This window comes from Anser brachyrhynchus, assembly GCF_964034855.1.
Source record: "Anser brachyrhynchus genome assembly, chromosome: 1".
Classification (NCBI taxonomy): Eukaryota; Metazoa; Chordata; class Aves; order Anseriformes; family Anatidae; genus Anser; species Anser brachyrhynchus.
In genome coordinates, this window is record NC_137694.1 from 195,137,984 (window position 1) to 195,264,294 (window position 126,311).

A 126,311-nucleotide genomic window follows, 5' to 3' on the forward strand; every position below is an offset into this window, starting at 1 on the left:
AGTAATGTATGTTCAAGTTAAGAAAACCTAAGGAGTTGTGGAAGTTAGCTCGAGAACATGGTTGGTATTTTACTTGGCATGACCTGCTGCAGAGAAACCTGCCTGCTGGTTATTAACAATGCATTTTGCAGGATTGCCCCAGTGCCCTCTCTTCCCTCTGGGATGGTTTCCAACAAGTTGTTACTCCCAGCAGGGACAGTTGTCAGAAGGACCCTCCCTGCGTGCTGCTCTGGCACTGGGGCACGGTGTGAGCAGGGACTCGGTGCAGGGCACCCTGTGGGCTCTGGCTGCTAGGGTCTGTGTGCAGCAGCACACCCAGATCCGGGGTGGCCTCAGGATGGTGACAGAGGGCAGGGACTGACCAAACTGGGCTGCCTTGTCATTTCAGGTTACTCTGGATTGTATTCATTCGGGACAAAGGAGGAGGACCACTTCGCTTACGCTCCTTATCTGTGTGGCCATGTGTTTATGGGTGCCTGGATGCCTGCTGAGCACGCAGCAGCTTTTCTGCTTGCTTGTGAGTGCATTTCCATAAGGGTATATAATGTGCTGGCAAGAAACAACTGCTTGAAATAGTCCAAAGCTGCCATATCATGACCTTGTGTGAAATTCTGAAAGTGGGTCTGTGGTAGTGCTTCATTACTTAGAGGCCCACAGTACTCCTGGTTGCGAGGTGGTGCCTCCAAATTCACTGCTGGTGCTGAGTTGGGCATGGGCTTGAACACTGTTCTAACCTAGGGCCCTACTGCAGCAAACAAACCCTGAAAGTTGAGCATGGACTTCGTGTAGCAAAGTGATGTTACTGGTTGTGAATGCAGATTCTCACTTGGAGAGTGCCACCTTGGGAAATGCTGGCTGGCGGGTTAAACTTGCCATGCGTAATTCCTTACCAGAGGGGGTTTTCCTGGCATTCCCAGTGCAGTTCCGCATGGAGAGCAGGGTGCTGCCTGTCTGCGAGGGCTGGGAGCTGGAGGCCTGGTCCCAGCAGCACGGCAGCTCTTCAAAGACGTGTGAAGAGTTGAAATGACTCTGACATCCTCCAAGGCTTGGAAATGTTCTGAAATTTATATTTGATTAAAGCCAGACAGTCTCGTTAGATGCTCAGAGAGGATGCAAATGCTGAAGGAGAAAATGACGAGGGAGGACGACAGGTAGATGTTAACAAAATCTATTGCAGAGGTTTATTGAGGAGCTCATTACCAAACAGAATTACGTGCCGCCGCCGATGCCCTCTGCAGCTCTCGCTCACCTGTTTTCTTCCTGGAAGCATAATGAGCTGAAGCTCTTTCGGGTCAACAGTTGGATTTAAATGTTACAGGTTTCACAGTGCAGTGGTTTTCATAATAACTGTGATCCGTTTTTTGGCCTTATTTAAATAACAAATGTGCTTAAGTGGTTATTCATTTGTGATCTAGAAGATAAAGGGAAGGCAGAGCTCCACGTGGGTATGACCTGTGCTGTGAATGCCGATGCATCTCCTGCTGCACTCCTCCCCCAGGGCAAGGCAGGTGTCCTCAGAGTGCCTCTCACTGCACCCTGCAGGTGGTGGGGATTCCTCTCTGTCCCAAATACCACCTTTTTTTTTTTTTTTTTTTAGCTCTTCACACATGCAGGCAAACACCTGGTGCGGGGACCAGAGGCAGCAGTTTGTTTTGGGGGTTGCTGTCCCCCTTGCTCACAGCCTCTAGTTTCGGGGACCCCAGGACCACCCCACCCCATCAGACACAGCATTTGTCCATGCATGTCTCGCACTGTCCTTGGCAAAACAAGTGCTCCAGAGCAGCAGAATATTGGCATGCTGGAAGCTAAGTATGCAAATGGTGTCATTTGCTGTCCTGGGGACAGACAAGAAAATGAAGCCTGCGAAGAATCAAAGGCATGTCCTGGTGCAGTGGTGCCGGTGACAAAACTCCCCCGGGTCTCAGGGAGGCCGGGTTTGTCCGGAGGTGCTCAACTTCAGCTTTGTGGGCAGAGGCTTAGGAGAGCAGAAGGCAAGGGGCGGCACACTGGGCTGCGTGGGGACCTCGGCCTCTTCTCGGAGAGCTTGAAGGACTGGCCTCAGCAGAGTGAGCAGAAGATGAATCACACAGAATCACAGAACTGTAGGGGTTGGAAGGGACCTCCGGAGATCATCGGGTCCAACCCCCCTGCCAAAGCAGGTTCCTTAGAGCAGGCTGCCCAGGTAGGCGTCCAGACGGGCCTTGAATATCTCCAGAGAAGGAGACCCCACAGCCTCCCTGGGCAGCCTGTCCCAGTGCTCCGTCACCCTCACCGTGAAGAAGTTCTTTCACATGAGCTCTCGTACTGCTGCTCATGGCCACGTGAATTCAGCAGTGAGGGGAAGGCAGTGGGGAAGGCAATTTCCCCATTTTGGAACTTCGCCAGTAGTTTTGGTGTGATGGAAGAATTCTTGATAGATTCATATGTCAGTCCTTGATCAAAGCATCAAAATCTACTTGGGAACCTATCTATGGTGATTCCAAAAGAGCGTTCTAAGAGAATGTTCAGGTCTTTACTGAGCAATGGAAATCTCAAGTGTGTTACTTGTTAGTTGCTTTAAAAAACCAGCTACTAAACAAGCTGTTGCCATACTTCCGGTGAAGTTTGTCAAGATTTTTATTTTTGTGTGCACAATTTCCAAGATGATTTTAGTGAAATCTATGATGAAACATATGGTCAGTGAGAAGTTCTACATGTGAACAAAATGACACTTCCACATGCAAGAAACTTTAAACTTTCATTTTAGGTAAATTCCTTGCTTACCAAATATGAAAATAAAAAGCAGATATAGAAAAATCCAAAGTAATCTCCCTCAGAGCAAGTCATGCTTCTGCTGTTGGACTTGCTGGTTAGCCTGTTTTTTTTTTTTTTTCCCCGTTTTATGTGAATCTGGGAGAGGTTTCAGTGTACAAAATGTACAATCTTCCTTGTTTACTGGGGACTGTATTTCTGAAAGCTTCCAAAATGGGATTTGGTTGCCTCCTCTGCCTTACCTTCTGCATGGTTAGTAGTATGTACTGTCTTGTCCCCTTATTTCTCTCCTTTGCAGCGACGCCTAGAAAACACTGGAACAGGGTGCTATGAATAGTTACTCCCTGCCACACAGCCGGCTGACTCATTGCTCCCCTCGTCTGCGTCCATATTTTCTGCTGCCGTGTTCTGTACCTTCTCTGGAGTGTGCGCTCTTTGTGTAGTGTGAGCGTAGCTGGCTCCTTGTCTGCGGCTGTATTCATCAGGTTTGGTTCCACGTTGCACGTTCGTTGCTGGCAGAGGCCCACTGAGCTGTGTCCTCTGTTACACTGCAGGTCCTATCCCTCAGCTGTGCTGAAAACTGCTTGAGAGGGCTGCACAGGGGAAAAACTGCATGAGCTACATAATCTACAGGAGAAAAGAGGCCTGAGACAGAAGATATTCCCCCACCTGAAGGTTATTCCTGCAGATCTATCCTATGGGTCCCCACGGCAGAAGATGCAATTTGCCCCCCTCTCAAGGTTTTGCTTTGCCTGATCTCTCTGGTTTTTGTTATTGTGGTTCATTTGTTTGTTTTACGAGTGTGATGACGTGTTTATAATAAGCTTTTTCAAAAAGTGACAGATGAATTACAAACCATCAAGAGAATGAAATTCAAACAGAAATTGCTGTGTTAGCAAACAACAGTCCATTTTCTTTCTTCTGGAAAAGCTACTGCATGACGGGAAATGGTGAAGCTGAATGAGGATTTAGGAAGATGTGCACTTCAGAAGAACCTGCCAGGTAGTCCCCTTTAATCCCGCAGGCATCAGTCTGCTCCTTGCAGACAAAGCAATTAATCTGTACAAGAGATGCAGATATTTAGGTCAAGGTCTTTTCTCCCCATTTATGTACTCAGAGCGGTTCGAGAGGTACAGGAACAAAATGTCTGGAGCTGAGGGTAATTCATCTTGTCTCAGACATGCCACAGACTTGTTCAGAGGGGCGGTATTTCAGTGAAGGTTTGACAAACAGAGTGGTAGTCCAATGCTGGGGCAGAGAGGATGCATCCGTAGTTCATGTTGAAAATAAAGGACCTCCTGAGCACATAGCACTATTTATCCTGAACGTGCATGATGGGTCCAGAGCAGGCCTGGTTGCTGCTACGGGCTGCATCTCTCTAGCCTGAACAGGACCAGGTCTCTTACATCCTTCCATGCTATGACTGATCGGGATTTGATCCAGAAAAGCCTGAGCTGTCTCTGAGCTTCAAGGAGGTTGAGGACTCCTGCAAACAAAGTGGGCCATGCTGCACAGGAGGGGCTGTGATGAGGATGCTTTGAGAAATGGCCAACTTGTGAGGTTTGGGCACTGCCTTGAGATACAGATAGGAGGAATACACAAAGCAGAACTGCAACTACTCAGTGCAAATGCTTAGGCCTGCTAGGCTATGACATGGAAGGTTTTCTCACTGCAATTTTAGTTGTGTTATTTTGGGACCATCCCCGTCCTCCCTGTTTCCTTGTTGCTGGGAATCGAGGTGCAACGCGCACTTGCTAGCAGAACAGCCTGTTACGGGCTAGGTGCTCTTGGACCAGCTTGATGTTTGAGTCAGTCAGAGAAGGCCAAGTAAAAGGCCTCAGAAAGAACTTTTGGACTCTGGAGTGGCTGTGAAATAAGGAATTCGGCTTCTGCTCCAGCAGGAACAGTTAGCGTGGTTTCTGCTCTGCAGACATGCATGCACTGCTGTGCAATCAGAAGCAGCCTGCTGTGCTAGTCAAACTCATCTCTTTTATTCTGCATTCCTGATCTGACTCTGAATTGTGTTTATAAACTTGCCCATTATGGCCTGATTCCTTGCTTTGCTCCTGAGGCAATTCCAGCATTCCTGTCCAACTGAAGGAAAGCTGCAATAAAAGCTCTTTCCCTCTGTTTCTTCCCTTCTGTCCAGGTCTGGTCTGTGTTGGCTGATGGCCATCTGTTTCTGCCTCCTTTGAGACAGACACAGAGGTGCTGCTTTGCATGAAGCTACCGGGACAATGAAAATGCTTGAACGTACAAGCAGTTTATAGAAAGGGATCGGCATCTGCATGGTGTAATGGTCCCCAGACCCTCCCTGCTAATATCAGAACAAACGAAGAGACAAAACTAAACAAACAAACCAACACCTTGGCATTTGCCTTGGCTAACATATTTGCAGATTAAGGCAAAAGCAAACTTTCAGTGTGTGTATCATTTCCTTAATTGGTGAGAGAACGTCCCTGGCAAGTCTTACCAGAGGTGTTTACATGGCACTGTGTCAAAAGTTGCTGTCACATCTGGCTGCTGCCAACCGAGCTGGATTTATCTCTGTGCACTGCAGTTGCTCACTTCAGTGGTGCCCCGGGCTGGGTGAGTCAGTCTGGTACTTGGTCCGCAAGCTCTCTGTACTGTTTCAGGGAGATTCAAAAACAAAACGAAATAACTCAGATACGTGTGTGGGTTTGGACTTAGGCAAGTGGTTGTAGGTTCCTTCTTAAAATTCTGTGGGTTGCTGCTGCTCACTTCTTCCTGTTAAGCCCTACTAGGGAGAATTTTTAAAAGACATTTTTGAATGGAGACTCGGAGAATAAGGAATGGGTGAAAATGCTGCCAGTTTGACATAGTGTCTGAAACACAGCAGAGGATTGCATTACTGCAACTTGAGGGTGAAAAAGGAGAAAATGATAACTGTATGCTATACTATTCTTCTCCTCTGCCAAGAATCTCCCCCCTCCTGTCTCTTAAAGGACTATTTTAATCAATTACAAGGTTGCTCTAGAGCTATGCTTTCCAAATGTCAATGGCTTACGGTCCAGAAAAATGAGTAATCCAAATGAATAATCAATATGTTGCAGGCAATATTGTACTTTGCTCTTCCTCCCTGTCCAACTTGGGCTGCAGTGACTGTGGGTCTTTGTGCCTGCAAACCTGTCTGCACAACGCTGTGGCCAGCATGCTTTGTCTGTGAAGCCACAGCTAGGGGGAGTCAGTGCTAAATTCACAGAATCACAGAATCATTCACGCTGGAAAAGACCTGTAAGATCATCAAGTCCAACTGGTTATCCTAGCACTGCCAAGTCTATCACTAAACGATGTCCCTAAGCACCACATCTATGCATCTTTTGCATCCCTCCAGCGACGGTGACTCAACCAGTTCCCTGGGCAGCCTGCTCCAATGCCCCACAACCATTTCAGTGAAGAAATTTTTTCCCAATATCCAAACTAAACCTTTCCTGGTGCAACTTGAGGCCATTCCCTCTTGTCCTTTTGCTTGTTACTTGGGAGAAGAGGCTGAGCCCCAGCTCTCCACAATTTCCTTTGATGTAGTTGTAGAGTGCAATAAGGTCTCCCCTGAGCCTTCTTTTCTCTACTCTAAACAATCCCAGCTCCCTCAGCTGCTCCTCGTAGGACTTGTTCTCTAGACCCCTCACCAGCTTTGTTGCCTTTCTCTGGACACGTTCCAGGGCCTTGATGTCCTCTTTGTAGTGAGGGACCCAAAACTGGACACAGCACTCGAGGTGCGGCCTCACCAGAGCTGAGTACAGGGGGACAATCACTTTTCTTGTCCTGCTGGCCACACAGTTTCTGATACGAGCCAGGATGCTGTTGACCTTCTTGGCCACCTGAACATGCTACAGGCTCATATTCAGCTGGCTATTGACCAATACCCCCAGATCCCTTTTCACCAGTCAGCTTTCCAACCACTCTTCCCCCAGCCTGTAGTGTTGCGTGTGGTTATTGTGCCCCGAAAACAGTTGCAAGACTGGCACTTGGACTTGTTCAGCCTCATGCAGGTGGCCCTGTCCCATCGGTCCAGCCTATCCGGATCCCTCTGAAGAGCCCTCCTGCCCTAGAGCAGATCAACATTCGCACCTAACTTGGTGTCATCTGTGAACTTACTGGGGGTGCCCTCAATTCCCTCATCCAGATCATTAAAAAAGATAATGAAGAGAACTGGCCCCAATACTGAGCCTTGGGGGACACCACTAGCGACCGGCCTCCAGCTGCATTTAACTCCATTCACCATGACTCTGGGCCCAGCCACCCGGCCAGTTTTTAATCCAACGAAGTGTGTGCCCATCCAAGCCATGAGCAGCCAGTTTCTCCAGGCGAATGCTGCGGGAGATTGTGCTGGTTAGCAGCAGTTCCTGTAACGCAAATGGTGATGCCGATTCCTCCTGACTCTCCCATGTTCCCTGCCAGTAACTGGTAGGACAGCCAGGGACTTCCCTGTTCGGCTGAACCTCTGGACTTGTAATAAAATTTGGTTTTGGGACCTCTCAACATGAGAACAGTTCAAACAGGTTTCAGTGGAGGTCAGGCGTCTCTGGCATGTTACACAGAAAAAGGCTACGACTTTCTGCCTGCCACATGCTGGGGGTTGAGGGGCGTGTGTCCTGGTGCTGTCCAGAACATGGACTAAGAGCCTGTTCCCCCAGGCACCTCTCCTGCTTAGTTGGACACTGAGGTGTAAAGAAACCATGGTTCTTGTCAAGGGATGGGGGATTTCCTTCCAGCGGCTGGGCTATGACAGATGATCTGGCAGTATCCCTCTCAGCTCACCCTCCCCATAGATCCAGGCACGTTGAGCCCGGTGGAAGGCCTGCCCTGTGTCATACAGCCTACAAAGGATGGGTGTTGCTTGATCAGCTGCCTACAAAGGACACTAAAAAATGAAAAGAAAGGTGGCGAAGGGGGCATTTATTGATAGGACCTACAGAAAAAAAAAAAAAAAAGAGGAAGAGGAACCAAGAAAGAAATTGTTTCCTATGCCATTAGTGAGATTCCAAGTGCTGGCAGAGTACAAAAGAGCAAAACAGGCCTGGGCGGGAGGAATGATGACAAGGAGGGAGAGCTGCGTGGTTAAGCGTAGGCAAGTGTGCTTTAAAGAAGGTAGATGCAGAAACTCCCTCAAAAATCGACAAGCAATGGAGCCACTGAGGTGGAAAGATCTAAAACATTGTCTTACATGCAATGGGCACCTTGTCTTCATGCTTGAAAAGCTGCAAGTCAGAGAGTGGAAAGGAGGAAGGTGTTGATCAGAGAGTGAAGAGCAATGCTGAACATATGCTACCAGTCTCTTCTTGCCCAGTGCAATGTAACAACGGGGAGACAGAGGATGAAAAGGAGGTGGGGATGAAAGCTCTGAGTCAGAGGCAGAAATGAAACACATGTAGCTGGGAAGGTAGAAATAGCAAAGCAATGCAAATGGCTGATGGAGGGTGTTACAACGTGCCCAAAGGCCAGGCACAGAAAGAGTCATGGATCTCTGGAGCCATGTAGTCCAACGTAGTGCTCAAACCAGGCTTAATTTCAAAGTTAGAGGAAGATGCTCTCAGGACTTTGTCCAGCTAACTTCAAAAGTTTTTCAAAGATTGAGGTTCCGTGACTTCTGTGGGCATTTCTCCACTAACCTTGATGCAGACCAGAGATGCTTTCTGATAGTGCTGCTTACCAGTAAGAAACTTTTTCCTTTGAGGCCACTGTGTTACCAGTTCCTGAAATAATCCATGCAGCTCTGAGGAAGTGCATCCTATTACATTTCTGTATATCCTAAAGGGTGGCTATTGTTGGGCATCGTGAAAACTACCAGAAGGAAGAAACCACGTTCAATGTAATTCCCCAAATTTAGATGTAAAAAGTTTCAGTCCTCTTCTCTCGGAGGCGTTTACCTCACTCACATAACCATGGGCTACTTGAGCTCTTCTGAGCTTTTCCTTTTGCGTGAAGAATCATGAAGAGCAGTGCTTTTATGCCCTAAACCATATCTGGAACTTGCTTTGGTTCTCATTGAAATAATCTCCCTTCCTTTATTTATTTATTTTTTTTCCTGACTTTTAATGTTTATTCCTTTGATATATAATCTTTCTTCATGCCTTGGTAAATGGTGATATCCTGTTCTTATGCCACGATTAGTCACCTCATCTTGGCAGAACCATTACAGAATGTGAAACTTTTCCATGTGCTGGACCTTATAGTCCATATAAATACAAATGCGGACATGCTTCATACATGCAAGTGAGATTAAAGTTGACTGAGAGAGTTGACATCTATCACATCTATGTTGATGCTGGATATAAAGTAACTAGAGTGCATTTCAGTCTTTAAGAGAAATAAGACAGTGGAGGAAGTCAGGAAGTTGCTTTAATATACTAAGAGACGGAAGAACAGAGAAATTGTAAAAACAGTTTATAGGAAAGAGCTTAGAAACTACAATTTAGTAACAACAGAGCATGAGAGTGGAGAATGGAGACTAATAGTGATCAGTTAAATGGTGTGATCCCAACAGGAACAATTAAAGTAAATGTCTATCAGAGATATTAAATAGAGGCTAGGAAAAACAGCAATCAGTGTGAGTGATAGCAGGCTGTTAGCGTGCATACAGGATGAAGAGAACTCCTGAAAAACAAAACAGAAAGTCAGCTGTGTAGGTAAATCTCTCCTGAGCAGAGCTCGGGCATGCTCCACATGAAGTAGAAGATGATGAGCATGTTTGGGGAACCGTGTGCCAGAAATTATTGTCATGCAGCTGTCACTACATATAGCAAATAGCAAACGTTCTGAATTATGCCAGGTATCCCCCTGACAAAGTATGGGAAATACTGGGTGGATGGGGAGCCATCCCAAACACTTTTATAATGAGAGATTTAGAGCAACAATGTTTTCTGTACATAAAGGATTTTCAGATTTACTGGAATACAGATGACATTTAGTCTCAGAATTTCAGTTCTGTTCATCTGAAGAGTTTCCACTTGCAAAGGGTAAAGATCTGTATAGAAAAACTGAAGAAGATTAATAGTTACTGTCTCCGGTGTGCTTAGTTTTGTGTATTCTTCTTGCTACTACAATTAAGGACTTCTTCATTACCGCTTTGTGTGTCACTATGGTTTTATATAATTTACTGGGGAGAAAAGAGGGAAAGACATTTAATTCATCATTGCAAATTTCTTTTATGTGAGCCAGTGCACTTTATATGAAGTGATTATGCTGTCAACAGCAGCATTTGGACCCTAATTTATTATGCAAATAACTTGCCTGGCATTGACTAATACGTGTCCTCCTGGGGCAGAATCAAAATTGCACGGCTTTGTCCAAACTGCACTGAAAGGCCATACCTGACATCTTGAGTGGCCAAAAATGAATCATTTTCCTTCTCTTGCCTTCTTTCTCACCAGGTATTTGCTGCAGGGGTGCTTGGTGAATGCAGACAGCCTCTGCCTGAAGGTGCTCTCATCCGCAAGCTAGCTACAGGTTTCTAGGCTGAGCCACCTCGTCTAACTTTGAAAGACATCGGTGTTGATGCCTACCTCTCAGGTCAACATCTAGACCCTGAATAGTTATCAGAGACAAATAGGGACTTGACGGTGTTATTTATCTGACTGAATTTATTTTGAACATAATGCTCAGTATGTCTCCTGTCAGAGGCTGAGCCCCACCGGGATTACAAAACTAAGACTTTTTCTCAGGCACGACTTGAAGTAGTGTTGCAGTCTGATCTTGAGTCTCATCACTGACATTCATTTTACCTTTGAGAATGTCAGCTATGTTCTTATTTTGAAATCTTCTCCTCCCCTTGCTCCTGTGGTGCTTTTCCTTCCTGAGCCTCCTGCATTTCTAATCACTCTGTGCATGTCCTTGAGTGAAGTTTTTCTTCCTTCCTTTCCTTTAGATAGGCTTCATAAGGCTCTGCCCTTATTCATCTCTTCTCCTTATCATGATGTCGTCTCACCCACAAATGCAAATTTAATTATCATTGGTATGCAGACAACTTACAGGTCAAGCTCTCCATTCCAGACTTGTTTCTTTGTGACATTAAAATCATGGTCTCTCCTTTGGATAGTGAGCAGACACAACTCACTGTGGCTAAAATAAAGTTTGTTACCTTCTCTCAGGCTGCACATTTTCATGGCTGGTTTGCGGCAACGTTTATTTTCTTTTGGCCTCAGCAATGCCATGTTACCACATTTACATCTGGTTAGATACCTGTATCCAGTGTGCTACTGCAGATTATCTTCCCAGATTCTCATTTTGTCTTGCCACAGTCCTTGTGTTCTTTCAATGACCCCCTCTTTGTCTCACCCCAGTTTTTCATTGTTTTCAAGATCTTCGGGATGCATCGTGAACCACAATGTTAAGATAAGGAAGATCTTAAGTCCTGGGAGCGAAGAAAAATAGCCTATGTGACAAAAGAGGCCAGCAATACCAACTTTGTGGTTGTAGATCTGAGGGCGCCACGACCACACCATGGGCAGCCCCTCCACAGTGGCAGCTTTATGGCAATACATCTAGGAAATACGGACTGGATCAGGCCCACACAGACAGCTGTCTGACATGAAACTCATTCCTCCCCCTTGAGCGGGCTGTCTGTGCATCACCATTACAAAACAGCAACCCCAATGACTGCAGTTGATTTTCTTTTGATTTTGCAAAAGCAAAGGCAAAAAAAAAATCATTTCACAAGCAAATAAAATGGAAATCTGTGTCATTGTAATATTAGTAAATTTCTCCAATGCAGAATACCCTGTATTATCACTCTAGCATGATGACAAGCTGACCTTTGCTGTAAAACATATGTGTATATCTATAAAAATAAAGGAATATCCGTGTTCTATCTCAGCAATCAACAATATCAAATGGCATATTTATTCTTAGCTATGTCTTTGTCTTATATTTGTACTGACATTTAAATTAAAAGGAAAACTCTATTGAGCTGAAGCGTAAGGCAGTAGAATAAATGAGTGCAAAATATATATTTTTATAAATGATTTTGTGCTTCTTCGCATGACGTTTTGTTTTAGAATCTAGATCAAACCTGAAATAGATTCCAAGTCCTAGACAGCATTTAGAAATTATTAACAGTGAAAACAGTCTGCTTCTGAGCCATCCTGTCTCCTCAGCTGGATCATCTTCGATGCCTTCTGCAAGGCAGAAGATGGAGAAGCACATTTCTCTGCACACTCCACTGCTCAAACACACATCAGTCCCTAATGTCAGACTTCTCATACCCTTGGATGAGTTCAAAATATAAACTTTCAACTGAGGAACTGCTAAAGCATTCATCTCAGGGAGGCAGTCCTTCACAGGATGCTGCAGCTCTCTTCAGCAATCACTCAAGGTGCAATCTGACAATATCTAAATCTCTTAGGATAATTACAGTGAATCCTGTACTCCTGCTATTGAAAGGCAAATCCTGCCTTCAGATTTCCATTTTCAAAACTCCCCAGCTTTTCACACTGCTGTATTCTCTTACTTAGAGATGGCAAGGATGATAACCTGGTTGTTCGTTCTCCCCCCTATTCCCCCCTGCTTCTTTCTTAGTTGCTGCATGTGATTTTCACAGTACCGAGTCTTGATACATTCTTTTGTTCTCTCTAAATCTAGCAACACAAATCTGATGGTTTTCTCTTTCCAAATCAATCTTCTGTGCACAGCATCCCTATCTGAGGACTCGTTTGTGTGCTCTGTCCATCTATCCAGCTTGATTAATGTACGTGTTTCCTCTCTCGGGCCTCATGGCCCATAAACTCTCCCCCGCATCAGATTTCCTAATATACAAGAACTAAAATGATCCTCTGACTCACAAAGCAAGTAATGCCATGTCTAACTCCCTTGAAACTCATAATACTTGATATTTCCCATTCAAATATTCTCAGATTATTGGCTCCTCACTGCATGACTTTACGCAATCGTTTCCATATATGCTTTTATTTGATTCTGTTTTAATCAAGCAGGGGCTTTTGGAAGGATACCGGCCATCCTGGAGAGGGCTCTGTGTAAGGGAATCACATGAGATGCTGAACTGTTGAGCTGCAAAGAAAAGACCATCTCATCATTGGTTCTGCACTCCTCTGGAAGGGTGGGTTACTCACAAGCCTCAACACTGGGCAAATGCTGATCACTTGCTGGATGAGTCCTTGAACACTTTCTCTGTCTTAGGTATCCACACAGGAGTCAGGCATGACCAAAGACTTAAGTTCCACAAAGCTTAAAGGAATTCATATTAGAGTTTAACAATTAACTTTGCATCTGCATGAATCTTCAGAGAATAATTTTTGCTTCCTGAAAACTAGAACCCCATCTCAGGCTGTGCAGTTTTGACACAAATCCCTTTAGTAAATATCCTGTCTGATAACTAGGCTGATTCTGGTTTTCATTTACTACAAAACCTACTTTTTAGCTGTTTCTAGCAATTTCTTTTTCTCTAAGGTTTATGCCCTTCAGTAAACATGGTTTCTTTGAGGAATGCTGTTTTTTTTTTTTTTTTTTTTTTTTTTGTTTTTTTTTAATTGCTACTCTAGTGATTTCTGCTCTGTACTCACTTCAAACCTCACTTACCTCACCCTGCATCTCATATTTTAAGGACGGACAATCAGAGGATGTTTTATTTAGAGTTCATCACTGCCTCTCACCAGGGCAGCAGAATGAGAGGGTATATTTCATCTGGCCCAATTGTTTGGTTCCCTGTCTTCCTTCAAATTACCTTCTCTCAAATCGCCTTGAAGTTAAATTACTGCAAAGACACTGGAAACTAGCATCCATATTCAGAGCTCTAAGAGTTATTTTTGAGTCCTCCAACTAGTCCAATGTCTTCTTTAATCAAAATGAATTACTCTTCTCCAGTAACAAAGCTCCGTACTCTGGCCTCTGTGATACTGGGATTTGCAGACAGCGCCTTAGATGACACATTAAAAGGCATCTGGTTGTGGAAGGCAGTTTGGTTCAAGAACTTCTACGGCACTGGCAAGAGAGGGCTGTCACCCGCAACTTGTAACATTACCTGTAGACCTAAAGGCAGTGCCTAGTACAAACATCCAAGGTGGAGGTCACAGAAAGCCTGGTCACCTTGTGATGTTCCTGTCAGAAAGGAAATGGTCCCTATTTTCTGGCTAAGTGCAGCCAGCACTTCTGTTGGTACTCAAATTCTGAGAGGAATGTGAGTCCTGCCCCTGGACTTTACTTGGTTTCATGCTTATGCAGACCAGTGGAAAACTTCAATGCAGTATTTTTCCCTCTGCTTCCTCACAAAGTAACACGGTCTCCTTCTCATCCAGATTAACCTAAGCCCACAATGGAGAAACAAGATTTCTAAGGGAGTCAGAGCATCACATTGTCTGCATTCAATGAAGATTAAATGAAAAGAGATGAGTTGCATATTAAGATATCTCTAGCCCATGTCACCTTATTCTGCATTGCAAACACGTTCAGCGAAAGCAGTGATTTACCATACTGTTCATTAAAGCCGAACCTTTCTTTGCATGAATAGTTCTTGTGTCAGGGTACAGGAGGCACGTTTTAAAAAATGGGCTTGAATTTTGTTTGTTGTTTTTACTATAAAAGATCTTTAACCCATCTTTCTGAGGCAATGCTATGAAGAAGATAGTAAAAAGACATGCTTACTTATTGTGCACTTGGGTCTCAGGCTGTATGTGGCAAGGATGTAAATTAGAAAGTGATCTGCAGTGCAACGCATTCACATCCATTCCTTTTAATGAAGCAATGCTGATCACGAAGTTTACCCATATGCTTTGAGTTAGAGGAATTACTCGATATATACAGCCATTTCTGGGTCAAGGGCTGAGGCAAGGGTTGGGTATGAAATTACCCTTCCCTCTTAACACAGTACTGTAAAATAAAGAAAAATGAAAAGCAATTTCAGGAATTGTGGGGTGAAAATTGAAGAGAAGCAAATTGTTCAAGTAGCTGCCAAAAGAGACAATTACAGGCACTCTCGGTGGCAGTCAAATTCTCTTTACAATTTTCGTTATGGTGCTGTAGTACTCGGAGCCCTTTCCATGGAGCACAACCTCACTGGTCTCAGTATTTTTTGCAGGAGTGTTCACCATCTCATTAGAGAAAGACATTCCCTAATCCCCACCTGTTTTCTGATTCTTTATTGCAATGAAAGGAGGAGACTTTCCTACAATAAATGTTCTACACCCTGAGTCCAGCCAGGAGCGTGGCAGCAGCTTCCTTTTCTTTGCTGGGTGCTGGCCACATGAGTGTGCATTGGAATGAGCAAAAGCACTGCAGGAGAAAAGGGCAGACAGCCCCAAGGTCTCTGGAAGGTGGCTGATGATAAGGAAACAGCAGGAGCAGCCAAAGGCTGTGATTTCTCAGTACAGGGTGTCTGTAATACCAGCTTAAGGTGTTCTTGCTCTTGTAACTATCAGCCTGATACAAGTGCCTGGGGGACGGGGCTACAAGCTGCCTTATGCAACTGGCCTGGCTTTAGAAAGCAAAGATATACTTAAATCTCACTTTAAAAACAGAACAGACAAACCCATTGCACTGCACTGAAGCTCCGCTTAAGGTTGTTTGAGTTGTTGCATTGGTCTGAAAGCCCAAAGCACCAAGGCTTTCATTTCTGCCCCAGCCAGGTGGTCTGAGACAGTATGTATGTCTTGTTTTGGAAGTAGCTGACTTGAAGCTCCCTGTCATGTGCACTGCTGGACCTCTCCAAGTTGAGCAGGCATAGAAAAGGCTTCTCCATTTCCTTCAAATAAATGATTTTTAAGAAGATGTGTTATCAGACTCAATAAAGAAAGGACAGGACAGTTGTTATCACTGCTCTGTGCTTGCCAACTGATAATAGCCTTTGTTTTCAAAGTCTCTAAAGATTAAAAAAAAAAAGCAAGAAATGAACTGAACATGTTATCATTTTGCATGTGTAACAATGCAATTTGAACTGATACAGCTTCCTCACAAAACATTTATTAGCTAGTAGGTGTCACTAGAGAATTTGCCAGATGAACAAATCTCATTATTACAGTCGTGAAGGTGGGGTGGGGAGAGAGAAAGGGGATGTGTTTGTAAACCTCACCCCCGGTCTGCTGAACTATATTTGGAGAGATCACTTGTTTTCAACGTAGCTGAGCAAATTAACAAAGTAACTGCTGCTTAGGGGCAGACCCCGCATGGTTTGCTATTGAATATGGAACAAAGGGTGAATCATTCTTCGATTCACCAGTCTCCTTCATTTTCGTTGTAAACCCAGCTCCTATTCCTGAAGCAGGCTGTCAGGATCCTCAGTGTCACAGGGCTCTTTTGCTGCTGCCCAGAACACTCTTTTTGACGGACAGTAGAAAGTCGTCTTGGTTTTCGATTTGGGACGTCACTGCACAATTCAGGCATAAGCAACTAATAACCCAGGCATGGCTACTGCATTGCATTGATTTTTGGGCAAGGTGTTCCATCATTTTATGACACTGAATTTAGACACAGTAACTTTAATTTTCTGCTGAGGAGACATCATGAAATTTCTATAAAAGAAATACACATTTTCCCATAATTGTGTCTTTTTTTTTTTTTCCCCTATAATTTCTCAAGGAACTGCCACTTTTATTAGACAAACCATTGAAAATTCCCATCCTGGTCTATGTGATCCTTCAGAATCAAATCTAAATGACTGCTCTGCAGTACCAGTGGCAACCAGATGGTTTAAAAAATGAGCAGAATGAGAATTAACTGAAACTCAGACCATTTTGACTAAGGTGTACTCCCTCTGTCCTCTACCCAGCATCCTACTGAATGCTGTGCTTCTTTAATATGAACACTTCAAAATGTTTTGTTAAAATTAAGGTAAGAAATTCTCTCTAACTGTAAGCTAGATTTACCCATGTGCTTGCAGCTTATTCAACACTGCAGAAAAAAAATTCCATATTCCCAAAGTAAAGAGCCTCTTTTCCCTATTGAGCCAGTGCCTTTCACTTAAAGGAAACTGTACAGGAGCGCACTGAGCAGAGAGGATTTTTTCAGCCTTTTTCATATCAAAAAATATCAGAGCACTGAAGGCAAGCAGTGAAAATTAGCAGTATGAAGGTTTATAAAGCAGGTCAGTTGAAGAGTCATCAGCTTTTTTCAGGGAAAGTGTAAAACGCGCCATTAAATAGGAAATAATTCACTCTGCAAGGTCAGCACCTCTCTGCAGGAGTTCAGCAAAGACCAGTATCTCCACAACATTATTGTTTTATTAGCGTGCAGTTTATTTTGGCAGTGGGAATGAGATGACTGAGCAGAGGTGCCCTGCTGACCATTAGAAGTGATGTACCAAGACATGGAGATTTCTGAATGTGTGAGAAGTCCTCAGACAGTAATATCTTGAAAGAAATCAGACTGAAGTTTCATTTTTCGCTTGCTTCCTCTGAAAAAAATCCTTTCCTTGGATGAGGAGAGGAAATGAGATTATGTTATGTTATCCTTTTCCTAATGTCTGACCTCAGAATTAAAGTCGTCTCTCAAACAAACCAACAGCAGAATGATCACATTTGTGAAATATCCTTAATTGTTCTTCAGATTTTGAGTTTCCTGAGTGCATTTGTATCACAGTATCTCTTCTAAAATTGGGAGTAGGGGAAACTTGGATTTAAATGAAAAGTTACAGTGCTGCTTTATTAATGATGTGGAGGATTAGGGGTATCAAGAATAACAACAAATACTGCAGACGCTCACACACTGCTTTTAGTTCTCTTTGTCTGTGACCTTCTACTGTAGAACACCCATTCCCTGCTCTCACTATTGCTCCCAGAAGAAGAAATAGTCCACAACTGTTACTAACCACATTTCTGTCAGTTACCAGGCTTTCTTTTCTCCTGCAGCTCTTCCAAGTACCTCCTAAACTGATTCAGTCAAAACTAGTCAGATCAACTCATGGGCTATCAATTTGCTGTTTAGCTTCAATATAAATCTATTTGGTAAATATGTCTGACTGTGTGGAGTGAATTATGGAGCACCCATCTGACCTGCTCTGGGATTGCCTGGAGCTGCGAGGGAGAGAAATCAGTTTGGCTGTAAAAAGAGCACATCACGGTCAAAGAAGAGGCTTTCCTTACCGAGCCAAACATACGCTTTCCTTGCTTCTCCTCTTGCAACCAGTGTACTTGGCTGCAGATAGCTATGGACTGAGCATGGCATTTGCCAATCCTGCTGGAATGTCTTTTGTATCCATCTGTTTCCTTTGTAAGTGGCTCCCCAGAGGGGGTTCTTGTACCACTTTGCCAAACAATGCTTATGAAGTTCTATCAGTTATCATTCTCTACCTAGGGGTGATCTATGACAGTTTTTCTTGAGATGTTGTTAGCTGTCACAGCATAAATCAAACACAGCATAAAGATGCAAATGCAATTTATGCATTTAATACCACCGCAAAGATGATGATTAAATTACTGTTATCACTTTGAAAACATATTGTCCAATGCAAATAGCTAACAAATTACCCAAATGCTTTGCTCAGACCTTTACCTAAATAACGTTATTATTTGGCAACTGTGAACGCATTTGGTGTCAGACACACATTAATAATACTCTGATCTCATCCCAAAGAAATTATGTCTTGGATGCATGTTTGTTTCACCTGAGATATACCAGCCCTGTCAAATACTGTTGGCCAACTGCAACTTGTAAGTGCCTTTTTTAATTTCCCTCTCTCATACAGGCACATTGCAAGCAGCTGCCAACCTGCCAGGTACTGAAGCCAAATGCTAGCCCAGGGGCTCCGAACCACCAGGTCCTTGTGCAGGGCTGTGGCGGCAATCTGGAGCACCAAGAACTGGGTAGCACGGGCGCACATGAGAGTCAGTCAGGCCGTGGTTTCCCCTTGTTCAGTTCTTACGAACCCTGGTCCAGATGAGGTTACCAGGGCTGACGTGAAGCTATTTTGGCCCAGCAGGGAGGCCAACATTCAGTCTGAAGTTCAGTATTTCCATGCTCCATGCTCATGGTCCAGTGAGCCAAGCAGCACAGGCACTTGCTGAGTTACGTGTGCTATGATGTGCTGTTTGCTGGGACCTTTCTCTGGTATAATACTGTATTGGGCTTATGTGGCAAGGTTTTGGTAGTAGGAGGACTGCAGGGGTGGCCTCTGTGAGAAAAGCCCAGGAGCTGGCCCAGGTCAGATCAGAGCCAGCTCCAGATGGCTCCATGAACCATGAGCGATGCTGGTTGGGCCTCTGGGAGATCAGATTGAAGGAAGGGGAAATCTGCTGTGCTACAGCAGCTGGGAGAGAGGGGTGAGAGCTGAGAGAGAAGCAGCCCTGCAGCCCCCAAGGTGAGTGCAGCAGGAGGGCAGGAGGTGCTCCAGGCACGCAGCACAAGTTCCCCTGCGGCCCGTGGAGAGGCCCCTGGTGGAGCAGGCTGTCCCCCTGCAGCCCACGGGTCCCACACGGAGCAGATCTCCACGCTGCAGCCCGTGGAGGAGCCCCCGGTGGAGCAGGTGGATGTGGCCTGGAGGAGGCTGCGGCCCATGGAGAGCCCCCGCAGGAGCAGGCCCCGGGCCGGAGCTGCAGCCCGTGGAGAGGAGCCCACGCAGGAGCAGGGGGTCTGGGGGGAGCTGCCGCCCGTGGGGGACCCGTGCTGGAGCAGTTTGCTCCTGGGGGATGGACCCCGTGGTACGGAGCCGTGTGGGAGCAGTTCTGGAAGAGCTGCGGCCTGTGGGCAGCCCCCCAGGCTCAGTTCGGGAAGGACGGCATCCCGTGGGAGGGACCCCACGGGGAGCAGGGGCAGGGAGGGACCGTGAAGGGGTGGCGGAGACGAAGCGTCAGGGACTGACCGCAGCCCCCATTGCCCTGTGCCACTTGGGAGGAGGAGGTAGAAGAAGTTGGATGAGGGGAAGGTGGTTTGAGTTCTGACTGCTCTAGCTTGTTATTAATAGGTAATAAATTTTATTAATCTCCCTATTCTGAGTCTGTTTTGCCTGTGATGATACTGATTGAGAGATCTCCCTGTCCTTATCTCAGCCCTTTAGCTCTTTTCATTGTATTTTCTCCCCGTTCCTATCGATGGAGGAGTGAGAGAGCGGTGGTGGCGAAGCTCAGCTCCCCAGCCGTGTAAAACCCCGGGGAAAACCACCCCGAGCCTGAAGGTGCCGCGGCTGAAGGCCGGCGGGGTCCAGGACCCGGCCCCTGCAGCTCCCGTGCTCCCAACCCCGCCGCGGGGCTCAGGCGCTGCGCTGCGTGCCCGGGGCCGACCCGTGCGGGGCGCTGCTCGCTGCATCGCCGGGCGGGGCCCCGCCGTTGCCCGGTTCCCGTTCCGCCGCACAGTGCCCGCCTCCCGCCCGGCCCGGCTCCGCGGAGGCCCGAAATGGCGTCGGGCTGGCAGAGCGAGGCGAGCCTGGCGGCGCTCAGGGAGCAGCGGCGGCGGCAGCGGGAGGAGCTGCTGGCGGAGGTGGGCGGCCCGGCCCCGGGGGGAGCCTCCAGCCCCTCGGCCCCGGGCTGGGGGTGGGTGGAGGAGCCCGGGGGGAGCCCGGGGGGAGCGGGGGACGGGCAAGGGCTGGCCGCCGAGTGATTTCATGGGGGTTGTGCTGGGTGGTGGGGCCGGGCTGGCCGTAAGGCGCCGCCGAGAGCCCGCCTCTGCATGCTCTACGCCTTCTGCTCGGGTGTTTGTGTGCTTTCATGAGATCCCCCCAGCCTTCTCTCCTCCGGGCTAATCTGCCCCGGCTCTCAGCCCTTCCTTCCCCTGAGACACGGGGCAGCAGCTCGGCCCTTGCCGAGGGGCCGGGGCTGTGCCATGGCAGCCACGCTGCAGCCACAGCTCGGGCAGAAGGAGCAGGGCAGGAAGGCCTTGGGGGGCAGGAGGGCTCCTGCTGGGCCTCCCAGCTGCAGCAGCCCTCTCACGGGTGCTTTGCTGGAGTTGCCCTGACCTGGTGGCCTGTCCTGATCCCCGTGTGTTTTATTCAAAGTCTGCCAGCAAAACGTTTGGCTGCCGATCCTTGTTTTGTGACTCGTAGGCAGAGCAAGCGGTAAAATTGTAAATCACACACTAGTACAAAAACGTGGCTCTTTAGGAAGTCTAGGGAGTGGGGGATAACTACGCAGAAAGCTAAATGTAAGGGGAGGGCAGGGCACGGGAGGAGTGTGAGGAGGTGGTGATGACAGGCTTGGGAGAGAAGGAAGGCTGAAGTCAGCAGCAGACAAACCCGACCGGACAAAGGTGTTTCTGGAGCAGCGGCGAGGTGGCCTGACTGGCCTGGTGCTGATGTCTTTTCCCATTTCTCAAAGCAGAAGGCAGAGAGGGGGCTTTAGGTAACGTGGGTGTCTCCCCGAGTCCACAGGGAGCTGTTCCTAAGCAGCGGGGCTTCCCTTCTGTGACTGCACAGGTCTGGGACAATGCTGCCCTGTATGTTCCCCTCTTCTTACCAGCAGCTGGAGGGAGTGGCCTTTCACTTAGCAATAAATCATATTTTACTGCTGATTTTTTTTTTTGTGTGTGTGTTATTAATATCTATCTTGCACTTTCTGCTCTGTTTAAATCGCTGTGTAATAGTAGTGTTAGGAGTGCTCCCTTGCCCAGTTCAAACTCTTGGATGTCCACAAAATATTCTTAAAGAAAGTGAAACTTAAGTAGGGTACCATTATCCTGCTTTACCCCTTCTCATACAGCAAGCTGTTTGGGAACGTGCAGCTCTCTTTGTAGAAACATTTTACACTGTCAGGCGTTGTTAGAGTAGTTTATCAATATCAAATAATAATTTTTCTCTTTTTTTTTTCCTTTGCTTCTACTTGCATCAGCAGTGTAATGTGAAATAGAAGTGTTCTTGTTCTGTGAGGGTGTTGTTTAAAAATTTTGACATAACTTAGTCTTTCCAAATGTCTGTGGATGGCCTTTTACGTCTTCTAAATATCTCTAAAATACTGTTGACTTTAAGTAAGAGATACAGCATTAAACATTTATGTGATGTTTTTTTGGTAACTGGATGGTGATATTAAATATGCTGCGATCTGCGGAAAAATTTAACCTGTCATCACTAAACTAACTCTAAATTCTGGGAGACGTAGTAAAGCTGAGAAAGGTTTGGTTGCAGTAGTGAAACACAACAGCAGTGAAGCTAAAGCTGCTCCCATGGAGAAAAAGCTGAAGCTGGTGATGAGGGCTTTTACTCATGCAGGGGATGCAGGGGGGAACTGGACGGAGGTGGCTTTGGCGTAGGCTGAGCTGGTGCTAGAAAGCATGATATTTTGGCTGTAGTGGCTGTGATTCTTGCTTTTGGGATATGTCTCAAGAGGTCTTTGATGGTAATGTAGCTTCATGGGTCCTAACTCTAAGTGTTGACACGTTCCTCTAGCTTTTAGATGCTGCTCATCAGCCTTGCTGGAGAATAATAGAAAATCTGATTTTGAGGTTTTAGGTTGGAACAAAATCTGAATTTATTTTTCTTTTCTTACCAGTAAGTTGTGCTATATTACAAGATATGCTATGTTGAATTTCATTATTTTTTTCCTTCAATTTGACCAAGAAACAGTATCGTTATATTATTCAGCTTGTTTTTAAAATGCTATGAATATGTTTTATTCCTAGGTGGAAATATTAAAAAAAAAAAAAAAAAAGTACCCACAACTTTTTTTGCAGTGCTAAATAAAACCAAATGCACAAATTCTACTTCTCTCTTTCTGTACCACTTGAGGTATTAATCTTGTGTTCTAAATCACGACCAGTGGAGGAAATACTCTTGCCTTTTATTAACAAAAAATATACAGCAAATAATTGCAGAAGGATGTGATAGAATCATAGACTCGTTAAGGTTGGAAAAGCCCTCCAAGATCATCTGGTCTAGCCATCCCCCTACCACCACTGTCACCCACTAAACCACGTCCCTAAGCACCACGTCCAACCTTTCCTTGAACACCCCCAGGGACGGTGACTCCACCACCTCCCTGGGCAACCCGTCCCAGTGCCTGACTGCTCTTTCTGAGAAGAAATGTCTCCTCATTTCCAACCTGAACCTCCCCTGGCACAACTTGAGGCCATTCCCTCTAGTCCTGTCACTAGTTTTCTGTGAGAAGAGGCCGACCCCCAGCTCCCCACACCTAGTCCTTTCAGGTAGCTGCAGAGAGCAATGAGGTCTCCCCTGAGCCTCCTCTTCTCCAGACTAAATTCCGCTTCCCTCAGCCGCTCCTCATAGGACTTGTGTTCTGGAAGGATATTTCAAGATAGCGTTGACTGATCGAATTTCATCTCTCTACTTCCTAAATGTAGGTGAGAGTAAGGCAGTATGTGCGAGGAAGGCAACTCTAATTTACTGTATACAACAGTGCTCACAATTAATTTTTATCACTCGAAAGTAATAACTGGGAAGAAATATTGATCTGTAAAGATGCTGTATCATTGCTCATTCAAAAGCTATTCAAGTGGTAGAGATTATTAGGAATGGAGAACAAAGGAAATCATTACACATTACATCTAGCAATAGCCAATACTCAGTGGAGTTTGAACTCAATTTTTTCTTTGAACTTCCTTAATAAACTCTTTTGAATGATGTTAAAAGCAGTTTAGTTTTTTTTTTTTCTTTTCTTTTCACTGTCCGCTCAGAAAAGAAGACAGCAGGAGAGAGACAAATTAAAACAACTCAGTGGTACTCTGCCTGAAGTTTTAGGCAGGAAAAATTGCAAATGACAAATTGGTGGTTTGGTTTTCCTTATTGGGGAAGGTAAACAGTCCTTATTTGTAGAAAACAAAGTATTTCTGGTTTTGTGAACTCCTAAAGATGTTAGTCTGTTGATTAATGTGTACATAATTGATAATATTGACAAGTGAGCACTGACTAATATTTTAAATGTGTTGACTTTCTCTGCTTACTTAGATTAATCTGATTATGGTCAGACTGCATGTTGCTGTAGGAGCAGAACAGAATTGGGAGGAAACTACTGCAAGACTTCATCTTTGTGAGCTTTGACCATCTTGCTCGTGAAGGCAAGAAAGAGATGGGCTTAGTTTGACAGACTTACTGCAGTATGCGTGGCTTAAAAAAAGGAGCAGGAGGCCCAGTGGAGGTTTGGAGCTCTTTGTGTCAGGGTGGTAGTATAGCAGTGACTTTCAGCTTGTGGCTCATGTTCTCAGGGCATTTATTTGGTGGTTGCAGTCTTGGAAGCTCCTGCTGTTTGTTTTGGGAGAGGTAACTGGGAAGCTGCATATGTCTTTGAGTGTTCGCTCCTAATAGTCTTAGAGGTTTATGGACATGAACATAAACACTTCAGTTCCATTTCTGAAGGACAAGATGTTGAACTGACTCACCTTAATTATAAAATATGACCTGTATTTGTAAATATAAATTTACTTATCATAAGTAAAATTACTCAGCTTGTGATTATAAAATATTGAAAAATTATAGACTGTCTTCTGCTCTATAGAGAATGTAGTTGGGGCAATGAAGAAAAGGAAACCTCTGACTCTGGTCACCAATACCATCTGTTTCTTGATAGCTAGGACAGTGAGGAGTCCAAGGGAACTCTGCTGTATCTTCAGAAGCAATTCTGCCAAAAGCACTGAGCTCACAAGAAGACGCTGGGATCAGCTCACCCTTTTCTATTTGCAAATTGCACATCCACAAAAGTCAAGAGATTAAATATATTGCAAATTTTGAAACAGTTGTAGAATTGATTTATTACCTTTTATTTTTAAAACAAACTGGACAGAAGAAGTTGCTTCTTGCTGACTTTTTTTTTTTTTTTAATTACATTTTCCTGGTTTTACTGGTTTTGATTTTATCCTACTTCTTTTGCAAATCAAACCAACCCATTGATTGAGATTTCTCTTTTAAATTTTGGAAATGTATCTTTTATTTGTGTAGTCTGTCCTCCCAACTGCATTTCTCAAACCCCAGCAGCTGGTAATGTTTATGGATAATGATCAGTAATCAAATAATTAAGTGTTGACATGCAAATTGTTATCAAGCTCCAGAAATAGCATCTTGTTTTGATGAGTATGATATGTTCATGATACTACTGTTTCAGTTTGCGAGTTTAGAAGGAGAAGATAATTTGATAGATGTTTGGGTAAGTGCAGGGATGTGTACTTTTTCTAGATGTGAATACATTTTTTTTTTTGTAAATACTGGCAGTAATTCAATTTTGAATTAGTCCCTGAATCTGTGCTACCATGTGTATTTTTGTTTTTCAGCGTTACAGCTCTGTGAGTTGGACCTTGAGTCTTTCACTCATTGGTCTCTGAGGCTGATGTGATTTGGCCATTGCTTATGCAGAAATTGTCTTTTAATCATTAGGGATGGTTGAGAGATTGCGAGTTTCTCTTGGTAGCAATACAGAGGGATTAAAAAAAAAAAGACGTGTAAGTAAATGAGAACTCAGTATTTTAAACAAATAAGATGTTCATGAAATGATATAAATGAAGTGATTCTTTGAAACAGGTTTGTGGCACAAACAAGAAATGGTGTGTTTTAGTTTTACTCCTTTAGATTTCTGAAGAAATTTTGAGATATGTAATCCAATATAATTAGGAATGCATTTGCTTTTGACTCAGAATTCTACATTTATTTGTATTTTACATTTTTTATTTATTTTCTTTGAAAATACAGCCTAAATAAATAATAAAAAAGTAGCAGTAATGCACTGTCTTTGACCTCCAGATAAGCCGTGAAATCAGCATGTTCTCCTAAGGTATGGTTAGGTATTTCCTCAGAAGAGCTGCCGGGTTGTTGCGATGACTAGGATTTGCAGAGGTGGTGGAACGCTTTGGCAGCAGCCGACACTTCAGTTCTTAACAGAAAATTACAGGAGCTTCTTGTAAGATGGAAATTAATAGGAAAGCATCTCACCGTTGCAGGTTATAAAGGTATTATTTGTTGGAAGCTGCTTCTGTGCAGTAACACTGAGCTCCCCTTTCTTGCTCTTGCCCTCTAAGTCCGTGATGGAGCGTTACATCCCTGACACTCTTCCAAAGGGAATTAGCGTGTCAGTGGTACTGCACCCACATTTTTGACTAAAATTAGAGGAGTAACGGCAGTGAGAAGGGAATACTGCCTTTTCACAGAAGGCTTTCAGACTTCTTATAAACCACTTCGATATGCATTTTTGCAAGCAGTGCCTCTGGTCGAACAGCCAGGTTACTCAGAGCCCTGCTGCTGCCTTCGCTGTCAGGCTCTGCGAGTCCTTCCTTTAGGGTGCTCTTGGCTGTGAGTTCTCTAGCCTCTTCTTTAAACTCTGTTCTGTAATTGTTGCCGATCACGAGGAGCTTGAATGTTTTAAATCTTACCAGTGATCTGTCTTGTGCACCCTTTGGCAGGTGGAGATGGCAGAGAGCAGTGATGTGTCCAGCTGGCACGGCTGGAGCAGGTGGAGGTTACCAGCAGCCTGGCACAGCTCTGCTGTGGCAGCTTGCGGGGGAAGCTGAGCCCTTTTGCATGTCCTCTTTGGTAAAGCTTCACGGGTGGAAGGTTCATCAGAATATTGAGGGGAGGAAAAGCAGTAAGTGTTCATGAAAATCGGCGTTTTCAGTTGGAGAACTGGTGTAGGAGCATTGGGGCAGTAGGAAAGGGGTATGCTCAGGCTCCCTGGAGATGTGCGCTCATGTAACCAGGCCTTTCCAGCCCTGAGCTTTGTTGTGGTGCAAACTGGGAGAGCAACACCGGCCACAGCGACCTTTCTGACAGCTTAATATCAGAAGTGGCAAATGGATGGGACCAGTTGTATGGTAGGACAGGAGATAGTTCTGAAATTAGAAATTAAAGCTCAGTGTTTAGATTTTGGGTGCCTTGTTTTGATATCTTAAGGACTAGGCTAGGTGTTTTCTCTTTTGAACTTGCCTAACAGAAAGCTGTTGCCAAAAGGAGTTTTTCCACCTTCCTTTCTCCTAGGACCCCAAGTGCCCAACCTTTTTCTTCTTATTTGCAGGGAAACTGGTAGCCTTCAAGACCTTGCCCGAGGGCCAGCTTGGAAGCTTGTTGTGCACGAAGCTGTACCCTGCTCTTGGTGGGGTGCATTTTCTGCCGGGGTAGTTCTCGAAGTGGTTTCCCCCTGAGGCCAGAGTACGGCGACAGGCAGGGAAATGGAAGGAAAATAGTGGGAACGTTCGGGGTGGGAGCGTGGAGGAGGTGCGGGAGTGGAGCCCTGCCCTTCCATGGCAGCTGGCCGTGAGAGCAGCTTGGTTTCCTTGTCGCTTGTCTCTGTCATGCTGCATTGATCTAGTGGTGTGCTGCGGAACTTTTTCTGATTGTTACTTGGAAGAAAAGTGATTTTTTTCCCTCGTTTTGAATGAAGAAGTTGACTGTTCTGTGGTGATGTTTATCATCTTACCCTGAAAAGCCAGAGGTTGTCCACGAAAGAAGGTTCGTGCCCACTTAAAGAAGGGAAACTGCGTAGTCTCTGTTGTGGTGTGGAGAGCTTTCAGTGGCCTTGGTGAGAGCTGAAATGGTGAACAGAGTCAGGAAAGGGTGTTGGTGGTCAGGGTTTTGGCGTGCTGGAGAGGGAGTGAGCCCTAGGTGAGGTGTGCCCACTTCTGGACATCTGTGAGGTACTGTCCTGTAGCAACCTCTCATTACTGGGTGCCCTACAGACTTTGCCCACTGGCAGTGCGTTTGAGCCTTTCTGCTGCCTCCTGGAGTGACATGCTGTAATGTTTGCAGCTTTTGGTGTTTTGTGCATTACAGGCTGTTGAGAACGAGTTTTTTACTTCACACAGCAATTACTGTGGTTAGCAGCCCAGCGGGCCGGGACTCATGACCTGCCTCAGCTCTGTAATGAAAACTAGAAAGCAATTTCACTGAACTTGGTTTCCTTCCTCTCTCAGATGGGACTGTGAAATCCAAGATCCTTTGGCCTGCATGTGGTAAAGGCTGCAGAGTTTGCTGTGCTGCCTTGGCAAGCAGTACTAACCTAGTGCTCAAAGTGATTGCTTATATAACACCGACAGCCCTCGCAGAGAGCTTTGCCAGCATTAGACTTCACCTCGTGCCTGCTGCAAATGGGACCGAGCAACTTTATTAGGGTACTGCAGAAATATGTAATGAAGTATGATGCTCGCCCTTCTTGCTAGCTAGTAGCTTTTAGTGGTCCTCTGTGTTTGGTGCGCTCTGCCACTTGCGGAATTAATACATTACTTGGCAGCAGAGTTATTTCAGAAATGAGACATCCTCTATTTATGGAGAATCATAAAATGGTTTGGGTTGGAAGGGGCCTTAAAGATCATCTAGTTCCAGCCCCCAGGAGGAAGCTTAGCAATGTTGTTGCGGTGGCAACCTAAAATGTACCAAATGTTAAGTGCTTGTCTATAAAGGCAAAAGGGTAAATTGTATTAATGAACTTTCATTTGAAGTGAAGGCTTGAACTGCTGTGGATTGAGAGCTGTGAAACTATTAGTTGGCCTTCATAGCATAGAATAAGGCTGACAGCGGACTTTATTATAAAATGTAGAAAAGGAATTAAAAATAGATAGATGCTAGTAAGCCCTGCGTGATTGATTATAAAAGGCAAGTGGAATAGGAAGGACGTTTGGAGCTAGTAAAGTAATGCAGACAAATCCCCTCCTCCCTGGTGACACTTTAAATAATTAGGGGTGTGCTGTGAGGGGAAAACATTCACCAGCTATAAAAGTAAATATTGTAATTTGATGGTAGAGGGAGATAAATAGTTTTTAGCAATTGGAAGGATCAGAGGTTGTTGCTTCTGGCTTTCTAGCTGGGTGTTAAATTGGTAATTCAGGTGAAAATGTATCTTTTTTAGTCTTTCTAAATCACCAGGCAGCTTTGTCTTTTGTGTGTGGATATTGTTACGAATCTTCTATAGTATCTCAGTGTAAGAAGAGCCAACTTTAGGCTGCTGCTGTTGTGCCTCCCTCTTTTTAGCAGTCTGGTGGTATTGCCACTACAGACTCATCTCACGCAAGCCTGTTCCAGCCAGAATTTGGGAGACAGCGGTCTGCAGCTTCATGCTGACCTCGGGTCGTTCTGTGTCCTGAATATGGATTTGTGCACTTCAGCCAAAGCTATGATCAACCGCTTTTATTAGGATCACGTATCTCCTTTGCATAAATACTGCCTGTGGTTTTTTTTCCTTATTTGTAGATCTAATCAAAGGGATAAAATTTTCCTTTGTACCTTATTTGTAACGTTAGCTTCATTTAACTCAAGGTATATTTGTAAATTTTGCAACATGAGGGAAAGAGTAATTTCATTTAAAATACACTTTTTTATTACAGAGGAGGGTAAGAGCCTAAAACACAGGAAAAAAAAAAAAAACAACAAAACAGCAAATGTGAAGAAGTAATGGAAAATAAATGAAAGTGCTAATTGAAAGGGGCCACCTCTGCAGCTCCAAATTAAAAAGAAAATGTCTGAAATGTGAAGCAGAGATGGGCTTGGAGGGCGGCAGGGGAGTAAATACAGGAAGGAGACCAGTGAATGATGCTCAGGAGGAAGACTTGAAGAGGAAACAGAAAAGGGTCTGGAGAATGAGTTTATGGTTTGATACTTTTGTAATGTGTGAAAGGACACAGTCGCTTCCCACGATGTAATATTGTCACTCTTCTTGTGTGCGGTCTCCTGGTTTACCATTGCAAAGGCTGTCTGGTAAAACTCAGAGACTCAGGAAGAAAACCAAATTTCACTTTCAGCTTTTGCTTTGACTTTTGTAAAACTTGCGTGGTTTATCTCAAGCAGTAGAAAACACTGCAGAAGTAGAGTTGTAATAATATAAAATTTTTCCTGTTTAATCAAGTGTGATGATTGCATTTTGGGATAAACAGCTTTCATAATGGCAAATTATGTTTGTGGGAACTTGTTTGTGAAAACCAGGCTTGTGTTGAATGCAATGGAAACTTCAGTGGCTGGAAAGGTCCTTATTTTATTCACATAGTTTACCGGAGTCCTTTTCAGGAGTTGAAGCTACAGTGATTATTAATTTTTCAGAAGTAGTAGTAAAAATATTCCTGTTTTTCTCTCCATAACCAGAAGGGGTAGAATGTCTGGCAGTCCACAGTGCCAGTACTTCTATGCTTCTTGAGAGCTTGCACTTCTGCAATCCAAATTTTGCACCTGGCTGAGATACTTCTAAGGATGAATGTGCATGAAGATAGACTTGCTAGCGGTTACTTTTAAAATTAATAGAGAGTGAGCTGTGCTTGGCAGTGGTGTAATTGCCCAGGTAATTATTTGAAGTAGAAAATCAGAAGGTAAGTCCACTGTATCATATACATATTGTATGCAGTTCACGAAGGCTGTAAGAAGAGAAGATTTCGCTGAAATAAGAATGGAACTTGCCTCACTTACTGAGGATGGTAGGAAGAAATCAGTGCTAGAGGAGCTGCAAAGCTGTAGCTTGAGGAAGGAGTGTGCATAATATGCTAAATGGGAAACTCTGCTAAAACATAATCCTAAAGTATTTTTATTGCTGTCCTCTGAAAGGAGAAATTCTCAAGTACGGTCCTTAAAACTGTGTGTGATTGTGTCAACATGGCTTACAGAGGTGTCTGTACTTAATGCTATTAACTCCATTTGGTAATTTTTCTTCTCTGTTTGTCTTAGGCCAAAATTAATTATGAGAAGGAGGAGAGGCGCAAGCTGAAAAAACATCTGCGAGGTGAAGATACGTGGATGCTTCCTGATGTGAATGAACGGTTGGAACAACTGGAAAAGGTGATGCAACTGTACGTCATTGAATTGTGTTGTTGGCTCTGCAGCATGTCTGTATGAACAGGAAGCTGTGAGGGCTTTAAGGTGCTACAGAAAACCTCCCAGTTTCTGAATTCCTTATGCTTCAAAATTAGCTTAGTTTAAGTGGAAATAATCTTTTGCTCAGAGGAAAAAAAACCTAGTCATTCAATTCCAGCCTTAATTTCTACCACATGCAGATGAGCAAGCACTACCAGATGAGAATAGGGAAGAATTCTGGAGGACCTGAGACTTGGTAGTAAGCCCCTGCGTGGTAATTCACAGGAGAAGCTGTAATGGAACCAGCCAATATCACATCCTTAAGTATTAGTTTAGAAACTTGTACAGGTACTTCAACAAAGGGCACATGCATTGTTGGAGTCATTCCTGAGGAAACAGATCTGGCTGAAACAAACATAAAGATGATCTTCTATGTGGAGTTGTAGTGCCTTAGTTCCGGTGAAAAGGTACTACTGGGAGGGGAGTTGGTTATGGGTGTGAGGCATAGTATATTCCCCCCGCTCCCCTCCACCCCAAGGTGAAGAGAGAGGGTAGTAGAAGTAAAAGGTAGCTATGACCAGCTGTGTGTTTTACCTTTCTCGGTGTGGTTTGGTAAGTAAGTTGTGATTGTTTCTCTTGTGTGTGGGCGATTTGGTTTACTGAATCTCATTTACAAACATTTACTTGTAGGAACATTCTGTGCAGAAAAAAAAGAAAAAGGATAAGCATTCAAAAAAATCTAAGAAAGAAAAGAAGAAAAGTAAAAAACAAAAATCTGAAAAGAAGGATGACTTCAGTGATAGTTCTTCAGTAAGTAACAAACTTTAAAGTGCTTCAAATGATACTTTAAAAACCTGCACCGTTTTATTCTCCATGGGTACACATGGTTAATAATACTAAGACTGACTCTGTCGGGAAAAACTGTGGCAAAGTTTCTCTCTCTAATATACCAAGTACTTAATCAATTCAGAAGATGCTGTGAGTGCCTCTGAACTTTAGAATGTTCAATTCGCTTATTAGGAAATAATGGATTTACAGTTTTTCAGCAGAGAAAATGTGGGGAAAAAAATCTTGATTTTTGGGGACTCCTAGGATAGACTGGAAAAATTTATAATTCTCTGCAGTCAGTGGTATGTGATAGAACGGTGTGTCTAAATTTGCACATTTGACTTTGATTTTAAGCATGTGTTACTGCTGCCTTTTTCCATGGATATTCAGCTGGGAGTTGTACACTTTTCCAGAGGAAGGCTTAGGCTTGTGCATTTGCATCTGTAGACAGTACAGATTTTGCATCTGGCAAAACACTACAGAGACTGCATTACAAATCAGGGTGCTGCTTTCTGGCCACGTTCTGTAAAACATCCTTCCCAGTGGTTTGGTGCAAGTCCGGTAGCAGTGTAATTGTTCTTTTCAGAGAACCTGCTTTACTGAGTGAATGAACGTGCAGTATGAGGAGATTTACTTTCCAGGGACAGACAATCAGGATTGAACTATGCTTTAAGTATGGGATGTAACCCATGCCACAGATGTCCCACATTTACAGTGGGAATCACCAAAACTCCTCAAATCATATCAGTGGGTCCCAGGATACAGCACAATCCCGGTTCCTTTGATCCAGAGTCTCTTTTTCTGATAACAGGTTCATATAAATAGCAAAGAAATTGTATTCAATGAAGTGCCGTTTTCTTCAAGTGTGAAGTCACAGTGCGTGGTTTGCAGGTGTAGGAGGTCAGGTAGGAAAATGGGAGAAGATAGCCTATAAAGAGCTTTAGATTGTACTGTGTTACTGGTTTACTTTTTTCATATAAAATATATTAATGAACATAGACTTTTTAAATTTTGCTTTTGTAATGCCATGACAACATTTGTTACTGTTTTTGTTTTGGTGGTTTTAACTTTAGTAACATTATGCTGCTAGTCAACTGCTGGTCTGAACTGGTATTACGTACTGTGATGTGCTCATGAAGTGTCGCAGTATGTTTTGATCTTAAAGGAACAATTTCCTTGTGGGACTATCAAAATTACATTTTTATTACCAATATTTAAAAATAATAAACAGTATTACATTAGTAGTGCTTAGCAATCAGCATCAAGTTTGGCTAGTTATGTACTTGATAAGTATTATAAATTTTATCAATGTATCTTAAGATCTTCTTCATATTAAATTCTGTATTTAGGATTCTTCAGTTGAATGGGTTGAGTCAAATGCGTCACAGTCAGATAACACAGAAAAGGCTTGGAAGGTCAACAAGGAATCAGATGCTGTGAAAGGACCCTCCTTGCAGGTGAGCAGTGTGATAACTATTCCAGAAATAGATTCAGCATGACCAAATGTGAAACAGGCTTAGGTTTCTTGACAGTTCTTTTGCAATGTATTGAACAAAAACTGTTTGATAGACAAATGTCTGTGTTTATCTGGGTAAATGTTACATTTCATTCAATGGAAGACTTCTTTATCTAATAGTTACATAGTATTTAACAAGGTACAGCACTTGCAGTTGTCTAGTATTAGTTCCTTTCATCCCGTTTTCAAGCTCTAGGAACGTGGCCTGATTTTCTCAAAAATGGCAACTTAAAGGTATTGACTAGAGATGCAGCTTTTTCTGCATAATTTAGGTCTGTGTTCTACAGTTGAATGAATTCTTGCTTCTGCAGTAATTAGTGATACAGGTATAAGGAAGGGAGGTGCAGAACTTTTCACCAACAATAATAATGGAATCAAGGCCTATTGATTTCCCTAGGTGAATTCTGTGCCCAGCAGGCACCATTTATTCTCGTTAACAAAGTTGTACTGTTGTAATCTTAGCTGCATAAATGTGGTGTCGTGATGTTTTCATTTGTGTGAAAATGATGATTTTGTGTTTAGTGTCTAGTTCTATTCTTGTTTCTCGTTCTGCAGTTGTGTATATTGTTAAGAAAAATAAAAAGGATCTCTGAATCATTTTTTTAAAATGATATAATAACAAAATGTAAATCCTTATGTGTGTCATGATAATTTATACTGTAAAGCCACTGTTTTTGCCAAGCATTTCTTATATAAAGTGACTTGTCCTGTGCATTCTGGGCATGTCTACTTTTGAGTGAGGAGTGAATTTCCATGTCATTCCTACCTTCTGTGTTTTGGATCACTTCATGGAACAGTTTTGGAGCAAGTAAACCCATTTCATATATATAGAAGAATTTGGAGCCAGGCTCTGCTCAGTGGTGCCCAGTGCCAGGACAGGAGGCCATGGGCACAGCCGGACACCCAGGAGGCTCCCTCTGAGCACCAGGCAGCACTTCTGTGCTGGGCGGGTGATGGAGCCCTGGCACAGGCTGCCCAGAGAGGCTGTGGGGTCTCCTCCTTGGGGATCTCCAAAAGCCTCCTGGACGTGGGCCTGGGCAGCCTGCTCTGGGTGTCCCTGCTTGGGCAGGGGTGGGACCTCGTGACCTTCAGATGTCCCTTGCAGGTCTGTGTCTGTTGATCCACGTTGCTTAGTAATGTGAGTGTAGAAACTATTGAATCACTTGAAGATATTTTTCAGTTCTTTCTCTTTCTTAGAGGAGATCTGAGAAGTGGAGTGTTAAGCTTCACCTCTAAAACTCTCTGTTCTGTGGTCTAATATAATTTCTGAGCAGTGGAGAAATAGTACCATTCAGCATCTGTTCAGATTGACAACTCAGACTTGAACTTTAATGAAGAGACGTGAAGATACATCTGCAAGGACGTGTTTCAAAATAGGTGTAGGCTTCTCATTTTAATTGCTATGATATACATAGAAGAGTTCCAAACACTTGCTTTTGCATAGTAGTTGTTAATAATGTGTATGTCACTGCTTTCTTTTGAGGCTTGAGGTTTTGTGTGTATAAAGAAGCGTTTGAAATTTGAATAGGTTGTTTATATGCTGCTGTTCTATAGACAGTAGTCCTTATTTTTAAAATGCCCTCAGTCTGGCTTAGGTTTTGTAAATGCATCTACCTGCTATTGTGGGTACAGTCCACAGAATTTAGATGAACAGCTGTTTAATTTGAGGGTGCTGTTAGGTGCCTAGATGTCCCAGGTATGAACCGTGCTCAGTGACTGATGGCAGGCTTTGTATATGCTTGAAGAGACGCAGGAGTTCATGAAGACAAAAGCAGCGAAGTGAAATTCTATAATGATGGAAAAGGAACTGGTCTAGATGTACAGAGTTCATTTAAGCAAAAAATAAGCTGTCTATATGGTTTGCATATTAGTAGTGTCATAAATACATTGGGAAGAGTTATTTCAAATTACAGAAAGATATGAAATCATGCTTGAATGCATGAATATTAAAAGACTGAAGGTGTTAAAATCACATTTGCTTTTCATCAAAATATTTCATATATATTAGCAAAACCTATGCTGTTTACTGTCAGTAGCTTTTGACATTAGTTGCACTGGTTGGATTTTTTTTGGAAGTACGAACACAGATTCTTTGTGTATTAGGTTGGACTACTTTTACTTTACTACTACTTACTACCTTTTTTTTTTTAAGAGAGAAGAATGGATGAATTTAGACTTCGTGTCTTTGAAAACTGTGCCACTAGCATCTTGCAAAAGTGAAAGAGAGAAAGAAAAAATACTGAAACGACAGAAAGCTCAAGAAATTGAGCAGGTAGGAGGAATTAATATACCAATATTTTCTACATTTTTACTACATTTTAATTTTTGTATAATTGGTTCAAATACATAGGTTTCTATGTTATTAAATTATTTAAATGTCTGATATTCTGTATGATAGTGATTCTATTAAATAGATCAGATATTTGTTCTGTTTGGGATGGGAAGGATTCTTACAGCAGGCTTATCTTGTGGAGAAAAGTCCTTAGTTGTCTTACGGGTAAGAAGAAAGCCAGCTTAATAAGTACTAAGTTCTGTAACGTTTGAATTGCTTCTGAGATGTTTTGTTTAGTTACAGACTGTTGGTCTGTTCTCCTTCCCCATGTTGTGTGTGTGAGGTGCACTGTTGTTTTGTGTGATTAAAAGCTCACCTAAGTTTCTGTGTTAAAGCATAAGGTGCTGAGGCTGTTTTTTCATGAAGAAATAATTCAGAACATTTGCTGTGCCTTTCGTGCAGTAGTTGGACTCTGAACCTCCTGTGTGTTGATGCACAGTTGGGGAAGGCATTGCAGTTATTAAATTAGTTCTATTTACATACGGTTGTTAGCTGCTTCATTTGTTCATTCAGCTCTATAAATGTAGTGTGGTCTGTTCTGAAAAGATAGTGGCTGATCACAGCTTTTTGGTACTGTTAGGTTTTCCAGTCGCGTTGTTAAGAACTAGATTGACCTGGAGTACTGTTCTTGTGTGCCACGCAGCACTTCAGTTATTGTATTTTGAACAGGGATTAATCTTTTTATTTTTTGAGGTAATATTTTGCTGAACATTTTTTCTGACCTGTTGAAGGACCATTACCAGAATGTCAGCATGTACTGTGTGGTTAATGACAGTTTATATGTACTTTTGATCCTGGAAGAATATGATTTTTGTATCCTCTCCCACCAAACTACTTGCTTTCCATGCAGGTTTATACTTTTGTCTTTTCTACACCACAATGCATGTCCTTTATTTGATCCCCAAAGCAATATGTACAACAGGTGTATATAACATGCTGGTGGTGGTGATGAGTTGAAAATATAACATAGACAAACTTAGTATTTTATTGGTGCAGGAGTTGCCTATTCAGGCTTTTCTCCAGGGACTTTCTTGCCTGTTTCCGTAGCAGTCAGCTGACAGAATCACAATAAACAATCTAGTTGGAGAAAGAAAAACAAGATCTTGAGGTAAAACTAAGAGCCCCTGTATCCCTTCTTCAGACACAAGTGCACATTACTGCTACATAGGCAAAGAAGCTGAACAGGAAACCTTTGTGTAACATAGGTGCCAAGTAAGCTTGTCTTTTGAGAGCTTTTACTTAGGGTGGAGAGCTATGTTTATTTCTGCCTTTCTTTAGCCAGCACAAGTTATGAGTAAGCTGTTCTATTCCCACAGAAGTGTCACAAAATCTATCAGATATTCTCGAAAATACAAACCACCATATGCTGTACACACATTCATATTCTTTCTGTTTTAGGCTATGCTTTCTGAGAGAGAACTCAACCCCTACTGGAAAGATGGTGGTACAGGTCTGCCACCGACGGAGGGTGAATCAGCTTCAGTTAAAAAAGGTAAATAGCAACTTCATTAATGATCTTAAATTTCTGTATAAGCTCTGTGGTCTCTGGGTTACTTGCCAAGTTACTGCTAATGTTGATGTAATAGGATTATGAATAAAGTAGAATATAAATGAAAATTCAGTAATGAACATTGGGTTAATATCATATTACGTTGTTTTGCGGAGCTTCTCTTCACTGGTTTTTAATCTTGAGTCATTTAACCTTCAAAATCTTCATAGAAATTCTCAATTTTGAACTAATTAAAAGAAAGAAACATCATTTAACCAAGACAAGATACGTTTTTGTCATCTCATTTGGTTCCTTTCATTCCGTTATACAAATTATAGTTTTAAGATACTCAACTACAGAAGTCTGAGTCACATTAAAATGAAGTACATTACAGATGCAATTTGTGAAAAATATTATTTCTGTAACCTTTTTTCCTTACTCTGGGGTTATCCTGTCTATTTCCAGTAAGACCATCTAGAAAAATGTTTTTCATAACGTCATGAAACATTTATTTTGTGATAAGAAGCGTCCTTGTATTCTGTCAACAGGGAACAATAGGGTCCCTGACATTTCTCTTTGGGAGCCTTTCCCTGTGGGCAGTCTGTCCTGCAAACCATTAGGCTCATGCCCACTTTTAGGAGTAGCAGAGATCAGCGATCTATAAAAGCATCGGTGAGTATGTGTCCTGAGTGTTAAGACCTGTGCTGTCTTCTCAAATGAAAAACAATGGGTTACTTGTTAATTTTATGAGAAGGAAAATGCACTTGTTTGTACAGAGGAGTGTGCCAAAGAATGGGCACAGAAGGTGAACACCATGAGAAGTTCCTTTAACTTCAGTAAAAATAAATAAATAATAATGCCACAGATTCTCTTGTGCTACTCCTGTCTTGTATGTTGTGTTCTATGACAAAATGTAGAAGCTTAAATTAAATCAGAGATATGACTGAGGTACATCCAGCGTGGACTTATAAAAACATGTAATTGCATTATTATATTCCTTCTATATTTCTTGTGCATCCTTTCAGTTTTTACATTAACTTCTGGTGAAGGTTTAATGTCACATACAGAGTAACTGTTAAAAAGGAATGACTACTGAAATACAAAACCATGATCTCTCATTGTTTTATATTTTAGTTACGGTGGTAGAAGATGCTGGATTAAGTTGGTTACGAAAATCATATCAAAGGATGAAGGAGCAGGCTGAGAGAGAGAAACGCAATGTTGAGGAAATTGTAGCTGAGAGATATGGGGTAAGATTCTTATTTTTTTTTTTTTCATATTAGTAGATGCTTTGAAAAGGTTACTTTCCTATGAAGGCACGTGTACTTAATGTGCAGTGTCAGACACAGGAAAGAAGCAGGAGAAAGCAGCCTTTTGAGCTTCTCTGAAGTGATGAACAGTGTAATGGTACCCAACTTAATTTTGTATCTCTTTTGTTAAATATCAAGATTTTCTGTAGGATATATTAAAATACTTATCTTCTACATTGGGAAGATCAAATGATCCGAGTTACAAAGTACCAGAGTGCTTTCAAAATTGTGATGTTTGCTAGGAAATAAGTTTTTCTCCTGCACATATAGTTTGTGGATAATAGTAATGTCAATATAATTTAGAGAGATGTGTCAAATTTTACCAGATATAAATCTTCTGGCCACTTGTGATCTACTCAGTCCAGATGTATTGAGAAAGGTTCTTGCATCTGAAGTGTTTAAAAATGAATTCAGATGACTATTGTGTTGTCTGCCATGACATTATTAACTCTTTAAGGCCTGTCCCCCTTGCATATTGTAATACGGACCTTAAAAGCATTGGTCAAAGGTGTGGGGAGCTCAGTATGTGTTAGCCATAGTGCTATATTTGAGTTTTCTGTGGTGGTGGTTTTTCTTTTTTTGGTTAGGTTGGCTTGTTTGTGGAAATCTTGGATAAGACAGTATGACTTCATACTTGTCACTCCTGAATGATAAAACAAACAGGGTCAGCACTGGTGGAAATTTGTGGGTGTGAGTGATTTTAAAGAATATTATTTTTAAGAGTCTTTTTCAAGAAACTAAGGTACAAACAACCTGAACACTCTAGCTGCTGCGGTACCAGGGTAGTGATTGAAAGAGATCCTTCCCTGATGTACCTCAGTATGTAACGTTTTGAGCAAAATCGTGTAATTGATGGCATTTAATTCAGCTCAGAAGAGGGGAGAGGAACACTCTGCATTTTGTATAATTGCCTAATGGATAGAGTATTTGTCCAGAAAGCTAGAGACAGAGATTCAAAGCCTGCTTCAAGCTAAATATTTTGAACCTGCTCTCCCGTGTTTTTAAGAATTTAACTGGATCATAAAATGGTTTAGTGGGAACATCATTGGTTGTATAGAAAGAGAGCATCTGGTGAGCCTAAGTGTAAAGTTCATGAGCGAGAAAGAGGAAGCCTAATCTCCAAGTTACCAGGAGGAGACAGTTCTGAGGCTTTGGCTTCTGTTTCCAGGAGTGCTTCAGCACTTTACTATAGAGTCACCAAATGGAAGTTAGAAATAGTCTAAGAGAAGGGATCAAAATGCCATCCCAACAGAGCACCTCAGACGCTAGACTATAAATTCTCTTTTTTGTATTAGTCTTCCTTTCCACTCCATGGCTCATAGCTCTGCACAGTGACTCATTTTCACAGAATGGTGCCTTTCTTGTAATACTTCTTAGAGAGTTTTACAATACCCTATGATCTTAAAAGCAGTATGACGTTTTTATTCTTTCTTGCAGTCAATGGAAGCATTTCAGTCACGGTTAGAAGCAGCTGAAAAAGTTGCATCAAAAAAGGAAAATTATTATAGAGGTGATAGATGGAAGAAAACTGATTATTCAGAAAGTGAGAAGAAAGAACAGCATATGAAAAACACTACACAACACGAAGATGATAGGAACATGTTTGGGAGACATAAGAGAGAGAGGTATGACAAGGGATGGATGCAAGAAGACAGAGGTTACAAAAGAGATGGATCAAGAGAAGACCAAAAACGTGGACACAGTAGCAGAGACTCAGAACTGGGAGGTTACAGCTCCAAAGCTGAAAAACACATGGATGAAAAACAAAGTCAAGGGAAGAGTCTCTCTCTAAGTGACATAAAACACAAATTTCTGAAACCCTCTGAAGATGATTTATCATCTTACAGTGCACCTGAGGACTACAAGCCACAGCAGTCCTCTTCAAAACTGCCTGCTCATAGCTCTTTGAATAGTCATTTTCAAAAACCTAGTGAGGATACTGCATTGTGGACACAAACACACCCACAAGATAGCAATGAACAATTAGTATCTGATCAAAAGTCATCAGATGCTGTGGCAAAAATTGATGGTGAAAGAACTCCAAGTAATGAAAAAGAGAAATCACAAAAGGAGTTCCAAGGTGATACCTCTGAGAAGAAACGAACATCATCTGATACTAAAACATCATGTTCCAGGTATTTTACTACACCTAAAGCTGTGTTGTCTTTGTGTAGTATTAGTTACATGGTCAGATCTCTTTGGTTAGGAGGACGCTAGCTTCCCATCTTTTTGCAGCCAAAATGTACCTGTTTAGAAGTAATGAACACCCCTACTTCTTCTGTCTCCTCAGCACGTTTGAGAACTGCCAGCGATGGATTATTTTGCAGCTTCTTTATAAAGTTAGTGCACACTGCAATGAAATTGGCTTCTTAGCACCCCCCCTGCCCCAAGCAAACAAACAAACAAAACAAAAACAAAACATGTTTCATCTGTTGTTTGATTTAGGAAAGACAAAGATTAAATGTTAGGAAATGCTCACTAGCAGCATAGTCATTACAGCAAGGGATAGATTTGTCACCTGTGAGATATGCTTATAAGCTAAGGTAATAGTGTATGAAAAATAGTAGAAGGTACCGATTACAAAAGTGTATTTTCTGTAAATGAGAAAAAAAATGAACCGGAATGGGGAGGAAAATTCAAGGTAATATGTGTTGGGAATTTCAGTCTGCCTGACCTGCTTTACTGGAAGACACTGGAGAGTAGTAAGGAGAGGTGGTCAGAAACATCAGTTGCAGACAACTGAGCTGTTACTCTACTCAAAGCCACCTGTTCTCCATTATTACCAGCTTGCTGATTCTTCCTGTGATATGAGTAGTCTGGTAATTACTGTAAATGGTTTCCTTCAGATCTTTCTGATAGTAGGTAAGCATGTGCAAAAGCGTTTGAGTCAGGGTGGTGTTATGCTGGCACATAGACTTTAACTGCTTGGGAAGGTTGGACAATTAATTATTCTTGGCCTGAGTATGTAAGGTGGTTGATATGATTTAGTCAGAAATAGCAGTTGATGAAATGCAATCAAGTATTAATTCCTTGCTTCTCATAAGCTGCTGTCACTTATTTGTGTAAAAAATTATAGTGACATCATGAATTTATTTTTAATGTTTAATTGTTGGATTCTAATAACAAGGCAATACCTTAAAATTATTTATTTTACCTGCAACTGTTTCTACACACAGTACTTGCAAATACCCTGCTGTGTCTTTGCAAAGGAAAATTGTACATTAAATCATACCACACGGTCAACCAGAAACAGGCGGCTGTGTCTACACAGTTCTTTGTATTGCACAGGCTGGGTAGTTCTTCCTGATTTTACTTACTACATTTTCTGCTTTGAAGGGAGCTAATGAAATTTACACTTTCTTTCATAGCAGAAGGAGAGATTGCATGATGTATACTAGATTTGTATTTTTTAAACATGAGTTTGAGCATGCTTTGTGGGAGAAGTAGTTCCCAATTCTGCCATGAGCAGTTTGCATACACTATATATATATATATATATATCTTTACTTTAGTTATTCTGAGAATAGTACCTGGTAGCATTAAACCTGCAGTGTATGTGACATTTAGATGATCGAATCCAGCGATCCTTTTTGTTTTTCCAGATTTTGCCCAAGTATTTATTGCCCTGTAGTGCCTGGGGCTTACCACTTACGTGCAGTTTGTAAACGTCTGGTTAGAATGATGTTTGGCCTATCTCAGCTGGAACCCGTGAGACTTGCTTAGTTCCTGAGTCGTGCTTTGTTCGTGACTTCATTCAGGTGCCAGATCTGCATGGTCCACACTTGGCTTCTGTCTGCTTTGCCTTCCATAAAGAAACCTCGGTGTTTGTGTAAGGAGGGATGGTGCTATCGGGAGCTGGAAGAGCACAAAGTGCTCTTCAGGCACAGGCTGCATGAAAATGAAAATATACTCAGAGCTGCGTGCCTGGGGAAAATAAAAACGTGTTAAGGAGAAGTGATCCATAGCTGTTTTTGTGCACAGATTAAAAAAAAAAGGCACGATTATGTGTGGTTAGGTTTTTCCCTTTGTCTTAAAAATCTTGCCCTTTTTATATAGATATGAAACTTGTATCTTGTTAATGTTTCACCGATTAGCAGCAAATACTCTGTGTAAATGTCATATAATCCTTTAGAAAGTGTACGTAGACCTCCTTATCTCCTTTTGTCATGGAAGAAATGAAAGGGAGAAAAAAAGATCCTAACACCTCTGCCATACGGCTGGTGTCAAATACAAGTTTTGACACCCGGTGTACCTTTGTTTGACTATGGTGAGCGATTAACAAGAGAGTTTTGGTGATCGTCCAGAGTGCAGATACTGAGAGAGACCCTATGAAAACCCTGCATCTGTTCTGGTTTGCTCCATGGATTTTTGGTTCCTGGGGGACTGGGCTTTGTACGTGCAGTGTCCCCTCCCAGCCGCTTGCCCACCCCAGCCTACTCGCTGAGGGTGCAGAGCGAGACACAGAGAAAGCACTGGTGCTGTACAAGCACTGCTCAGCCGTGGCCAAGACGCTGGTGTGTTACCAACCCTGTTTTAGTCACTGGTGTAAAACACTGCACTGCACGAGCTGCTGTGACGAGCGTAAACTCCATCCTTGGCAGACCCAGTACAGCACGTAATGAACAAGCAGTGGTTAGTGATATGTCACAGAATCCCCAAAGCTCCCGTGTTCCAGTTTGTGCCCATTGCCTCTCATCCTGGCACTGGGCACCACAGTCACTTCATTGTTGTTGTCTTAAAGCAAGCAACTACCACTTTACAATCAGATTTTTAGTGTTTCGTTTAAGTAATGGTGACTCACTTCTTTGTATGAGAAGTACAAAAGCTGCACCTTCTACCTTTTGGTTACCACGTGTAGCAAGTGCAATGCTAATTGTAGCTGGGCAGAATGGAAAATTTGGGGTAACTAGATTGTGTACGGAAGTGGTTTGCTTGTTCAAGTACATTGAATTAAATTGTTATGATAGAAAAGGTAACTTGAGGTAATTTTCTTCTTTCCTTCACAGAAGAGAATTAAGCACAGAAGCTATTTAGCTGATACTTTCTTTTGCATGTTTTCTGTTTTAGTACTGTTAAACCCAATTGTGCATCTTCTTTTATATCGTAATTCTATTTCTTAACCAATTTGATTACCGAGCTGATTTATTAGTAAAGTGAAAATTACTTAGGTCTGGAAAACCATGGAGTCTTTTTACTTTTGTTATTGCCTTATTTTCAAGCTCCTTTAAGCTGACTCTCAGCTCCCTGTGTGCCTCGTCTTGCTGTGTTTGAGACAGCATCTGACCTGTCTCCCTGCTCCCTTCAGTGAGAACTGTGGTTTGTTCTGTCTCTTGCAACTTTTCAGGGTTGGATATTCGTGGCAGTTAGTTTTGGGAACAATTTGAGCTGCTGCTTTCTTCTTCTTCCTAAGGTTTTAAGGGTTGTAGTACATGTACGCTTCCAGGGTTGTTCAGGCAGTCTCAAAAAGTAAACTTTCACTGACACAAAGACTTGAATTAATAGGTGTTGCTGGTTCAATTCCTCATCTCTCACACTGACGATGTACCTTTTAGGTTTTATTGCTTCTAAAACACGGGGAGTTTCTTCAACCTATAAATCAAAGTGTTTTGGACAGTTATGACACAGGTTAATTAAAAGTGCTGATTGGATGTCCAAGGGATCTCCCCACAGGAAAAGTCCATGCAGCTAGTGTTTGCTGAAAAGCACATTTAATAACGTGACTGCTTTGGAGTTTAATCTGAGACGGGATAAAAAACACGTCATTAGTCTCAAAATTTTAGGCAATAGATGATTCAAGCATTAACACTGCTTTAAAACAAAACATACAGAAAGTAATAACCATCTCTTGCTACCTTTGCTGAGGTGCTCTGCCTTGTTTTGAAAATACAGGTTAAGGAGAATTGAGAACTTCATCTATGAAGATTCTCCTTCTGGTGAAGTTAATGTAAAGATTTTTGTTGACTTCTGGGTTTGAACATCTTCAAAACAGACAAAAGTAACTTTGGCAGTCTTTCTCCATGAGAGATCTGGCAGTTAAAAACCACACCGTCTTCAAAACTCTCCCATTCTTCAAATCCTATAGGATTTAATCATATTGAGTAGTGAGTGAATTGTTTCTCTTCATTTTAATAGCAAGGACCAGTATTGTAACTATATTCTTATATCTCTTTTGTTAACTATTTTATTTTCAGAGTTGGTTGTTTTTAGTCTATTCTAAGGTTAGAGAAAATGAGCAAAACTTGTTTACCTTTTTACAGTAGTTCTTAGAGGTGTTATTTATTATAAGAAGCTATTAGCAGTAGTTTGCCTGGGAGATTTCATGTTTTAAAAATGGTACCAGTTAATTTTCCATGGAAATTCTGCCATATCAGCCCTAACATTGTTATAAACAAAGATTGTGCAGTAAGTAGATAAATTTGGGCATACAAGTAGTCTTTGAGATGGCAGACCACTTGGCATACAGAAGAACTAGGAAACAGGTGATTTTTGCTGGAGCTGACATGTAAAAGAGCATTGCCAAAGCCAGAAAGGATGGATACAGGATGGGTTTAAGTTACTTTTTCTACTCTTTTCCTTTCTTTTTTTTCTGCTTATAATTGCAACTGGCTCTTGACTATCGTTTCATGCTGAGAAAATGTTCATTAGACAGTGCGTTTCATTTTAATGACCTCAAAAATAAAATGAAACATACCTTGAGAAAGTTTTGTTTAAGCTTTTTGGTTTCAGACGCCTTGGTGGTGTTCTTTGTAAAAGAGAATTGTTGTAAGCAATGACTGCTACTGACTGCAAATATATTTCCGTGGTACATTGTTATCGGTTACTTTGACAGTTGGAGCTTATATGCCAATAGAGTAGGTATGTAATAATTACACAGGTGAATACTGCATTGTTTTGGGATGGGTTTAGAGCTGCTGTGTTTTACAGGCATACGGCACAGGACAATCCACCTCGGGTGCTTAGTGAAGAGGAGATGAACAGACTGGGAGCCAGGATTGTGAAAGCTGAGCTCATGGGAAACATGGTAATGTTTTTGAAAAATTGTCATGTTTTACCGGAGTGCTTCTTAGAAGCTAACAGTACTTTAGTCTTCAACAACAGCAACAAAAGTATTTATTCTGGCAATTGAGAAGTTCTGTGAAATTTGATCAGATAAGATTTAAGATACTACTTTTAATGTAACTTCTGATTCAAATGCCATGCTTCATAGACTAGAGTAGAGGGATCAGGTTGCCAGGTTTGTATACAAGGCAGCATATCCCAAATATTCCTTTTTTTTTTTTTTTTGTCTTTTTATTAAGCATGGAGCAGGTGAAAACTGCAAAGCACCCAGTCAGTGTTTACGAGACAAAGTATCTTGAGCTTTTTGTTATTTCATGAATTTTGTCACAAGAAGATGCTTGTGATCCCTAGCTCTGCTGTATAAGCATAACAACATAACAATGTTAGGTTAGGATTTGGAAACTGAAAAGAGTCACATAGACTGTTGCATCCAGCTCTGCAATGAGAACAACTGTGTAATGTTTTGTGGACAGCGCTGCAAAATGTCTACCCTGCCTGCTCTGCATGAGGCTGGGAGCTGAGATCCACCGCTGCACATTTAATGTTGCTTTGGGAGGCTCGTTTCAGACAGCAGCCTGATGGATCACAAATTTACTCTTTTTGAACACTGAACTCTGGAAGTACATTTTTATTACATTAGGGATGGCTATACTGAGTTATTCAGATTCAGTAATACTGCCTGGAAATTTCAGTTATAACACGGTCATACTTTTAGTTTTTAATGTATGTTTTACAAATGCTTTGAGTAGCTGCTCTAAAGTATCAATGACTTTTTATGAAGATTCTCATAAGATAGTATTTTTAGAAGTAAATCTTATCACTATGGACCTTTGTGTTTCTTTTTTTTCTTTTAAGATTCATTATTAGTGCACCTGTTTGCCTCTTGTAACAGCCTGTGCACCAAAATCTGCATCATTAAGAAGTAACGAGCAAGGCATGCTGTGAATTCAAGTACCAGGCTAATATCTTATGAGGGTCACTGATTCTTTGTAGGAATTTTTAGGATGTTTTTTATACGATTTATTGCTGGATTAGGCTATAGTGTTAGTCTTTCTCAAAGCTCTTATCACAATTTAAATTTGATAGGAAAAAGTGTTTGATAAATATTTTAAAACATTTTATGGATTTTTTTCACAGCCTTTAGACACAAATGCATGTATGTAGCTTTATAAAATTTGAACAAGTACACTTTTTATAGAAATCCTGTCCATTTAAAATCTTATCAATCTCAAAAGTGAATTAGAAGTAACTTACAGCCGAGTATTTTCTACTAAGACATAATGAATTTAAACTATTTAAATATTTGCCTCCATGTTTTAATATGCATTTTTTCTAGTTAATATGTAGGGATAGAAATACACTGGTGAGGAAAAAGTGTGTTTATGAATGAATGTAATTATGTCACAGGATTGTGATGGACTAGTATCAGCAACTCAAAGATGTTATTTTATAGCCCTGTGTTCCCATAGGGAGGATGGTTGAAGCTATCTATACACTAATTCCTGTAAAGTGTGTGTGGGGTGTGTGTGTGTGTGTGAAGTTTTCCAAAGACTGTCATGAAGACCAGCAGAAATTTAGACTTTTTTCATCTTCTGCTGTGCTTCAGTAGCATTGTCCAAATGAATTTTTGAGCACAAGTATATTTTCTTTCTTTTTAGCTGGACAGTAATAGAATAGGAATGTTTTGAATAAGCATGCAGGTGGTGTGTGAAGAGAGTAATTCTTTAATTATTCTATTGTTTTGTTTTGACCAAAATCATGTAGCAGAAGACACATTATAATTTTGTTGTTAATTTTATATTTACGTTTTTGCTACATGTACACTCTGAATTAGTTTAGGAAATGAAAAAATGAGCATGACCCCAACAATATAAATCATAAAATTACTAATCTTTGCCTTGTTGCTCTTTGAATATTTTCTATGGATTTTGTTTGTTCAGATCGAAAATGCAGCTTGTTTGAACAAGTTCACCCCACACATCAGAACAGATGGTTATGTAACAGGACATCCTAGTGGCTGGAGCTCAAGGTTGACCATGTGGGACAAATAAAATCTAAGTTTGTTTTTGGTGCTGGCTCGCTGCATGGCACTGATCAAATTACTTAATTTTGGGTGAGCAAAGTGTTGGCGTGATTGCTGCAGTCCAGTCATTGAAACTGGCAAAATGGTCATAGTATAAATGATTGTATTTCTTATAGATGAACAGGTTGTCACCTGATACTTTTTAGTAAACCAAGAGCATCTAAATTGCCTTTTCCTTCATGAAGAGATGGGCAAGAGAGCAGGAGTGTCAAAAGCAGTTTTCTCAAAACTGTGTATCGTTCTCATTTTCCATCTCCTCTCCATTTTAACACTCAAAGTGTCAGGTTTTAAGTGCCAAGCTGGACATGTGATGTAGAGAAATGTAGAACTGCATTAGCAGAAATCTCTGAGAGGTTTCTCTAGACCCACTGTGTGTGCACGTGTGTGCGTGTGTGTGTGTTATACACTTGATGTGTTCAGGCTTCCTTATCTAGCTTCTTTATAGTAAAAGAAGTATAGAAGTAGCATCTGTGCTTAGCTACACAAAACATTTATCATTAACTCTGTAATGTTTAAACATATTTTTTCTGGTGTTCTTATTACAATATATGTTTCTGTACTTCAGATACCTCTGTTCTGAATGATTATTTGTGTTTTATCTCTGGTAAAGAACTGTGTGAATTATATTGAGATGTTTTCTTTAGTCTTTTTTTTGTTATTAGGGTTTTAAGAAATATATCAAAATGCAAAGAAATTGAATGAATAGTTACTTCTTATAGAAAGGTTTCTAAAAGTTTAAAATGGTTCAACTAATCAGTAATACCACTTTATTTGAAGGAGTTAGCTTCAAAACTTCAAGAGGAACTTGACAATGCACGCAAATTAAGAGAGACTCAGCAGCAGATCCCAGCAAAGTCTGGTGGAGAGGTAAGGGGAAAATATTATTCTTTTTGTTGTGTGAACACAATGGTATAATTCAGGTAGAAGATGAATCACAGAGAACACGAAATATACTTAAGAATATTAGAAGGCATGACTTGTAAGGAAGGGTCCATACCATCGTTTATGGGCCATGGTCCTCATTGATGGAGAAGAGACTTGGACAAGAACATCACAGATTTACCTAATTTGACCCCAGTTCAACAGTAAAAATTCATTCCCATGTTGTCAGCAGAGTTCAAATAGCCACTAATTTTTTTCCAAGAAGAGTTCATCTCAGACCTCTTCTATTGACTAGTATTTCGCTTGTCATTAAGAAGGCAGACTGAAATGGAAGTTGACCTCTGTCCTCTACATCATGACAGGCATACTAAAGTATTAAGTCTCAGTCCCTGAATTCACAAGAATTTAATATTGCCAAGGCTCTATGTAGGTAAACTGTATGCTTTGCTGCAGTCCAATTCTTAGGCATGATTTTTTGTGCCTATACCAAAAAAAAAAAAAAAGGCAGACTGGAGTTGTGTAATGACAGAAAAAATACATTCAGGTTTTAAAATTGGAAATAGACAGTGAGGTTATAGGTGGTCTTCAGAAATGTTTATAAAGACACATTCCTTGGAAAATGAGTTACGAATAACAATTTTGAGCAGCCTTAAGCCTTAACCATGCTCTGATTTTTATCTTAATTTTGATATAAATTATTTTTAAAACTAACAACATGCGGTCATTGCAAAAGTACAAAATGTAAATACTGCTTGAATTTTCTAAAGGGAGAGTCATTAAAAAAAAAGTGAAAATATATTTAGCATGAGGCTATTCTAGCCCTTGTCATCCTGAGAGCAGGTGATCTCCTAGCTTTTGCTTTTACCAAGTGATAGGGGGCTGTGCTATGTGGAGATTTCTCCATATGTGCAGAAGCATTGAGTTCAGAAATGCAAGGGTTTGGGAACCGAGAAATTAAACTTATGAAGAATGTGTTTGCATCCTTCTGGTTAGGCCTGTCATAGGTCCTAATCAATCTTTGTACTAGAATCTTAAAAATGTTTAAGTAGTCCAGAAGGAGTCTTGCTGAGGAATTATAGATATGTTGTAGACTTTGCTAGACTAGAAATATCAGCTTGCTGCCCTGAAACCTTGAAGGAATTATTATTTCTATTCAAGAATATGCTATAATTACGATTTGGACTTGGTGATCTTTGTAGGTCTCTTCCAACTGAACTATTCAATTCTATTTGATTTTTCTTGTATCTTTTGTGTGCCTGTCCATCTTCAGTTTTGCACTCCTCTGTGCTTATAGACTTAAGTCGGGTCTGCAGACTTAAAAAGCACCTGCTCCTTCTGTATTCCCTTTAAACATCGGGGAAAAAACCTGTGAATACTTCTAGTCCACGGGGGCTTGGCTAAGCCTCCAGTGACCACCTTAGTGTTGTGATTGATCTAAACTTTATTTGAAGATTGAAGGGATTTAAAAACAGGGCTCTTTCCTTTCTGAAGTGTCTTGGATGCAAAACATTTACCCTTGTGCTTTCCGTGTTGGCTTTCTCTGAAGCCCAGTATCAACATCTTAGATAATTCCTGTGCATACAAACTTGGTTTTCAGGTCTCTTCACCTGAGAATGCTTATTTTTATGTTAACCCAGCTGTCTTGTGGAAACGATCTTTACTTGGTGAGAACCGGGCCTGCTGACAGTCCTAGTGTTATGGACTTCCCATGGTTTGCTAGTGGGAATGGTGCCCTCCAGATGCGGCAGGGCTGGTGTCAGGGATCCTGTTCACGGTTAGCTCTTGACCTGCATCAGCCTCTTTGCAACCTGCTGTAAAGTTGCACAGCTTCTTAGGCTTGTCATAAATTTCCAGATACCCCAAACCACTGGGAAAATGTTGCTGTTTACATGAAGTTACTCTGGTGACTTTATTGCCAGGGCTTGCTTTCCAGAGAGTGAATGTCTTCTGGTAGGTTTCAGAGGCTTGCTGTGTTGTCATTATGAATATGTCTTGCTTGTGCTTGTTTCACGGCTACTGCTGGCCTGCATTAGGTGGGTTTTGGGTGCGAGTAGTCCAGCCAAGCCGACAGCTGCTCTGTCCTGAGTCCTATCCCCGGGATAGTTGTCAGGGTTGTCCTACCAGTCGTACAGCTCAAACTGATTTTGGAGTTTTGAGACACAAGCGGAATGGCCCTGCATATCAATGTCATGCATGTAGGAGCAACCTGAAAGTTCAGAAACCATCCTGTAACACGAGCGGCTGATTTGTGAAGTATTATTTCATACTGTTTGAATCGGTCGTTCTGTAGCATTAACCACCCAACTGATGGCCTCAGTCAGTTCAACCAGCTGTATTCCAAATGGGATCCCTGAAACACTTTCCACAGAAGTGGTATTCCAAAATAATGTCCCAACAGTCTCAAAGTTTGATGTGTTTGCCTCAGTTACCAATAACCAACATGAAGCATTTTGTTTCAGGCAGGTTTCTCTCTGGTTCCTTGAAGCAGCATGGCCAACATTTGTCCCAAAATATGGCTTTGCTGTATTTTCATTTCTGTTGGAAGAACTGCGGAGATAATTCAGGAAGCAGTGAAGGCAATTCTGAATGAATCTCCCTAGTTAGTTTTATATTTTTTTCTTCCTTTGTGATTAATTGAACATGGATCAATTTCCCAATTTGATTCACTGTGTGACCGAATAAAGACTCATGCTAGTGTAAGGGGGCATGCACGGGTGGCTGGGGATTGTACAGAGGACAGGATCAATTCTTTTGACAACAGTGCTGGCTTTATTCTGCCTTAAAGTGATCAGGAAACTGCAGAGGAAAGGGACTCTCAAGTGGTGGCTTAAATCCCGCTTCATTTAATTTAAGTGAGAATAGAGATGAACCTAGTTTTTATAGTTGGTTTGATTTGGACAAGAATTCTACCCCAAATGACTCCAAATTGTTGGTTTTATGCACAGTTTTCGAATGCTGATGTTTGGTGTTTAAGAACCTTACCTGCATAGGCTGATACCTTTCACGAAACCTACATGGCCTGTTAGGACCGTTTTTTTTTACTTTGTTCCTTTTGGCCAAAGTCATGCTTAGTTTTAAGACCTGCTGCTTGGAGTGCCTTTAGAAGTTAAAAGTGGAGATTTCCAGCTGAAAGAAGCCAAAAAGCACGAATGTATCCATCTTTCTGAACCTAGAATAGCAAGAAAATTGTACATGATACTGAAGCAAGGGAGAAGTCCATAGCTGCATTTTGAATAAGCCCATTTGGGTAATTGTGTAGCTAAGATTTATCTTGAGGAAGAGGCTTGTTGTTTTCTTTTTTGTTCTTGGTAGTTAAAGTGACATTTCTATCAAAGTGAGAAACTGCAAATAATAACATTGTAAGTTTCTATTGTATAAAAGTATCCCAGATTAAAATTCAGCGCAGGCTAAAGCACCTTTGGGTTGTCTTGATATTGAAAGAAAAAATAATAGTAACTTTGTCTGAAACTGTTTTTCAGCACTATTGAAGTTTTTTTTAATGCACTACTGGCCCTCATTTTGCCTGTCTAGCATTTAATTTGTTTTCAACTGCTAGCCTTCCATGTGTACAAAGTGCAGAAATGGTAAAAATTTATTAGTTGAATTGTTCTTAAATTGCTTGTGGGTTTTGGGTCTCTTCACAGAAGAAATTATTTTGCCTGAATTGAGATATGGATTTTTAAATAGGTTTTATAGGGTTACAGAGGTTGGTTTTTATATGTATTCCTTTTGAGTGCATGGGTAGCTGTTATCTTGCTTTTCTGGTACTTCAAGAAAAATACTAGAGAATGTGGTTTGGGGATATTGGCTCACTGAACTTATTTAATTTTTTCCACATTGATTTTGATTTTAAATATTTTATTTCTCAGTTGCACTTTTTCCTACTTCTTTCTCGTACTTTATGCTTTTGATAAAATATCTAAATTTCTACCTATATCCATATCAAACACTTAAATGGAGAATGAATTATTTTCAATAGCCTATGAACTGGTGTGTTACGGCAGTTGTGTTAGGAGAGCTAAGCACTGCTAGTGTCAGGCTTAATGCCTGAAAGTGCATTGAGGAAGATGCAACTTTTCAGTGCTGTCACACTGCTGCCTCTCAGGCTGCACTAAGTTAGCAAAACAGCTCAGTAACAAGGCTTCGTGGAACAGAACACCAGACTAGACAGGAAGACAACTGGTAGTAAAAGGTAGATTTATTAGTATTTCTTCTCTTCATACCTCTAAATATGTCGGTATCTGATATCCGTAAGTGCTTCCCAGATTATTTTCTGTATTAGTAACATTAAGTAACATTCTAATGCTATTTTTCTACTGTGAAACGTGGAATTAAGTCAGAAGGACAGCCCATGGTTAAACACTCTAAACACTGAACAAGCCTGACGTTTGGTGCATTGGATTAAACAGCTCTCTTGGGGTAGAGACTGTGTGTTTGTTGGAAATGGGAAGTCTGTAACTACAAGTACAAATTGCAAAATGCACAGGTGTTTCAACTGTTTTTGCATGGTCAGCTCCAGCGAGAGAGACATAGACAATACTCGTGTTGCATTTATACAATTACAGCGAATGCATACGCAGTGAACCTTCTTAGGAAGTGAATTCAAAATGTAGGTTGTGCTTGTTTTGTCTTTGGGCACAAGGCAACTTTCTCAGTCTTTGGAAAAAAAAAAAATAAAGTGTGAATTTGCAGAAGAGACATTTGGATTAAAGCAGAATTTAATTTTAGATGGAATTAAATGATGCTTATGTTCAAATGCCTACGTGTAAATGTCTTTCAGTCTGTTGAAAAAAACAAAGATGCGCTTTGTGCCCTAGTGAAGCTGTGTAAGAGAAGGCTGCTGTGCCACAGTGTTTCTGTTTTAGCATAGATGACAGAAATGAGTACTTATTGAATAGAAGGAGAGAGTGTTACCGTAAAAGCTGGTTGAAGAAACTTTCTAAGACTCAGTTTGGAGTTTTAGAGAGCAGGCATTCTTTTATTGCGGTGCAAGGCGCACAGGGAATCACTCCACCTAGTGTGCACGCAGAGTTGCCCAACTACAAAGGCTACATGCAATCAAAATATACGTATTTATTAGATTTCCAAGGAATAGTTAACATATCCGTACTGTTTCCCGGAACTCATTAACATATGCAAATGTACCTGACACACGCACATTTGTTTCTGCTGGTGGTCTTTTGGGGTCTGCTGGTGGTCATTGATAGTCTTCCTCACTGCGTTTCCTGGTTGAACCCAATTCTTGTGCATGCTCAGGTCATCTTGATCTTTCTTATTTTACAGTTTCAACCTAGGATTGCATACTAAGCTAAGTCATTTACACATCCAAGGACATGTGCATACTGTGAGTTCCCCACCTAATCTTGCTAAACATTCTCAAAGCCGGAGTCATCTTGTCCTCTCTTTGAGATACAAGTCTGTTTTACAGATAAAACTGACTAATTATTAAGTAAGGTAAGATCAGGGATACAAAGTTTCTACACTTCCTTCTATCTAATTAAACATAGTAAAGGTTTGACCTATCTGCTTGTAAAGCATTTTGAATTTGGCTCCATTGCTCTATCAGGGAGGAAATCATATGTCCTTTTGGCTCAGTATCAAGAAAACAGAAAATTGTGGAGGCTTCAGCATTTAAAAAAAACAAACACAAAAACTTCTACCTGTTTCTGGTTTATCTCTAAGCATAGTTTGTATTTCTGTTGTCTGAAAGTGCTACACAAATTCCGATGTGAGTGTGCATTAGTTATGAGGATGTTATCTCTGCTATTGTCAGTACTAGTCATAATTGATATAATTTATGCTTTTATTCTCTGTTTTTGTTTGACAAAATCTATCTAGAACATTATCACTCTTTTGATGCAGCTTGTTTGCAATGGTTTTTAGTGGTACAGAGACTAGGAGGTAAACAAATTAAACGAGGTAAGACAGATTGAAAATAAATGCAGAAAAAGTATTCTTTGCAGAATGGTTGGTCTAAAATGTTGTGGATGCAGGAAGTTTAGGACTGGAAAAGTTCATGAAAAAGAAATCCCTTGGGAATTGTACAGAAATGGTATCTGGCTCTTAAGTCACCGAGTCACAAATGCTTGGAGGGATCCTTTCTTCTTATACTCTTAATTAGGTGTTTACTTTTTGCCATTGTTAGAGAAGGCATTTATGCTTTAATTTGGAGGTAGAAAGTGTTCTTTATGATGATTCTAAATAGTTTACAATGTGCTTTGTGTTCCCTACCTTTTTGCTTTTTTTAAAAAGATTTTTTTCCATTTTCTCCTCACACTTCTTTCAGTGCTCCCTGCAGTTGTCCTCTAAGAAATAGTCAAATCTGTTAAATGAAAAACAGCCTGCCTTTGTGTTGCTAAAAACTGGCTTAATTGTTTGTTTTTTCTAATCAGGAAATATACTGGCATGATACAGAATCAGGTAAATCTAGAACTCTGTTCATGGTGGGGGCTTAAATGTAAATGTATGAATCTTATAAAAATCGTTAATGCATTTTATACTTGGAGTTGAAAATAGATATATTTTAAAGGGGGGAAAAAAACAATACAAAGCAAAACCAAACCAACCAACTGAAACAAAACACAAAAATCACCGTTCTCAACCTAAAACCTATTATTGGATTCCACAGCACTTAATCAGTATGCAGAAAACAAAAAGTAGTCTGTGCTGAGTGATTGCTAGAGACAATTCTTAATAATGATGAATTGTGTTTAAAATGCAAAAACTAATACAAAATTGAATGGAAGGTAAAAGGCGGTACTTTAAGCAAAATAACATGGTAGAAAATATACTGTCATAGTGTATTTAAAAGGGAGTACAGTTCTGAAAAGTAGAAAAAACAATAAAGGCTTTTCTGTTATGCATTTGAGGTAAATTGTAAGGAAAATGTGAATGACTATAGCATAGCGAGTCTTCATTTGAATTACTGAATTTTCTGTGACAATGCAGCGGTCTTTACTCTAGTAGGATTTATTAAACAAATATATTTAAAGTGTAAGGAATAAAACAGCATTCGATACGTATTTTCCACAAAAAAGAGCAAAAAACTCAGAAGATATCTGATAATTTTTTTTCTAATGAAGCATGTGTAGTGCTTCTGTAAAGTCTTTTGGGCAAGATATCTGTAGAACAATAGTCTTCAGTTTTGGCAGGCAATGTATTTCACTTTAGAGTGTGCATCTGACTAACATGACACTGCTTTAAAGAAATTTTTTTTTCTAGACTACCCATTTGCTCCAGACAATGATAACACTCTCCAGTCCATTGCTTGTGCATCTCTCAGATGGAGGGCATGTTACAGTGAAAGGAAAAGCTGCTTCTTAATTTAGCCAGTTTTATGGCATAAATAGGGCTTATCTTCTAGTGAAAACCTTTATAATATCAGGAGCTTGGTATACTTCAAATGCAAAAATCCATTACATACCATTACGTATAATTACGATTGAGCAGAGACTGGATGGAACATAATGGATCTTTATCCGAAGAAATTCACAGAATTTCAGAATGGTAAGGGTTGGAAGGGACCTCTGGAGGTCATCTGGACTAAACCCCCTGCTCAAGCAAGGACATCTACAGCAGCTTGCACAGGACCATGTCCAGATGTCATTGGCAGCACAGTTTTTATCCTGAGACAACTAAACCATATGATAGTAGGATTAGGTGATAGGAATCAGCTGTGGAACAAAACTGAAATAATTCTAATAGGGAGAAATGTGAGTTTTTCTTCCGCCCCCCCCCATGTTTTCAAGATTGGCTGCTTTTCAAAAATACCTTAAAAATTTAAGTGATTCCTTGGAAAGAGAACCAGCTATGTAAATGCCAGGTTGTGTATATATATGTGTGTAGTATGTGTCTAAACTTTAGGCAGTAGTTAAGACTTGGGAACAAGAAGTGAAAGAAGAAATATAGTCAATACCTCAGATGCAATGTTTAGAAAAATGAAACAACCCCACCCTTGAAAAATAGCATTCAAAATTGCATGTGTACCAACATTTTAGGTTTTGGAAATGAGAATATAAAAACAGATTGTTTTTCTGCAATAAAAACATTTGGTTGTCAAAACTTACCTGTAATATGTTTTAATTTTACAGGGTTGAATGTTTTTTTGTTGTGCCAAACCCAATGCAGAACTTAAGTACAGCTGTAGTAAGTCTCTAAGACTTAGGATATAGATAAAACATTATTTAAAAACTATTTAAAACTTTCTTGTAAGAATACACCTGAAACACCTGTGTAAAAACTGGACTGTTGAGGGTTAATGATCCTTGCTAGATGCATGATGAAAACCTGTGATTTTGTTTGGAGCTTTGGATGGCGTGGAGATACTCCAACAGATGGGTTTTGGCCTGATTACTCTCAAATGTTTTCAGTGCATCATAATTTCTAATCATTGCTGTTCCATCACACTTGAAATTTGTCTGCAGGATGGCCGTGCTATTCTTTTTTTCAGCAAAAGTCTGTTTTCCCTATTCAGAGAGATGACTCCCTCTAACTAGAACAAGGAATAATAAAGTGGGCATCCATTTGCAGAACAGCTTTAATAGTACTAGTGCTTACTTTTCAAAAATAATAGGTATGTGCAGCTTCTGTGAGAGTATTTCCTGAAAACTCTTGTTCACGTCATTTAGAGAAGATTAAACAATTATAAGACAAAAACATATTAAGACAAAGTTTCTTAACTTCCTAAATGTAATTTAGAGGAAATTGTTTTTTGTATTTAAAAACTACTCTAGAAACTGGATTAGCAAATAAAAGAAATATTTCTTACTGCTTTCAGTACAATTAACAGGGATAAAAGAGCACAGTGAATAAAACTTCAAGCAGATCATATAAAGCTTTGGAGTATGCACTGATGCTAGAAACAAAAGTCCTTTCCAGGTGCCGTGCCGCACTTGCACTCAGTGGTGCCATAATTCTAGCTTGGTTTTTCTCCTAATACTAAGCAGAATTTCTGCATATTTTTACTGCTGTGTGTCTGCACCTTCACGGTATTCCCTCATAATGAATTCTGTTTTTCTTCACAGATTTCCTTTCTTCACAAATTTCCCTTCTCCCTGCCTCAAAAGAAAAAAAAAAGAAAAAACCATTCCTGGAAAGCCTTTCTGATGCAGCACACACTTCTGATTTCATATGGAAAGGAGGAACCTTTTTTTCTATTTTTTTTTTTTTACATATCCTCCTTTAATGATGATTTTTCAAGTTGAACTACCTGTCCTGCTAATGAAGATGCATTATTAAGCTCCCCCATATGCTTGAATGACTGTTTGTTAGTTGGGGTACTCTGTTGCTTTTGGTTTGTAAAGCTATCTTTTCTGATGCATATTGTTTGAAAATACCTCTTACAGCAGGGCTAGAGAAAATCTCTTTTTTAAACAGGGAACATTGTGGCCTGAACACTTCTGAATTTTCTTGCAGTATTTTTACAGGACTTAGAATTCTATTTACTTGTTACTAAATCTTCATATTTAATGTTCATATTTACTTAAGTAAATAACATATACTTAAATACCGTCTTCATTTACACATGCCAAACTTCTGCTTATCACATTGTCAGTCTTATATTACATTTCTATCTTTGATGAGATGGAACAGGAATTTGTGGACTGAAGAACCAATATGCTGCAATACCTTTCTTTTTTATGGTCTGAGAATTTGGGTTGTATCTGATGTTCTTGCTATAAAAACAAGCTATTGACTCTTTTTTTTTCTTCTTTTCCTACATCCCATGCTTATAGTGGCGTATTTATGCTATCGTTATATGACTATTTCAAAATGTAGCTAGCAATTTGAAATATCGAATTGCATTTTTAAACCTTCTTCTAAAGTTGTATTCTCAAGGTATGTGGCTTGCTGATAGCCAGTGTTATTGTTGTTAACCTTGTTAGTTTTCCCTGTTACTGGCCACATCACAAGCTGCTGTGCATTGCACAGTACTGGTCCTGATCTTACTTGCAGAGGCTGGCAGTACGGCTATCTGAGATACTCTAAGAAAATAAGTACTGAGAGCAAACAAAAATTATTGAATGCAGGGTTGATTGGAGGTGTTCAGTATAAAGGGGAGAAGAATAAGAAGATCAGGTTAGTTATTCTGAGTAATGAGCAGTTTAGATAAAATATCCTTTTTCATAATATAAGAACAAAAAATTAAATTTAAAGGGCAACCAATTTTATATCTATAAGACAAAATTACATTTTTACATAACATGCAATTAATCAATGTCACTCAGTAACTGGGGAAAAAGAGACAAAACAATTAGTAGTTATATATATATAATCCTTTTGTAATAATGAATGTTTTCACTTATGAATTAGAAGCTATGACTCTTTTTTGAGTCTCATGCTTTCTACATAAACCTAGCACCACCTGACGAAGGTTCTCTTATGTTGGTACTTGGTTGCTGTGTTACAGCCTGTGTTAGATTTTCTAATGCATCTCCCCTTTGTTAAATGCAGGGTGCTGATTATGGTACATCAACTTTCTAATCTTGTAAAAACTGCATTTTTAAATTTTTTATTTTTTTAAATCTTCACTCACTATTAGCCTAATCCCTTTTGAAGTTGTAATAGTGATGCTTATTACTATGTTTACTGGGTCTTTCTTGAAACACTAAGTTTCTAACCTGGGCTGAACCTCTTGCTTCCTTGTGCTGCTATTTCCCTATATTCCTTCATCTTTTCTTCTTTTTTTCTCCCTCTCTACAAGAACCCAAACTGAAGTTTTATACTGTGGCCTGCTGCTACAGACCTGTAACACTAACTTCACCTCGCTATGAGAGCCAGACCTTGGTCCTGTTACGGAGAATGCTGTATCTATTGATTTTATAGGTATTGCCTTCGAAGTTTGCACTGCCATTGTTCACAACAAGCGGCAGACCCTGAAGGGTAGCCTCGGTGCTTTGAAACTTACCTTTCATGGGCATTCAAGGTAGTGAGTACAGCGGTGAGACCCGCTCTTACAAATGGTTAGCACTGAAGGAGGCAGACTGTTCATCCTGAATGGGGTTGACTCTTCCTTCTGGTAACTCAAGTGACGATGTGTAAATGCAACCACAGAACTGAGTAAGAGGTAATTGAAATGGGGGAAGAAAACACCTTGAGAGGAAAAGAGGCAGAGGATGGAAGATAGGTCTTCTGCTATGTCCAGCCCGCTGAGAAGTGCCACGTCTCCTTGACACTTAAACCAATAGATGAATAAGAGAGCAATGGATAATGGATTCAAAACATTTCCATTCGCCGTAGACTGTAAGAGAAAGGAAACAGAAAGGAAAGAAAAAAAAATATATCCTTAATCCAGCACCTAATTTGTTTGAGATCAGAGTTAGTGTTTGGTTGTTGTGGTTTGTCCTCGCTGAAGAAAATCACCCAGCTTTGATTTTTCTTTCATTATATCATGTTTGCTTAGGTACTCGGATGTCTGTTCCTGCACGTGTGGTGGCAGAGCATTCTCATTTCCTTCTGCAAAATTACGGAACAGACACAATCTCTGGAGAGTTCAAAAATCTTTTTCAGAACTGCATTTTATTTATGTATTTAATTTAAGCATTTATCTTTTGAAAGCAGACGTGTCTGCTTTGTTTTGTTCAGTTGTGTTAATCGCTCTATAGAGTTTTGTATGTTTGGTGAGAACTACTGCGCACTTTGCATATTTAATTGGCCTGAAGTAGAAATTTATGTTCCTTCACTAACGACAACAAACAAGTCCAGTCTTGTTCAGTAAATTCACACAATCATTGTTTTTTTTTTAGGACTGTAAATTATATTTGTGTAAAGAGTCATCATAAGGTTCAAGGATGGTGACTGAGCCTCTTCTCCACTTTCAATTTTAACATATAATAATAATATGTATCATATTTAATATACTTTATAACAGTAATATAACCAATATTACCATTATGGTAATATCAGAAAAATATTTAGTAATGTCATCAGTTTTGTATTTATAGCATAAAAAGTTTAATATTTATTTAATAGAAGTCATTCATTCAGGAACTGGAGAAGGTTTAAAGTAAGCTTTGCAATGCCGTGTAATGCCATGCCACCGTGTGAAGAAACAGATCAATTTTCCAGATATTAAAAGCAAGTTAAAACAGAAGGAGAATCCAGACTCAAGCAAATCTCTGTTTAAAGCACAAGAAGATAATTGGTGCCTCTTCTCTGAAAGATGGTACAGTTCTTGGGAATATTTGTAAGGTCTTATGGGTGATTTCAGAGATTGTTGGTAGGAAGAAAGTCGTTACTCCATTCTTGTACTATGCTGAATGGATATTACCAGGTACTGTGTCATATAGTCATAGGAATGCAAACCTATAAATATGTTTAAATAAAATAAAACAAAAAACAAAAACAGATAAAACGAGGGGAGAGGAGTGATAATTCTTCTTACATGTGAGGTTTTATGGTGCATTTCTGAATTAATTGAGGTCACTGACAGTAGTTCAGCAGATAAATGAGAGTTGTGAGTGTTCTCTCTTAGTTAGATGGGTAACCCCATGGCTTTAAGTCCTTCAGAAATGTCTAATATTGCTGCGAGTCATGACCTCTCCTTGCAGAGGCTCTTTCCCACTACACCACACTTGCTCAAGTGTTTTTATTATACTTCCGTGAGTTTGTCCATTGCAAACGTTAAATATATTGCCCTGCAATTCCCAGAAATCAGCCTTTGGCACATTTAAAAAGATTTATGTTGTACTCGTCACGCTGTACTATTTTGGTACGGTGGACTATTTAAATGACAGGATGTGTACTGAAGGGTGTGGATGTTATCTATTGGAATTGTTTTTTGGAACCTGAGAGAATCATTTTTCGTGGTAGCTTTCTTGGAAACCTTTTACTGACATTTTACTTTGAAGATGATTGCTAAGTTTTATTCCTTGGTTTAATAAAATAAAATATGTGGAATAGCAACATCTTAAATTTAGAATGCAAATAATTTATTTTTATCATTTTTTGATATTGCGGTAACTGCTTGATCATCTCTTATTTTTGTGTCAAAAAGCTTTCTGATTCTGGTGTGTTTAGAAATAGTTTTAGTGTTTATTTTTAGTGAGATCCTCTTCAATATTAACTTTTGCCTTAGTTTTTTTTTAAATTTACAATAAACTTTCCAAATTTATGCTGTTTGTAGTTCAGTTATATTTAGATAGGATTTTGACTACTGAAGGTTGTCTTTACCTCTAATAACTGCTTTAATCTTCTGAATAACCGTGCCTGGCATATTTGATCCATTGGATTTGTTTTGGTTCATAGTATGCATTTACTCTTAGTCTCTCACATGACTTCACATTAACCTTCGTGCTGTCCATAATTATGTTACCCTTTTATCTGCTTCTTTTAATTTCCCTTTGATGGACCACTTTTTTTTTTTTGTACTTTCTCTTCTAACGTTAAAGATTACTCTCTTTTGTGCCTTCTCCTTTTCTCTAGAATATTAAATCAAAATACGTTATGTGTGTCTTGTGCCGGCACTCTGTGGACGAAACAAACAAAAACCCCTTTATCTGTAGGGTACCAGTTCGGAGTATGTGTTACATCTGTTTGTCCTCTGCAGCATTTCATGTGTAAACAGGAGCCTGTTGAAATCTATTGCTCTGCTGCCTTCATCTCTAGTTTCATTGTACACATCTGGGTTTGTCAGTAGTTTTCTAGTCTGTCTTGTTCTCTTAAAACAAACAAAAAACCATGTTCTTCTTAGGCAATTGTACTGTTGTTTTACAGTCTTTAATGTTAGAAGAACCTTTCTGCTACCTAACTTCCATTTCTTCTGCAATTTTAACCCTTTTCTTTTACGCTTTTTATTCCTCATGCAGTTTGTTTGCCAAAACCTTTTGAGTTTTTGCAGCTTACTAGCATGTTTCTAATTTTGTGTATTTATTTTTTCAACATTTTTAATTTTTATTTTTTTTTAAGCCTTTAGTCATTCTTGTGTTTCTCCAGTTTCTCTCCTGTTAAGTTTGCCTCTTTCTGGAAGTGTAGGGCAGAAGGCCATCTGAAGTCTTGCATGTGGAAAAATGGAAGTGTTCCCCCTTCTGCCTGTTCTTCTACCTGTATGTTACTGTGGCAGCAGGCAGAAATCAGGAAAAAAACAGGATGCAACCGTTGTTAGTATCTAGCATTTTGGAGCTTGTCTTCAGTAGCGTATAACATCTGTTTTTCTGAGATGTAGAATACCTTGTAAACTCTTCATTTTGGGAAAATAATCGCTGCTGAGCAATGGCTTCCTTTTTGACATGGCTGCATTTTAAAATTTGTATTGAAGACACGTAAATCTTGAGGTGGTTGTTCTCAGAAGGAATTAGATGCCTGTAAGTTGAAGAATCTGTTTATCATTCTGTGCAGTTCCTGAGCAAAGCAACATTGTGTTGTAATGTCTGTTGTTTTTCATGATTAATCTTTCTGAAAAGTTGTTTATACAATGAGGTGAAAAATGATGGAGCAATTCTTTATGGAAAATTTTCGTCCCTTTTCTTGACTCCACAGCATAAAAACATGGGGAGAGAGGGACCTAATTAACTCAAGCATCTTTTTAGAAACTCCATAGCAACATCTGTTTAAGGCAATGGGACCCATCACAGTTCTCAGGTAATAATCTAACAAGTAACCATTTCTGAAGAGTCCTGTTCACGTGAAATTCTCAGTCAGGTGCATCTTTCCACTCACCTGCCTCATGTTACTTGTGTCTCCTCCTGCATGTGGATTTGACTTGCCCTTATGGGAGAGCTGCTCTGTCCCTGCTTGGCAAGATGGGTTTGTCAGGTTTAGGACAATGTTTTTTTTTTCCTTTAGAAATGTCATTTTCATTTCAGACTAATAAACCAAGCTCTGGGTTTTGAATGGTCACTGCAATGTCTGCTGTTACATTTTCAGCTTCCGAACTTGTAGAGTTATCCAAGTCTTTAAAGAACTAGGACATTTATTGTATGTTTCCTATATGTTATGTTATTTACTTTGTCTTTGCTCTCCTTATTTGCAGTGCATAAATGTTTACAGTTATTCCCTTCTTACCTTTTCATACTGCTCTTATGATTTTTCCTATACCTGGTTATCTTGCAGTAAGGGTAAAATTAGCCAGCGCGTGCGGTAAGGGTAAAATGTAGCCAGCATGTGCATCTGCATCTCTCTTGTCTTTTCTACCATTTCAAATGAAATTTTGTGGTTATTTCATTCAAGCGTTGCAGATGGGCAAGTTTCTTGTTGTCAAGCGAAGTGTTCCTCACGAAACTTTCCCTGCTAATCCTGGTTTTTAGAACTTAGTTTTTTCTTTGACTTTCCATTCTCCAGTTCCTTCAACTGTTAAAATTATTTCTACTACCACAATACTGAACTATGCTAAGTCATAGGCCATTTAAGCATTACAGTATTCACAAATGTCTACCTGTTTTCTTGACATGCAGAAAGAAATGACAAATGCCCTAGGCAGCTTGCACTGGTTACCTGTTTGTCATTATGCCCAGAGTACTCCACTTGCATTTATATCCCATTTAAGCTGGGTGTGCGTCCTGCTTCTTTTCCAGTCTCGTCCTTTGTCTTTGCTCATCTAATACTGAGTGTTTTGTTGCTGTTATGTTTTCAAAGTAATGGTGCTTTTGTGCAGGGATGATAACTAGCTCTTAGGTCTGTCTGAACAGCACAGCGATGGTGTGAAAACACAGTGTACCCCCGCCTTGGTTGCCAGTCTCAAACCTGCCTATTGCCGGGTTTGAACTTCACAGTATGGGAAGTGCAGGGTGAAGACACACAACCTTTTTTCCCCGTTTCAGTGAATCACCTCTTCTCTCCCTACCTTCTCCCAGGAGAGAGAAAATACCTTCTGTTCTGAAAAAGTAGCAACTGAGGCAGATAATCTGGCTGTGCAGTGAACAAGTGGTGGTGTATGCAAAGTGCCTCCCTGAATACACTGGAGCCCGACCAGTGTGGGACATCTTGGTTTGCTCTGCAAAAACGAGATTTGCCTTTGATACAGAAGAGAGGTTTGGTTTACCTAGACAGTTTTTTTGTTCCATAACTTCTAGCTTTGTGTCACTTTTCCTGAAAAATACGATTAGGCCATTGGACTCAGCATAATTTAGCATCTACAGAACATTTAGACTTGATTGGGGTTTCTGGGACAGGCTTTCATTAGGCAAGGATGGCAGATGTAAAGCAGACACATCAGTTGTTTGGTGGAAAATAGCTTCAAATTGAGATTAATAAGGTTGTTTATAAGACTTGACAAAAGCTGTCCTAATATCACCAGATTTATTGATGTCCCCCTTTTTGCTCTAATTTAATCATCTGACTTACCTAAACCTTTGTTTTTTATAGTAATCAAGAATCTCTCAGGCTTTCTTTTTTAAAATTTTTTATTCTTAAACTTTCCATAAAGTTCAATAGTTATTGTTCTGGTGAACAGTTTCTGCCTTTTCTCGTTTTGTTTATATGTGCAAATGTATCTCTGTCTGTCTATTATCTTTATTTAAATCTGATGCACCCCTGTGCAGTGGGAAAGTACTATTGCCGCTGTTTTGGAGGGAGCTGGGCTGACCTGGCTCTTGACAGGATGTTCATTGTGCAGCTCAGCTGTAAAGACGGTAACTTCCATCCCAAATGAGGACCCTGGGTGGTGGGAGATAAATTCATAAATTGATAAAGGAGTTTTTGCAGTTACAGTAGTGGATGAAGGTATGAGAAGACTGAGGGCTGGGTTCATAAAAGGGGTGATGTGAAGCAGTACCTCGCCCGCCTGTGCTTGCTTTCCTTCTAGGCAGCTGGCAGCGGTAGTATAAGCTACGACTGTGAGTACCTAGAAATGGAATTTGCGATAGCTGAAGTACAGGGAAGTATTTAAGAAGTCATTTGGGAAATGAATATATTCATTCATCTCCCTGGTATTGTGTCAATAGGACTGGGATCCATAGGGGGCCTTCATCACTGGGCTATGTGATAACCCTTCCTTTTCAGCTGCGCCGGTAAATTCTGTCTGGCTAAATGAGTCCTTCTTGTTTTTTCTTCAGTCTTGCTTATTCCAGGCCTCTTCCTCTTCCTCTCCTCCCTGCTTGGTGGGTGGAGAAATCATGGGAGGTGGATTTGCAACTTCTTGAGCTGCATTGAAGTTAAATCTCCCATGTAAATGAATGATTTTCCTCCAGAATATTTTCACCAAAAGACATGTTTTTCTGCACGGAATCTGTGTCTTGCAGCCTTTTTTGGGCGATTCAAGAGTGTTAATAAGCATTGGACATGAACTAAGCCAACCAGGGATAAAACTTAAGGATATAGGTGCTTAGTCCAGGCATTCTGATTGGGTTTGGATGCAGAATAGATTTAAGCCATCCGTCTCTGGCAAAGTGGAAGCGGTTTTGAGAATGCATGGAGGAATACCTCAGTACAACTCTACAACTCTACTGATAGATCTTGGGGCCTGTAAACTCTTAGGTCCTGAAGGGTAAACTGCGATTTTGGGGATTATACTTTTCTGTCCAAGCTAAAATGACCTCATTTGTAGGTAATTGCTTGAGGAAGATGTTTGCTTCTGGCCTTTCAGTCTGAATATGTCCAATATAATGAGGAATTACATTATCTGGCAAAAAAAAATAAGGGGTCTCCTGTGTGTTTATATGAATGATAGAGACTTCACCTGTCGCTGGCTGACAGAATGAGCTGAAACCAGGCAATTGGCATCTTGTTTCATGGATTCTGATGAAGTAAAACCAACATTATCAGTAGTTTTGGAATTAAACTTCTGTATCTATGTCTGACAGTAAGGACCACTCTGTAAAATTCTTTCCTTCTTTCTTGCAGTGCCAGTTGTGTAGGAAATGAATGTCTGATCTAATGGAATGTATTCAAAAGCCATAAATAGCTAATGTTTTGACTAGCTATTCAGTATTACCTATTGAAGTATTCAGAAGCATTGTATTTCTCCTGGGGATGAACCTTTATGAGAAAAAACAAGGAATACAAGCATGGTTCTTTTTGGAAATTTATGTTTGCTCTGGACTTGAGTAGTTGGATATGTATTCAATATCCTGTCCCTTTTTAATGTGGAAAAGAACTTTTGTAATGTAGCGCTACCTGCTTTGAATTGTAACAAACATGCAACATGTAAAGAATATGTTCTTTTATCTTTAGAGCTTTAAATGTTTTAAATAATCTTTTAATAAATGCTTTTTATTTAGTTTGAGATTAGGTGCTTCTTTTGTTCTTGTCTGTAACCTTTGTTTTAAAATACATCTTAAAACCTGACACAGGCTTCAAGCCGTCAAGAAGATGAGCAAGTGGTCCTTGTCAGAACAGATCAAAGTGGAAGGGCATGGCCTGTGACCGCATCAGTTGAACCTCAGGAGCCTAGAGGAGGACGCAGAAAGAGACAGATGGTAAGTTTTACAAAAGTGAGTATTAAGGAGTGAAATTCAGAAATGATTTTCTAGATTTACTTCTGTGGTGCATGAATTGATGTGAGTGACTTACCAGACTGTCGATAGGTAGTTAAAAAGTGCCCTTCAGATGATGATTGTAATTAAGTGTTAGAGAACATATTGAGCATATATTAAGTTTATTTTCAGACTTATGTTTCCCTAGGGACTGTTTTAGGGCTTATTTAAACGCACAATCAAGGAAAAGTAAGTCTTTTTTCAAATTATCAGTCTCTTCGCTAAGCAGTTTTTATTGCATAAAATTTGTAAATAATAAAGTTTATCAGAGCTGAATATTTCCAAAATATCTGTGGGTAATTTCACTCTTTTCTGATCAGAAGTACTGTTGCTGATAATAAAACTTATGACCCAACTTTTACAGCAAAGTCTTTTGGGGGACATAGAGAAGCTTGGAGGCTGGAGGAACATTTTATTCTTCTGATGTTTGCAACAGTAAATAAACTAGTATTTTGAACTTGGGGCTGGAGGAGCATATAATACCTTATATTTCTAGTACATGCTTGATTAGTACAACAGATCAGTTTGTAATAGTGATGTGGAGGATTGAAAGGAACAAGAGGTGAGGAACTGGTTGTCATCTTCCTGTTCTTTCTGTTTTGGAAAAACGCCACCTCTGCTATGTTAATTACCATACCCTATGATTCTGCAGTATTTAGTTTCATCCTGCTCTGAAGGACAAATTCTGTTTTGTTGTGTACTCTTAAGATGGGAGAGGTACCACATTTGTAAAGTTTTCAATAATGTATTTGATTGCTTTTTCTTTTTTCTTTTTTTCCTTTTTTTAATTTTTTTTTCTTTCCTGGCTTAACTGTCTTAGTTTAATTGAGAATTCGAAAACTTCTGTAAATAATGGAGATTACTTTTTGGAATATTCCATCACTGTGAACTGATCAACCATTTCAGTGAATTACTGTGTGACTTTCCTGAGTTGGTAGTATTGGAGCTCTGACAGCATTTGGATGTAAGAGATATAGTGATTGTGAAACAAGGCAATATTTTTATTTAGACCTACTGAAACAATTGAAGGAATAGGAAATACTCATTGCTCCTTTCCGTAGGTCAAATGAAGCAGTAAGCCCAGTTGTTTCAGATGTGCTTAGCCTGATCCTCTGTTCTTTAAACTTGTTGAAATTATCAGGGTCTGAATTTCATTCTCGATCTTTCTCACTAGGTTTTTATTGTATTCAATATGTTTGTTTCCAGGTCGCTACTCATGTAGATAAAGAAAGAGTAAGGTACTTTCCGGATGATGACAGTATGAACCTGCAGGATTTAGTCAAAAATGAGAGGACAAAAACAGCAGAGGATCAAAATGCACTGTTCATGCGTATGGCATCAAAGGTAAGGGGTGATGTGTATCGGTTTCTGATTGAGCATTTTATTATAAGAAAATTCAAAAGAAGAGGAGGCAATGGAGCCTCGCTGTGCAAGGTATGGTGCTTTTTGGTGAGAATTCTGATTGTCTTGAATAATGTTCAAGTCTGTTGGATGATTTTACTGACATCAAAGAGATAGAAACATGCATGCAGGAAATATGGTGCATTCAGCTCCTTCATGAACTGATTGTGCCGTTCCTCTGCCTATAGATTTTGATGCTATAAATGCAATCTTCTTAGCTTACCCCTGAAGTTTCTAAAATTTATGGAAAGTATTTTTTGTGTATTCATATATTTGTTGATTCCAAGTTTCTTTGCTTCAAACTGGAAAGATTCTTAGTGTGTGTTCAGCTACCCTTTTTCATTTTTTGTATTTTTGACATTGTACTAAGATAACTTTTAATGCAAGGACTGGATTGTATGCAGGGAAGAATAGCAAACTTGAACGGAGATCAAAGACTTCTATGTCATTTAGTTTTCTAAGTCTTCAAAGGGAAAATTCTGATAATTTTTCTTTGTATTTTTTTGGCATGTAAACGTGTTTTTTTTTTTCTGTTCAACTTTGAAATATAAATTTTCTATGTTTTTGATGAATGAGGCACTTCATGTAAGAACACCCATACCAGTGATTCAGTCAGATTCATTCTGGTCTGTGACTGCTTAGGTGAAAGTATAAAAGCAGGTCACATTTCTAGTGATGCATCCTCTGTGTGCTTTTCTGGCTGTTACCAATTTGAAAAAAATGTATAATAATTCCATAGCTGGTATTTCTTTCTGCTTTTGGTTTATGGATTGTTAAGGTAATTGGGGATTGGACTGAATATCCCCTTTTACTTCCTTTCAGTGACTCCTTATCTCCCATTCTATTATCTGTACCTACCGCTAAAAGCTAGGGGCTATAATTACTTGATTGGAAGAAAACAAAAAACCTGAATCCTGTGTGCATGGCATCTTTGGTTGCAATCTTGTACCTGCAGGCAGTTCCTCAAAGATCTGTTACCTGCATTATAAGGTTTTCTGGGATAGTGTTGAAATTTAGTCCAGGTAGAAATGGGACTGAAATGGCCTGGCCTCAGTATGTAGCTGTTTTAAAAATAAAAATTCTACACAAATGATCATGAACCTTGGCAACTGAACTACTGCATGCTTATAGAGGAAACTGTAATGTAGTGCTTATCTTCTAGAAAGAAGCAATTACGAAAGGAAAAAATATGCAGTGTCTATTTACTGGGAAAAGAATACATAAAGAGAAAATGCTTGCAGGCTGTAAGGAATCTCTAGTGCTAGATGCTGACTGCAAATGTGTGCTACTGACAAAAACATTCTAAGGGAGAGAACACCTCCAAATGGGATAAAACTTTATTTAAAAATAAATCCAAGGATGGGTGAGCAGAAGAATAAAGAGCTTTTGGAGGTTAAAAGAAAAATCAAATCCAAAACTTAATAATTATTTTAAAGTACTTGTTATGTCCAAATAAGGAGAAGGGAACAGTACCTGAGCTGAGCAGCCTGAAAGTAAGTTTTGATAAAAAAGATTGAAAATTGATCTAGAGAGAATTATATTGAGTAAATACTTTGTTTGCTAAAACAATAAAGTCAGGAATTAAACTCACTGGAAGAAGCCTGCAGGAATGTTGTGTTGCTAAAAACTGATAAAGATATAAATAAAATATTTAGGAAAGATGAGTGCTTGACAGAACTAATGAAATATTTGCATTTGAGGAGAGAGTAAGGGAATTGGGGTTGTTTAGCTTGGAGAAAAGGAGGCTGAGGTGAGATCTCATTGCTCTCTACAGCTACCTGAAAGGAAGCTGCAGTGAGGAGCATGTCCATCTCTTTTCTCAGATGACAAGTAAGGAAATGGTCTCAAGTTATGCCAGGGGAAGTTTAGATTGGATATTAGGAAGAATTTCTTCATGGAGAGGGTCGTTACGCATTGGAACAAACTGCTCAGGAAAGTGGTGGAGTCCTCATGCCTGGGGGTATTTAAGACGTGACGTTAAGGGCCATGGTTTAGTGATAGGACTCGTTAGGTCAGCTTGATGATTGGACTTGATGATCTTGAAGGTCTTTTCCAACCTAGGTGTTTCAATGGTTCTAATATTAACTATAAATGAGGTCTGAGAAATTCCTACGCATGAGCTTTTATTTATGGACAATAAATGATTAACTGTCTCAACAGTGTAAATGAAATGAAAGTTAGCTCCAGTTTATAAAAATCCATCATTTTAAATCCAAACTTTAATTTGAGATGAATAATAACAAATGACTAAAACCAAATGGTCCCTGCTTAAGTAGTGTGGAAACAGTCAGATGTGACACTGCTGAACCACAAACCGGTGGGAGCAACCTTTACTCATCCATGGTGCTGAGGAACAGAGGATGGCAAGTATAAGGGCAATCTGAAAAGAAAATAGAGGACAGGAGTAAATGGTTAGTTTTTATTATAAAAGGAGTTTGCTAATAGATTCTTCAGGAGTCTCTTCTGCTTAACAGGTACATAAACCATCTGGAAGAAAGTATAACCTGACAATTTATTACTGTTACATAACTATTCAGGACTGTCAAAACTAGAGCTTACTGTAAAGAATTGTAGAACTTCAAAACAAAAGGCTGAGATTCTTCTAATGTTACAAACCTTGAATCTGAACTGATTCTCAAGATTCATTTTGGAGAGTCACTGGAGAGAAGTACGTATTTTGGTGGTGTGAGCCATCCGTCCAATTTTGAAAGGCTGCTAAAGGATTTTTTTTGGCTATAAAAGGAATTAAGAGAATTAACTCAGACACAGTAAATTGTGTTTCAGACCTCTAGAATGAAGAGAAGGAGATCCGATCATAGTAAATTCAGATGAATGTCAGATTTGCATTCCTAATGCAAAATGGTGGTCATTATGAAGCTGAGTGAAACTAAACTGTGCCTGTACCACATTGCTATAGAAGCATGACTATAGGATAAAAAAAAAAAGTTGAAAATTGATTTTTTTTTTTTTAACTGACAGTTTTATAATACAAAATATATGTGAAGTATTCAGTTTTTATTACTATTAGCTTTAACTAACATGTCTGTAGTTCCTTCTGCCCTCATCTGTAAGTCGTACGGAATAAGTCGTTCCATTTTCCCAAATTCATGCTGTTAAAACTTATGTAATCCTTTCATTTCATCAGTAGATGCTTGTGGGTGTATAGAGACTGGTTTCTAGAACATTACTTCAATAGAAATTACCTTTTATTTGTGTGCAGAAATTCTACTAAGGCATTTTTTTTCCTTTTTGATTGTTTTAGTAAAAGCAAGTGAGAAAGGTTATGTTGCTCATCAGACCATTTAAATTTTGCCCATAAGCTAATTTTATTTCAAAATCTCTGCAGTAATCTGTAACATGAATTTAAACATATAAGACAATTATTTATAAGTACAAAAGTGCATTAGTAATGCTGGCTTTCACTTACGGATTTAGTAAAGAGAGATGCTGGTATTACAGATTAGCAAACAGGGCATTTACATGTTACCTTTCCTTGGTTCTGGAGTCTGTAAAATGGGAAATTGCTTTCAGCCTTATCATTTTCACTTGCTGTGCAAACCTGCCTGTTGTACATATTTGCATTTCCATCTTCATAAAGCAAAATAATAGTCTGCAAGCACTTTACAAGCTAAACTAAAAAATGCAGGATGTTGCTGCTTCTACTATTATGTAATAAATGTTTTTCTTCTTTCTTTACCTGGTGAAGCCCTTCTAGTGCAGCATTTAACGCACCTGATAAAACTCTTACAAAGCTCTTGTGCGCTGTTGCTTTTTACATTTACTTAACCATCTAAGCATGAGCATGGTGTGCTGTAGAAACATTAATACAAAAACCTGAGGCAAATAGTTTCAAGCATCTTGTCCTGCATTCCACTAGGTTTCAGTTTAATACACTAGACAGCTTTCTGTGTATATTGTGTGGACACAAAATTAAAGCTGTTCCTGTATGTGGAACTGAATCAACAGCTGCAAGAGCTAGATTACAGAGGAAAACTTGGGAAAAAAGAGGAACTGTGTGGATGCAGCTCATAGTAAATGACTGCATAAGCGTTTCGTGTTCGTTAAGAGTTAGGTTAGAATTACCAGGTGTGTCACAAATGAAGACTTATGCAGGACGGCCTTTTTTATGACTTAAAGTCATCGACAGGGATAATCATAAAGTTAAATGCTAATCATTTGCACTTCTAACATTCTGTGGCTGAAGGTATTCTGTTTGGCTTGCATTAAATGCAGTCGACTTTTACATAAAATTTTATCTGTCCTGATAACTATTTGTAGCAAAATGAGCAATTTTCATTTCAAGTAACAGAAACAGCAAGGAGCGTGGTCCCTAACCCTGGAACAATCGTCTGTTGTTTGTTTCTTCCTTAACTTTCTGCTGCTCCAAGGTGGTTCTGAGCTACCTTGCTCACAGCATTATTTGTAATGTTCTCCTGTCAGTGACATAGGACTTAAAAAGACTGTACACTGATACGTTAAAATCCTTTGATGCTCTGTGTTTGGTGTATGATTTCACTGGGAAGATAGCTTTTGGAAATGCCTATGTGTTGAATTATTTGTGGAATAAAACCTACAAAATCAGTTTCTGTTGTTGTACGGAGGTTGGAGTTGTAATAATAAAATTAACATGATAAAACTTTATCTTGATACGGCTTGAACAAATGCAGTTTGAGGTCAGGAAGACTTTTTTTCTGAGGTGATTTTGTTCTCAACAATAGGTGCTAAATGCTGACTAAATTTAAATGTGGTGAGATGTATTCTTATGTCACTCAGGTTTATATTCCAAAAAAAATAGTTTATTCTTTTTTTGCAGCTTCCCAAAATATATGATGAGTACAACATTCCACAGATATTAACTCTGTCATTTAAGGTTGAAGACGTCAGTGTTGCCATGACAATTTAAAATCAAAATGGTACATTTTATACAATCTATATACATTTTTTTCACAGATTTTCCAAGCAGATTTACTTTTATTAGCTTATATGGAAGTAACTTTAAATATGATTGTGTTAGAGAGAAAACAGAAGCAGCAGAAGTTCAGCACATAAATAAAAAATAGAACAAGAAAATAAGCTGAAAACCTACCTGAAAAAAAATGCAGGAATATTTCGTTACCATGCTAATTGCGTTTAATGGAATTTCCTGCTTCATCCCCAAATTTCAGAGGAAATCTGAAGAGGAAAAGGTGCGCTCAGTGTATTACGTAGGCAGAATCCCCGTTGATTAGGAGTTGTGTCTCTTGAGGTTAACTTCAACAACGATATTAAATTCTTTAGTAGGGCTTTCTTTCCATAGGGTGCACCCAAAGAGCAAGTGATAGCAGCAGAGGGAGAGATAAGAGACGCAGCATGCTTCAGATTGAATATGGAGGCAGCCAGCACTGTATACGACCCCAGGGGTTTTACTGTAGCAATAAGAAAAACAGAATCAGTGTAAAATTAAACTGAGAGACAGTTCCAGTGATCTGAACAAGTGTTGACAGAAAAATGAGGCTGACTCTGGAGTGTGTTGAATACAGATCTACAAGAGTTACTTTCGGAAGCAGCCCCATGCCAAGGTGCCTAATGGCTTCAGTAATGTTAACACTGGAAAAAGAGAGAAAAAAAAAGAAGATGAAGTGAATATTATATAATTGCTTACGTAATGTGATAATTAACATGAATAATAAGGATATGCTACAGATTTCATCAGCAAATACAACATTGTAACTTTTCCATCTCAAATTATTTTCATTTATGCACAGTCAGATGCTAATCCTTTCTTGAATTCCTGTGCTGAATGGTTAGAGGTCTTTTTTTTTTTGTGTGTGTGTCTGCCACATTTGCACATTTGCACTGTAGTAAAGCTGTCTAAATGAGAGCCCAAAGGATGCTTTTTGTGCGCTCCTGAAAGACATTTGGATGTCTTCCCTGACTGTTGCTAAATGTTTGTATATTGCAGACCTTTGTTGGCCAGGGCAAGCAAAATTATGATGCTGTCTCTGTTGGTTAAACCAAAGCTGCATCCTGGTTTTGGAAAACAGATCCCCATCAGATGGGTGGTAGAAACCTGACTGTTGCATACCATGAGGTGTAGGATGCTGTGGTGCTAAGCATACCGAAGCTGCCTGTCTATTCTCTGGTTAATTATTGCTTGCCAAAGGAGAAGTTGAAAAATAGAGGGCACATAAGAAAGAAGGATGTGGCAGATCAGCCCAGAACAAAGAAGTGAAATGCAAAAGAGAAGACAAGGGACTGAGAAGATGCTCTCTTGCATGAGGGTGTCAGATCAGCTCTTGTGTTTGGCTGGAGTCCGGTAGGAACAATGACTTCAGGTGCATCATCTTTATAGATGTCTGAACTTCTTATATAAACTTTGGGCTGTTCAGAGATATATGTAGGACATCCAAACTTAGAAGTGATACATAGGTGACTGCCTATTTTGCTGTGCAGCACCTGAAATACAGTGTGCGTAGCATCAAGCATGGCCAGGGAACTAACGGCACAACTTCCAGATGCAGTGTCTTCCACGTCTAACAGGTGTGATACTTCACCTGATGCAGCACAGGGGCTTTCCGGCAACTCTAATAGAGCAGCATAGTTTCTTCTTAGGGTTTGTACCAGCTCTCTCTTTTGTACTGAAAAAAATACTTATGAAATAAATCAGTTTTTATTCTTTGCTTATCTTCTAGCATTTTTTGAGAACTCTCTTGTTGTTCTTTCAATTCCCTAGTACCTTGTTCAGAGAGATTTCATTATAACTAAATCATGCAATTGGCAAAACATACTGGACACCTTATTGGAAAAGCAAGAGAATAAATTTTTGCAGAGAGAATTTCCATTTTCTTCCTGAATAACTTATTTTTTTTAAAAAAAAAAGCTAATGTTTAGAGTAGTAATTGAAGAGTACTATCTCATCGGCTCTAATAGCAGCTGCATTTTCTTGTATTTCAGTGCTGACACAGGTGCTTGGCATCTGTAGTACTTGAGGGAAGATCATATTTAAGGACTTATGGCCTTAGAGGCCTTTTCACTGCTACTGGCAAAGAATGTGTTAATGATGTTCATTGCTACTATTCCAATATTGCAGGATATTGTACGCTGTCTTTTTTTATTTTAAAGGCAGCAAAAACATTGCTGCATAGATTAACTGACATAAGCTTGTAGTATATCTTATTTCAGTAGGAATGCACAATTCTTGCTGGATAATGTTTTTGCTTGTCTTTAGGTTTCTGAACTTTTTTGAACTATTTTGAGGTGTGTTGGAAGGACATTGTGATAATAGGGAATTTGCAAAGAAAATATTTTTCCTTTTATGACTGTTGTTTTTAAAGGCGAAAATATGTCCCATTTTTAACATTATTTTAAAGTCGTCTAAAGGATGTGAAAAACATGACAAGAAGTGAAGACTCAGGGACAAGCCGACCATATATAACTGGGTCTCTTTGTCTCAAAACTGTGGTATAAGGGCACTGTACATTGGTGTGCTAGATTTATTACTTGAATAAAGGTCTTGTAAACTGGTTAAGTGTGTGAAAATGGGGAAAAAATAATAAGCCCTTATTTTTTCAGTTTCCCCTTGCCTGTTCTTCAGCAAGGGAAAGGTATAGTGCTTGAGGAGTGTAGAGCTGGATGTGTGTTATTAGTGGGTAGGCTTTTTTATTGCACAAGCAAGTTGAAATAACTTTCTTCTTAGATCTTGTTTATTTCAAGCACTTATTTAAGGTCTGAAACTGGGGTGTTGGTTTCTTGAACTGCCTTACAGCCTTTGGTGTCTTCTGTTATTGCAGTGGGATCTGTAATGATATTTCAGTGTGTGCCCTGGCAGCCAGGAGGGCCAACCGTACCCTGGGGTGCATCAGGCCCAGCACTGCCAGCGGGTGAGGGAAGGGATTGTCCTGCTCTGCTCTGTGCTGGTGGGGCCTCACCTCGAGTACTGTGTGCAGTTTTGGGCACTGCAATATAAGAAAGACACAAAACTATTAAGAGAGTGTCCAAAGGAGAGCTACAAAGATGGTGAAGGGTCTAGAGAGCAAGACGTATGAGCAGCTTCTGAGGTCCACTGATTTGTTTGGCCCAGAGCAGAGCAGGCTGAGGGGAGGCCTCATGGCGGCCTGCAGCTCCCTCACGAGGGGAGCGGAGGGGCAGGCGCTGAGCTCTGCTCTCTGGGGACAGTGACAGGACCCGAGGGAACGGCATGGAGCTGGGACAGGGGAGGGTCAGGCTGGGGGTTAGGGAAAGGTTCTGCACCCAGAGGGTGGTCGGGCACTGGGACAGGCTCCCCAGGGCAGTGGTCACAGCACCGAGCCTGCTGGAGTTCAAGAAGCGTTTGGACAATGCTCTCAGACACATGGTCTGACTTTTTGGGTGGTCCTTTGGGGACCCAGGATTGGGACTCGATGATCCTTGCGGGTCCCTTACAACTTGGGATATTCTGTGATTCAGTATCTTGTTTGTTGCTAGAAGAGATCCAAACCTGATCTGTGCATATTCTATGCATCCCTTTCTTGTGGTGTCTATTGCCAAAATGCTGCATTGCTACCTACCTTTTTCTTGTTCTCTTATTACTCTGAAGTAGTCTTGTGTCTATGTGATTGAGTTCCTTGACTTTGCTTAATCCAATTCTATTGAACAAAATGTTACATCTTAAACTAGAATTGCATTTTCCAGATTTAGTTTTATAATTTTTATTATTCAATTCAGTTAAAATACCAGTCGGAAGGTGGCTCTTAATATATAACCCTATAACTTTATCTGTTTAGTATTTTATAATTAACTCAGTTGTTTGGTACTGAAAGTACTGAGCATTTTCAAAAGAAACTGTTGATCTGCTTTAGGGAACCTCAGTATTCAGGAAAAGTAAGAGCTGTTGTCTGTGTTTTGGGGTGGAAAACTACCAATATACCTTCCAAAATAAAGTTTTGTTTTTTGTTTTTTTTTTTGGTCTTATGTTATCTAAACAGACTACTGCTGGGATACATGGAAGATTTTCTTTTATTAGGAAGATGCGTTTCACTTATGGCAGTTGGTTTTGATATTGCTGTTTTCTTAATTGCTGGCTACATTTGAACATTAAACATGGCAGACCACTCAACACACTGTATGTTCTTTGAATGTATAAGAAAATTGAATGAAGCAGGCACATTATGTGAAATATGTCGAACATACATAAATCAACAGTCCATCATGACAGGATTTTTTTTTTAGGTCTCATTACAAAGGAGATAGTTCTAAAGGGTCTGTCACTCAGAGGGTTGGTTTGCTGAATCATTGTTATTTAGCTTTATATTCTAGGTATCAAACATTCAAATATTCAACTTAATGCTGTTCGCTTGTATTTAATAACTGTTTCTGTAGTGAGATAAAATGCCTGTAACCAAAATATCTGAGAGACTGTATTTGAAGAGAAGTCCCTTAGATCAGACCTCAGCAAGTAATAAAACTGTAATGACACCCTTGACACTAGACCTTTTTGAATCTTTTGAATGTTCACAATATGTGTCTGTAGGTTCAGGAGTCCTCTATGCCCAAAGGAAGAGACATTTAGCAAATTGACTACAAAGATTTTTTTTTTTTGCGTGTGCTAGATATTAATATTTTGCTTCAAAATATTAAATGTAAAGTTTTTAATTTTCAAACCTGCTCTTTGTGGGAAAAAATACAACTTTATTGTCTCTGCGGGCAGAATGTAAGCTTCAGCTAGTCTAAGTACATCTAGTGAACAACGTCATTCATGTCAATGTTATTTTCCGTGAGAGGACAGTACTTCAGGTCTTGAAAAGGAAGAGAAAATGGATGTACAGGTCTTCAGTTATTCCCTGGATAGATGTTTCTAACTGCTTTAAGAGAGTTTTCAGAAGGTTCTGTTTCATTATCTTGACAAAGACATGTCATTTACACAGTCACAGAAAGCAATCTACCTGTTGAATAAAATGTCTTCAGTTACCTCTAGCAAAGGACTAATGCTACCCCAGTCTGTATTTTAATATGTATTAGCATTTGTTGCAAAGACACCTTTGCTGTTTCTTGAAGGAAATGCTATTGCTAATTCTTGAAGGAAAACTACTCATACATAAATCTGCCAGTGCTCTGAAGGTCCAGCACCTCCAGTACCAAGAGATCTATATAATGTGTTGTTTTTTTCCCCTGTCATTTTGATAAGGAAATTACTGAAACTATTCAAGGTAAAATTGCAGTAAGGTATAGCATAAACGTATCACAGCATAAGGACTTCATTTAGAGAGGAAAAACTTGGAAAAATTATTTTGAAAGCTTTTTACCTTTGCTTTAGTTGTGTATGTTGAATGTTTAGGGTGTTTCTGGCACATTTTAAAGCTATATAGAGTAGCCAGAAAAGTAAGTGGATAAATACTTTCCTAAATCCTTTACAGTCAGTCTTTGCAATCAAGACTTGTTAAGTCTTCATTTAGGCAAGACAACATGGGATTTGTCATCAAGGATTGATAAAGGCTGATGTTACACACACATCCACATGTGTGTGTTGAGTGGTGAAGCTTAGTGAAGTCTTCTGTCATTTAAGTTTGTCCTGTGACCCACACCCACACGCTTTTCTGCCCTTCCTTTCCTTTCCATTCACTGTCTCTTGCTGCTGTTGCCCTGTCACCATGCATCCAGTTCCTAGCTACAGACTCCATTCCTTCGAAGTACTGTCTAGGTGAGACATAGCCATTTTGTCTGGGTTTCCATATTATTAAGATCCGGTAAGATACCATCGACCCTCAAGCACATCTTCGTAACAAACGCTAAATATTTTCAGAGCTTCTTTTAAATATATGGCATTTAACTAAAATGTAACAATTAAGAAACAAACATACAAAAATGTGAATTATTTGGCCTTGTTTCTGGTAATGTTAGTTGTGTTGGTTATGCCTATCTAGCAACAGGTACTTTCAGGAAAGATTTTTCTTCACAAAATGGCTTAGTGTTGTTCACCTGAGAAGAACAATTGTTGGCATGTTTCTACGGAGTACGAATAGAAGGCGCAGAGTTATGGTCCATCTATTTTACAACAGATGATTTAAAGGGCAGTGATAGTTGTAGTAGGAGAGGAGGAGGAGGAAAGGAAAGACTGAAATAAAATGTATGATAATACGTGATGAAGAAAAAATTGTGTATCTATTTAAAGCTGGAGTTATGTCAGGGTAATATTGAAATACCTAGCCCCTAACTTGAGATGGAATATAGTAATATATTCCTCTCACTACTGTCACACATCTATACTTTAATATCTGTGCTGTCTGAGATTGTGTATGACTGCTCTCAGGAGAAGTATCTGATAATAGCATGTCTTGCAGGTGCTGAATGGATTGCAGCAGTGCTACTGCTGCTACATACTTTATCATTTTCTCAGTTAAAGATGTTCCAAAGAGCTAGGTATTTTTTTTTCTTGCCTATTTGTATATAAATGCACTTTTTTGTGTATCTTTTCAGCTGATGGAAAAAACTGACAGAGAGTACTACACTTTGGATGACATGTTTGTTTCCAAAGCAGCAAAAAGAGCACGCAGTGGGGAAGAGGAAGAAATACAAAGAAGAAAAGCAATACGTGAGCACCAACTGCTTGCTGCACGCATGGAAAAGTGTCCATACTGCTTTGATAGCAGTGAACTTTCTAAACATCTTATTATTGCAATTGGTACCAAGGTAAGAAAATAGTAATTTAGCACAAAAGTAAAAACAGAAAAGAAATAAAAGAAGGGAGTGTTAATGGTAGAGTGCCTAAGTTTAAGAACACAATTGCTGCTTTGAAATGTTTTAATGTTCTTCATCTTACTCTCCCAGACCTTCCTATTGATTTCAAGAATTCCTTGAGGGCTGGGGACAGAAAGATACAAGTCTGTCATGAATTATAAAGCTAGTCTTTGATATCAGAACTTCTGATTTGTGGAAGACAGAAGCAATAATGAAAGATTGGAGTGCAGAGATTAGACTGTAGGCGGATTTGTGAAAGACTAAATCACACTGCACTGGAGGAAATTTGAACTGGTTACGAACTGTATCTCGATGTCAAAGAAAGCTAAGTGGAGAATTCCATTCTTAAGCCTAAAATCCTTTGAAATGAAGAAAAGTTTGGTACAGTGAACCTTCTCGTTTCTGTTAATGCTTTTAAAATATGTACAAATATTTGGATTTATAACGTCTGAAATGCTTCAGTGTAGGCTTTTTTGATCATTATGCAAGGTTGTCATTTATTATCGATATTTTTCATTTGATTTTAATTTTTATAAACATTTTATAGACCGAGGAATTAAATGCACATGCATATACCTACATATATGTACAGATCTGTATGTATATATACATATCTGTATGTACATATATATAAAAGATAAAAAATGCATGTGTATTGTAATGGACAAAACCAGTGTGATTTCATAATAAACTGGTTCATAACTGGTTGGTCTATTAGCCTGATATTACTGCCTTTTCAGTAGAGCTGCTGTCCGGATACTGCTGCTTCATTCGAGCTACTGATGGATAATGCCAACTGTCACAATCACAGAATGGTTTAGGTTGGAAAGTGCCTCTGGAGGTCACCTGGTCCATCCTCCTTGCTCATGCAGGGACACCAAGAGCAGCTTGCCCAAAACAAACTTCAGCACAAGAAAAAAAATAAAAATCTTTCTTTCCCACTTGCTTAGGCTTTTACTGAATGTGGTTCAGTAGTTGGGACTCTTTACCAGGGGTTGCAGTGACAGTACAAGGAGTAATGGTTTTAAACTAAAAGAGGGGAGATTTAGATTAGATATTTGGAAGATTTTTTTTTATTCAGAGAGTGTAAAGGCTAGGTTGCCCAGAGAAGCTGTGGATGCCCCATCCCTGGAAGTGTTCAAGGCCAGGCTGGATGGGGCTTTGGGCAACCTGGTCTGGTGGGAGGTGTCCCCGTCCATGGCAGGGGGTTGGAACCAGGTGGTCTTGAAGGTCCCTTCCAACGCAAACCATTCTATGGTTCTGTGTTTTTCAGTCAAGTTCATTAGCTATTGAAGAGTTAGGTGAAGAGCAGAAAAAATAAATTGGTTTAAAGTCCTTGCTCTAAATACCTTGCTGTAAGGAGAAGTTAATGGCTTCTATTGGTTTAAAATCTATCAGATAATGTAATTCTTAGCCATAGCGACGGGAAGGCTTTTAACACTAGGAGAATGGGCACTTCAGTTTTTGTTTACTCTTTGTAGGTATACTTGTCTCTACCAAGCAACGAGTCCCTTATTGAAGGTCACTGCCTGATAGCCCCCTTACAGCACCATACTGCAGCCACGCTTTTGGATGAAGAAATCTGGGAAGAAATCCAGGTTAGCTGAGACACCTTCTCATGTTCTGAAGGTTTTGTTATAAAATATTGTTTTGAATAATATTATACTTTTCATATGTATCTGTTTGTATAATTTCCAGCTTGTCAGCTCTTTTTGGTTCTACTAAGGGGCAGAACATTCTTGCACTATGGTTGGAAATTAGTGGTCAAAAATTGATAAAGGGAAACAAAGGGTAAACACTGAAGAAACGTTCCCATTTATAAGCTCTAGAAAAATGTTGCCTAAGAATGTTGCAGAACTTCTATCCTTGGAGGTCTTTGGAAGCAGGCTAGAGGAACATATTAAGAAAAACATTAGGCACAGCTGATCTCTTACAGAAAGTGGAATAACTGGCTTGGCAGCCATTAAGAAAAAGATTGTCAGGACAGAAAGATCACTTATAATAAAACACTGGCTAAAGATATGTTGTTTACATGAGTTTTTTTTAAGCTAATCTGGTTTTGTGGTGGATAGCAAGACAGAACTATTTTCATTCTTCTTCATATAAGTCAGGTCCCTGTTAGAATCCAATTTCCTACTTTTTTTGAAAAGAATTATTAGAATAGAGTGCCAAGCATGATGGGTCATGCTTTCCAACTGTCATATGAAGACACTTTGAAGGTTTTCAGTTTTGTTTTCTTTGGAAAATGAAAATCAAGGGAGAAATGTAACAAACATGCCTAAAAGATTGACAGTGATCAGCCTCTCTCCCAGCCCCACCTTTACAAGGGAAAAATAACTTACAACCGGTGTTTTACATCAAAATATTGGAGACTACTTCAGACTATGGAAAAAGGTCATTGCTTGCACAGTTGCTTAGATTTAAAAACAGGTTAATCCCTGAGTTTGAAATGGTTTGAGTAACTTTGATCTTGCCTCAAGCCTGGCAGATGGATTCTCTTACTTTGCACGGTTGCTCCGAGCATTGATTCGCATGGCTGGTGTAATTTTTATGCAGTGTTGCTTTGTTAATTATGCTCCTCCCAAGCAGGAACGAAAAGAACTTTTGCATAGGACAGAAATGCCTTAGAAAGTTGTATAAGAAGCAAATAAGTGTGATGAGTAGGATCAGGAGTTAAAACAGAGCAGTGGGGAGAAGCGATAACTATATTTGTCCTGTATCCTCTATTTATCCTGCTGGCTTTTAACTAAATAGGGGCGTAGAAGAAACAGTTATAAGTAAAAGATGATCACTTTTCTAAATGTATGTGAGAAGGAAAATAGGATAAAGAAAAGATGAGCAAATGCAGTTTCTGTATTCAACGCTAGACTTTTCCTTGCTAGAAAATGCAGCTAGTTGGTAAACCCACCAGTGCTGTGAATGTAATAATTTTCAGTTTAAACATTTCTTTGTAGGAGAGTACTTAGGGGGTGATGGACACGTTATTTTTCAGCTCCTGTGTAATTCAGTAGAAGGAGTCTGGAAGGCTTCCACAGGAGTATAAACATACACTTAGTCAGTGGCTAAGCTAACTTAATGATGCCAGAGCCATATCTGATATTGTGGTTGAGGGAAAAAAACATCTCTGTTACACTGGATTGAGCACATGTTTTAGCTAACTATTTTTGCTGGGATTTTTTTCAAGATATGTTCAAATGAAGCAGGAAAGGTTCATTTATACTGTTTGGCTTCTGGCACTTGAATTTAACATGATTCATGTTTTAGACTTTTATGCGCTTCCCTTGCCAAAGTAAATATGCATGTAATTTTTTAATATGAAAAGATATAAATCTGCATGTTCAGTCGCTTGAACAGTGGCGTGTATCAACATCCTCTGCATCTGAGCATAAGCCATGCTCTCGTTTGCTCTTACGAGCAGTTTTGTCCTTTCCAGTGCTGATTACCCTTGGTATTTTGGCCCACTCAGAATTTGGAGGAAAAGTGCAATGCATTTAAAAAAACAAGAAACTGCAGTCTGGGAAATGTTAGCTAAAATCTGTAGATATTCTAGGCTTTTCAGTGGATTTGTATTTCACTTGTTATTGCAGGGTAGCAACTTCAAGTAACAGTAATTTTCAACTTTTGGTTTAATGTTTCTCTTATCTCACCACAGCTGCTTGCTTTGGTGCATTTCAGCAGTAGAGGTCTGGGAGGTGGAGGGGGGAGAAGATAGCAAGCTCTTAATTCAGTTATCTGTCTCTGTGCCCAGTAAGGTCCCCTATCAGTCATGGCACAGTGATCTGTTCATCAGGCGCAGTGAGCTGTTCACTAGGCAATATCTTCCATCTGTGTTTCATTGGTTGTATTTGGGGAGGAAGGTGTAGCACTGTCTTGTCACAGGGTGGAACAGCTTAGTTATGAGGAAGAATTCAGGGCACATGTGCCCGCTTTGGAGAGCTTAAATACTTGGTTAAGATGCAGAGATTTGATCGAGTTTCCTGTACTTTTGGTCTGATTAATACTGTGGAAGATGTCAAAGGGGTGGGGAGAAGAGACCTCAACTTCTAGTTCCGTTGTGGTAATGATTTGTGGTAATGCTTTGTTTTCCATCTCTTTTATTGTAGTACTTGATATATTTATGAATGTCTGTATTTGCTCATGTCGGATTTGTCAACTTTCCAATTGCATTAAAATAGGAAATCTTAAACCTCAGATGGGATTAGCCTTTTAATTGTGGTGTTTGTACTTCTAAGTGTTACTTATCAAGAATGAAAAAAAATCAATGCAAAAAGGCTAATTTATGACTTATATAAGTAACGGACCTGTGGTACTTGTGGTCTATGAAGAGCACACAGTTTCAGTGAATTCCTGGCTTACAGTATGGGAGTGGTTTAGGGAGTGGGTGTAACACAAGGGCCTTCATTTAAATAGCAGTTTTCAGGATGTTAACTTGAGACACTTTCTGAAACATCCATCCTGTTGTAAAGTCAAAATCTTTTATGCATTTGAAAATGAGTCTGAATGGGTCTCTGAAATCATCCATTATACTCAATAATTTAGTTCAGCGTCTACACTGCAAGCTGTACAATTATGCTCTTGCATCTCTTAGATGCAAATACCAACTGCCCAGAGTCAGGGAGCAACAAGAGCAGGCTGCTCCCCAGGGAAGGTGTGACGGGTGGAAGGTGACAGCAAGTCAGGGGAACGTCACCTCACTGGCATGATGGTAGACAGGGTCAGCCACAGCCAGTGATGGCCAGACATCTGCAGTGATGAGTGAGGTTCAGGAGCAAGGCAGGACTGATGGCAGCTGGGTGCATGGCTAGGCACAGGCATCCCTGAAACTTTGCTCGGGCAAGGACTGAAGCGAGGGCCTGAGCTGGGGGCTATTTTCCTAGACTTCCTATGTTTGTGCCATAATAAATGTAGTTCATATTAAATTGTTGAATAATACAGGATTTTCCTACTATGATTGCTGCCGTTTCATTTTATTATTAAATTCTAAGGAGATATATATATATATATGTAAGTAAAATAATATAAAATATTACATCTGAAAGTTTGAAAACCTAATTCAAATTATACATTCTTTTTCTTTAAACAGATGTTCAGAACTGCTTTGGTGAAAATGTTTGAAGCAAGAGGCTTGGACTGTGTCTTCATAGAAACAAATATGAGTATGAAGAAACGATATCACATGGTGTACGAATGCATTCCTCTTCCAAGAGAAGTAGGAGATATGGCTCCAATCTACTTTAAGGTATCGGAGTTGGTTTTTTTTTTTAGGTCATTTGAATGTGTTTATCGTAATTGATCTATTTTTGAAAAACTATTTTTGGTGTACAAATACCAGTATCAAAAAGATGGATTTATTATTGATGAAGAAATATTCCTTGATCTTGAAACAAATCCTGTGAGGTGATTCTGTTTTTCAAGTAGTCAGTGGAAGAGCTGTATGTCAGACTGCAATTGCCTCAAGTCTGACTGCACTGACTAGTTCTGGAAACAGATGAGAGATTCATCGTTTGTTGAAGAGCTGTAAGGATTACAATACTCCTCGCTTAAGTCCTGTAGTATAAATTTAAAAACCCATGCATGTGCCTTGGGACGTATAAAATAAGAAAGTAATGATCTACTGATCTAACAAATATCATTATATAATGTTTCATCTTTATTTTATTTCAGTAGGCCAAATTTTCACGTGTCCTAGGTTTCTGTTGAACATTAGATAGCATGATAAATATTTTTTCTATAGGTTTTCTGGTCTCTTTCAACTAACCCTGTAAGGAAAAGGTCATTGATGCTTCTGCAGGGCCTTTTGACTTTCAGAAACTGGATTGTGATTTGCCTTTATTCGATTTAGTATCTGAAAAAACTTTTATAAGGGTAAATATGGCTGGGTGCACACATACATTAATATTTATAAGTAAATTATTTTATTTGTTCTTTGAAAAATTATTTGTGTTTTCTGGAAATAAGTAATGTGGTTGTTTGTTTTTTGATGAAGTGGAACAGTCAGTGTGACAAATAGCAATGCAGTAACTTTTACCACATTTGAAATCATTGGTTATGCTTTAAGTGCTAGTAAAGCTTGTGTTTTCTCTGAATACAAAGAGAAAGATGAAGTACAAGCTTATACCATTAAAATATACAGTAAATGAAAATTAAAAGGTATCACGCTATACCCACTTCCATACTACGGAAGATACAGAGGCAGCTTTATAAGTATTTGAGTGCAATCAGGCTTCTGATCTGGATTTTTCTCTTAAAGAAAAGAAAAGAGAGAGAAAAAAATGCTAATATAGTGTAATAAAATCACAGTGGGTTTAATATGGGCTTAGTAAAAAGAAAGTGTGACCTTTTAGTCCCTAATAATTTGAAAGTTTCTTGTTAAAGATAATTTGTGTCAGGCAAAAGATAAATTTCAGGAAAAAAAAGAGGAATAGAATTAAGAGAGTTTCAGGATATTAAACCATGCTTCTATCAAGTATGTAAGTTCTTGAAATCAGAAAGGTTGCCAAAATTGAAGTTACTTTGTTAAGAAATAATTGGTACTTGCAGTGCAAAGTACTTACAATTCACTTTACTCCATTGAAAAGTTAATACTCTGCTTGCTGTATGAAGGACTATTCTCACATCTGGATAAAAATGATTTTACAGAAAGCTATAATGGAGTCTGATGAAGAGTGGTCTATGAACAAGAAGTTAATTGATCTTTCTTCAAAAGATATTCGGAAATCTGTAAGTAATGAAATGTATTGAACACTGAATTTCTCAGCAAATTATTTTCATCTATTTTGGTTATTAACTGTTTCAAAGAGAGAAGAAAGGGAAAACAATTAAATTAGTGGATCAGGAGATGGCATAGTTGTGATGAGAATTAAAGAGTCTGACTGAACTCCTAATTGACATTAAAAAAGATTCCCATTTATTTCAACAACAGATGGACTGAGCTGCAAGCATTGGTTGAGAACAAAGCTGGCATGCTGAGGCCACGTACCAGCATAATTTTCTTGATTAACTTTAAGAATTAAGACAGATCAAAAGGCTTGCAAATTACTGTCCAGAAAAAAATACGGTGTCTCTTTTGCCTTGACCTGGAACAGCCTTTTGTGTTGCTAAATTTATGAAGTGAAGATATAAATAGTATTATAAATCTTTATTTCTAAAAGAAAGGAACAGTGCTACGTCTGTCTCCTGGATACCAAATGGAAACATCTTTGTATACAAATCTTAAAGGAATAATCCCGAAACTTTTAGGTTCAAAGATCAGTCCATCGTTTTAATATGAAAGCGAATGATGTTTGGTGCATAGCTCTTACCATGTGTAGTTTACTACTGTGTAGTAATAATACTTAATTTCTGAAACTATCTTTTAGTAAATATAGCGACTTTATGCTGAAACATCCTAGTGTAGGAGAAAGAAGAGGAGGTGAGTTTTAATAGTGAGATATGAAGCCTTATACGACATAGAGAAATTAAATGCAGAAGAGTAAGAGTTTGGGTGGCTGCACAGTATGAGAGGCTTTGTATAGTGTGAGGACTCAGCTGGAAAATTTGGCTCTGGTTCTAAGACAGTTATAGAGGAGGAGAAAAGACTTAAAGGGGATGAGATGATGGTTTCGTGTATACAGTTTTAAGGACGATAATATGTAGCTGTTCGCTTTCACCAGCTCTGTTAGGTGCAGACAAGAAAGATTTGCTGATTTGAAGCAAAGACTTAGGGAAGATGTAAGGTGAATGAAAACAGAACAGGCACAAAAATAGACATGGTTGAGACATCTAATGGGCTAATTGTGTGCAGAAATTGGGACTAGTGTCCAGAGGCAGAACCCCAGCACATGAGCCTAAGCAGCCAACTCTTGCAGAGCATCAAAGCCTGCTGTGTTTCTCACTCTGCTGCCTGGGCTGGGAAGGGGCACAGCTGGGACAGCTGACCTGGCAGCAAGCACTGTTCAGCAACACCTAAAATGCTGGTTTGTTATCAGCATTGTCCTAGTCACTAGTCCAAAGCACAGCTCCAGGGGGGCTGCTCTGAAGAAGAAAATGAACTCCATCCATGAGCAATATAAGGAATGTTGCTTGTGGAAATTGCAATTATTTGGGTTGTAGCAGAGGAGGTGCATGAGTTTGAGGCTTTTTAAGTCTTATCTGTGCAGGAACATCTTCAACAATTAAGAGTGGAAAATAACTGAGTGAATTATGAAATTATCCAATTTGGCAGGTTAATCATAACTTCCAGTCATGTAGTGGGATTTTCCAGTAATCTATTCTCTGTAGAGGCATTTTCCTTTCTCCCCCTTCACCCAGAGTATCAATATTTCCTGTGGGTAAATATTTATTCTTACCATAAATCGCCTGATCTTTAATAAATGCAACTTGCTGGTAATGGTCTTAAAATTTCTACTCGTCCCATGTAATGCAGAGCTGTGAAGTCAGGACGACATTTGCTTGGTGTGCATGCTGCTGTCTGGCTCTTTGCTTGTGTCTGTCCCTCCCAGTCTCTTACCTGATGTTCAAAGGTGTCCTCTGTGGATGTCCTCTGTTCTGCCACCTGGCAAACTGTTTCTTCTGGTTTTGGTGTCTTTTTATCAAGGTGACATGTATTTTCTTTCCCCATACCTGTTGGTTTTTCTGTTTCTCAGCAGCAGTTTTATACCACACATACATGGTCTGAGAAGTAGTTTTAAATAAAATGTGATCCTGCCAACTGTGTAACCGCTTTCAAATTCAGGAAGTTGAGGGGAGATGAATTAAATGCCTACAGTCTGTTAAACATCTAAAAATGCATTTTTGTGCGTATAGATTCCTAAAGGATTGCCGTACTTCTCAGTGGACTTTGGCCTTCAGGGAGGATTTGCTCATGTCATTGAAGATCAACACAAGTTCCCCCATTACTTTGGAAAGGTATTGTTGTGTAAAAGATCGATTTACCAATTACGCTCTGTTGTGTAAATTTAAAGTAATTAAACCAGTTGCTGCCAGAACAGTCACTTTGATGTACCTTATCAAAGTTCATTGCTTATCTTTTCATGGTGAGTCATTATAACTCAGCTTGTGAATAAAGAAATTGTTGATTTCTTCACTGGTTGGTCCTCAGACTTATAGATCCATTTTTCTTTTGAATCAATAGGGACTCTGGAGATTTGACGTGTAGATAGATGGAAAATACTTGCAGCTATTTAAGAAAGAAAAAAGATTGGTTTTTAATGACAGTGGTATCCTCATATAGGTACACTGACTCCTGCTTGAATAAAATAGGGCACATACACACACAGGCTCACAGACAATTCCTGCTGTAATACCTGTGTGGTTAAATTACTGCATGTGGAATAGAGGGGTATATGCAGGAAGTGCTGCAATAAAATCTAACTTTTCTTATTCTGTCACAGCGATCAATTATTAAAAGAGTCAGTAGTGCAAAAATGTTAAGAGAGATTGGGGGATAATATAACTTATTTGAATTAAAATGGGTAGCTTTTTTTCTAAACTTCCTTTTTTTAGTCACAAATATTCCATCAACAATCTTGCAATGTTAGGACATTTATGCTGTGCGTTGCTGTGTTGTACTTTAAAGAATTTTGCTGAGGCAATCATCTAGCAAGCTACATTTGTAATTTTGAATTGGTATATTTTTCAGAATTTTCAGTTTCTATAACTAGCTCTCAATAAAAAAACGTTGACAAATGGTTTCATAATTGGGGAAAAAAGTCTTTTATTTTTTATTAAAATAGCATTAAGTGATACGGTATTTTAGCATTTATCATTATCTTTGTTCTACTTGCAAAGGAAATCATTGGTGGCATGCTGGACTTGGAACCACGGCTCTGGAGAAAAGGAGTGAGGCAGAACTTTGAGGAGCAGAGGAAGAAAGTGTTGCAGTTTGCACAGTGGTGGAAGCCGTATGATTTCACCAAGAAGAAAGAATGAATACATCCTTGAGGTCAAGGACTGTATAAGCCATAAATTATACTAAAGGATATTTCGTATGTTAAATACGACACCGGTATATTATATATTGCTAGTATGTTTTAAACCCAGGGATATTGTTTAACTGATTGTCTCTTTCTGGTTTGGATAGTGCGTGTTATCACATGAACCTGCAAGCCCAACAAACCAGATATGCACAGTGTTTCTGTTTTTTCATTTTTTATCTGAGCCAAAATAATAATGTCCCCATGGCTATCGGAATTCTTCAAGGTATAGCTTTTACTTTTGGAGTTTTTTATAGTACTTGAAACAACAAAAAATTTTATCTTGTAGCATAGATCCAGTACTTAATTATTGCAGTGACTTTTTCTATAAAATGATGTAAATCTTATGAACATGTTGATTAAAACCAACACATTGTTGCACTGCTTTGAGTTTTTGTATTCTGTTGGTTGAGGCAATTGCATTGTAAATTGGTTGAAGCCATTACAATATAAATGTTCAGTTAAGATGTGATAAACCTCCTGTTGGCCCTCTGCACAAGAATTAATGTAATTTTCTGTACTTTCAATACAAAGTAATATTTTTAAACCGACTTGTTGCACAAAGAACGATGAGATTGTCCGTAGTAGGCAGCAAATTTCAGCTTCAATGGTAACAGTTAATGTTGATGACAATAAAAAACGAAAAGGAAAAAGAGAGGAGGAGGAGGAAAGAAACTTAAGAGGTTAAAAAACAACAACAACAACAAAAACAAAACAAAACAAAAAACACCTCTCTGATGGACAGTCAGAAAGAAAATCATCACAGGGACCTCCCTAAATTATTCTTTTCCCTGAACATCCTCAGGTGGCAGGTGGTCTGCCATAATACTTTCCTGATAATAAATGTATAGTTTTCACTTGTTCCTGCTTATGTAATTGGAAAATGCTTGTCAGTTGTTTAAAGAACTACTCTTTACCATGTTATTCACTAGGTTTTCTGTTTGTTTTTTCCTGTAAAAGTTTACAAAATTGGAGGTGAGGAAAAGGTGGGGGGGCGGGAGGGGAGATTCTCGCATCGCTAGCAATCAATCGCTGTGCATGGGAAAGCTGGAGCTGCAGTCCCAGGCTTCTCAGGTGCAGAGCTGGTGGAACAGTACAGGGACAGAAGGACAAAGATGAAGACGATGCCACAGCGTCCCCCCCATGAGTAGAAGAAAGGGTGCAAACTTGCAAATGAAAGACTGAGTGTTGCATGGAAAGGCTCCAGAAAGGCAAGGGGAAGGATGTGAGCACAACAGAGTCTGAAGCAGCGTGCAGGTGTCCCAACCTGCTGCTGCTCTTTTCCTGTTGAGCTACTTGCCTGTAGAGCTCAGATTAAGAAACAGATCACTAAATATTGCAGGGTTGAAAGAGTGTTCACTTCTAGTCCCTTGGTGTCTTTTGCAACTTTTCTGAAAAACTAATACTTTTTTATCGTCATACCCCAAAGTTGTTTTTTTTTTTCCATTTCGCCCAGTAAGTCTGGTAGAGGTAGAAAGCTACTACATTGTAAATTATTTTCTGTAAAATCTTTGTAAATTTGTGTTACTATAAGAGAAATAACTTAAAAATAAGTTGTCATGATTATTTTAGTGATTTATTCTGAGATTTATTTATTTTTTTGAACTAGCAAGCCAGGATGAAAGAACCATGTCGACTGTTCTCCAGTCAATTTTGATCTTCCTTAGGCTACTGGAGCAAATAGGATGTGAAATAGTAGCTGCTAGAAGTTGCTTACAATGTGGTAAAGCTGAAGCAAATTTAGGTAAAGTGCAGTCCTTGGTGGCATGAAGCATGACTAAAAATTGTTTTCTCTGAAAGCACATGTTGCCTCTGGTCTCATCTGCTCCATGGAGGATAGCCATGAAGCAGCAGAGGTGATTGTATTTTAAGGTTGTAGAAAAGTCTATCAAATGCTGTGCTTGACATGCAACTTTTCTAAATAGTGTCACTTCTGCTCGAAAATCTGCCTTCATCAAGGGAAGCCGTATGGTTTTCACAAAGGATATCTAACTCATACATAGAAACATCTTCCTCTCTGACTCATCATCTGTGCATATTTTATTATTCTGATTTCAGCAGTGTTTCTAATCTTCTTTAGACCAGAAAGGACTTTGAAATATGTGAGTAAGGGTAACTATCGCAAGGTAGTAATGCCGGAAGATGCATGTCTTAGTCTGTTAGAAGTTCTGAGAATGGGAGACTGCTTACCACACGCACCAAGAATAGTATCTGGTTGAAATTGGTCACAGACCAGGCACACACAGCTTCAGGGTAGGCTGTTCCTTTTCATAAATATCTCTGAAATGTTCATGAAGCTGCGAGGGTAAGCACAGCTTAAGACACTTATTTGGAAGGCATGGGACACTTAGACTTCGGTCCTTACTCCTAAAAATATTAAAATATTTTAAATAGACTCCCTTCCAAAAAATACCCGGTAGCTGGATTGTCTGGGAATGCTGAGGTGGAAAATGTAAGTTCAGGTAACTTTGAGGAGAATAGGGATCTGAATCTGGATTTCTTAACATCGCTATAAAAGTGTGTCTCTGTGCTTATTGGTGTAACCAGGGAGAAAAAAGGGACTTCTCTCACCATGTCAATCTCTATGTATATCGTAACTGGTGTTGGAACGTATTTGTGTCCGTTCCTGTAAGAGAGGAAGATTCTCCTACAGTATGCTGTGTGCTGCTACTCTTCTGCTCAGTGCCTGGCCTAAAATGCAAAATTTCCCCGCTACTGTGTCGCTTTGACTTGTGTGAAGGGAGGGGGAGAGGGCGCCAGAGAGGATTCCGCTGTATTTGTATTTCCTTACTGTGCTGAAGGCATTGCCTCCTCTCACCGGCATTCCTGGTTTTTCAGCACTTCAGGGAGGGAGTGCTGCACCAGCACGGCACCGTTGCTACAGCTTGCTCAAGCCCTAGGTGAGGTCTGAGCAGGAGCTTGGGCTCCAGAGATTTTTGTTCAGTTATGTTTGCTGCTGAGCTCCCTACAGAGAACCAGCACGGGTGATGCAGTCCAGGGGATCATCTGCCTCTGACCTCAGTGCCTTGTCTTGGGGGAAAATGAGCTGAACAGGCGCCTGAGGGATGTTCTCTCCATCACTTTTCCTCAACATGAATATTCCCCGGGCCCACGTGGTTGCTGTAGAAAGCTGCCTGAAGCATGAGGCAGTTGGCTGCTGACTAAGAACACGTTTTGAGGTTGTTACTTTTGCTCAAGTTGAAGGAAAGCACCATGAATTTGTACACCACCGTTAACTGCGAAATGGAGCTCAAAAGCTACCTCAGTAGCATCATCCTTCTCCATAACCGCAGTGGGTGATAGCAAGGTGACTGCCTGAGGTCGTCTGCTGAAGGCGTAGTTAAACTGGGCTAAAATGGAAGGCAAGGCTTTCTGCCAAGTACCGGTGTTCTTCCAGGTAGGTGGAATCCATATTCCACTTGTTTATCCTGTTCTCTTCTCGGGTTTTCCACCGGGGTAAGACCATGAGATGCTGTCTTCTGTGCAGTTTTGGTCTAAAGCAGCAGTGGTGGACTGCTGCTTTGTTCTTGTTAGAATATCTGACAGAATGCAATGTGGGTTTTTATTGCTTTGCAAGAAAATTAATATAGCAGCGTTCAATCTCAGGTCTGGTTAGACTTTTTTGTTTTGTTTTGTTCATGAATCCAAAGAATGAGTTTGTCCCAGAGTAATAATCAAATGTGATTTACTGGGTTTTTGCATACTGAGTTCAACCAACTTGTTTTAAATTTCATATGAGTTCTGACTGGAAAATAACATATTAAAATAAATGGTAACTCTCATAGCAAGAGATCACAAATCTTTGAAAGAAGCAGCAATTTGATGTGACCCTTAGGGATTCTATTTGGTCAAAATTTCTTCCGTATTTCCTGTCTTCTGCATCTGTATTTCTGTCGTTAAAGCGTGTTTTCTCTCTCTAATTCCAGCTGGACAAGATAATATGGAACCACATAGGCTGCTGTACTCTTATTTTAAGCATAGCTGTTTCGGAAGCAAGGCCCTTAATATCCTATCTAAAAGTGCCCTTTATTTATTTACGTATTAACCCTCACAAATCACGGCAGCCTAATCCAGCACAGAGGAGCAGACTTTACAAATCCACATTTGCTCACATCATAGTTCTCATGGGCACGTTGGTAGAGTTGTGTGGAAACAATACTTTTCTAGTTGTATTTTGTTCTGTAGTTAAAGTGAGAAGGAAGGATAATATGCTTCTGTTCAAGAAAATCACGCTGCTACACCCTTTACAGGGAAACCAGGGTAAATTTTACCCCCCAAATTAAGAACCACTGCAAGGTAGTTCTAAGAGAACACTTAAGCTTTCCTTGGGTCCCAGACTTGAAAGCAAATACAACAACCCCAGAACTGACCTAGGAAATCTTTGGAAAAGAGTTATCTATCATGGTAGACATTTTTGAATTTGTTGTTTGAAGCATTGTATGCTAAGATGGTCAGCCCTGCACCACTGCCCATCCGTGTCTCTGTTCTGAGGCTTACAGTAACGGGTCTGTGAAGTACTAGAGTTACATTTTGGAAGGACTGCATGCATTTTTACTGCATAACCGCAGGGCATCTTCAACTACAAGCTTCTCTGCCCTCCCTGGTGTCCTGCCTCCTAGGTGTGACCTGAGCACTGCACACAGAGAGCTCAGGGGCACATCACATAACACAAAACGAGTGTGTTGGTTTCATGAGAGAAAGCACAGCCTGAACTCTTCTGGTGTGGGTAGGTGTAAAAAGTTCATTTGCAATGCCCAAGCTGCACGTGCCTTTGTATGTGTGGTGTGAGGGCGGCTGGTGGCCCGAAATGGCTCTCATGAACCAGCTCTATGTTCTTTCTTAGAGCTGAAAATACATCAATTCATTATTTTTCAGTTTAAAACTCTTGTGAAAGCACCTTAGAACATGCACACAGTAAAACAGGAATTCAGCAAAGAACTCACAATATTAGCCATTTAGATTACAGTTGAAGGCATTCTCCACAGACCAGTGTCTTTGGGTCAATATTTTTATTCAAGGTTTTCTGATTTGTGATGTTTGGTCACTGATGCTCAACCACTGACCACCTGTCAATCTGGAATAATAAAGAGTTGTACTTTGTCCTGCCTTGAGATAGGACTAGATGGCTTCTCAAAGGCCCTCCCAGATCTTTCCTCTTTAAGATTACCTTCTTCAGTGTTGGTATTTGATTTTAAAATGTCTCAGAACAACACTTGCAGGACGAGACATTGAGCACCTAACAAAACTGTCATGCTAAGTGTTGCATTAATACACAGTTATCACTGTACGCCTTCTCCATTGCTGTTGTCACAGGTTTACAAGGTTTCATTCAAGGATGCCAACTAATTTCTCGTGTCTAGATGCCTCTCATAGCCGGACCCAGGCACATGCTTTGTGGCTGTCGGAGACCATTATAACACCTCCAACTCTTCCAAAGTTCTCCCTTTTAGTGCAGAACAGCTCTTTGAATCTGTGAGCCCAGCAGCAGGTCCAAGTTCTCACAACAACTTACCTGTGAGGTGGAAGAAGACAACAATCAGTAAGAGTGGCTATGATAGCACCTCTGACTGGAACCATATAGGCTGAGTTTAGAATGAACGTGAATAAATTCAACCAGAAATGGTGACCCTGTTTTCTTTTTGTCCCTTTCTCTTCTCTCTTGGCTGCTATTAGACAATGTAGGATTTCATTTTCGTATTCAAGCCAATCTTCAATTGCTTATATTGATTTAGCGATGCTTGGTAAGGCTTAGTATTTGCCAGGACTGGCCGGTCCTGCCAGTGAGCCACAAAGGCTGGCCAGTCTGCACTAACACACTGCGTTTTTGCCTGAATCAACCTCTCCCATGGCTGGTGAAGAGGGTTTGCTACTGTTGCATAATAATGAAGGTACAAAAAGTGGCATGCATACTGTTTGTCTGAGTAGCACCAGCACTCTGGTTAATCTGGTTAAAGTTTGTTTTGAGTGGTATAATGCTTATCATCTGTATCTGACTTCCACTTAGTTAAGTAGTCTGGCCTGCCCAGATGCTGGGGGGTCCCTGAAGACCTCTACCTTTTGCTTTCCTGACAGGCGGGGTTTTTGGGGACAGCATCTATTTATTGGAGGTGGGGTGCGGTTCTGATTCTCACCCTGCTCTGCAGGAGGAGCATTACGCAAGAGGACAGGTATTGGGGACTAATCTAAATGTGACCGCTCCCACCTCCTCAGGGCGCATGTTCCACATCTGGATCAGCTTATTACTGATATTTACTAATGAAGCCCTAGTGTGGCAACACAGCAGCTAATTATTTTTTGTGCTAAGTTCCCACTTGTTTAATGACAGACAGCAGGACCTTTTAAAACTGCAGGCCTGACAACTTTGCATTAAATCTGTTATTTCAGTTTAGTCTTTAATAGCATGTCTAAACCCCAGCCTGAATCCCCAAATATAATCACATTACAGACCAATTATTTTGCTTGCTGAGTGTCTTTGTCAGTTTGACAGCATGCCTGACAGAAAATTTTGATTCCTTTTAATTCTTTGATTAAAGAATTGAATTAATACAGAATTTTATTTTGTTTAGAGTTATTAAAGTCTGTCTCCCACTGTGTGGTTCATTCTTTCTCCAGTCCATTGCAACTGGATAGGTTTCTTTTGTGGCAAACGTAATAAGCTGTCACACTTCTGGGCAAAATAATTCTTACTGCCATGCTGGGCTGCAGATATCTGGTCTCCCTGTGTTTGGAGATCTACTCCCAGTTCATTGCTTGTAATGGCCAGAAGATGACTGCATTTCTCTGTAGCAGCCATGAATGGCCAATGCAGTCATAAAGAGGGGCTTGATCCCTTTGAAGGCTGTCTTCCTGATGGATGTTATTTAGAAGAGGGACTCTAAAGCTGTGGAGACAGAGCTTGGAGATGGGAAATGAACTTCTAGACTTGAACAAGGTCCTCTTGAAATTAGCAAGTGTTCAGCCGTAGTGTTTGAACTTCTGGATACTTGGTTGCTTAGAAGAATTGCATATATGCAGCATCTAGTGAAGAGTTAGAGGTGTTAACAGAAAAATACTGTCATGACTAATGACTTCTGTCATTGTAATAGGAAAAGAATTGTATTAACATTAGTATTTTGAAACTATTTATCAAACACAACAAATACATTATAGTTTAGAATTTATGAATATTGTATTGCCATGGGTACCCCTGCAGACCAACTCAGCTGTTGTGCTGGCTGTTACTTAGTCACATAACCAGGCCACCCGTGTCATAAAGAGGTTAAGCTCTGGCTAAAAAACTCAGAGCAGAGAAGTCAAACTTTGCACTCCCATTTTGCTAATGAGCAATGACCCACAGAAAGATGAGAGCTCGTGTGAATTGCCACTTGACACTGTGCAGTCCCTCTTGCACAGAGGAGGTCAGCACAGGGCAACATTTAATTGGAAAGATGATAATCCACTTCTGATTTATGGAAATGAAAAATGATCGTGAGATCTATGCATGGGCATAGAAAGAATGTGTAGGGATGAAATCAGAGGATTTAAGATGCAAAGCTGACCTAATGACTTTTAGAGTCATAAAAGATAAGGAGAGTATTCTACATGCACGGTAAGAAGGCGGCAATGGGAGCACGGGATCATTGCTGAGTTAGGGAGACAGTGCAAAGGATGGATGAAATAATTTTTGCTTTTAACTTTGTAAAAAAAGATCAGTTTTGACTAGACGCTTAGTACAATTAGGTTTACCAAGGAGATAATAGTCAAGTCAAGAGTAAGGAAGGAAGAGGTTGGACAAAATGTTAAACAACTTATATGCAAGCCAATCTCTGAAAAATCAGAAATAAACTATCTGAATGGTTTGGAGTACTTTGGGGGATGTAAAAATACTGTTACTGTAGACTATTAAACATTTACAAAAAGACTGTAAAGCACAGTATAATGTTAGTGTGCATAAAATTGCATAGAATAGTCCCATAGTTTTGTTCCTTTTGTGAAAGACCTGTTTTTAAAACAAAATCAAGGAAGGTTTCAAAAAGAATTGAATTTTTGAAGTTCTCTTCCTGGGAGTCTTCACCCTTCCTTCAAGCAAAAGGAGGACCTTACCTTTCCCTCCAAGCAAAGCTTGCAATATTTCTACTTTTTTTTTTTTTTTAAACTCTGCAGGCCAGTTAAAGTTCATCTGTGAAAAATTTCTTTCAGATGGAGCTTTACTGCCCAAGAAAGAGAGTATGAAAATCACTGTCCTCTTGATGATTTGTGCAGCAGAAAGGTTGAAGTGCACAAAATCTTCTTTTTCTACCGGGCTATTTTGCACCCTCTTGTGGCCATCAGGCTCCTTTTTCAGTCCCAAATTCCCTGAAATAGACAAACGCATCGCAGCTAGAAGCAACATGTTTCGATCCCAAAAGGCACCTGTGTGCTCCTTCCCTACAATCAAAGAACCCACATCCATTTCAGAAGTGGTATATTCAGAAAACTACAAGTTTTTATTAAAATTTTCCTTCAACAGTCCTCTGCCACTGCTGGAATGAAAGCCAATCTTATCTGTAGGAGTTTATGCTTATGAGCTACCTTAACCAGACAGGACTCCTACAGTACTTTCTCAGCACCACAGGAAAATGGCCCTTGGGAATGAGACAAGCTGCGTCTACATGTATATTTATGCATCTTCTGGGCTAACTTATGAAAAGGAGCAGCCACTCCCCACAGTCCTTGTTCCCCTGCCCCCAGTGAAAAGAACATGGGAAGAGAAGCTCACATTTTTGTGGCTTTCTTCCCCAGTTAGGCCTATTCTTTATGTGATAGTTATGTTCTGCTGAGCTCCATTTCTCATGTCCTTCTTACACAAACGGTGCTGCTATTCCCTAGGTTATATCCATAGCCTCCTTTTTTGACTGACTCAGTCCTCCTGTCCCGAATCCCGGCTGGCTTTTACAAACCGTTTTATTTAACAACATCAGATGGACATTTGTTATCTTCCCTGATACTGGTCTCTGCCCAGGGATGGGTGAAGTCCTCTCGCTTCACGCCACTGTGGTTGCACAGAGAATGCTGACTGAGTTTTCCATCGGGTCATCAGGTACCGGCAGGCGTTCGGGCGTAGAGCTCGAGCCTCCGCTCCTGTCCTGAACACAGCCAAGAAGAGGCCTTGCAGGAGCGGAGCTCTGGATGCTTTAGCTGACAGTAGCCCCTTATTTCAGATAGGAAATATATTGTCAGAGGATCTAGTGTTCCTTGTGGTTGGTATTTCTGGAGGCACTGCAAGAACCACAACAAAAATAAACTCTTCCAGAAGATGTTTTTAGTATACTAATTTCAGCAGTTTAATACTATGTAAAAATACAGCAGGAAATATATATATATATATATATTAATAATATACAGCTGTAGAGGCCAGGAGTTTGGTTGTGCATCACAATTGCCTACATTTGTAAAAAAACAAAACTCTCTTCTTTTTAACTTTTGTTCAAAGAGCTGAGAAGAACCTCTGGTTCTGGGCTGAGGAGCCCAGGACGTGGCCGCCATCTGCCCTTGTGATTACAACTGTAGCAGAAGAATTGAGGTTTACGTATACTTAGGTTTTGTCTTTTTTTTTTTTTTTTGAAGAACTTTATTCTGGTAGAACTGTTCAGGACTTTGGAAATGATACGCAGTGGTGTTTCAGTCTTAGTTTTGTCATTCCTGATTAGATAGATCTCAGTCTATTAATCCATATTTTTCTTTGGTGTGATGACTTCATTATCTACTAGTAATTTCCTTGATGGAACTGAAGTCATTTCTAAGAACAGAGGGAAAAAAATACACCCTTTTATTGCTGCTTAAGTCTCCAACAAGACCAGAACAGAAATATTGTGAGTATACTGATGAGGAGTAGTTTCTGTCCCCTAGAAATCACCATCCATTGGAAAGGAAGGACTGTGAGCTTATTATTTACAGATAGGAAATTGAGGTACAAAAAGATAACTCTTCCTGATGCACTGCAGCTGTGATTAGAGATGCTTGTTGTATTCAACATGATTGTTGGGTTTGTTCAGTTCTTCACTTAGAGTATGAGAAGTACTGACATTTACATAACACTGTTCTACTACTAAACTTAAAAATTTATGGTCCCACATAAAGGGTCACACAAAGCTACTAATATGGTCACACAAAGTGACTTTTTTAGGTCCCTCCTTTGGTAAGACAGGTGCAACTCTTTCAACCAAGGCAGTACCAGCAGTGCAGACTGCTTTTTAGGCAAAATGTAATTGCCAATTAGAATTAAGCTAAACTGGATTAATAAAGGCTAAAATCTTCAGAAAATGGTGGGTCCCTGCCCTGGCAGGAGGGTGGACTGGAGGTTATCTAACACTGCTATCTTTTACTTCTTTACATTTGGTGACTTATTTGGGTAGAACTCAAAGCTCATGTCAAACCTCCTGTGAAATGTGCCATAGACTCTTCAGTGGCTCTAAATGGTGGACATCCAAAATACCCTGTGATCTGAATGGTGCACTAACACCTGGCAGATTGGGTTCCTTTAACCTTATCTGAGCTCCAGCAAACTGCCTTGCTTTGTCTTGTCTAAGTTAAAGAGCTATTTGGGCTTCTACAGCCAACAATGAGTGAAAGATGCTTACAGAACATAAAGTAGGTGGAACAAAAGAACATCTAGTTCATTAACTTATTTGTTTAAGGACTATTCAGTTCGGAAAAAAAAAAATAATCCAAGGAAAATGATAAATTAAGCCCAAGGGCACACAAACATTAATGAGCAGGTGATAGCAGAGACAACAGTGAATACAAACTCTCTGGTGGCTGATCAATGGGCCAGTATAGGAACTATAGCACTTCCTTGAAGGTGTCAGCCTCAGCTTTGTCACAGATAAAGAGGGAAAACATGATTATCGTGAATATTGTTGGTTATTTGAGGGGGATTCTGTGCCTCTGTGAAGCTTATCATGGGCTATCAGAAAGGCTTTGTGGAGTTATATAAAACTTGTTATCGGGAATTTAGGGGATGGGCCATCTCCGTCTCATGCAACGAGCATGAGAGAATGGAGAGAAGGAGGGATAAAAAGGGTCAAGTGTAAGAACCTTCTGGTCAGTGTGCTCGCCTGTCTGAGCCCTGTGCCTGATGGCCACATCTGTCCTATCTTCCCACTGAATGCTTTTCTTAACCATTCTTTCCTTCGTCTCACTGTGCCATGTGTGAGTTCTGCATGTCTAAGTGCCAGCAGCTGGTGGAAGGGCTGCAGGTCACAGGGCCTGGAGGTCTAGATGTCAGCAAGTGGAGAGACCAGCTTGTATGTGAGAAGCCTAAATGGCAGTGACTGGAAATAAACTGCCTATGTTAATATTTCCCCAGTTAGGTTAATGCAGTGTGCATATGTACGTGTCTGCCAGCTGTGAGCTGGACTAGCAGGAGGAGACCTGCCCCTGCAAAGACTTGAGCTCTGGAACAGCGGATGGGTAAGGGACCTGGGGCCAGGCATGGATGTTAGGTGGACCTAGGAGCTGTGCTGGTATTTGACGGCTCTGTGAATGTGGGTGTGCTTGTGAACCTGGAGACTGAAGGCATGTGTGGTTTCACTGGCTGCCTTCAGGTCCCCAGGTCCCGTGGCCAGGCAGGAGGTGTCCTCTGAGACCAGAGCTAGCTGGATTTGGTAGTCGGTAACATCCTTAACAAAGGAGTGATTCATTCCACCTTGAGAGGAACCAAGGGCTGCTGTAGGAACTGCCCTCAGGAAGTATCACCTCTCTTCATTAACTGCACAGTACCCAAAGGACTGACTTTTGACCTAGGCAAAATGACCTAATGCAATTTTGATTTAATTGATTTAAATAAATTAAAAAATTTAATTTGATTTAATTGATTTAATTGATTTTTAATTTGATTTAATTTTGACCTAATGCAAAGAGCATTGATTAAAGTACCCGTCCCACTGCTGGTTGCTCCTTTGATTTTCTCTTTCAATTTTTCCATTGAGCCAAGCCGTCTCAATCCTTCTTTGGTGATGGGTTCTGACTAAGTGAAAGACCACAGTAAGCAATACTAAATACATTTAGTAAAGCTGAGCTAATTTGGGAATCTTTGCATCTGAGATATTTGAAGTCTGCTTTGTAGTTGACTGGCATTCCTGAAGACTTTAATTATATGTTATCAAAGACATGGACTTAAATGAATGACTCTCACAAAATTGTGTCCATATGGTATCCTGCTTCCCTTGACTGCAATGACATCTGCTAACAATAAAATAATAATAAAAAACCCTAGCTAGGTCAAAGGTCATGTGTTATTTCCATGAGTTACAGAAAACAACCTTCCCTAAAACTCTCACAGCCTTGAATGTAATGACTCATTGCCTCTCTTTATTTCCTAATTACAAAGTTCCTATGTGACTCTCTCAATTTTATGGCACTCGATCTATCTGGCGTCACTTTCATAATGACTTTGCTCCATGGCATGTTTCATAGAAACACAGAATATCCTGAGTTGGAAAGGACTCATCAGGATCATCAAGTCTAGCTCCTGGCTCCACACACGACTACCTAAAAATTAAACCATATTTCTGAGAGCACTGTCCAAACGCTTCTTGAACTCCAGCAGGCTCGGTGCAGTGACCACTGCCCTGGGGAACCTGTCCCAGTGCCCGACCACCCTCTGGGTGCAGAACCTTTCCCTAACCCCCAGCCTGACCCTCCCCTGTCCCAGCTCCATGCCGTGCCCTCGGGTCCTGTCGCTGTCCCCAGAGAGCAGAGCTCAGCGCCGGCCCCTCCGCTCCCCTCGTGAGGGAGCTGCAGGCCGCCATGAGGCCTCCCCTCGGCCTGCTCTGCTCTGGGCTGAACAAACCAAGGGACATCAGCCGCTACTCATACCTTTTGCCCGTGACATATGTTCAGGCCCAAGCATGAGATTAGGCTGACAGTAAAAAGCACCTGAGGGTTTCCAGTGGTGGAAATCTCAGGCATCCACAACTCCAGTACCTACTGACTCACAGATGAGGAGAAAATGAGTGGGAAATTCCAGAGAAAATGCTGGACATGCCAAGCAGGAGAAGCAGTAAAACGCTATAGTTTAAAGTGTCTTCCAGGTACATATCCCAGCATCACAAGCTTCCCACAGTGCCGTGGGATACGGCCTCTTGACAATAATGTTGTTGTACTCTGTGCATCTTGGAAGCCAGAAGGAATTGTTGCAATTATCCAGTGGAGTGATGCCCAAACTTCAGTTGAATCTTGCTAATAAATTAACCTTGTTTTTCCTGACTGCCTCTAGTTAGACTAATGTGTACTCCTACCTGTAGCAGAGCCATAATTAATAGGTTTTGGTCATGGTGTTCCTTCTGTGATAGGAGATCTGCCAACCAGAGGAGAAGCTAACCCCAAAAGAGAGTCACTGCACAAAAGGCTAAGCTGCTCTCGGAGAGCTGGGAAAGCTGATCAGAGAGGATGACGAAGTAACTCTGGCAGCCCTGAAAATACCCTGGGCTACCTGCTGAGGCTGCTTAGAGAAAGTACAAAAATGGTGTTTGGGAATAAGAAAGAAAGGGAAAAAATGGAAGAGCAATTGAAAGAAAAGGCTGAGACTGAGTGCTTTCCTCTCTTATTTTCACTCCTGCACAGTGTGAAGATTAGGAGAGACTGAAAAGAGTTTTGAACAAGTCTGAGTCATTTCTTCTAATGGGGGGGTGAATTATTCTTCTGCAAAGTCTTCTCTCCTCTCCTCTTCAGGGTATGCTTCTAGGTTTGGGAATTAGTCTGCCTAACTGAGGTGGTTTTAGGCTTTGCAGAGAAAATTGTGATTGCATTAAGTGCTGCCAGAAGGAAATGGGTTTGGGGTAGTTGCTGAACTTGCAAACACCCACTATTGATGATTTTGGTTCCAAAGGTGACACATCATACCACTGAATAATTAAAGTCTTATCCTAATTAATCTGAACCTACAGATCATAGTGTCTCTGGAAACTTTTTCTCTGTTAATTAGTACTTTAAACACTGTGGTTAGTTACAACAAAGGCTGTGTTTCCCTGGCACAGGATATGTTCTTGCTTTTTTTAAGGTGATTTTCCAAAAGAAAACCAAATTCCATTTTCTTTTTTTTTAAAAATTCTTAAATTGTTCTTTGTGAAATTACTGAGAGGAGTTTCATCAGACACCAAAGTGAAAAATGCAGTAAGAAATAGCTAACTTCCTGCACATTCAGCCCTAGGAGCTGGAGACGTCTTGTTTCTACCAGTGTTCAAAAAGTGTGGGTTACTTGACACATAGGCTGCCGTTCAACAACAAACATTTTCCGGTTAGTCCATGGACAACACTAGCTCTCAGCTTTCTGTGCTGTTCAGGACAGCATCACCTAACGAGGAGCTGTGTTATTGTATCATCAATTACATTTCTACCTTAAGAGCGTCAGCACACTTTTTGATCTCTGACATAATTATGACTCAGGTTTTTGTAGCTGTGGTTGACAAAATTTATTAATCACTTTACGTGAAAAAATACTGCTGGAAGCATATGACTCTGTAATGGCTGCTCTATAGCCATTTTGTAGTCTTCGGCTCACTCCCATTACTAATATTTTCTTTTCAAGGTACTTTCAACTCACTCACTGAAAATTGCATCATCAAACTAATATTCAGTGTTCAGGATGTTGGTTAGAAAAAAATTTCAGGAGTTTAAAAGTACCTTGTCTTAGTGCAGATAAAATAAGTCAAAGATAAGGTCTCCTGAAACAGCTCTTCTTGTCAGAGCTATTGAAGTTCACATGAAAAGTCTTGGAGAGAGGCAAGCGCAGAAACCCCACAGCTGTTTGAGGTAGTTTGAGGCTCCAGTTTTACAGAAGACACCCTACATACATAATAATATTGAGCTTGCAGACAAAAAGAGGGACGAATAGGTGAAAGAGGCAGGGGAAAAATGAGCTCTGTGGATACCAGACAAAGTCCTCCCAGTCCAGCTGCAGAACCATTCTTGACAAGCTGCAGAAATTTTAGGTACTTGTGACTAGCGGAAAACGGACTCCACAATCAGTAAGATGGTAAAAGTAGGTATGTTTATTCAGTGCTTGGCAGCATGGGGGGTAGTCCTGCCAAAGTCGTGCGCACCCGACGCGGCAACTTGCCATGGTTATATGCACCAAACGGTTACATATGCATGAAGTTTCACAATACACCTATACATATTCATAACCTGTCCCTGCTTCATATTAAAATTAGTTCCAAGGAGTCGTTTCCATAAACTCCTTCCATCTGCTCTTGCGCCGTGTCTCCTGGTGGTGGTCGTTGGGGGTTGTGGGGATGAAGGTTGATGACTTTTCCTCATCACCGCTAGCTGACCTCTTGTCTTTGCACAGACTCAGTTGCTCCTTGGCTCTTGTCCATCTGCAGGACCAGTTTCAACCAGTTTCTTAAGACAGGCTCACACTCTTATTAAGAGACTGACCTTGGTAAGGGGCCCAAGGCTTCTTGCTTTAGTTAGTTTGCACAATGCACCATAGTTAGCAAAGACACTAAGTAGCATCCTAGTTTAATGCCATCAGCGCTCTATCTCTACTTGATAAGATTCTCCTAACTCCCTCTCTCACTTGTATCTTTTTGCCATCATTCTGCTGGTATACAAAGAGTGAACTAATGGTCTGTAATGCCTATTTCAAGAAAGGCCTTGTGTAAGTGATCCTAAGAGGTTTAAGCAACACAAGCATAGTTTGAGTGGGGTGAATAGCAAACAGGTGTTTTTTTAACTGAGTTTATCCATAGAAAATGTGCTCAGTAAACTGACTTGGTGTTTTGTGCTTACTGGACAGCAAAAATAAGCCTGCATCTTTTAAGATATATATAAAACTGGCTTAAGTCTATTTACACAAACAACATAGTCTGGTAGTACAGTGTAAGGGGGATAGAAGATAAGTGCATTGGAATTACAAACTTTACTATTTGCTAGGGAGTTGTTCTAGACAAGGAAAAGGAAATAATTTGGGGGATATATGTAATGGGCTTATGAGGCAAGGGTTTGGTAGTAGGAGGGCTGCGTGGGTGACATCTGTGAGCAGAGCCCAGCAGCTGCCCCAGGTCAGATCAGAGCCAGCTCCAGACGGCTCCAAAAGGGACCCACCGCTGGCCAGAGCTGAGCCATGAGCGACGCTGGTTGGGCCTCTGGGAGAGCAGATTGAAGGAAGGGGAAATCTGCTGTGCTACAGCAGCTGGGAGAGAGGGGTGAGAGCTGAGAGAGAAGCAGCCCTGCAGCCCCCAAGGTGAGTGCAGCAGGAGGGCAGGAGGTGCTCCAGGCACGCAGCACAAGTTCCCCTGCGGCCCGTGGAGAGGCCCCTGGTGGAGCAGGCTGTCCCCCTGCAGCCCACGGGTCCCACACGGAGCAGATCTCCACGCTGCAGCCCGTGGAGGAGCCCCCGGTGGAGCAGGTGGATGTGGCCTGGAGGAGGCTGCGGCCCATGGAGAGCCCCCGCAGGAGCAGGCCCCGGGCCGGAGCTGCAGCCCGTGGAGAGGAGCCCACGCAGGAGCAGGGGGTCTGGGGGGAGCTGCCGCCCGTGGGGGACCCGTGCTGGAGCAGTTTGCTCCTGGGGGATGGACCCCGTGGTACGGAGCCGTGTGGGAGCAGTTCTGGAAGAGCTGCGGCCTGTGGGCAGCCCCCCAGGCTCAGTTCGGGAAGGACGGCATCCCGTGGGAGGGACCCCACGGGGAGCAGGGGCAGGGAGGGACCGTGAGGGAGGGCACGAAGTGCCAGGGACTGTGACCCATTCCCATTCCCTTGCGCCACTCGGGGGCAGGGAGTAGGAGGAGGTGCATGAGGGGGGAGGTGTTTTTAGTTTGCTTTTAGTTCTCACTGCTCCAGTCTTTTAGCAGTAGGCAATAAATTCTATTAATCTCCCTATGCTGAATCTGTTTTGCCTGTGACAATAATTACGGAGTGACCTTGTCCTTATTTCAACCTTTGAAACTTTTTTCATTATATTGTCTCCTCCTGGCTTTTGGTGGAGGGGGAATGAGAGAGCAGTATGGGGGAGCTTAGCCAGCCATTGATGTGAAACCACCACAACATCATATTTCATATGAGCAGAGAAGTGCTGGAGGGAGGGAGGCCTGCCAGCACTGGACAGCTGAGAGAGGACCCTGGCTGGCCAGTAACTCCTGCCAGAGCAGCATAGAGTACCTTGTCTTTATTGCTGAGGGCAATGGATTGTGTTAATAACATGGATACTGGTAATTTGTCCTGCTCTTCTTTCCTGTCAGGTCATGATATTATTGTTTTTCTCCCCCCCCCCCCCCCCCCCCCCCCCCCCCCAACTTCAGCACACAAGCTATTAATGAACGTGTAATGCCAGCAAGGCAGCTTCATTATCTAGGCTCCAGGCAATGTAGCCTGGACACCAGCTCCTACCGGACCCCATCGTGTGGAATTTCTGCGGGTTGTTTAATTAATACAGCAAAAACAAATCACAAATTAGGCTGAAATAGAACTGAAATAGTACAAGCTGGACCTGAACTCTGTATTGCGATTTTTCAGCACTAGAAATAAACACTAATGTTAGAGTGGTTTTATGTTCTTTCTCTCTCTTGTAGTCCTTGGGAGCTGATATCTAAAAGTGCTACAAGCAACAGAAAGAAAAAGATGTAATAAAGGCATCAATTTAGGTTTAAAACATCTTCTGTACCTAAGTGGAAGACGCGAGATGACACTAAGTAATTTTTAGGTCTATTACCTTATTACAGATGACAGAGGTGCATTTAGACAACTCTGGAACAGCAGACAAGCAACATTTAGAGACGAAGGGGAACTGGGTGTTTAGGCAGTAGTTGTTTTTTGACAGGCCTTTGTGAGGAATCAAGAAAAAAAATAGATGCATAATGAGGCTTTGGTATATGTACAACAACTACAATCAAGACACAGATTTTACCAAAGTTTTAAAATTGTAGCACTTTTTTGGAGACTTGTTCTTGTAAAACCAGATGTTACTTCTGCATACTTGAGGCTTGAAAGTATTGTGAGAACAGTGAATGGTGCTATCATCTGCATTCTGGATACAACCCATTTCCTTCCTTCCTTCCTTCCTTCCTTCCTTCCTTCCTTCCTTCCTTCCTTCCTTCCTTCCTTCCTTCCTTCCTTCCTTCCCTTTTCTTTCTTTCTTCTTTCTTTCTTTCTTTCTTTCTTTCTTTCTTCTTCTTTCTTTCTTTCATTCTTTCTTTCTTTCTTTCTTTCTTTCTTTCTTTCTTTCTTTCTTTCTTTCTTTCTTTCTTTCTTTCTTCTTTCTTTCTTTCTTTCTTCTTTCTTTCTTTCTTTCTTTCTTTCTTTCTTTCTTCCTCTTTCTTTCTTTCCTTTCTTTCTTCTTCTTTCTTCTTTCTTTCTTTTCTTTCTTTCTTTCTTTCTTCTCTTTCTTCTTTCTTTCTTTCTTTCTTTTCTTTCCTTCTTTCTTTCTTTCTTTCTTTCTTTCTTTCTTTCTTTCTTTCTTTCTTTCTTTCTTTCTTTCTTTACTTCTTTCTTTCTTTCTTTCTTTTTCTTTTCTTTCTTTTCTTTCTTCTTTCTTTCTTTCTTTCTTTCTTTCTTTCTTTCTTTCTTCTTTCTTTCTTTTTCTTTCTTTTCTTTCTTTCTTTCTTTCTTTCTTTCTTTCTTTCTTCTTTCTTTCTTTCTTTCTTTCTTTCTTTCTTCTTTCTTTCTTTCTTTCTTTCTTTCTTTCTTTCTTTCTTTCTTTCTTTCTTTCTTTCTTTCTTTCTTTCTTTCTTTCTTTCTTTCTTTCTTTCTTTCTTTCTTTCTTTCTTTCTTTCTTTCTTTCTTTCTTTCTTTCTTCATCAAAATCATGCCAGAGAGAAGAAAGAAGATTAGGTGCTGTTTTTTCCTTGCATTTAGATTCTCCCCGAGCAGAATTATCATTGCAGCTTAGTTCTTTCAAAGGATAATCCCTTATCCTCTGAAACAGGAAGAGGAAACCACATTCTCCCCCAACAAATCCGGTTATACAGACATCATGACTTAGGGAGAAAAACTCTAATCACCACTGCTAAAATGTCCTGGGTAAAATGCATGGTTGAAAATGTTTTGAAAGCTCCACATGGATGTAAGGAGCAGCAATGCTGGAGTAGATGCTTGTCCCTTGCTCCTGCTCAGCAAGGCCTCCTCCAGACCTTGGCATACGATATGCCTCCTTCACAGATGTACAAAAGAACCTGTTCCCAGAATTGGCAAATAGGCAAGGGTGTTGCAATGTCCCTCCACTCTTCTGTCCTACAGGACAGCAGCATTTGAAAGCTACCCCAAAGACTGGTTATTCCTAAATCAGCTTCTGAAGCCTGCTTAGGGAAGGCAGCTGCACTTCATGGAAATGTCTGTGCAAACACTGCAGTGAAGCTGGGCAAAACAACGAAATCTCAAACACAGCAATGGGCACTAGAAAGCATGTATATGAAGTCATGGTTGAGGCTGATCTCTTCTTTTGCTAGAAAAATCAGAAGGGGGATGTGAAATGCCAAAGGACAAGGATTTAAAAAAAAAAAAAAAAAGAGAGAGAGAAAATATTTAGGTCAAAAGAAACGAGAGATGATACTGATTTTCATCACAGAGACTATGGCCCTTTTTTAACTAATGGACTTTGCTGAGGTGAGGAATTACAGTAATTCATCTTGAAATGACAATGGACAAGTACCCATTATAATTTCATTTAATAAACTGTTCAGCCCATTTAAATGTTTTCTATCTGTTTTACCCACTAGAAACATGCATTTTAGCAATTCATTAACCTCCTTTTTAATTGCATGAATATAGGCGGCACTCTGCTATGACCCTGCAGAACCACAACACAAGAAATTTTGTTCTTTCATGCTAAGTACATGTTCGTTTCTGAAATGAGGCACAAAGAGGTCAGAGGGATGTAGCTGTTTGTACCCTCCTTTGGATTTACTGGAATAATTACTTGGTTGTTCAGAATTAGCCATTACTTCAGTAAGGATTTTATTACAGGTCAAAGAAACACTTGTGGAAGCAAAAACAAATCTTCTACTAAAATAAAAAATAACAGATAATATCAGATACAGTATTTCTACTACAGGGAAAATATAAATAAGTACTTCATTAAAATGTTCTCAGAGGAAATAAGCTGGCTTGGAAGAGCTCTGAACTTTGGTGACATTTGCTTAATGAGGATCCAAGTTCAAACTTTGCAGTGCTGGAGATGCATTGTATTGCTTCTAAAGGGAATGTGGTGGGCTGCGTGAAGAATGCCATTAACCATAGAGAAGCTCCTAGACTGCAATGCCTTCCGATGCAGTTTATTTCCCAGTTCAGATTAGAGTCCAACACTTGTTGATTTGAAGGAGGAAACAAGAAACTTTCTAGGGCATTTTTGGAGGTAACTGCTGTCATGAAGGTAGTTTGTTTGAAATGCCCAGAGGTGAGCTCATGCTGGATGACACAAGCATTTTGCAAGGTTTTGAAGGCACCTATTTTTCAGCTTTAATATTCATTATTTAAGCTTGTGTGATCCATAGGCAGATTTAAATTCACGCCTTTCAGAATTTGCAAATGGCTAGTATTGCTTTTTTTTTTTCAGTTGGGAGTGATGTCCAAAGGCTGCTTAATGCACTGGTGGAACAAAACCTGCTTTGGGCAACCTGATCTTGTGGAAGGTGTCAAACACTTGGGGTGTTGAAGGGGTTGGAACTAGGTGATCTTTAAGGTCCCTTCCAACCCAAGCCATTCTGTGATTCTATGCATGCAAATGTGTGGTTGTGAATGTGCTCAGATTGCAAAAAAGACTAGAACATGGACTATCCATTTGCTCCTTGGTTGCATAGAGTCTAGCACCACGAGGACCCTGGTCTGCTAAAGGGGTTTTTACTTATTAGGTCTGTCACTAGAATAGACAGTTGAGACGAGACAGAGCTCCTCCATCAATACAAGGACTCTTAGACGTAAATCACACAGTGTGAATTTTTCTCTAAGAAGCTGTCACATCGATGCTCCTGTCCTCCACATGGCGCCACAGAGGCAATGGCTATGGGGGAAGAGTGGATGGGGCTGACTATTTGACATCAAAGGTGACTTAAAGGCAAAATAGGCATGAATTCAGGAATGTAAGATTAAACATTTTAAAAAGCCCTTGTTGTGCAACAGTGTAAAGGATTGCACAAGAAGCAGAACCATTACTGTAAAATCTTGGGTTTCCATCTGGTATCTAATTCATGTTTTTCTGAGAAGAGAGAGCCACATGCAGCTGTGAATTACAGCTGCTCTTTGAAGGGATGGTGTGTGTGAATGGACAGAAAGTGAGAAGCTGATTTGAGCCTTGTCACTTTATGGTGGACCCCAACAAGCCCTGAGGTTCAGAGTTGTAGAGTAGGGGCATACACAGTACAAAATCCTACATTAGTCAAATAATAAATTTGAAGGAGTAATGGGCATAGATTTCTCTCCCAGGATTTCACTGTTAGATCTCAGCGCAAAAGCAGGGTTATTTATTATTCAAGAAGACATTCTGTTTCATTTGGATTCAGTCCATTTAAGAGTTTTTTTTATTAATGGCGAGGGCCAAGAGCTGGTCAGGATGACCAAGAAATAACTTCTAAGACTAGTGCTCTTGCAGGTACCTGCCTATGCAGACATAGCATCTGTTTTATATTTAATGCCATGTAAAGGACCAGTCATGTGTACAGCAACATACTTAATTGAACAGGGAATATGAAAGTGATATAATAATACAAAGGTAATACAAACCCTCTTGGGACAGTCATGACAAGAATCACACCATTTTGTCTAAGTGTATTCCAGAATGCCCTTTTTCTTTCTTTCTTTCCTTTTTTTTTTTTTTTTTTTTTCCTTCTTTCTAGGAGAACAGCTGAGTTATGAATTTTCCTGGTACAACTAGTTGTAAACAGGGATTGCTATACCAGAAAACTGAACTACCTTGAGGGCGTTTATCTCTGAAAATTGGATACCCGCCCATGAAGATGTGTGACCTTGCTGCCCGTTCATGCACTCAGTGGTTATCTTTTGATTTTAGGTCTGGTGCTCTCCTGAGTTAATAGATGGATCTGTGGAGTTTGATAGCATAGATGTGGAACAAGAAAAGTACTTGGTGGTGGAGTGACCGGGCAATAAAAACATAATCACTTGAAATGTCAAAACTCTGTTTTCAAGGCTTAGTTGGAAAGGGTTAAATATCCCTGTTGTGAGGCTTCTGACTGCATGCCAAGTGGCAGGCAGTCCATTTTGCTGCATAAGGGCTCTGTGATTTCTTTGGACACTGCTGGAATGCCTGAGCTCCCAGATGGGATTAAACAAATGTACGGCTGAACCAGCTGTGTCCATGTGTTCAGATATTCAACGTGTGTGTGGAAACTTTCAGCCCATGGGTGCTACCGAGGACCATTCACAGTCTTCCTAAGAAAGAATTACTTATCAGAGAGGATATGAACATGAACAAATTTCAAATATGTGAGTGTAGAAAATGGCTGTGAACTTGAAAGTGTTAAGGAGGTTCTTCCTCCCTCCTTTGTCTTCTGAGATTTCTGCGTCCTATTTCTACTCTTGGTACAAAAGAAAGTTTGTTGTTGTTGTTGTTGTTGTTGAAATCTTTGCAATACACCTTAGAATTAGTTGCTCCTGTTTCTTCCTTCCCACCCTGAGTCTTTCCTGTGCTTGTGGGAAATAAAACTCAGTGAAATGTGGATTTGTGGCTGCTCCCTGCCCCATATTTATTATTGCAGTCAGCGTCCTTGTATGCACGGTTTTGCCTACAGCACCTTGAGCAAGCAGGACAAAATAAGAACTCCTGAGAAGAGCTGAGTGGGAGCTCTTAATGCTGAAGGAGGTGATGGAAAGGTGTGATGGAGGTGATGGAGGTTCAAGAAGGGTACTTACAAGATGGTACATTTCTGACTTCATTGGAAATGAATTACAGGAATCTGGGAAACAAAAATCCTCAGGGTGACTCCTTTGCAGCAAGTAATTGGAGATATTGAGATGCTCTGCTGAGCAGACTGGGATGAAAGGAACAGAGCTGAGGCCAGAAGCTGCGTGGTTGATTTGCACATATTCATGGATGCATGATAGTCATCCCTCCACTTCCTAAGCATTATAATGGAGGAAGGGTGAACTGTTTTCATTAAACAATGTCAGGCACAAGTGAGTCTTTCAGAATACAAGGAAAGTTGCAGCTTTAGGGTGGAGCAGTGGCAGAGGAACCCAGGGTGGTAAGGAGAAGCAGTGAAGAGGAGCGAGGTGAGGGAAGAGGCCCTGAAGTGGCTAAGGCCAAACAGGGAGAAACGTTTTACAGCTTGTGGTTGTATCCACAGAGCTGAATCATGCTCCTTTTGATTCACACTCATTGGTAGAGTCTATTTCCTTTGTCTTCCACTTTCACATAACTCTTCCCATTTCCTCTATGTTGGTGAATCTGAGCTTCCGCCCTGCCAGCCCTGTCACCCTGTCACTCCCCGTAGGAGTTAGAATCACAGAATACCTCAGTTGGAAAGGACCCACAAGAATCATTGAGTTCAACGCCTTTCTCCACACAGGACCACCCAGAAGTGGGATCCTGACTGGGAAAAGACCCTGCTCAATGTCTGCTGATTTTTTTTTGCTCTCTTTTGGCTGCCTGGGGAGAAGGCAGCCAGAGGCAGTGGCATGGGTCAGTGATTCTGGGATATTCCAGCAGGAAGCAGTGAAAACAATTCACACCAGTAATTAGCTCTGCCTGTGGAAGAAAGCTGAGTGGGGAGCTAGAAAACAAACAAGGAACTAAACTTAGTTTCATGTTTCCCTCTCATCTCTCATTACTTTTTAACCCTTTCAAAGCGAAGAGCCTCCTTCTAGAGTCAAGGTCAAAACCTTCCCTGCTGTAGGATTAAGGAATAGACTGGAAGGGAAGGAAAATCATCAGCTGCGTTTGTTATGCTGGGGTGCAGGAGGACAACACCACTGAATTATTTGGGTAAGTGTCTGCTCATACACTGAACTTTCCCAGGCATCCAGGGCAACAGCGATGCCTCCCACATCCCTGCTAATGAACATTTCCTCAACTGGGCAAGCTCCTTCACTTCAAGCCCTACCTCCTTCCCTCTTTCTTTAACACTCAGTCCTCCACTCAGGGACAGCACCAGCCTGTGAGCCCACGATGGGAGGATTTCTCATTATGTTAGATTGGAAAGACAGAGTTTGAACTTCTTGGTGAGAAGGGGTCTGGAATATCCCCGATCTGTCCTTCGTATGTCCCTTGCTTGTCCCCACACCTTCACCTTGTCTTGGAGAAGCTGTCTGAGAGTAATTTAAATATTGTTCCCTATGTTGAGCTCAGCTTTGGCATCACATATATAAAACCACTATGCAACTCTTAAAAATGTGTAAGGAATTCTCTGCAGGTGGTGAGCACGGCTCTTCCTTGAAGAGAGAAAATAAGCAACTTTGACAAAAGAATATTTCCTGTGTAAAAAACCTTCAAGAACTTGACTGGACATCACTCTGAGAAACTCAATTTTACTTTGATGTTGGCTCTTTGAGCAGGAGACTCAGGTGCTGTGAAACAGCCTTGTCTGCTGAAATGTTATCCAGGACTGAACTGGTATAAAACTGGGTATATTGTGGTGTTACTGACAGAAATGTGAAGGCAAAACTCTTCTATAGACTTGTCCCCTGAGTTAATTCTAAACACTTTTCCTTCCCAATTTATTTTCCCCCTTCCAGTTTGTGCATGCTGAGTCTCTTTCCTACTTTCATCAGTTTCCAGATGCAATCTCATCCCTTCTGTTTTCTAAGCCATGGAGGTTTATTCTTTTGAGCTCTTTCTTTGCACCTGCTTCTGATATTTTCTGTGTTGTCTGGGAACTTGGGACATTTGAAGAGTTAAACCCTCCTAAATGCTGTCTACAAAGTCTTAAATTCTTCTTTAATAACAAGCCTTCTGGCTCAAATCTGAGTTTCAGGTGTTCTTTAATCTAATATACACCAAGGGCCTGTTTGCTGATTGCAAACCAAGGGGAAGAAGGGAAGAAATTAAAAAACCCAATGAAAATACCTTGAGCACAAATGAATTCTCCTTGTGAGACTGGATATTGAAAATACAAAGGCAGAAAGGAGATAATGGAAAAGAAAAGGTTTTAACCATCAGTGCTAATCCCTTGGTATAGCCACAGGAGGAAAAATGTGTAATCCCTTCATTACTTCAGGAGCCTTCGTGGGCACAGTGGGACAGAGCTGTGATGCTGGGCTCCTTGGACCTGAGCATGGAAGGGAAAGAGCAGGCAGGCAGAGGGCAGCTACAGTAGAGTTGCAGGACGAGCATTCATCTTGAGCATCCTTGAAGAGCAGTTGCTGGGTAGCCCCCAGTATTTGGAAATGCAGGAGCTGCTATTCCAGCAGCTCAGGGTGATCCAACCTTTGTAACCATTGCTGCTGCCTCCTGTGTCCTCTGAGAGTGGCTGTCAGGGCAAGAGGAGTACGACAGCAAGGCGTAGGGAAACTGGCCACGTTTGTTGAGAATGAGCTTGCACAGCTGGGCAACTGCTCAAAGTTCATTGCTAGACGGGGACATTAGACTGAGTGTAAAATAGGTCCTTCGCTGGCCAAGTGAAGGTGAAGCCAGAGAGCTTTTCTCTTCTCACAGGAGTGACGGCTGCTTCCTACTGACCCTCAGCATCACCAATATCCCCTGCTGCAGCTCCCCTGGGCTCCCTGACAAGGTGTGCCCCAGGCACTGCAGGCACAGACCCCTTCCATCTTTCAGGTCCTCGCTGGGACACGCTGGCTTATGGGGATGGGAGCTTGGCCCCGGCTGTGTTGCATCCTAGCGGCATAAGGACATGCGTTTCTGACTTGCTACTGGCTGGGAGCTCCAGGACGAAGCAGATGACATGCATTATGTGTTATTTTTTATACTCAGATTGGAGACAGGTAATAACTTGAGTTTAGCTTTGTTACCTCATATCGCTTGCTTTGTCTTATTTCTTAATAGGCTTTTATATTCTGTTCTTGTCACGAATACTCTTGCTGTGACCAAATCCAATTTCCACAGAAAAGCTTTGTGAAGAATGAACAAGTTGGCTTCTGGAGATAGAGTCATTAACGGGGAAGCATCAGGCCAGGTTGCTATTAATGGTTGTCTGTAAAATAAATCATAAGCTTATTGACTTTGCAGACCACAACAGACTGGAAGAGGACTCAGTGCTTTGGAGGACACAGCTTGAGCTTGGAAACTGATCTTGTCAAACTGGAGAAATAGTCTGGGGACAGCAGCTCTGCAGGGACAAGTGCGAGCTCCTCCCCTGCACAGAAATAAGCAGCTGCATGAGGAAAAATGCCTGCCTTAGCACTGCTCCGTGGAGGAGGGTCTGAGGGTCACAACGAGTCAAAGGCTAAGCACGAGTCAGCGGTGGGAGGTCGTCTCCATGGCGAGATATATGAACCAAATTACAGCCTGCAAGACAAATGGAGTGACTTTTGTTTTCAAGGCCTGCGAGTCCTCGGCATGGATGCCCTGTTCAGCTCTGAACTTCCAGAAGGATGTGGCCCAGTTGGACAGAGTTCAATGGAAAGCAACGCAAATTGTCAGAGGTCTGGAAAACATGACCTGTGAGGAACGAGCGTGAGAGCTGGGACCACATAACTGAGAGGTGGGAGGTCTGGGCAAAGGGGGCCATGGGAAGACCCACTTCTCCCCCTTAGCCACCCACTGGCATGTCAGACTCCTCATAAGCTCACTGTGGGGACAGCTTTCCTGGGGTCTCGCCTGCCTTCTTGCTGTGGCCCCAGCACTGCTGCGCTCGGGGACACCAAAGCCTCAGTCGGGTGCCACAGGGAGGGGAGGTGAAATGGGAGATGATGGGCATTTGTGGGACCTTTCCACCAGCCAGCAAATGGGTGAAGGCTGCTCCCAAAAGCATCATTACAATGTGATTATCGCCTTTGTTATTTTCATGGTAAAATTAGGAAAAAACCCAAGAATGTGAGAAAAAGCTGTTGGACAGCTGGGATCTAACTGTTTACCCAAGCCATTGATGGAGAATGTAGGTAACTGAGATTGTATGTCATTACAGCATGTGATGTATTTATTGGATTAAGTATATTAAAAAAATACCTATTATTGCATGGAGTATGTTTTGCTCTGATCCTAAGCCTGATTGAATTTCCCAGCTCCCGTACCACTGGCCAGAAGAGTGGAAGTACTAAATAATGTCAAAACTTTGTTAATACAAGCTGGACTAGCATTGCAGATACGAAACCATCGGACATCAGATTCCTGCTGCCTGGGGAGTCCCTTTCCTGACCAGCAATGTGAGCCTAGCAAAGGGTAAATATCCCCCAAGCAGCAGTGGAGAAAACAAACACGGACATAAATCCTGCCTAGCAGTGCCATGCAAGAAATAGCACAGAGGCAATTTTGTAGGGATACTTGGCACTTCCCTCCAGCTATAGCATTGTTTGCTGAGCTGAGCGAGCACGTGTGGGCCTGCCTGAGGGCTGGCACAGGCCGGGGTTGGGTTGGGTTTGGGAATCACGCTCTCAGACTGGCAGCCAGCTCTTTTCTAAAGTAGGGGTGGGAGGTGAAAGGACATTTTTGGGTCAAGCAGGGGAAAGAGACAGTAGGAATAGTGCTTTCCTTGGGTTGAGTTTCTCTGCCAAGAGCTGCAGTAATTATTTAAGAGAAGGAGCAGGACTCACACTTGCTTGTGCATGATAGAAAATGTTCACTTCTGTGCAATTTTAGTGCAAAGTTTCCCCACTTTGGGTCCCAGGTGGTGCAGCAGTGAAAACCTGATGCAGGAGCAGGGGCAGCAGGTTTCTGATGCATTGGCAGCAGCCGGCAGCATCTGGCCGGCTCATCACCACTGCTGTCCTCTGCGGAGGTGTTTTCTAGTTAGGAAGATGTGAGGTAAGTGCCAAGTAATAACGAGCCTCCTGGAAAATCCTGCTGCCTCCATCTGCAAGAGATTGCTTGTACATTTCGGGAGGCTTGTTCCAGACCCAGAGAGCTAATGGGGAAAAGCTGCTTCAGATCTCATAAGGCAGAACAAGGGGTCTGATAGGCCTTTGACCATTGCAGGATAGTTGGCCACCCACAGCTACCTGCACAGAAACTGGTTATAGGACGTGTCAGGCAGGAGTAAAATAAACCATTATCAAGAGCCATGACGAGTGAAAAGGCTGTGGTCCCAGCCTACCTGCCTGGTCCTGGAAACCACAGGGAGCATGGTGGTTACTGCAAAGAGTGGGGTGGCTGGATGGTGTCTGTTCCTGGGGTAAGGTCTTTCTGCCTTCATGGCCTCCACCTACCCCATCTCCTCTGGCAGCAACTGAGAACTGCTCTGTCCCAGGCCTGTCCCACCCTGGCACCTCTTTCCCAGCAGCAGTCTTTGGGAAGTGACAATTACTGTCGGGAGGAGAAGCACGGCCCCAGTCAACACTTCCTACCACCCATCTGCCCCGGCACCAGCAAGAATAGCAAATGTGATGGGCTCTTCATCCCTGATCTTCCTCTTCCTCCTGGTATTGACACAGTAAACATAAGCACATACTGACTACATCCTCCTCTTTTGAGTCCCAAAGTTGGATTTTGCTACACTGTTAAGGAGATTTGAACCAGCTCTTATTTATCAACATGTTAATTTCTTGAAAAAGTATAAGAACTAGGGATTATTATCAACAACAATAATAAACTCAAGGCTTATTATTGCAGCCTGCCTAGGAAGGATGCATCCAACACCTGGGGTAAGATTTCCAAAGCCAAGCTCTTTGATGTCTCAGAACAAACACCACCTCATTTGAAGCCTGGCTGCAGCCATGCTTGTCTTGTCTTTCTTTCCCCTTTCTCCATTTTTTTTCTATTCCTGACATATCTGAAGATGGCATTTTTGAGGGGCAGGCATTATAATTCGGTGTTATCTCCAAGTGAAACTGAGTGCCGTGAAGCAAGTGTATTTTTATATATTCCACACAGGTTATGCTATGATTATCCCTGAAGGCTCAGACTTCCCTCTGCCATCCCATGGGGAGCTGCACTCTGGCCATCCTGAGATGGTCTCAGCCAGGTGTTACCTCCTGGGTGAGGTGCTCTGAGGCTCCGCGGAGCCTCTGCAGCCACTGCCTTCCCCGAGGTCTGTCTGCCTCCAGGAGCACCGACAGCTCTGCAGTGGCAGCCACGCTCTGCCTGCTGCAAAAACATTCTCCTCCATGGATAAATCCCAGTGCTGTGCACAAATTGTCTCGGGCAGGAGGTAAAAACAGAGAGGAGAGGCAGCACTTGCACCAGAGTTAACTGCACCAGGTACATTTTCCCATTTTTCTCTCTCTGGCACTCCTATAGCACCCTCCCCAAGTGCTTTCCCTGTCTGAAGGACTTCAAACTGAAGATGACTCACCACATGGTTTCAATAAAGATCCGCAAAGCAGACTGCTTCCTGCATATTTCCTTCTCACCCAGGCTATAAACCTGAGGTCTTGGACCTCTCACGGAAAAAAAATGAGAGGGTGGCCTTGCCCCCTTACAGCAGCTCATTGTCCCTGGGCTCCAGCAGTACATTAATTGCTTGCAGCAACACAGAAATCACAACAGCTCCAAGCAGCATGGGAGGGGAGAGCCTACGCTCGATTTGCATTAATTTATGCATTACAGCTTCCCTTTGTCTGAGGAGCTTTTCACTAATAGATCCCTCATTGGCAGGAGCCAAGGTCTAATTACATGATAAAATTGTGCAGATGCGGCCATAGAAAAGACTCTCACTGATAATGGAGTATTTTTCCACAGTGGCTTGTCCCAGTTTGGGGAGAAAAACAAACTCTCTTCCTTCTTTTGGTCTGCATATCTGCATCTCATGTAGGCATAAGGTTAGGATGAAGACCTCAGCCTCACTAGTGAAGTGATTATGGCCAAGCCATTTGGACCTGTATGTCAAGAAACTTGAGGGCTTTGTCCTTCTACGTCTTGCCACGGGTGAGGAAGGGGCAAAAAGAGAAAAGCACTGAAGAAATTCCCCAAAGTAAGTGCTACTCAACTGAAGTGTGCAGATACCATTTGTAATGTTAGAAGCACCTCAAAGACCAGGTGCAATCCTACTCTGAGGAGCAGGGTATATAGTAAAGATGGAGAGAATAGAGCATTTGAGAGATGACAGCTGGGGCATTTCTGTAGGAAGTTAAGATGGTTCATGCCTTCCTGGATAGGGTTGCCCTATTTTTTGTAAAGGATTTTCTGGAGAAATATCCATAATTATCTAATAAATGGAAAAAAAATCTACATTCCAGCTGCATAAAATTACTGAAATACTGGACATGCAGGGGGAGATCCTGGTATGAGATAACTTTTGGCATAAGATCTAGGAAGCTGTGACTTGCTGCTGTCACTGTAGATGGTGATACTTGTGGAAAATTTTGGCTTGGATTTTTAGATGGGGTTAATGACATGTGGGTAGCTGGAAGAAGACGCTGTTGGAGGAGAAGACTTTTACTTTCTCTGTAAATCCATTGATGTATCCATTAAAGTGGTAGTGGAGATTCCCCTGGCTGCTCCAAGAACCTCCCCATTAGGTACAGGGAGGACAAGAAAAGAGTGCTCTCGAGCAGCAGGGGCTAAAAGGAGATCTCTTCTTTGCCAGGGGATAAACCTGGGACTTTGTGTTGAGCAACAGGTCAAGTAGGAAGGAGGACAATGGGACCAGGTGGGACACTGAATTTAAGGGCAAGAAGAAAGGTGGAGGGAATTGTCTTCCATTAGCAGCCTCCAGACTATAACCATTTGTACTGAAATTTTCAGTGCCTGATTCAATGCAAAGTTTCTCCGGAAAGTTTTCTGGAAGGGTAATAATGAGTCTTGAGGGAGATGAACAGAGGAAAATTCATACTAAAAATGGCAACTTATTTCTCCTACAACAGCAATCCCCGCTCAGATGATGGAGGTCAGTACGGTGCATTTGCAAATTTCAATCCTACTGATGCCACTGCTTGTATTGCTTGAGGGGTTTAGCTGCTTCTTAAAATTACTTAGAAAATTACACTCTAAGAGGTAAATAGGAAACTCAAGAAGTAGTGTACTGTGAGTAATCAATTATTCATTTAATTCAGTATTTTGATGCGATTAATTTAATATTGAAGACAAAGAAGACTTGGCAGAGTGATGCAGGAAGATGTTTTTGAAGGGCCCAAGGGTGGTAAGTTTGGGACACAACGACCCAGTCCAAAAGGGTCTGGTACATTGGAGTTTTAGCTGAGTGCCAAAAAAAAAAAAAAAAAAGGAGGAAGCACAGAATGGCAAGTAGATGAGAAAGTGACATTTTTCACTGCCCTTGGTTGCTCTGTGTTCTCTAAACCAAAGCGTTCACTTTTTTTCTCCCCCCTGAAATAAGAAACCAAGCAAGAATCCAAAACAGTAGCTGATGGGCCAGGTGTGTTTGCTCAGGCAGGGTAACGCAGTGGCAGCTGAGGACACCCAGACCTGCTCTTGGTTGCAGCCTGCATGAACCTAAAGGAGTGAAGAGAGTCTCTGAGAAAGGGCTGGGACGTACAGATGGTGCCATAGAAAGAAAAAAGGTCTCTGCTTTTTTCTTTCTCCCTGCTGTTCCCCAGACCTTTTCACCATCATCTATACAGCCGCTCCTGCATGGTGGCAGGGACCCACAGACCAACAAGCAGGCACTCCCCTTGTCCCTGCACTGAACAGGAGGGTCTCCCCCGTGTCCCATAAGGGGTGAGTCGTGGGGGAAGAAATGGAGACAGCAGCGTCAAAGTTTCAAGGATATATGAAGAGCAGGATGACTGGCAAGTGCACACAGGCAGACTCTTTCAGATTAGAGCAGTGAGATAAATAGGCAGAGGTTGGCACCACAACAAGGAGTCTTTCCTGAGGAGGAACTCTTGGGGATGACTGAAAATCTGCATATGGCAGCAAATGGGAAGAGTCAAGTGGTCTTCATGTGATGCTGCCGAAGGAGACCTGCTGTGGGCAAGTCCTTGTTTAAATCAACAGTTCACCACTAATGATTCCTTGACAGCTAGAGGATTAGATTTTGGAGGGGGAACTAAACAATCTTGCATTCGCTAGTGCATTTAATCCTTTTCAAAACATGCATATAACTTTACAAACGTGTACAAAGACAAGATGTCAGGCACATGCACCTAACCCTTCTGTGACAGAATCTCAGGGCAGGTGATTTTCAGTCATATCTAAATGGAAATTTTAACTCTTTTCAGAGACTGGCAGTCCCCATCGGTGTGGGACACCCCACTGCTCACAGTGACTCCAGAGCAGAGGGGATTTGGAAGCTTGTGCCTGTAGGCTTCATCCAGGAGGAGAGTGATATAAACCAGCCCTGGGTCAGTGCAACTCATAGTAGGTAGGGCTGTGGGTATGTGGCATCTTAAAAAATAAAAATAAATTTAAAAAATCATCTGAGACTTACAGAAGCAGTAGAGGAGTCAGGAGGCTGTGGAGGAGGGGAAGAACAGGTGTCCTGACCAGGATGCCTAATGATTTCGATTGTAGTTTTGCCAAATCATAAAGGCTTGTGGTGAAACTTCTTTTGTTGTATTCTTTTCTGCAGAATTTCAGGTTCAGATGTTTCTGAAAAGGAGGCTAGGGAAAAATATATAATTTTGTTTTGTTTTAAAAAGTCAACATTTCAGCAACACGTAGTGCTGGCTCAGTGCAAAGTTTGACAGACTATCCATCATCTGTATTCCCTCTCCACATCTCACCTTCCCTAATTAGTGTGAACACTAAATGTAAGCAAAAAAAATAAATGCATTTTTCACCCATTCAGGTGAGTCTCGGCAGCGATTGCACTAAATGGACTCGTTAGTCCATCACAGCAGGTATACTTCACCCCCGAGCTGAGAAGGGTTGTTGCTGCCGCAGCAGCTGTGGCCCCATGCACACCCTGCCTTGCTGCTGGGCAGGAAGCAGAGGCGCAGCCCTCCCTTTTCCTGAGACACTACCTGGCTTGTACACAGGCAGCACAGGGCCAGAAGTTCCCAAATCAAGCACAGCAGAACCAGAGACCAGATATGGAGAAAGAGGAAAAAATAGGCAGAAATGTTCTGGCACTGGAAGTTGCCGATGAGATAAGGTGAGGACATGATGAGTTGCTGATGAGGTGAGGGGTGAGGAAATGCCATTGCTTTTCCTAAGATACAAGTGTTCTTTGTGTCCAATATCTCTTCCATAGTGCCTCTTCTTCCCTGCCCAGTCACCCTCCCAGTGGTTGGCTGCAAATGAGCACCCCCAATTAGGAGACATTTGGGAGCAACGATGAGCCGCTGGGAGAGAAGCTTCCTCCTGTGACCAAGCACTTTGTTCCTGCTGTGCCAGCTGGTGTCACCTTCTCCAGGTGGGCTTGCACATGGCTGGGGGAGGAGGTGGGAGAGGGTCCTGTGGCTGACAGAGCTCTGCAGCCAGCTGGAATGGCCCCCACGTCTTCTCCCTGCAGCTGTGCAGGCCTCCCCTTGCCTCTGTCCATGTCAATGGTCAGCACCTAGGTACAATGTACCTCCCATACTCACTCTACCCCCTTTGGGACTTTCCTACTCCCTGCAGCTTCCCTATTCCTGTCCTTTATAAGGCTTTGGACAAGGGACAAAGCGGGACCTGTTAGTTCAGAGCCTTCCACATGGTGCGAGGCTAAATCCCCAAGAGAAGCGGTAAGATCCAGGCCTTTGTGGTTCTTATAATTTGGTGACAAGTGAGAACTGAAGCAGTGTCAGGATCCTCACAACTCAGTGGCCTGCTGGTCAGTGGTGAGGGCTTTTGGGCCGTGGTTTGGAGACTGCTAATTGAAGGGCTGAGCTTTTAAGGTGTTGCAAGCTGTCTGCAGTACAGCAAAGCCCTTTAGCACTTGGTGAACTTTAAGGATGTAAATGAAATCCAGAAGATTAATCCTGGGCTTAAAAGCTTTGCTGGATCGATATACCTTGCAGTATCAATTCCAGAGGTGTGTGGCTAACTACAGATGACAGGTTCTGTTTCACAGTAAATTCTCTGGACCAGCATGACAGCATCTCTGTGAAGAGCTCTTGGAAGGGAGAAGACTTTGGCTTGAGCTGTCCCATCAGTGCACATGCTCAGGCTGCAGCAGCCAGTGGTAATTCCCCATGGCACGTGGTGACCTTCCATCACTTCTGCTGTGCTTCCGGGTGGAAGGAGACTGTAATTCCACATATAGGTTTCCTGTAAAAAGATGGGCTTTCTCCCATGAATCTTCATCTTAGACTGATGGGTTCAAAACACTTTGTCAACACCTGCGGTACAGTGGAGACTGTCCCATTGCCTGCCTCTGGGCAGAGTGCGACCTCCAATTTTTTGAGCATGCAGCTCAGAGTAGTGACTAAAGTATTTTCAGTCAAACCTGAACCACATTAGGAGATACAAGTATTTGCTATAAGTAAACAGGTCTTCACAAATATTAAACACTTTTAGACATCTAGATGTTGAGGACATGCCCTCTTCCTTCTTTTCATTCTTCTCTTCAGGATCTGCTAATAAAGTCCCTTTCTAAAAATGAAGATATACTTTGAATGATTTGGTATTTATCAAAATAATCTAAAAATATCCCGTTTTCTTTTCAGGGCTTGGCACACAGTTTCTTCCCTTTTCTCCCTCCCTCCCTGACCCTGAGCAGACCTCAGCCCGCTCTGTTTGGACTGGTGCACCTGAGCTAGCACACAGCCACCCCAACACGGCACGCATGGCTGGCACCCAGCCACAGCAGTGCTGCCTTTTTCCACGGGGCAGGTAAAGGGCTAGGAGGGGAATTGGGGATGATGGTTGACGTCCAACAGTCATGACATGGGGAAGGTGAAGTCAGTGACACGCAGTTGCACAGTCCCAGCTTTCTGTTTTGCTGTGGCTGCAGGGACACTGGGATTGAAGTGCCCGGGGATTATTTCCTTGCTGGCACTGCTGTTAGCACCAGGCAGCTTTCCACGGCCAAGCAGTGCTGATCAACCTGCATCTCAATGCAGAATGTCCTGTAGCTGGTGGCAGCCTGTCCCCACCAAGGGAACCACTGGGCTTACCGGAGAAGAAAGCCCAGGGGTGCACAGGGTGCACGTAGCACATGCAGTCAGGGGAGCAGGACCCCAACACGGAGCATGCCCTGAAAGGGGGCACTTTGACCTCATGAGGTAGGACACAGCACTGCTCTGCAGGGGACTGAGCAGTCTTGTGGCTGATGTTATGGCCAACCCTGAGAGCTATTCCCAATGTCTTTTCAGAATAAGTTGCTGGAGTTTTCTTATGTGAAATGATCTTTAGCTGAGGAGGTAGTAATAGATCTGCAGTGGGTGTAAATTGATGTTTGGTCTCTGGCTGTCAGTAAAGCTGCACTACAGGAGGGTCTGGCTCTTTTATTTTTGTTAATTAGCAATTTGAATCAATGGTAAAAAATGTCAAAAGACTAATCCAATTGTAGAAACATATATTGAGCCATGTTCCATGGGAGACTGTTCTGAGTCTGGAATCATTCAATATTTTTATTAATGACTTGCATGGTAGAATAGAGAGTTTGCTTATTAAATTTATAGATGGCACCAACCTGGGAGATGCTGACACCACTAGAAGATGGGGATAGAATTCAAAACAAGCACAGGTAAAAAGTATTACACCAATGTGAGAGAAGTCACCTTCAGAGAGAGAATGACTGGTGAGGCAGCAGTTCTACAGGGAATGAGATGCTGATTCCACCCTTGCTGTCTAACCAGGCATTTTAACTAAGCAGTCAAGAAGAAAGTTTCCACCTTTCCACTACCATGCAGCAATGGCAAGGTCTAAGGAAATGCTGTTCAAAACTTGTGTGACCATCTGGGAGGAGTCCAGAAGAGATCAGCTAAAATGATGAGAGTCTGAAAAATGATGAGAGAAGACAATGTATGCGGGATAACCAAAGAAATTGGGCCTTCTTAGTTGAGGGAAGAGATGACAGTGGGAAACACAGAGTACATCTCAAACAGCAACACCAGGATAATCTCGTGCACTTGCAGCTGTATAAATAAGTCACCACTGGGAATGATTAACTCATCCACTTGAAGTCTTTTGCTTCTCCATTGTACCCTCATCTGTAGTTTCTTCTCACATTTCAGTCCAAGTGTCTTTCTGCTGTGACAGAGATGCCTTGCCAGGAACAAATCCAGGCCCCAAAGTCTAGTTTTGCTAGACTTCTTCATTCATTTGCTGATGAACCTTGCAACCCTTCGTATTATCACAGGCCTGGGGTGTCTACTCATTGTCTTGTTAATGACTGCTAGTAATATGTGCAGTCACTGAGAGCTGGCTGAAGGGTTAGGAAGGAAGAAATCAAAGCCAGATAACACCTCAACTCAAATGAGATGTAAGAACGAGAAGGATTATGAGGGGGAGATGGGAGGGAGACTTCATTTCCTGCTGATTCTGGCCCCTTACACAGCCTTGAGGAAAAGAAGTGGATGTCTCAGTGTAAGGAGTGTAAGCAACCGTGAGATATAAGCAAAACAATTTCTTGGTTACTGGCCATGGTCTCTGCTTCCTATCTGCTGAACGGGTTTCTTTAGGATGTTTGATTTTCTTGCTAGAAATTACAGTGAGATCTCAATGACAAGTGGGCCCTGTATGTGTTTTCATTCCTTGTGTGGGCATGACAAACAGCAAGTAAAACTGAAATTAATGTAGTATGAAGGAAAAAGGCAGGAAGCCTCTGAACAGGAAAAAAAACCACAAAAACAAACAACAGTAGTCCTAAATTTCAGCTGACATGAGAACTGTTCCAAAAGTAAGGACAGCTGAGCACTATATTGTCTTGTTTAAGGGATTTGATGTGTTTATTATTGGAAGATTTTAAGCACAGGTTGAATAAATATCCTTCACTCTTCAGGAACACTTAGGTGTGGACTGGTCCTGCCCTAGGGCTGCAGACACGGACTACATGTCTTGTTAAGTTTCTTCAGGTTCTCTGTCTTTCAGGTTCATTCATGGAGTTGATTGTTTTGTGGCACTTTCTGCAAAAATAAGAAGCAGTAATGATGTGCTGGTTCTCAAACAGGAACTGAGAAGCAAAAGAAATTGAGGGCAACCACTACATAGAAATTATGTATTCTTTTGAAAGTCTTTAAATG

General features: G+C 40.9%; 1 protein-coding gene across 1 annotated transcript; it reads left to right on the forward strand.

Annotated features, from left to right (window-relative positions):
• Window positions 1-19,969: 19,969 nt before the first annotated feature.
• On the forward strand, window positions 19,970-89,669 carry CWF19L2 (CWF19 like cell cycle control factor 2). Its single transcript, XM_080580683.1, has 18 exons — window positions 19,970-20,127; window positions 30,212-30,322; window positions 31,028-31,147; window positions 32,515-32,622; window positions 34,834-34,953; window positions 36,412-36,505; window positions 37,637-37,752; window positions 39,250-39,947; window positions 44,737-44,833; window positions 47,732-47,821; window positions 66,061-66,186; window positions 67,450-67,587; window positions 79,075-79,287; window positions 80,817-80,933; window positions 84,419-84,574; window positions 85,975-86,055; window positions 88,120-88,221; window positions 89,104-89,669. Exons 1-18 carry the CDS (start codon window positions 20,044-20,046, stop codon window positions 89,242-89,244), a joined length of 2,712 nt encoding a protein of 903 aa, XP_080436809.1. The 5' UTR covers window positions 19,970-20,043; the 3' UTR covers window positions 89,245-89,669.
• Window positions 89,670-126,311: the final 36,642 nt, after the last annotated feature.

What these genes read in the sequence shown, in the direction of transcription:
- CWF19L2 (XM_080580683.1), top strand. Translation starts at nt 20,044, where the DNA reads ATGGCGTCGGGCTGGCAGAGCGAGGCGAGCCTGGCGGCGCTCAGGGAG. An exon ending in GGGAGGAGCTGCTGGCGGAG is followed by an intron (nt 20,128 to 30,211) that starts GTGGGCGGCCCG and finishes TGTTTGTCTTAG; the next exon opens with GCCAAAATTAATTATGAGAA. An exon ending in TGAAAGGACCCTCCTTGCAG is followed by an intron (nt 32,623 to 34,833) that starts GTGAGCAGTGTG and finishes TTTTTTTTTAAG; the next exon opens with AGAGAAGAATGGATGAATTT.